This window comes from Perissodus microlepis, chromosome 17 (genome assembly GCF_051167445.1).
Source record: "Perissodus microlepis isolate ML-2025 ecotype Zambia chromosome 17, ASM5116744v1, whole genome shotgun sequence".
Lineage (NCBI taxonomy): Eukaryota > Metazoa > Chordata > Actinopteri > Cichliformes > Cichlidae > Perissodus > Perissodus microlepis.
Window position 1 is genome coordinate 18,763,987 of NC_140477.1, and position 136,014 is coordinate 18,900,000.

The window sequence follows — 136,014 nt, forward strand, 5'->3', positions numbered from 1 at the left end:
TTGACAATTTAAGTTTAGTAGTTGGTACTGGTAGAAACCCACCCAGTGACATCATATTTCAGTTCATGTAATGGATACTGTGCTTACAAGGCCTCAAATATATATATATTAATCTAGAAGAGTTAAAAAAAAAACATTATTTTACATGTTTAGCTCCGTTTATTTCTATTCACTGACCACTATGGAAACACAGAAGAGAAAGATGTGAAAATCCTGCTTTGTGCCATTTAAAAATGAAATATTCATCAGCTTTCACAAAGAAGATCAATTGAATTGGACTGTGTGCTTATTAACAACCGTTTTTAAGCTGTAATCTAATACAAAATGGCAAGAATAAATATAAAACAGTACAGGAACTTTATCAGTGCCAAACACTAACACCAAAATGAGGCAACTTTAAGAATACAAAGCACGATTTAAAAAGGTAATTACTGTGTTATTCTTGAGAGGGACCACATTTTAAGGAGGAAAAATATGCACATTTTACTAAATACTTGCAAATTCTGTAAATTAGCAGCAAATAATAATAATATGATCAAATGACTTTAGTTATTGTGCAGAACTTTAGGTTAAAAAAACAACATCAAGAAAGAGCTCCTCTATCAGAGTATATTTACTGTAAGTACATCAGTTTTGTACTGAGCTGATTACATTATGATTTTACATCTATTCAGCTTTTAAAGAACAAAACTGTTCGTTTCCCCACTTTTCAAGCTTCACTTTGAATCCGGCGTGCCACGGTAAAGAAAACAAAAAAAACACAACTGAGACTGAAACTCCAAATAAAGGCTCTCTTTGGTATGCAGGTAATTAAATTATAGTCTTGATCAAAGGAAGGCCTGGGAGAGCTTTTTATTTTTATTTTTTTCATATTCACCTCCTATTTCTTATGCATTCCTTTGAAGAACTGAAGTGAGTCATTCCCCTTTGTTAGACAAAATATTCACCGAATTGTTATGCTTATGCAACGCTTAAGCTTGTTGGCAGAACACGGAAGAACCGGAGCAATATGCGTGTAAAAAACAGCTACTAAAAGGAGTTTGTGCGTGTGGCTCCCGTCAGCAGAGTCAGCTGATGCAATGCTGCCATCTTGTGTTTTGAAAAAGGAAGGAAAGCCGTGATAAAAGGAAGTCCAGAAAACCAGCAGTCACAGAGGCGATGCTCTGCTGATACCACACAAAAGAGCGCATCGCCTCAGTATCAGAGGATAATGCCTGTGTGTGTTTGGTTTAAATGGGAAGCTCTTTGATGAGATTAGCACAATATACCATGCCCTTCATTAGGCCACTTATTCCTCACTGATATTTGAGTGTCCCGGATCTCAAATCAGTGTTTGATCTCTGCCAAAGGCTGTGTTTGTGTATTGGTACTTATCTCCCACAGCACCCTTTAGGCCTTTGAAGTAACAGTAACACTCCTGTGCACTTCAGTGACTACCTGTCAATACACACCATAGCGGAAAAGGTGGAGAACAGTGATTAAAAATTCAGATTTATTGTTATTTTAAGCTGACAGCAGCATATGCACAGAATAAGCCCTGTTTGATGAAACAAGTGTCTATCCCATAGCTGTAAACATGGAGCCAGCTTTTGAATGATTCTGCTTGTAATCCTATTCATTAAGGGTGGTGTTACCCAGCTGGCATGAAACATAACGTTCTTTCTTATCAGTTCAAACCTTTAGTTATGTTATTTATATAGCAGTAGTTCACAGCAACAGTCATTTCAAGATGCTTTATATTGTCTGATTGACTGATCCTCTGTGAAGAGCACTTAGTGAAAGTGGGAAGAAAGAACTCACTTTTAACAGGAAACTGAACAGAAAGTGGCACTTTGTGTTTACATTCTTGTCTAGAGTGACAAAGCTAACATAAAAGCAACCCTAATGTGAGAACTTATAGGAACATTATGTGCAGCCATGGGTGACCACGTCGCCCACTCAAAGACTGTATGTAAAAGATGGACATCAACTACCTTACCTGTTCTGGAATATGCATTTTAAAGTCTCAAAATTAGTATTTTGGCTTTCACCATGTTTGTTTGTTTTTTTTGGATGATATTTAAAGGAAAAGAGTCAGAGAGAAGAGAGAATGTCACTTACCAAAACTGGATTGTGTTTTTTTTTTCTTTATGTATTTTACACAGGACAAAGTACATATCAAGCCATATTATGAGCCAGGTAATTCCAGTAAAGATGCCCCAAAAAGCATCAATGACACAAATAAAGTTCAAAATAAATCACAAATATGCCATATAGTTTATATATGCCATAAAATGAATGACAGCTTCAAGGATGCACCCTTTCCCCACTTCCCCCGTACAGACACAGGCACCATGAGCCGAGTGTCTGCATTTGTAAACCTGCCTCGCTCATTCTAAGGTGAGATTTTTACTCCTATGATTTCAGAAGCATTTTGCATTTTTAATTAGATTAATTTGAACATCTCTGTTCTAATAAAGATCTCTCGAGGTCTATAGTAGTCTTCCACTAAATGGGAATAAAGCCTGTGGATTTCAGTAGACCTTCAGCTGGTTAACCTGTGTGGGTTAATACACGGCAGCATCCTGTGAATTAGTCGTCAGTAAACCTCAGTTTAAAGCAGGAAGAGTTATTTGGACACTAGTAACACTTTATCATCAGATTAGAAGAGATCTTTAATCTACAACAGCTTCCTTACTCACTGTCAATAATCAGTGATTGAGAGATTATTGGTGGAAAACTCTTAATTAATAGCCTAATAGTTGTAAAATGGTGTGTAATAAATGCTGACAATGACTAATGCGGCGCCAACAGAGTACTAATATGCGTGTGATAAAGCATGCAGTTAATGGTGATGGATCACTGTAGTTCTTAAAACTACTTAAACTAAAGGAACCTCACGTGCTCTCTCCCTCATCCACCACACAGCGAAGCAAAGCAGAGCAACAATGAAGAGGCTGAAAGAGAATTATATGAAAACAAAAGACAACAACAAGAGGTGATGTTTTCTTACCAGCTGCTGGCCTGCTACTTTATTACTTTAGAGTTCCTATCAGTGAGCAAACATAAAAAAAACTATTTGTAGAACACATTTCATTCCAGGTGGAAGCACAATATCCTGCACAATGCAGTCGCAAGATACGTAATCTTTCGACTCAGACAACTGAGCAAGTGAATTCAAAAAACTCATTTAAAAGATTGATAGAGGAGGTTGGGCATGTCCTTCCCCGGCAGGTACGTACGCCCAGGTGATCTCCAGCACGCCTATATGGGCTGCTATTCCACCCGCTTCACCCATTTTTTCCCATGTTTTGAGTAGTATGGACTTCCACGGCTGCCAAGAAATGCAGACTTACTGTACAAATCCTCTTATGTTACACAACGTTAATACACACATGGCATGAAGTGACACACAATGGAAGAAAGGGATGAATGGGAATGAAACTCACATGTGGGCCACCATCCTTCACCCCAGGCCTATAAAGGATAACATTTTGTGCATGTAAACGTTCCTGAGGCGCTGGAACACTTAGAGAGGAGGCTCATTTAAACGAAATATCCTCAGCAACTCTTTGGGCATGTTTTTTATAGCTTTTATGCTTTGAGCACATTTAACATGCCAACCTGTTTCCAGCACGTTTGATCCCTCAGCTTACTTTAAGTGGACTCCTGATGAAGAAGTGTTTTGTTGTGATTGCGTTGGGCACTCGTAGGTGGAACTGATGTAGAATTCGCTGCAGACAGCCGTGACACAATCAGCGGCTTAATAGGCCATGAAATCAACACTCGCGGCAGGGCAAAGCCCGAATCAAGTCCCCCGCGTTGCCCCTTTAACATGGTCATGTGACACGTTAGGATAGCAAATAGGCAGGCGGCACAGGTCTGCAGGACCATCAAACCGGACTATAAAACACATACGTGATTACCTCCTGGCTGTGACGCTGTTTCCTGTCACTGAGCCCGGAACAGACCGAGGCGTATCGATTGATCGGACCACACATCCATTTAAAATTGGCTGCTTGTTTGTGTGTTTTTCTGGTTTGCTCTCCACAGATTTCGGCTCTGATTCACCGGAAAGTGCATCCTTGACAAATGAAGGACATCGCCAATAAATGAGCACAACATGCAGCAAATGAATAAATCAATGGGTAACTGGGATTGAATCTGACATTGTTGAGAAAAGTCAATACACATCCTAAGAACACCTAAGCATTAAATTAGAGGTGTTTGTTCTCTTTATTTGTGCACCTCTTAAGGACTTCTGGGTTGTTGTGAAGGCCTAACAGCTAATCTCTGAAAGATCCTTCACATCACTTTACTAAACTTTGCTGTCTGATAGCACTCATTTATAAAAGTATTCAGACCCTTGGCCTCAATGGAGCTACAAAATGTGGTCAGAAGAGTCTTGTTTCCTTTGATAATCATTGAGACGTCTGGAATGTGATTGTGGTTCACCAAAGGCTAACAGAAGGGACTGCAAAGAGTTTAGAAAGACAGTATCTTCTAAAGCACCTTTGCATGTACATAGGTCCAATATCTTGTTTTTCTACATAAAAAGTTTAGCACAACAGTGCAGAAAATTTTAGGGGGAAACAATTTTCTTTGTTTTGACTAAAGAAGTGATTAATATTCAGTTCAATCTTCTCAGAACTGGAGAAAGTATAAAGCAGAATTTACATACAATCGTATTAAAAAGGAACGTACAGAAGGAGCTTGAGGAAATCTCAGTGTCTCACGTTGCTGTTCAGAAGTTTTGGCCTCCTCTTCTTTACAATGTTGATTCAGTTAATTGACGTTTGTAGGAATTTATTTATGCATAGCTCTCTCGAGGTGCCACCTGGTCTGGTTGAGTTCTTTTCCTGACTCAGTCAGCTGTCTGGTAAACTAACGATTTCCTTATATTCAGACAATATGCCACATCTGTTTATGTTAGTGAAAACTGCCTAACTATGCTAACCTTTAATAGTCCATTCAACAACAACCTGACCTGGAACAGGTTAAAGAAGAGAGGCTGGCTATGAATGTTGACTTCTTGGTTCCTCTGTGGGAATTTTGATGACACGGTTGACCCTGTCCTGTTCTGTTTACCAAATGATGGCGGCGCGTTACATTTGAAGGCATCAGGTGTAGTCCCGGTCACCAGTCAGCGCTCTGCAGTCAATAATATGGTCTGCTAGTGGGGGTTAAGCAGCTCCTCTCTATAAACAGTATGCTCTCGAAAGTAAATAGTGCAGCCCCTGTACCCAGGCCTCATTATACACTCTGGGTGTGTGTTTAAGGCTCCTCCAGGGCCTCGGCGCCTGCTGTAACGCCAGTGAAACACAAAACAGCAGACAGATCCTGGCTGAACTAAGCTGGACGCTGCTGAGCGGGCTCAGAACGCCGCTCCGTAGCTTTGTCTCAGAGAGGAAATCTGCAGGATGTGCACGGATTTAAAACTCTTAAAGATGTTTTAAAGATAATTCTGGTACTGAAAGCACCAGTTCCCCTTTCCTTTCCTTTCCTTTCCTGTCCCCTCCCGGTGTAAAGCCACTTGTACTGAACTTTGTGAACAGAAATCTCCAATGAGCAACCCTCCGATGGACCTTTCCTTTCTAGTGCATCAAAGTGACATATCCACCTGCTGTAGGAGGCACATGCTGGGTTTTTTAATCTCACAATCACTCCACATCTTTTCGTTCAGTCATTTTCTGTCCTATCTCAGTTACATTAACTGTGCACATTCAGAAAAAAAGGCAAATTTAATACTTTCAAAAGCATTTTGATGAGAACCTGACACTAAAAGGACCGTTATGATCATCCCTCATCTCTTTTTGTTTTCACCAGAGTAGGTTGCACATTATCAGCAGCAAGTTTCTTTTTCATACAAATAGGCCAGGAGCAGCTCTTTTAAACATCATGACAGCCCCCCGCGCGATATAAAAAAATATCCTTTGCATCCAAGTCCATCTGCAGGCTACGCTTTTAATAGCATCAAAAACACAATTTTACTCCTTTTTCCTTCCTGTGCCCCCAAACTGTTGGAGGCTGGAGGTACATTAATGGACTTTTATTATCCTATATTCTCTTTTCCATAAAGTCCAGTTTGGTTAGCTTAGAAAATATGTAAAAAAAAATGTTATGATCTTTTACATGATTTGGATCAGAAATCTTACAAATAACTGATGTGATTATTAATTCACCTGCAAAGCAAAACTGGAGCCAAACTAGTCTAGAACGTGCGCTGTTTATGCCACTGGAGAGCAAATGTATCTAAAGAGGGCAACTGCTAATGCCTTATCATTATGTAATCTGTTATTTTATCAGCAAATGCCTGTGTTGTTGTTGTTGTGTAAACAGCGGCGGTAATGGATTCCTCAGTGAAGCGAGGGAAATGTTTCCACACCGTGTGAAGCGAGTGGACACTCAACACCCTCTTCATCAGAACAAGTCCTGTTTGTCGATGAAGCCGAGACAGGAATACAAATGAATCCGGTGTAAGCGGCAGCAGCAGATTAAAATGTGTGATGGAAGAAGTTCATCCAAAATCCTCTAGGACAGGGGTTTCAAGTATAAGGCCCGGGGACTAGAATAGGCCCCGCAAAGACTCCAAACCGGCCCACTGGAAGGCTTTGGAATTTTCTATGGATTTCTTTCATAGACTACAGTATCTCTGTATCGTCTCAAGAAAACTGAGACTGTACAGTTGAAATTCCTCTTCTTTTTCTTATACTGCGATATCTCAGGGAGTAAGTGTGCAGTTAAACTTCTTCACACAGACAGAAAGAGGAGTTTCACTGGTCCGGCCCACTTCAAAGACAGATTAGACCAGATGTTTTTGTTTCCTCCACATGCAGTTATAAATGGAACCACGTGAATATTAAACACCTTTTACTTGGACTAACTTGAATGTAAAAGCACCACATTTAAATTTAATCTCAGCGTGACAATGCATGCCTGTGATTAACATACTATCACTGATTAATATCAACGTACTGTATGAAACCTCTGCCAAGGCTTATGGGGTGACACCATCCCCTTCAAAATATAATCCACCCTCCCTGGAGCCCTAAAACAAATACCACTAAACTAGACTAAAATGCAAAAATGGATTAGAATTTGATCGGACCAGTGGTGGATGTAACAGAGAGGAGTCTTAATCTACTTTTTCTTACACATGTACATTATTGTCTATATTTTACATGCAAATACTGGATTTTGTACTCCTTACCATTTGTTTTAGAGCTTCAGTTACTTCCTTTTTGGTGGATTTTAAAACTGAAATCCAAGAATATGTGATGCTGTATCAGATAACGATACCCAGCGCAGCATCAGTGATTAAACTAATCTCTAGCTCCATCATTAGAAGGTTATACAGATGGCTGTCCCTCCCTGACCGTGGTTCTACTTGAGGTTCTTCCTGTTAAAAGGGATTTTTTTTACTTCCCACTGTCACCAAATGCTTGCTCACAAGGGGTTTGTCCACTATTGTAGGGTCTTTACCTTACAGCATAAAGCACCTTGAGGCCACTGTAGTTGTGTTGTTCTGCACAATGAGTACTTTCTTCAATACTTGGGACAGATACGACTATACAGACAAAAGCATTTTGACACACCTTTTTATTGATCTTGTCCTGAGCTTTGACCTCAGCTTAAATGTTTAGAGAGATGTTCACGCTTCAGCTTCTTCAGCTTACATTTCCATGTTCCAGCATGACTGCGGATCAGCACACATAGTGAAGCCCATAAAAGAATGGCTTGATGAATTTGACTGGCCCACACAGAGCCCTGACCTCAACCCCATCAAACACCTTTGGGATGAACAAGTACGGAGACTGTAAGCCACCAGTGTCTGACTTTACAAATGCTCTTCTGGATAAAAGGGCAAGCTCCAAAATCTTGTAGAAAGCCTTCAGGATGTTATAAAAGTGGTTCAGTACTTTTGTCACAGCTAAGGTGAGGGAGATGAGGTTTGTTTTTGAATGCAGAAAGCCATATTTATTCACGTTACAACACTTTCTGGAATATCTATGGCAGATAAAGAAAACAGTCTAGGAATAAACATAAACAGGGTTATTAAAGAACAGAAAGTAGTCACAAATGACTGGAAGTGGCCAATTTAGTTGCTAAAATAGCCAAGGATTAAGTGGGATTGTGCCTTTTATTTAAATAAACCTTTGCTTCGCCACCTTGCAAAATAGTTCATTCAATACAAAACTGTTGTTCTCACGTCACGCTTCACAATACCTACATACAATAGATACCTGCTAACTACACATGTATACATCACTCCCACGCACTCCTGGTACACAGAACATATCTCAGATTAACTTTTCTTTTTTTTTTCATTCTTTCTTTTTTATCAATAAAATTAAATAAAAAATAAAACCACTGTCAAAAAGCCGGCAGTATTTCTTTATTATTGTTATTGCTTTTAATTGGATCTTTTTCTATCTCTTGATGCAAATTTTGAACTGTCTTTGGTGGGATGTGGACTACCATATAGGAAACATGTGGCTGACTTTTTTTTTTTTTACCTAGTCAGTAACAAACATTAAAATAAGCAAAATAAAAAAAAACTGATATGGAAGTTGCAAGCGGCCCTGTGATTGATTATTTGATCGATTATTGTGATTAAAACATGTATGACATTCTGATTGGGACTCTGATCAGAGCCTACAGTTTTCCTGTGATTTTCCTGGACTCCGTTGGAAGCAGGAGCGACCCTGAGCCCTGTGGCTCATGTTTGTGTGAGGGCAGTCCTGCAGACTGGGCTCGGCCCCAGCTGCAGCTGCAGCATCCAGCCGGTGAGATCAGATCAGCCCGGCGGGCGGCGCATTGCTGCTACCTGGCTGGGATCCTGCACGGCTTCCCACACACGGAGTTTGAGAAGTGCCCTGGACTTCCTGGTACGGGACCATGGACGCTTTCTGCTCCACTTTGCCCTGAGGTTTGTGACCGAGGAGGAGCCGTCGAGCTGAGAGGAAGGTGAGCCTTTGAGGAGTTAGTTTTGCGCCGGTGCGGCGGGAATTAATTTTGCAGCGGTTGGGAAGTTGTCGAGCAGCTCCTGAAAGGCATCTGTCAGTGGACACAGTAGCGATACCGCGGGGCTGAATGACGGCAGCCCGCAAACGGTGGCGTTTGGGAGTGAAGTGGAGCATAGCGCCGGGGCTTTTCTGGACTTCTCCCGGCGCCTGTGTGGCATAATTCGAGTCGTTCTGCGTTTAGAGGGAATGGTTCATTGTGTTTTATTGTGGTAAACTTTGTACTTATTTGTATTCACTGAGGCCTACCTAGCCAAACCCCTCCGGTGTTGAGCTAGCAGAGTAGCAGAAGGCAACTTCCGGTCCCATCCTACAAAATAAAGCTACCGCTGAAAGGGGTGGTTACGCGAGTAAAAGTAGCTGTCGTTGATTATGATTTATTTACATTTACTATATTTACTGTTTACTCTCGTTAGTCATAGAATAACTGTTATCGTTTTGAAGATCTTTCCTGCTTCACACGAGCTCACACGTAAAAAAAAGCGTGGAAAAAAAAAGCTTAAAAATCACCATTAGTTTTGGATATGAATCCCCCAAATTCCTTTTAACCGCCATGCTTTGAGCTGTACAGTAATTATTTATAATTTCGATATTTTCGTGGGGTTTTCAGCACATTGTTTTTTATTCGTATGTTAAAATCGCTTTAGTTCCGGTTGGAGTTCAGCTGATTGTTGCTACATTACCTCCCGCAACGGAATCAATATAGACTAAGCACCATTCACTGCTTCTCATTGGCTGTCCACGCGTGCTCTCAGGCTTCTAATTGGCCGTGACGGTCTGTCACTCATTTTGATGACCCCACCCTCCCCTGCGCTCACCGCCAAAGCTGTAAAATCGTTCACTGAATGTGCTTTCCACTGTGTGTGATATCATGGTTTTCATGGGAGAGGAAAGGATAGAAGGAGCCAGTTATGTTGAAGTGAGGTTCGTCAGTTCAGCTAGAAATACGCTAAAAATCGGAAGTAAAGCGAATGTGTTTTCAAATTAAAAGCGAGAGACTTGCCAGTACAACGGTTAAAAGAGCGTAGGGATGCACTGATCACTCTTTGTTATTGAAAGCATTATTTATACTGAAAACCAACTAAATAAGCACTGTGGAAATCATGTGTAACGTCGCAATACAGTTGTACTTCTGTATCTTCTGATTCTGGTGTCTTATCTTAAAAAAAGTTTATTAGGAAATTTCTCAAGGTATTTTTCATACACTGACAGGTACGTAAACTACATGCAGCGTTACTTTCGCATTACCGAAAGAAAAGAAAACCGTTTTACTTTGAAAACAATAGGAGGAAATGATACCTCTGAATGTTGCACACTTGACAGTGGTGTGCTTTTCTATCCCTCCTGTCCCGCTTCAGGATAATGCGGCTTAACTCGGTTGGGAGCTTTACAATTTCAAAACACAAGGCATTTGTAGTGGTGTGCACAAGTGAGGCTGTGCTGTGCACGGTGTTTACATCGAAAACCTTGGAGGTGTTGTCCAGCTGCATCGCTTGACACAAAGCCCCAAGACTGAAAAAAGAAACCGAGGCATAAATCAACTAAAGATTTCTTCCTCATTATCACAGTTGTCATCTTCACCTTAAACCTGCGATTAAGCTTGTTTGTACCCTGCAGAGCTGCATTTCCAGTGCTCAGCGTCTGGCTGCCTTTGAGATGAGCAGCATGTCAGGATGTGTCAGGGTCAGACTATGCGCTTTATCAGCTTTTATTTTGAGCCATTGTCGCCACTGCCCTGCTGCTGCTGCTGAGTTGCTTTTCTGGGATCGGCTCTTTCCCAGCTCTGATGTCAAACAGAGATAGATGTCAGAAAACAAGAAGCAACATTCCTGGGCATGGCAACTCACACTTTCTACTTCTAGGCTCCTACCATAATGCTTATAAAGTAACAGTATGCACACTGTAGAGTTTCACAAACTTTTAATTTGTCTTGATGTGGTCTGTTTGCTGCACCTCACCTAACAACACTTTTTCATTCTGTTAGCACTTATATGTTTAGGAGATGTTTAATGACCCTCTAAATTGGCTTTTAGTACGAGAAGTCCAGCTATGTGTTTCAGTCTGCATGGGCACAAAAATCAAGCTTGGTTTACTTACTTTTTGTGGATGGGCACACCTTTCCCATTGCCATGGTTTCTTCAGCAGCTGTTCTAATAGATCATCATATAGATATACAGCATATAGATCACCATTTCCATCTAAGAGTTAGACCAAAGAGAAGGAAACTCTGGTCTTGCTTTTTTTGCCATTGGATGACTGCACAGTGTTTTTGTCTGTTGCTATCATGGCACTTGATTATAGAGAGTCAATCTCAGTGAGACCTAAGATTTCAGTGAGGACATGAGGCCTCTGATGAGGACTATTTCATAGTGAGTAATCCAAGCCACGCTGCAACATATTAAGGACTAACCCCGTGCTGTGGATGGATTATGTCAGACCTCCTTTTGGCTGAAGTTGGGTCTGTTTTCAGTGTTTTCTTCCTGCCGTATGATGAATTTATCTTTGTCCATCTGGGACCCTTAACATAAACTTTACTGAGAATAATTTATATCTTTCTTGTACTAGTCTATTAGCCAGGCAGCAAATCACAACAAGTCAACTAGTCCAGCATCACCTTTTCTTCTTCTTTGCATGTTCCCATTAGTGCTCACCACAGCTGATCATCTGCATCCATCTCACCTAATCCCTACTATCCCTAGCATCCTTCACTACATCCATCCCTCTCTGAAGTCTTCTTCTTTAGCATCCGTTGTCAGATATATCCACTACCCATCCTCTGCACATGTCCAAACCATCTCAGCCTTGCCTCTCTAAATTTGTCTCCAAACTGCTCGACCTGAGCTGTTCATCCTCATTACTTCCTGTGAAAACCTTAGCATCTTCATCTCGGCCTCCTGTCTTTTTGTCAGCGCCACAGTCTTATCTCCACCCACTCCACCCTGCCTTCACTCTCTTCTTCACCTCTCTTGTGCGCCCAACTTAACTAAAGCCTTCCACATGTTTTCCATCAGAGCAGAATTGAATTTATTCAAGAATACTTCAGACAGGGGTTCATCCCACAGAACCTTGTGAATCCTCTGTTTCGTGGATGATATGCTGGGAGAACAGCCACACTGATCATTTTATTGGAGCTGATTGATGGTGTCTCAGCGTTTGTTTGCTTTTTGGAACCGAGGGAGCATTCGGACTAGGAAAAAGCAAATGACATCATGCTTAACAACCAGATTGACTCGTTGCAGCGTTGCCCAAACCTGGACACCTGTTACAGAGTCCTCTTTAAACAGTAGTCTATACACAGCTGAGCGGTAGGATCAAATAAACTCTCACAGCTCTCAGAGCGCTGTGCTCTTATATTGGTGAACCACACAGAAGCGAGAGGAGTCTCAGAAAGAGTCTAACTTGCTCGTCATTCTGCCACGAGGGTGTGAGGCCAGAAGCTGCCAGAAAAAAACTAGAACATAAAATAATCTGACCCAAACTGATGCCATACATCATCCGCTTTGGGCCGTAATCTGGTTGGTATTTTGATGCTTTTATTTCCTATTAGTTTTCACCTTTTTAAGGTATCAGTTTGGTAATATTGAGTTTTATTGAGCTTCATACCATTCTGCTTATTTAAACATTTTGTTATATGTCTATTGTGTTAAGGAATTTCCCAACTCTGGGAGAATAAAAGTATGTCTTATCTTGTAGCCCGAGCTGGGCAGTGTTATGTGAAGACTTCCCCTCAGAAAACAGATTTTGTGACGCAAAGTAGAGGAATTTTAAGCAAGGAGGTGTTTTTTTAGCTTGAGATACTGGTAACAAGGACTACAAAAGCCTGCAGCTAATTTAACATCACACACGACATGTCGCAGCCTCTGCAGTGAACACATAGAGATGAAATGGATAAGAATAAACAGTCAAATTCCACAGAATGTGAGTATAGTTTGTCAAGCTAGACGGGGTTGATCTTTAAAGTCTTTAGCTGTAAATCCTAACCCGCCACCTCACCGACCCTCATAAAACTTTCAGAGCAACCTGAACTCTGAGGTAAGCATCACCTGCCCAGCTGATAAGGTTTCAGTTTCTAGCTCGCAGACTCTTCAGCAGGGTAGAAGTTCATTGCTGCACCAGACGCAAGGTCTGATGAATCTTAACGCTGCCCTGTTGCCTGTAAGCCATTGTCAACACTTGACCTTTTACACAAAACCTCACGCTGGTTTTCTACAGAGCTGCTGCACTGTGTGGCATTTTAGAGACCTTCTGCATAAAAGGTACTCTTCTAATCTTAGTTGTCTGTATTTTCCCCTCATTTCTTTCACAATCAGACAACAAAAAGAGCACCAAAACATGTTTTTACTCTCGTTACAGAGTTCTAACTGCTACTGTGTCTACAGCTGCTTTGAAGGGAACCTCTTATGCCCTTTTCCAGCTCCACTTTGTTCTTGTACTCTACTAGAGGAATTTTGCATGATTGCAAAACTACTGGGTGACTGTGGCTCAGGAAGTGCAGCAAGTCGTCTAATAATGGGAGGGTTGGTGGTCTATGCATCTTGAAGTGTCTTGGGTCTACCTCAGGGCCTTCTTCTGGTAGGACATGCCCGAAATGCCTTACCAAGAAGGTGTCCAGGAAGTATGCTAGCCAGATCCCCGAACCACCTCAGCTGTGGAGGAGCAGTGGCTCTACTCTGAGTCCCTCTTAAATGTCCCAATTCCTAACCCTGTATCTAAGGGACAGCCCAGCCACCCTTTAAAGCACAGGTGTCGAACTCCAGGCCTCGAGGGCCGGTGTCCTGCAGGTTTTAGATGCGTCCTTGATCCAAACAGCTGATTTAAATGGCTAAATTACCTCCTCAACATGTCTCGAAGTTCTCCAGAGTTCTGGTAATGAACTAATCATGTGATTCAGGTGTGCTGACCCAGGGTGATATCGAAAACCTGCAGGACACCGGCCCTCGAGGCCTGGAGTTCGACAGCCCTGCTTTAAAGGAAACTCCTTTTCTTTGCTTGTATTCGTGACCTCATTCTTTCAATCACTACCCGAGCTCATGACGATAGGTGAGGGTAGATTAACTGGTAAATAAGCCATCTCTTCACCACAAACCTCTGTCAGTCTCATGGTCGACTCTTGCCTCACTCGCGAACAAAATCAGAGATTCGGTGATTATGCTTCATCTTGCAGATATTGTGTTGAGCTAAATGATGACTAAAACAACATCAGCGGCAGTCAACACAGATGCACCTTGTTCTCTGATCTACAGCTTGTTAATACAAGACTTTCCAGAAGAATATCTTTATTCATAGACTCTGCTAGAGAAGAGCATTTGGTTCAGAACTGGTCAAAATATGCTGCTGCAATTAGTTTAGGTTAAGAATTTTCCGCTGTTACCTTGCTGACAAATATCCAGGGACTGAGTTGGAGGCTGCTGTTGGATGTGTGGCTCAGAGACAGGAAATGGAAAAGCGTGGGGTCAACAAGCACAAATTAGTTCATCTCCTTCTTTTCTACCTCTGTAAGAGCATCTGCAGTGCCTCTTCAGAAACAATTGAAAACATTGTGTGTGTGTGTGTGTGTGTGTGTGTGTGAGTGCGTGCGTGCGTGCGTGTGTGTGTGGGCTTTCCTGTTGAAAGGGCAGTGTATTTACCAGCCTGCGTGGCGTCAGGTGGCTCCACAAACTTGAGAAGGTTTTGTCCGACTGAAACTCTGTAACATAGCAGCGGAGCCTTTAGCGGGCCTGTGCCTCTCGGCCACATGCAGCACGTCTCTGTGTGTTTGTAGTTTTAAAGCCGACCCTTACCATGTTTCTCCCGCTGTGTGGGTGTGGTCGTACAAACAGGTAGCTGAGAGAAAAGAGTCGGACTACATTTGAAGGCTGTATTTAAGTTACCTCCTTTTATGCTCCTTGAGTATTGCCATAAGTCATAAGTTTTATGACTTTTTATTGAAGTATTGCATCTCAAATAGTCAGAGTATTGTACAGTAAAACTGAAGGCCAAGGGAAACATGATTATAGTGATTGTTTCATGAAAATTATCATTTATGTTTATTGTTAAATGATCCCACAATTAATTCATCTTATTAAACCAATTAATCTCAGGATGTTAAATTTACCACCATTTTTAAAAAAAAAATAGCTTTCATATTTTTTCTCTGTTCATCAATTTGTTGATTGTTTTCATTTACTGAGAAATGGATTCAATCTCAGTTTTTACTGACGGTTCAGTAAGCAGATCAATCTCTCTCTCTCTGTAAAGGTAACACTATGCCAGCGGTCACTTAGATTAGGTTAGCAAAGAGTCCATCCAAAGGGGACAGGGTCTGCTAAACAGTGCCACTAAACTTCATTAATTATCATATTTATCTCCCTTTTTAATCCCTGCAAAAGCACAGTGTGATGTGTGACAAGATGTTGTGGTTTCATAGGTGCTGGTAAGTGCCTTTTATTTTCTTTGGAAAGAGCCAGGCTCAGCTTTTAAGCTAACTGGGTGATTTATCCTTTCATTTAACAGGGAGGAAGACAAGTACTGCAAATCTGCCACACTATTAAAACCACCGGAGTAATATTGTGTACCCACCTGGGAATGGACCAGGGCCTTAGAGTTTGTAGTGTGATGATTTGAGATGGAGTGTCATTGGAAGTTGAGCATGCTCAGTTGGACTAGGATCTGGGCTCAATACCTTGAGCTTTGTGTCACGTTCCAGCTGGGAAGTTTTGTGTTGTGGCAAGAGGGGAGGCTGTAGCCATTGGGGAGTGACATTTTTATGAAGGGTGTGCTCAAGATAAATTAAATAACAAAGATCATCACAGATGTAGCTCATAGATATGTGTATGTATGATGTAGCTAGCTCAGGGGTGGGCAACTCCAGGCCTCGAGGGCCGGTGTCCTGCAGGTTTTAGATGTGTCCTTGATCCGACACAGCTGATTCAAATGGTTAAATGACCTCAACATGTCCTGAAGTTCTCCAGAGGCTTGGTAATGAACTAATCATGTGATTCAGGTGTTTTGACCCAGGGTGATATCTAAAACCTGCAGGACACCGGCCCTCGAGGCCTGGAGTTGCCCACCCCTGAGCTAGATCATAAACTGTACAGACGCATTGGTGAGATTCAGATATCTGCTAAAACATTATAGCCCTCCAAAATGGAACCACAGACTTCTTCAGCTGATTGTCCCTTACAAATCAGCCGTTACAGTGCTGTAAGAGGCACAAACAGCACAAACCCACAAGCACCAGTCAGCTACAACTCACAGGAAATCTCACATAAAAGCCACAACAGTTTGTGTTATTTAGTGGATATTTTAACATGGGGGTCTATGGGGATTGACTTTATTCTGGAGACAGCCTCAAGTGTCCTTTAACTGCAGTTTCACAGCCCCATAAGATTGCTGCTTGGTGTTTCTTTGCACTTAAAGTTTAAGACGGGCAGTCTTCTTCACTTCACCTGTCACCTGTTTTAATGTCGGCTGATTCACATATCAGCTGAATTTTGATAAGGCTTTCTGAACACAGCAGAGCTGAATTCGACTTACTTGGCACACCAGGCGGCTCACCCACACACAGGTTTCCTACATTCCCTCACTGCTATTCAGGCTTTGGCAACCGAGCTGCTGCTGCTCGTCTTTATTGGCCACCGATCCCTGCTGGCTCAGCCCGCCGCACTCTCCTTTTGGAGCCCAGCTTCAGAGCAGCAAAACACAACATACCAGCAGATGCTGAGCTGCCCTCTGGCCTGTGTGGATGTGTGTGCGCGTATGTGTGGGGAGAAGAAAACGACATTGGCTAACCTGATGTCCAGCAAACACACCAGTGTTGGCAGTGTGGGATTATGAAGGCCGAGACGGCTCGTTTTGGACTCAGTTTGCCGCCAGCCGCTTGTTCTCTGCAGTGTTGGTTTGGATTGTTTTCATGTCAGTAGGTTTTTAATTCACTTCAGAGATGCCTAACCACTGTGAGACTGCACAGTTACTCTTTAACACATCATAACGGCAGTTACACATCCTTCACAGCTGCTGGCCTGCTGAGTTTATAACAGAGAACAGAAGAGGTCTTGTTTCTTGGCTGGCATGGTGGTTTGAGTGCTTTTGAGTGCAGTTTTTATTAAATTTGGAAAGTCGGAGCAGTTTAGAATAAAAGTATCTCATTTTCAGCTGTGAGAGTCGAAAAGTCCCGCACTGAACAACTGCATGACTTGTTATTTCAGCTCTGATGAACCCAGCACTGCATGTACTCAGCTCCAGACGGCACACAGACACAGTTAGCAAGTAGCTGTTGGAACCAGTTAAGCATATAAAAAATATATAAAAGCAAAGTGGAGGGAGGAGGAGGGTGAATATTGGACTTCCTTCTCTCATTTGCTTGCTATCAAGGTGTCTATGCAAACTTTTAAAAGTTTTAAATGGAAGGAGATGTGCTCGCATATGCTTTTCTAAAGTAGCACAAAAATAAATGTAGGTTTTATTTGATTGAGTGAGCCTCATACAAAAGACATCTGCATCGGTGATAATTGGGCCTTAAGGCAATGGTTAATTTTATTGTAGGGTAGTTGAATCATATTAGGTTTAAAAATGTCTTTCTTAGTCTGTATTTGAGGGTTTTAATATCCTTGTGTTCACATCAAGTGCCACACATGTAGTTTATTAACACACATACACATTTTGGTCGTCGCCAGAAACTTACCTGCTCATGCAAATGCTGGCCAGCTAGCTTGAATAGTAAGTTTCATTCATAATTTATTGTAATATAATATCAGATGCTAATGTTGGCTTAAAACTACATTTTAAAATCTGAGGAGCCGACTTCTTTAACCACCTCCACGTATAAAGCCGTATTCTTAGTGTTTTAACTTGGTGTCCACTTATTTAATAGTCCTGACACTTTCATTAACATTAATTAGTGTGATTAATTAACTACACTGCTGCTACTCTCTTTCTCTATGTGACCCCTTTAGAGTGTCTTTGGTGCATCCCCACATCGAATGAGACAAAGGCATCCACGTGTCACTGACAGCAGCCGTGCGCTTAAGTATACAGAATTTTAAGGTTTAGCATAATGTAAAAGGGAAGAGTTATAAAACAATTCAGCACCCGGCAGAGATGTTATGAAGCTGGCCTGAAAGACCGAAAGCGTTTCTTCTATCAGGCTGTAAACATGTTTATGTCGGCTGTAAATTTGGTCTTTTAAACATGGCAGTCTTTGGGGATTGACTCACTTTAGGAGCCGGCCTCATGTGGACTTAAGAGGAACTGCAGTTTCTGGCAGTGATTGAATAATCAGTAAGTTGCTTCTGCATTAGGTTTAATAATCTGGCAACTAAAGTGGTGGAAACAGCAGCTTCAGTTCCGTAACTGTGTCTCTGTGTGCCAGATTGCCTTAAACCACATTTTCTACATCCTGCTGCTTTGTAATCAGTTTTTAAATGTGTAGTCAAATCACTTCAGTTGAGCTCATCGGGGCACAAACATTGCCTAAACAAACCCGACCTTGTGACCTCTGGATGGTGCTTGGTATCACTGAATCAGCCCACAGTCCTCTGTGACCGTGTTTGATTAGCTCCATGCAGTGCAGCTCTGTTTGCTCAGTGCTGATAACTAGCAGAGGTGAACATATGGTGGCTCTAATCCCAGGTCAAAGCCTCAGAGCTAAGACTGTCTGCCTTGAAACCCTGTGAGATCTCACTTCCTCTCTGGCACTCTTGCAGATTCACCACCCCCCTAAAATGGCTGGAGGGTGACATGTTTGTAGTTTAAACTCTTGCTGAAACCTTTAAATGTTGCTGCATTGACGTGCATCAGGTCCTCACATGTATTTTTTCTGAAACATCTGACGTACCAGCAGCATCTGTCACCTGTTTTCCAATGTGTTGGCTGCTTCTGTATTTACTGTGCATCCAGTGTAAGTGGTAGATATTGGAAAATGACATGGTGCACAGTCTGCAGAGTGGTATTTTAATACGGATGGCTGTTTATAATGCCTCTGCACTGGTGGAAGGCGTGCCTGGAGGGGTTATATTGCCAGGCTGAGATGGCGCTATGGTCACGGGCGCCCCATCTTTGGCGCGAACATCTTCAAATTTGGCCAGGTTTTCACTTGCACTTAAGGGGTTACATAAATAGATTAAATAGTGACAGGACCAGTTGTTATTAATCTCTGGCTTCTTCCACAGTGTGTCTTCGTCCTGTGTCCTTCCCCTCACTCCCGGCCAGTCACGGCAGTTGGCTGCCTCTCCAGTTAAAAGGGAGTTTTTCCTTCCCACTATTGCTAAGTGCTTGCTCATCGAGGTTCGTCTGATTTTTGGGGTGTTCTCTGTATTATTGTAGGATCTTTACCTTATAGTATTAAGCAGCTTGAGGTAACGGTTGTTGTGGTTTGGAGTTATATAAATAACATTGTTTCAATTTATTTTCAATTCAAAGTAGTTATGGATAAAAAACTGGAAATGAGCATCCTTCAAAGTGTCTGGCGAGCTGAAGTCATTCAAGAAGGGACCAGAGTCAGAACCAGCTGAGGAACTGGAGGACTGGGAGAGGGATTCCTGGAAAGTGCAACCCCAGTGACCTGGTGACCCAGACTGGATACATGGTTATGGATGGGTGGGCGGTCAAATATGAAATCTAGACAGACATGGATGTACACTGTAACTGGTGGATACTAAACTCGGTGTCTGTGATAATGATGCTTAAGAGCCCGTCTTTACTATGAATGCATCTGCAGGGTTTGCTGCTTAATTGCAGATCCCTCTGCTGCTGAACTGTTCTGCTGACCTGTGCTGCTTTTCTCGAGGATATTGGATCCTCCACGTCTGCAGCACTTCTGCTCACACCAACATTTTAAACCGGGGGAGGGGACTTCATTTCTCCATCATCTGCACACCCCCCCTCCTTTCCTGCCTGATACTCCCTCCACTGCCTGCAGGCATCTGCAGAGTGATCAAATTACCCGTTATTACCGCATGGTGCCATCACATTACTGTTATTTAGCCCAGTGACCAGCCTGGACTGATCGACACTCTCACACACATGTACACAAAACCAAAGCCGTTAACTAACCCACACCGGTGAAAATGTTAACGACCAGCTCCCACACCTAAAATCAATCACATATGTGTGTATTGGATTGATTGGAGGCAGAATATCTCTGTTTGTTTATATTATATTTATATTCGTTTTATTTCTTTAGCAGTTGGAGCCCCTTTAACGTTACTGTTTTCATTATGAAATCCTAAGACAAAGATAATCAGTGTTTCAAATCCTAAACACAAACATTTGTTGCTGTGAAGACTGTAAACCCCACTCTGATGAAGGTGCTGTGTTTTTTGGCTACATTAGGGTAGCAAATGGGGAGACATTCGGAGGAAACTCCAAAGGAGGTCTAGGGTCTCAGTAAAGATGGGGAAAGAGACCTGCAAATTGAATGAAGAGAGTTCAGGTGGTTCAGATGTTTAACAACAATGTCTCCTGGGCGCCTCCAGGGTGTCTTGTTTCAGGCACGTCTAACTGGGAGGAGATCCCAGGCAGACCCAGGATATGATGAAGATTTTATGTCAAGCCACTTGGCTTGGGAATGCCTCACTGTGTCGCCCTGGTAGAGCCGAAATTGGTGGCCACGGAGAGGGAAGTGTGGGCATCTCTGCTTAGACTGCTGTCCCTCCAGCTTGGACCTGGATATTAACTGGTTAAGTCTTATATTTTAAAAACAAATGGTTGTGTCCTGGCCAAATATTTGTGTCGTGGTACAATCCGATAGTTATTTTTATTACTTTTATCACCAGGAAAAACACCTGTTAGCCCACAGTAACTGTTATCCTCACTTTACCTGCTTTGCTGTGTGTAAAGAAGCTGCCTGAGCTCTTCCTGTCCAACACAGAGAGCGGAAGGCAGGACAGGAGGGAGCATGACCAGGAAAATAACAACAGAACAAGTTCAGAGAAAAATCCCAACACTTCCAAACCACAGATATGGATATAAATTGAGGGTGTAGCTCCTGTACAGGCCACTGTTGGGTTTAGACTCTTTATTTTGAAGCCTTTTTGTGGTCATATTTGCAGTTTTCTTCTTGGTAAATTCTCAAATGTAATATTACTCCCGACTGATGTTTTTGTCTTTTCCTCCCCCTTCAGGTCATGAGTGCCTTTAAGAAAGACCCAGCTGAGAATAGCCTCACCTGTTCAAAGCCGCGCCCTACTTGGGCCTCGCCCTGCCCCCCACCGCTGGACTCCCACCATGAGTAAGTTCCAGCCAGTTGTTTATTATCGACTGGCTGCTTGTTTGCTCACCCTTTCACTTTCGCTGCTGTGTTATTATTTTATTTATTTATTTTACTTTTCTAATGCTGGATTGGTGGCTTTAGAGTTTGACATCATGAACACCAGTTAGAGACAATCAAGTAGGAGAATCTACAGGCCTTCATGGTCAGGATAGTTTTCATATGAAGATGCGATGTGTAGGACTTTTTCTATCCGTGATGCTAGAAGCACTGAGGAGCAAGTGCTGCAACCCTAGCCACCTCATTCCTCATCAGTCACTCTGCAAAGCATGATGGGAGGGCGACTGGAGAGGGATGGGGACTCAGTCAACTCAATGCACAGTGTGTGTGCGTGCATGCGTGCGTGTGCGCTGCTCTGCTGTGTGGTCATGTGACTGCAATGGCTCGGCCCCACATGTCAGCTCAGTGTGAGTCATCCAGCGAGTACAGGATTTTCTGTTAATGTGTTCCTACCTGTACGCACGCACATACGTGCTCATACGGTGCACCGTATATACACAGCTGATCACTGTCACACAGAATGTAGTTTGTCTTCTGCTGGACATACGTGATGCATGATACAGATGAAAGACAAGTAGACTCCAGAGTAGAGACTTTGAGAGACAAAAGATGGCAATTGACCCGCTTTATCTCCCATTTTGGTAGTCGAATTGAAGCGCTTTTGTGTATCGATACAGGGACGTCAAATATTGATATTTTAATAAATACTCTTATAATACAACAAAAAAGACGACTTCTCTTCTGCACCACTATCCTGAGATAATGTCCAAGCGAACTTGGATCAGATCAACTCAGCTGAAAAACTACAATGACTAATGACACAGTTAATTGCAGTGTTGTCTGAAACAGATTGCATGTAATTGCCAATTTGACTACATTCAGTCACAGACGGCAACATTTATGGCAGGTTTTAGTGACAGTATTGGTGACAATATAATTTTGCAGCATAAAAATAACTAATGAGATGATTTTATCTTATTGGCTAAAAACAGATATTGAAAATCTATCTAGATACCCACCTGTTGTTCAAATGTTGTGTTTGTCAGGGGCAACCAATAAGAAGAAACCTTAAAGAAGGGAAGGGGAGCTAAAACAGCTTGTTTCATACAGAGTATCTGTACTGAAGTCCAGTATGAGATAAATGAGGATTACTTTGAACTGTGGATCATGCAAAGCTACTCTGGTAGAGGTGCTGTTGATTTGGGAAGAATGGACATTTATTAAAAGGATTTTGGTGCTTTGGAAACTTATCATAACAGTTTGCAGCATGAATATGATAGCAGATGTCTACAGTGGTTTACTCAAGTTCATTTAACGGAGCTACAGCTGCTTCAAAGGGTCACTGCTGAATCTTATCTTGGTTTACTGCCTGCAGCTAAACGTGTGAGATGTTAAGAAAGGAATGGTTTATTTATTCACTCCAGCAACAATAGATTTATTTGCTCTTTGATATCAGGTCACTGCATTTACAGCGCTGCCCTCTCCGACCTTTTCTTCTTTGCCGTTTAGCTCACATTACAGATAGGGGATTGAACGGGAGCCAGCAGCATCTGCTGCTGCCAGCAGTCTCTCTGCACTCTCCAGCGTTTCTCCACGCAGAGCCACAAGGCCGAATATTTGTGTACCAGCAAGCTGGGAGTGGGTTACCGGGGCAACCCAGCACATGTGAGGCATGTACTGGAAGCCGATTGGATTAGACAGACACTTCTGAAGGGGGGGGTGCTAAGAGATTTAACCTGATTACTGATTTTTTTTTTCCTTTGCACACACACTCAAAGAGGTGGCGTGTGTGTCAGGAGTGTTTGGATGGCTGATGTGATTTATTGTGAGTGATGTGAATAAAGGTAGTCTTGACTGATGAGCTAAGTCTTGTGCGGTGGAAAAGGTAACCGGCACCTTGGAGGTTTACGCGACTTTGTGTGTGTGTGTTGTTTTTTGTTTTTTTTAATTGATGTGTGTTAGTGTGTAATGCAAAGGTTATGGGAACAATACATTTTAATGTTGTAATATGTTGTCATCTAAGAGAATTGATGCAGATCTGAAAAGAACTCGTGCCACTTGGGCCAAGGTTAAATTGTATATAACTCAGATTCAGGTTTGCATGCATCATAGCAGACTAAACCTTATTGATACAGACAGCTGATGTCAAAAATTCAGCATTCACCTCACTAATGATTACAAAAACAACTAGAAACTAGTGAAAAAAATGCCAATTACCCACATAAATCACCATAATTGTGGACAGGCACTGCTTTTTTGGGAGTTTGTTATACCATTTCCTGGGGGGCAGATAAAATGTGCACGTCTACCCTGACTGCACAAGGAGATTTCTGATTGGATCACTTCCCAACTTGTCCCTCCTTTCTACACAAATGAATTAGTTCTAATTGGATGTCGTCTCTCTTGTCTTTCATGTCATTTTTATTCATTGACCAAAGTGTCGATAGATTTCATCATAGTTTTTGTCCCCGTGCATTCGTTTTTATTTAGTTATCGTCCTGTACACAGAATTTAACCTAATTTCAACCATTCACCAATTGAAATTTGAGCATTTTCTATTGAATAGAGGTCTCTAACATGTCTAGTACACAACTGTTAAGGCTAAAAACTACCACATCTTCAAAAACACAGCATTTGATCAACATTTTATTTAGCTGTGAAATGGCTGAGATCAGAGACATCAACTCCAGATACAGAGATGACATGGATATCTAGTTTTATAAAATCTAAAACATGTTTATGTCGTTAATATTTGTATATCTAGATGTAATCTGTGCTAGTGTCGCGTTGCGTGTTGCATGGTGAGCTTATCTGCACGAGTCTCTAATAACTTCATCATCCAGTCCTCTGCATTATTGTCTTTCTGTCTTGCAGATTTTTCTAGACCCTTCTTTGACTTCACTTTTTTTTAAAAAAAACATATTTTCAACAGCTTTTCAGGAACTTTTTGCTTTTTTTTTTTTTTGGTTATTGTAAATGTGGACTTTTTGTTTGGATTTGGCATAAAACCTCCCAAAAACTCAAGTTTAACCAAGAGCGAACCTGAATATACGAAACCACCGGCCTGTTGCAGCCTTAAAACAGTATCAGTGTTAAATAAACAATTTAAAAAGGTTGTTTAAAAAAAAAGTTAATATCTAACCTTTGTGATGGGATCTCACTCAAAGGCAGAAAACACAGCAGATGAACAAAGTTGGTGTTTGTTGTTGTCTTAATGGGGCCCGAATGAGCAGCCGGCGCACTGGGAGAAAGTCTTTTATGTGTTTTCATTATTCATCTCAACCTTTGATAGAGTCACTCTCTCGCCTGGAGGTGGTTGGTGATGTTGATATCCTGGGCTAATTACCTTAATTACCCCCCTATAACACACAGAGCCACCGGCCTTGGCAGGGCGGGGTTAGCGTCCTCTAACAAGTCTCTTCCTCAACCAGGAAGGCTGACTCACTCCAGATGGAAGAAAGGGGGACATGATAGCAAGGCTCATCTTTCAACTGCTATAAATGGATTAGACGCTGGATGCAGCTAGGGCTGCCACGATTAGTCGACTAGTCACGATTACGTCGACTATCAAAATCGTCGACGACTAATTTAATAGTAATAGTAATTGTAATAATGGACTGAAACAGAAAAAGGCAGCACTGCATGTACAAGGATGCCAGCTGCCGTTAAACCCCGAAGAAGAAGAAACTGTGTCCCAGAATTCATAGCGCGGCCCAGCTCAGTTTCCAACAATGGCGGCAGCTAGTTAGTTTTAATATTACTCTTATTATTCTTTCTGGGTTACAAAATAAACGTTTAACATATTCTCAGGCGAGAATGTAGCTGTGTAAACCTCAAATATCTGCTCAGTTTATCAAGACACCACATATTTTCAAAAGCGCTCCGACGTTTTCGGAGACGTCTGTTACCCACTAGCTCGATAGCTAGCCGGGGGCAAGGCTCACTAGAGCCGTGAGAACACCGGACTCCCGGCAAATCGTTTTCAAACCCACCGCGGTCTTTCGCTACTCAGGTTAAATATATATAAGTCACTTAGATAACTTAAAAATGTTATTGTTTGGCTTTTTTTTAGTATTTTATTTGTTCCTGAGTAAATCGGTTTGGCAGAGATTAAAGTTATAGTTTTTACACAGCTGAATAAAGCAGACAACTGATTATCAGAAGTGTGAGATGCTCGAGAATTTACTCCGGTGTCCCGTTATATTTTAGATAGCAAGGAGTTTATTAAACTTCACCGAAACAATCTGCAAATTTCATTAAAATTTAATAAACTATCATCTTGTCTTTATTTTTAGTTAGCACATACCGTAAACACTTAAAGCTGTAAGCTAATGATAGTTATATAAGAGCAGATGCTGCTGGTGCAATAAGCTGTACGTTTTACGTCCGATGGATGCATGATCTGATTAGTCGACTAATCGCAAAAATAATCGGTGACTAGTCGACTATCAAAATAAGCGTTTGTGGCAGCCCTAGATGCAGCATCACTGCGGGTGCTGCCTTCTCAGGGTTCTCACAGGAGGCCGGTGGGAGGTTAACTAAGGACCACTGGGTACCCTGGACAGGGTTCAAGCTGTTCACCAAAGGGTCAAAGGAAGTTTTTGTGGTTGTTCATTTTAGATTTTTAGACTATTATGTACGGAAATACAATTGAGTTTGTGTTTCGCAGGTGTGAGAGGGATCTGAATCACCAAGTGGAACCGAAAGCGATATTTTTAGGAAAGGAAAAAAAAGACCAGGGTCTTGAAATGTCACCACAGGTTGAGCTTTATTTACTCGTAGTCTCTGTGTGTTCATTGTTACACAACACATTTCATTCTGTGCCTTTATTAGATTTCTGTGGTCATCTGCTCTGTATAGCACATGTCTTCAGAGCTGGTGTGATGCAACAAATAATACGATCTGTGAACAGAAGAAGCTGTTTGGTGATATAGCACAGAGTCATTATATCTGGAAATAATACACTGCAGCTCTGTCTGTAGCACAATAACTTCCAGCCCTTCCCTGCAGACCAGTAGGAAATGGATTCCCAGCAGAGTGATAACAATGGAAGGAGAGGAGATTGATGACAAATGAGGAACAGACTCACAAGCTGTGCGATGTTTTATTGCTGTTGTATAAACAGCACAGTTAGTTAAAGGAGGATAATGGCTGTACAGGAGTTTCTATCAGCAGCAACAGTTTGGTGTGTCTACATAAAAACACTTAATAAGCTCCTATTTGTTCTGTTTTGTTAAAGCTTTACTTGTGATTTAATGTATAGCAGGTTGGCTGTTTTATCATAGTCTGAATATCCAGTTATTGAAATGCTTTGCTGTGAAATATTTACAGCGCTCTCATTAAGAAATCTGCAACTAACTGCATGGATGTCAGTAATATTAATGTATGATATGGCTTGTTTTTTTGGTTGCAAAATCTTAATTTCTGAATTAGGAACTGTAGCTGGGAGATAATGCAGTGAAAGTAAATGTGATTCTTAAGGAAACATCTCATTTATCTGCCATGCATCTCTGCTCCTGTTCATTTTAAACACTTGTGGAAACAGCAGTTGTTTTTTGGAGAGGTGAAATTTTCCTTTCAGCACCACATGTTTTGCCAATTCCTAATATATCACATGACCTCATGCTTTCAATTGTGGTGGTTTCACAAACAGACCAGCAGCCACCCAAGATGATCATCGCAGTGGCTACTGGTCTGTTTGTGAATATGCTAACTCTCCCGAACTCCGAAAGAAGCATTTAGATGTAATGCAAGTCTGACTTTCTGACATATGACCGCACATGCGGGATGAGAGTTTGAGGGCAGACATGGACCGTTAACTCCAATCTGTTCACCTGTCCTTCGCCCACACACAGACGTGTACCTTCATCTCTCCCTGTCAGGAGAAGCCTGATGTCATCGCGTGGCGTGCTGGGCCCACAGTGTGTCTGGGCGTGGCGCAGGATAATTATCTTCTTCGTCAAAGCCTCATCTGGTCTCCATCTGCTGGACTCGGAAAGCTTAACCACAGAGCACACAGGGAAACAGTGTTTACACTCACCTCCCTGCTAGACCTGCAGGTTCTATTAAGACTCGGTTTGCAGGTTTTTTTCCAGCTTTACCCCAACAGTATCACATGTTAACACCTGGCTGCAGCTCCACAAATATACAGCCTTTCTATAGATAGAATCAGTGAAGTTCTGTTGGAAATATTTGTCTGAGCACCCACATGTTGCGTATAGCTCTTGAGGGAAGGGAGAGTGTTATTAACTCCACCATAATTTCCAAGCCTGGGAACTTCGTGAACATAAGCGTGCAGTCCCCACTATGATGCTAATCATGTCGGGTACGTGTCAGCTAATAGCGCTCGTGTCTCCCCGCTGTGCTTGTCATTCTTAGCTTGACACATTCAGATCCAAATAGCTCTTAGCGGGCGTTCAGAGGCAGAATAGAACTGTGTCAAAGCACTGCTTTAAACGAGGCGTGTTGGTTACTGTACTTTGAGATTAGGACCGTCATGTTGAGATGCGTGGATGGCAGTGAAGTTCAGAACCTGTGCTGAACACTGCAAAGATTATGATCATAACCAAAGCCAAACAATGAGGAACTGAGTTTACAAAAAAAAAAAAGCAGACAAATGAAGCCGAGGCTAAAAACCAGAGTTCCTGGTGAGGCTGATGAGTCACCTAGACTCCCATTTTAAATTCTGAACTATACAATAAAATACAGATGCTTATAGCCTGGAACAAAAAGCTTGTGTCTCTGGTGAGCCACTTATGTATGTCTGTTAGTAATTAGTATCCTTGTCGTAACTGATCAGTTAGGGCTTTATCTTTTCCTCCATTTATGGTGATGACAGCCATCGATGCTAAAATCAAGGCTTTAAAACAGGGCGTCATAAATAAATGGCTACGTGAAGCTGTGATATACAGTTTATAATGGTACAACAAGCAGTGAGCCAGGCTGACCACAGTGGTCTCATCAAAAGCTAAAGCTAAATCAGACGGTTTGTACTTTGGGTATTTGGCTTATATGCAGAGTTATTATAGTTTTGATTGCAAAATCTTTTTTTCACATCTAGTTTTAGTTAGTTTAGCTTAGTTCACTATAATAAACTATCTTATTTGCTAGTTTATTATAGTAGTTGTAGTTGTAGTATAGTTAGGTTGCAGCCAGCAGCTTGTTAGCTTAGCGTAAAGTTTCAAAGACTAGAACCTAGGGATGGGTATTGATAAGATTTTCACGATTCCGATTCCATTTTCGATTCTGTTTAACGATTCGATTCTTTATCGATTCTCTTATCGATTCGTTTTAAAAAAGGAGAACACGAAGGTCGATTAGCTTAGAACTTTGTTTTATATCTTCTCTTTGAAGAAGGTAGAAATTTAGCAGTAACATGGCCTTACAAACCCAGCAGTGAGATCTTAAGAGATCCAGCCTACGGCTCTTCAATGGGGTGTCACAGGGTCCCCGGGGAAAAAAATTGTAAATGTAAAATAATAAAATAAATATTCGTCTGTAGCAATAACAAAGTATAACATAAATTGTTCTGTGGCAATTACACAAGAATATCCAGTAATGTCCCTGCCTACAATTAAACACATTCACGTACCGAAAATTGGGGGCATCTGCTGCGGCAGCCTTTTACCACAAACTTAGTCACTGCTCGGTGACATTCGTCTATCCTGGCCTGAAAGGAGACGCTACCGGTAGACTGCAGCGAGAACTGCCAGCATCTGAGCCAGACTCTGTCTGTCTCTCTCATCATGGTCACCTAAATGCACAGTAATGGCAGGTTTTGTAATAAGGCAGATCGCGCTAACATAATATGCACTGTTAGTTGATTATTTACCTGCCGCATTAACGGGAGAGGACGTGCAAACGTTACCGCTGCTGCTGGGTTGAGATTCACGAGTCCGGAGCGGAATTAAAAACACGACATCCATTTAAGGTCATCGCGTGTTTTGTGAGCAAATGCTTTTGCATATTCGTAGTGTTTCCTCCTTTAAATGAAATATCTACTTTGCAAGTATTGCAAGTTGCCCTGTTGTCATCCGTTCTCATAAAGTATAATCAAACTTTTGAGCGTTTGAGACGCTAAGGCGCCGTGTTTCCTGCTGGGTAAATGACGCTCCGCAACGTGGTGACGTCATTCGGGGCGACTGGAATCGATAAGGGAATCGTTTGCAAAAATGGCAAACGATTCCAAGGAATTGAAACAGTGGGAACCGGTTCTCAACAAGAACCGGTTTTCGATACCCATCCCTACTAGAACCTGAGAATTTATTCCAGGCCCTCTGACAAAATTACAAACAAAAAACGGGGTTTCTCACTGACTGTGGTTTAGTTAAGTACTTAAAAGATCTGAAGGATTTCTAAAGCAGCAGAGCTGTTATTGCTGCAGGCTGTTTCTTAACGTCTGAGCTATTGCACAAATCTAAGTTTTGTCCGGTCCCATGTTCCCTTTTTTTTTCCTTTTCTTTTGCTTGGTTTGTGTTGGTTTAGCTGATGACACCACATCCCTGAAAACACTCGGAGGCAGCATTTGTTCTTGTGTTCATTGTGTTTTTCCCGTTAAGCTCTTAAGCCCTGAAGTGATGATGACACGTCTCCTGGTGTGAAATGTGTCCTCTTACTTTACAGCAGCTCCAGATAGTTGAAGCGTCTGTGCCCAAAGAATGACTCGAAGCTAATTATTGGAGAGATTGGAATTTGTTTGCGTTGGAAAAGCACCTTAGAAAAGAGGGCCGTTTCGGTTTATTGTTGTTACGCAGGTCGGGCAGGTTTATTAGCCTGCTGTACTTCCTCTACTTCAAGGACCTGTTGCCTCAAGCATGCTGTGCATTTGAACTTGTACAGAGTCTAGGGATTAGGATTAGTCCAGATTTTATAACGGATGACATACTGTTTTCATTAATGCTGCTGTGGCACATCTAAGGGCTCCCACAGAAAGGAAGTGAGGCATGCGCCCCTAGCGTGGCATTAACGCTGCAGATGTGATGAATTTTCTCTGCAGCAGCAAAATGATCATCAAATCTGTGATGTTTACTCCCCAAATGCTACTTGTTGTGGTTTTTGCACAGACTCTTCTGTTTCTGTTCTTTTCTCTCTTCTTTTTTTTTAAACCTGCAGTTAAATTTGTTTTGCTGTCTGCTTTATCGGCTTAACACAGAGATTCAACCAAAGCAGAAGCTGGGAAAATGAAAGCCATTCGCTTCAGAGCAGAAACCATCAAATAGGAATTGATTATTTCTCTTCACAGCGTTGCTTCCCATTCTTATGTGTTGTGATAGCAGCAACCAAAACAGTTGCAATTTGAACAATTTGTACTTTGAAGGACTTTGTTCATTATTTATAGCTCATTATTTCTGTTCAGTTCAGTTCACCTTGCTAGTATCAGATTTGACCTTATTTTGCCTTCACAGCTAATTTAAGTCTTCATAGCATAAATTTAACAAACATTCCTCATAGATTTTGGTCAATATTAACATGACAGCATCACACGGTTGCTGCAGATATGTCGGCTGCACATCCAATCTCCCATTTCTCTGCATCCCAAATGTGCTCTACTGGACTGAGGTTTGTGACTGTGGAGGCTATTTGAGTCCAGTGAACTCGTTGCCATGTTTAATAAACCAGCTTGAGATGATTTGAGCTTTGCAACATTCTGCATTATTTTGCTAGAAGCAGCAATCCAAAGATGAACGCTGTAGTTATAAACAAATTGACGTGGTCAGTAACAATACTGAGCGATGCTCAGGTGGTGCTACCAACGTATTCTATGTCATCCTTGTCACTATCAAGTTATTTGCCATATAACCACTTTCTTAAAAAAATTTTTTATTGATGGTACTTGGGACGACGCAGAGTCATCACAATCACTTCCCTAGATAATCAAAGATCAATCAGTTTTAGGAAGTTGTGTAGTTTTCCTATTAGGACCTCAGGAGAGATTCATGTTGTTCTGGTGTTTGAATCCATTTTGCCCTTGTGTTTGATGTAGTCTCTAAGTTTCAAGTCATACTACAATATTTTGGAAAGTATTTCAAGTCTGCGTTTCAAGACCTGGGAAACTTTTGGTGTGTGAGTCACCAGTCAAATTCATTTCAGGACTAAGATTCCTGAAATATTTTGGATTCACTTGTAAATTTAGCCGGGGTGTAATTTCAGCAAATACAGGGGTGAAGGTGGAAAAGTAATCTTCCCCCAATCCTCCTCCTCTTTTCTCTCTCCTTTCCACCACTGCACATAGGGTCTGCTGCCATGTTTTATTTTATGCCTTGCCCGTGTGTCCTCTATGACAGTCAGTGGCCAGCCTCTCTCTCTCTCTGTCTTTTCCTGCAGTTGTAAAAGATGCCCGGCTGCCCTGTTTGTGGTCACAGAGTTTGTGTGTGTGTTGGGGTTGGTTGGTTGGGGGGGGGGTGGTGTTACAGGAAGGAAGCTTTGCTGGAATATGATTACATCTTCCAGTAAACAAGGCAGCAGGAGGAAATGGATCCAAAGACCCTATCCTCAGGGCATCACGGTGCAGATACTAAAGCTGGAGAGAGAGATTTAATGGGTAATATAAAGTTACCGAGCGAGCACATGTGCCCTGGTACATGGCTTTAAAAATCAGACCTGACCAGTTATTGCTTTCTTTCTAGCCAAATCTTTTCTTACCAAGATGCTGAATCCATTGGTAGGTACAAGCTCTCACAGCTCCACAGAATTTGGCTTCTTTTTCCTTTCATTCATTTTTTTTTTTTTTTTTTTACATCTTATTGTTTCTTTATATACATGGGGATTGAAGGTTCATCCAGTTACCTGTTAAGTAGTCTTTGAAAGTGCCTGTGCTTTTTAAACCTGGTATGTTAGGTAAACACTGTCTACAGTGCTTCTACATATTATTGATTATTATCACATCAGTCTCCTCGCCGTACCTTGCTGTGATGTCTGGCTTTTTTCAGATTAATGATAATGAATGAATGATAAAAAATCTGTGTGCATTAAAGTAAACCTGTTGATTGTAGCAGCTTCTGTGATTCAGTGTTAAAAATAATCCTTCTTTCACAGCTCATCCTCTGACTGAAACAAGCCATTTTTAGCTCAAGAGAACTTTGTTCTGATTGGCTGCCCCTCAGAAACAGAAGGTTTTGACAGCAGTTGGGCGGGGCTTGTGCGCTCACAGAGATTACTTGTACATGTCCTGACCTCACAGCATTACTGGCCCTGTTCCAGCATTGTAGCGGTATGTTTACCATGGGAAATAAGGAAAAGCGTAATAGGTGCCCTGCTTTCACATATAAAATGCAAGTTTCCTTCTTGGACAATGACATGAACTCCATAACTTCCTGAAACCCACTCGACTTCCTGAAAATCAGTCTGTCAGAAATAATTAAATGATCCTGTTGTAGTTGGTATGAACTTACAGAATCATTCCAACTTTCTTAAATTTATGTATGTGTACAGTTCAGGGCTGCAGAGGGAAACATGTTTTCTGTAACAACTGCCTTTATTTCCCATGATGCCTTTTGTGGAATGAGTAGTCACTCTGTCATCCACTGGAGCAGCCCTTAGCCTTTTTATTCATTTTTATTTAATTAATCTATCTATTGGGACTCCACAGAGGTGCAACTGCCTCTATGATGACAGTGTGCAGTACATTTGCTTCCACCTGGTAAATGTGCTGCATATTTAAAACAACAAAATATCTTTCATTTGCTTTGCTGCAAACTCTGCTGTTTATATTAATGAACAACTGTGTTGTATTGTGAATTTTATTTATATATATATATATATATATATATATATATATATATATGAAATTAAAATAAAATATATTTATTTGCTTTATTTTTAAGGACAAATAGAATATAGGGCAACGAGAACCTGGCAGTAGGAAATAAGAAAAGGGTTAATGTGCCAAGTTTGTCAGCCCAACAGTTAAAAGTCCAAATATTGAATTGACTGACACGGAGAACTGACAAAAGAATATTTTATATCCTGGAAACTTTGATAAAAAAGATGCACTAAAATAGTTTCAATTTTTCTTGGACACGTAGATTTTTTCTTTTATGCAGCAGTTGGATGGCGACTTGTTGTTGCTGAAATTGTTGATGGGTTTAATTTCCTGCTTATGTAAACATGAGATCCCTGATGAGGGACAGCCTCTCGGTGCTGCTGTGGTTGTGATTGTATTTTTCCACAATCTTGTTTTAGCTCTTAACACGCTTCTTCAGTCTGTGTATTTTTATCCCGGTTGATACAATGATGGTTACTTCAGTTTATTATTTATTATTATTAGTTTTATTGTTTATTTTGTCAGGGAACCTGCATAAAATTATAAATATAAAAAAATAAAAAATAACTAGCTGATAGCTAATTTCCATCTGGAGCCTCTGGGCAGGTAATCATACTATTGAACAAGCTATAAAATACAAATACATGTCTGAAATAATAGATACAAGTTGTGAAATACAATCAAATGTGCAGAGAAAACCTAAAAACCCTCCAGGCACACAAAGCACACTGTGAAACCTGTGTAAATGGCCAGGTGTTCCCATCAAAATATGAAGCTAATCAAAAGAAAAGGGTCAGATAAATGCTGGATTTGATTACTGTGGACATAAATAACACCAACAGTCACCTCAGGGTGCTTTACATTAAAAGACCCTACACTATTTGAGCAAGCACTTGGTGACAGTGGGAAGGAAAAACAATTTTAACAGGAAGAACGAGGCTTAGGGAGGGGCAGCCATCTGCCACGACCTGTTGGGGGGTCATAGGTGGAAGAGGCGCTGATAAGGACACAGGAAACCTGGAACCAAAGTAACTGAAAGCTATCCAAGCCGATGGGAGATCCTTCGAAGTTAAAGAGAGCCGGAAGGAAAGAAACACAATTTCAAGCAGAGATTTCCCTTGAGATGGACCTGTTTCATACCTTTGTCATCGCTCCTTTAATCCTTCATTCTACAAAATGAAATGCTTACAACGCTTTTGAATGCTGAAGCTTTTATTTGTCTCAGACTGGGTTGGCCTGCAAAACATCAGATGTAGTCAGGAGACAAATGGATAAAATGGACTTGTTATAGACAAGTCGTCCTGCAGCAGAGGTTATAAGACCGAGTCAGGTTGTCTTGGTTGAAGCATATTTTGTGTGCTGGGCAGTCAGTTTGGGGGTGGGTGTTTAAAAAGCCCCGAGGCAGTCATAACTAGCCTCTCAGAGCTGCCAAATTAGCACTTCCAGTTGGTTATTTCATTGCTGCTTGGCAATTTTTTTTCCCCCGTACTGTTGCACTTTTATCAAGTTTTCCAGCAGCATTATTTAGCTCAAAGCAGGTCTGAAAACAGTTGGTGTTGATTATATTTGGGGGTTTTTTCCTGATGGGGGACAAAAAACAGTTGACTACATTTTTGATCATATCCTCGAGACAGCCATAACTTAGGGAAGCTGCACACAGAGTAATTGACATTATCAGTGCATAAAATATAAAGATTTGACTTCATATCAGGATGCAGAGAACTGTGGCTCATTGCACGTTCAGTTGCTGGCAGCTATTTCTTAAAAATTCATCTAGCTGATTGATTTAAACCGCTGAACTGGTTCACCCGATGAATAGCATTAGACCAACTGACTGCTAACTGAAGAAGAGAAGCTGCCGTGTGCTGTCTGCAGCAGGCAGTCATTTTAATGGAAAACAGAACGTTGTTTTTTTTTTTTTAAATAAATAATGTATATTTTAAACAAGATAATTGTACCATAAGAATTTAAGATCAACTGACACAAATTGCCTCCCTCTTTTTCGTTGGCTTTCTCCTTCACAGACGCACTCAAATGATGTTGCTTTGCCACCATCTCCTCATGGGTTCCCTGTATTTAGTTGCCATGGTGAGCCGAGCAGCTCTACTGTTTTTCATCGACGGCGCTCAGAAAGTTTGAGGCATCAATACTTAATGTCTGGACATCAGACAAATGGGAGCTGGTACAACAAAGAAACCCTTGCTGTGCTTAAGAGTGTGGCTTTTATGATGTTTCTGCTCTTTGGGAACGTGGTGTGAATTCACCCACATTTCCCTCCACTTTGTTGTTGTCCTCATCCAGTCGTATTTGATAACAACTGATGTTCTCGTGCTATGAAACTGTGGCGCAGTTAAAGTTGGTATTGTACTCACGTCGTGTAAAAACTCTAGGCGTGCGTTGCATCAGGCTCACTGAAAGTAGGAAAAAATAAACTACAAGGTTGATTTGGATTAAACCTTTTAAAGATGGCGCATCAGCAAAGAGAGAGCACAATGAAATCATATGTCTGTGAAGGTTCTCAGTCATCCAGGTCATCGTATTTAAAGGAGCTCTTTGGGGAGGGGGGGGGTTACTCCCACTGGGTTTAAATCTGGGACTCTCCGCCATTTGACCTTAGAACTGAAGAAGCTTCTCGGATGAGAGGTGAAACGTCTTCAAGCAACTTAAAGAAGTCCAGACGCTTTTCTTTGCAAGCTCCTTTGACCACAATGACATCACTTTCTCAACCCTCCAAGCTCTAAGGCTCTTTGACTTCTGTTGGGAGCCTTTGTAGGGCCATGATGTGTAAGTGACCGGCACTGTTGCTGGCATTTATACTTTTGCTTTACATGTTAATTAGCATGTGGTCGTGTCCTGGTGTTTTATACATAGTGCCACCCAATAGAAACAAATAAAATTCATCCTCTGCCTAATCACATGAGAAAACAGGTATGGGTCACAATCAGCCAAGGTTTCAGATGAACCCACTGTGAGACCTAATAACTCCCCTCAAATGTGTTAAATGTAAGAAGTAGGAATAAAAGCAAAAAAATATATGCTCAAGTAAGGTACAGATACCTGCAAAATCTACTTAAGTACAGTAACGAAGTATTTGTACTTCGTTACTTATCACCTCTGATTAGTATTCAAAGGAGCTTGCAAAGAAAAGCGTCTGGACTTCTTTAAGTTTACTTGAAGACGTTTCACCTCTCATCCGAGAAGCTTCTTCAGTTCTAAGGTCAAATGGTGGAGAGTCCCAGATATAAACCTAGTGGGAGTATCCCCCCACAGAGGGACAAAAGGACCCCCTGATGATCCTCTAATCGCCTGAGCCAAGGTGTGAAACTGGGTGTGGGTCCCAATCAGCCAGAGTTTTGGGTGTGTTCATTGTGAAACCCGGCCCCACCTTATCATGCGAATTCCTGAGGTCAGATGGCCCAGGATGTGAGTGGGCGTTAAGGCGTCTGGGAAGGGATCTCAAAACTGGATTATAGATGGCAGAGAGTTGGTGTCGTAAACCCCCGCCTCTGTTCAAAGATGGTCGCTCACAGTGGACATAGATGGCTTCTTTCACTCCTCTTTCAAACCATCTGTGCTCTCTGTCCAAAATGTGAACATTGGCATCCTCGAAAGAGTGTCCTTTATCCTTAAGATGCAGATGGACTGCTGAGTCTTGTCCTGTGGAGGTGGCTCTTCTGTGTTGTGCCATGCGCTTGTGAAGTGGCTGTTTGGTCTCTCCAATGTAGAGGTCTGGGCATTCCTCGCTGCTTGGAGAGACCAAACAGCCACTTCACAAGCGCATGGCACAACACAGAAGAGCCACCTCCACAGGACAAGACTCAGCAGTCCATCTGCATCTTAAGGATAAAGGACACTCTTTCGAGGATGCCAATGTTCACATTTTGGACAGAGAGGACAGATGGTTTGAAAGAGGAGTGAAAGAAGCCATCTATGTCCACTGTGAGCGACCATCTTTGAACAGAGGCGGGGGTTTACGACACCAACTCTCTGCCATCTATAATCCAGTTTTTAGATCCCTTCCCAGACGCCTTAACGCCCACTCACATCCTGGGCCATCTGACCTCAGGAATTCGCATGATAAGGTGGGGCCAGGTTTCACAATGAACACACCCGAAACTCTGGCTGATTGGGACCCACACCCAGTTTCACACCTTGGCTCAGGCGATTAGAGGATCATCAGGGGGTCCTTTTGTCCCTCTGTGGGGGGATACTCCCACTAGGTTTATATCTGGGACTCTCCACCATTTGACCTTAGAACTGAAGAAGCTTCTCGGATGAGAGGTGAAACGTCTTCAAGTAAACTTAAAGAAGTCCAGACGCTTTTCTTTGCAAGCTCCTTTGACTACGATGACCTGGATGACTGAGAACCTTCACAGACATATTCCCTCTGATTAGTATTGTAACAACATCTCTAACGACACAGCCATGAGTCATGTTAGTTACAGCTGTTATTTGTCTGTCAGTGTTAGACAAATAATGTCGTGCTCCTTCCTGCATGCATTTACATGGTGTGTTGTAAACTAGACTTGGCTGACCACATTCGCACAGTTTATCTAAAAGTAGGTGAAGCAGAGGTAAAGCCAAGCTTTGATGTATTTTAAGTAAGTCCGAAAGGAAGCTTTTACTTTGTAAATATCAAAGCAGGAGTATGCAGGTGAAGGAATAACGACAAAAAACCTGAATTTGAATTTAGACAGCAGCTCCCCTTTTGGTTTTTAAGCCCTGCCATCAGACATTTTAAGAGCTTCGTGCACCTAAAAAAATGAAGTTAAGGTCTCATTTGCTTGCTTTAAGTGTTACTGAATACAATAACGTGTTTATTTTGTAAATTGAGCTAATTTGAGTAAAAAAAGGAAGGTAAAGCAGTGTAAGCTTTGCTGTGGATTTCAGTTAGTCATGTGCTCCTCGCTGGTCACAATCTCTCTTTTTTTTTTTTTTTTTTAAGTCAAATGCACAACTATTACAAATGAGCACACAAGCATGGTGACTTAACAGTTCGTAACATATCTTATCAGCTCTCAAGAAGCCACATTTGCAGCCTCCCGCAGACACAGTGAGCAATTATCTTACAGTAAACCCGGGAAAAGCCACAGCACTCCTTTCTGAATCCCACAGTCACTGACAAACATCTCCCCACCCGTCAGCCCGTGATAAACGACGCACAGCCTATCGACCAGTGTCAAGTAGGATACACCTGATCGACTGAGTGATGTATGAATGTGTTCGTGTGAGAGTGAGAGAAGAGAAGAAGGGAGTGAGCGTGAAGCATTGTGGGTAATATTTGTAGACTCCCACGTTGGTGAGGCGGTCACCGCGAATGTCTGACTGTACATACATCAAACATCAGCTCAATCTTCCTTACCCAGCATCCTCTGCTCCTGCCTCCTGACTCTTTGTTGATCTGTGTGTAGCTTTGTCTGCTTAAACAGCACACAAACGCGCTAATGCTCGCAAACACGTCACAGCTGATCAATGGGAGGCTGGCTCATGCTGCCCTGGGAGAGTTTAGCTCTCAGGGAGGTCTGGACCTTAATGTGTACTTACATCAGAGTTGTACTGATTTATCAGCTTTCTGATATACTCGCCTTTGGTTAAGACTATATTTGGAGTTTTCCTGCTTGAACTTCTAGAACATGAACTTCTTAATTTTGTCGGCTTTATCTTTATCTTGCCTTAAACTACTTGGGTGCCCCAAGTCAAATTAATTTTACTTCAAAAAACGTCTTCCAAGGTTTCAGAATCTGTACTGCATATGATACCCTCTACACTTGCAGCTGAACGAGGAGCAAAAGGAAAAAGAGCTGGGTGAAGTAACAGTGTCATTATAAAGCAGACAATAGAAGTTCAAAATGTAATCAATTGTAGGTTATAAGATGTACTGAACCAGTTCTGTTGGAACTGAAAGAATGAAACTTGATTAATCTGCAAATTCACCAGAGAACACCACTTATGACTCATGTGATTGTTGTTTACAAACCTCGGTTGGTGTTTTACGGGGCAGCGCAAAGCCTGAACAAACCACACAGAAAAATGCAGCAAATTATGCCAAACCGTTGTGGCTCAAAGCGAGGAAACACACCATGCAGTCAGCCAAAGTGACAGTGAAATATGCTCAAGTCAGATCTGCTGTTAAGCATATGATTCACTTTGTTTAATTATGTAATTATATACTTATATAATTACACGATGCTCTCTGTGCGTGGGTGGGTGGGGTTTAACTGAAATATAAAGGTTAATAATGTTTAAAGCCAAATTGTGATTTAGTTGTAGTGCACCTTTATTGTTTTTGTTATTATTGTTATTATCATTGTTATTATTATTTTATCGTCAACCTGGTTTTTGAAGTGAAGAACTCAAACAATTAAAGACTAAAGAGCAGTCAGCCAGCTCCTTGCAACCACCAGTCACTACAAAGAAATGTGTGTTCTGCAACCAGTTGGTGAGCAGTTGGTGAAAATTGATGTAAGTCTAGTCACACAGACCTCATAGTAACCACAGGTTGGCTTGCAACACCATCAACCTCTTTGCAGTTATCTACAAACCTTCGCCCACCTGTCTGAGAGTGATTGCAGTGAGTCTCAGACAGGTTGGCGAAGGTTTGCATATAATTGCTGTCTAATTTATAAATGCAGACAGATTTCAAACACGTTGCAACACAGTGTGATACGTCTCGCTATGTCGACTCCCACGCAAGGTTGCAGAGGACATCAGTCATTTTGAAGTTAAACTGACATCCTGTAGCAATAATTTGTGGGGGAATTTCTGACTTGAAGCTGACACACCAAAGGTGGTCTGAAGTGATCAGTCTGCAACTGATTGCAAATGGTTGCAGACCTGTTTCCTATCTGGTATTGATCCCCATAAGGAAACAACCAAGGGTAATAATATCGCAAGTTAATTGCACACAGTTGCAATAATTTCAGTCATATCGTGGTCTCCAACCCCTTGTTTCTCTGGTGTGACTGTCCTCACTGCTCAAACCGTTTATTTTCATACTACTATCAAATTACTTTGCCTTAAAGGGTTGTGGTTTTATACCATTAAATAACAATAATAATTGAAGCAATTATCTTGGGCGTGTGGATAAATGTTACTATTGGGCCACAAAGAGACATCCTTTCTTTAAAACCAGGCCTAATTTTAGGCTCAGGTGTGCTTCAGGTTATAATAACAACAGTTTGTTACGAACTATAAGTTAAGGGTGCAGTCGGTGATGTGGGGAACGCAGGGCAGGTGCTGCTGGAAAATTTAACAGTACGGTATGTAACAAGCCATGAAGGACAGCGGAACTCTGGCCGAAGCCTGATTGGTCCGAAGGCTGTGCACTTGAAGCAGGAAATGACATGGGGAGGGCAAACAGGAAATGCGAGGCAGAGCGGCGAAGTTGTTCCAGCATGTTTTTCTTTTCTGGCCGTTCCCATTCCCTCGCTCGCCGCTGCACAACGCCAGGCTGCGAGAGGAAGGAGAGGGAGGAAAGGGAGTGAGAGAGTCAACTAGAGGAGGGCATTTTGGGGAAATCCCTCCCCCGCCCCTTTCAACCCTCACCCCTGTCCACAGACATTGAACTCTTGTGAAGCTTTCAAACTGCTGACTCAAAACTGGCTGTTGTGACGTGCAGAGGGCTTTGAGTTCACTGGTTCGCTGGTTACAGATGATGTTTTTTTTTAAATAGTTTTTACTGCCATCTGCGTGGAAAACACCCTGAAACCTTTTCAGATATTATGTGATACCCCAGCTCTGTGCTGTGTCTGTCGGGTGGACAGAAACATGTCTCCGGTAGGATGATGCTGCTACATACCTGTAGGAGGTGTAAGTAGAAATAATCCTTGTAATAGCAGAACCGTGGCCACTGTTCCTACCTGCTTCATTAAATACATTCATGCTGTACTCTGAAGAGTCTTGTCAAAAAACTATTTAGCTGGCCTAATCTCCAAATTTGTTTTAATAGTGGAAGAAAAATGGTGGCTATAAAAGTGTTTGACAGAATTATAACCTGTCTGTGGAGTTCCCCTCCACTCTACGGATTGATTTAAAGCCTTTTAGACCTTTTATGTGGATATGCAGCCCTCATCTTTATTGTTCTGATCCACTCTTGCTACTCAGCCTAATTTCCTGCACTCTTCAGTTACCTTTCAGGCAACAAATGTCTAACAAAACAATTGATGAGTGGAACATCCCCATCTCCAGCTATTATTTCGACTCTACGAGCAGGTTTCCACCAAAGTACGAGCTAATTTACAAGACAGCACGCGGTGTGATGAGTTGGTCATGTTCTTATAGTTGTTGCCGCGTCTCATCGGTATTCAGCAGCGGGAGCGCCGTGACGCACTGAAGCGCAGGAGGCAACATTAATCAATGTGGCGAACAATCAGCACCCAGCCTAATTCAATCAGCCCTCCAACAGAATGCTGCCATTAGGACAACAGAGGCGTGCAAGTGTGTGTTTGTGTGCTTGTGTGCTGTTGTGTCCGTTTGATTTGTTTGCATGCTGGTCCCTACGCCAGCCACTCAGCTGCCGCCACACCGACAACCCGAAACAAACCCCTTTATAGAGGGAAGACGGAGCGGATCGAGACCATTATGGAGATGAGTGCTGTCTAAAATTGCAGTCCACAATCGAGACAGAAGATCAGATGCGAGGCCAGAGAGATAACAGTGTAGTTGTTGTTGTCATTTTCTGCAGAGGAAGCTGAGATTGAGACAAAGAAGTGCTGTGAAGCAAAAAGGTTTTCTCTCTTTCTTTCGTAGCAGGCAGCAAAGATGGGAGTCGTGTTAAGTATATGGCGTCTGGACTTTACAGCTTCTGTCCCTCTCTCTGTCTCCTTTGGGTAATATGTAACTTAATATGTTATTCCCTGTAATCTCCCACGACTCTGGCTATTGTTTTACTACATCCTACATTATCTTCCTTCCTTCCTTCCTTCCTTAACCTATTATCACCATTATCACTCTGCTATATGGTTTTCCTAAAGAAATGATCCAGTCAGCATTGGGCCTTAAAAATGCAAGACTCAACATTTTTAATGACTGTGTGAAAATTAAATTGATCAGTTTATTATTATTTTACCAGGAACTTATCAGAAAGTTTACAGACTAACTCGTTGTTTTAATATCTGCCTTAAAAATGATACAACTTTAGTGTTGTATCAGCTTGTCATGCACCATTTGGCACAGCTGTCTTGAAGACACAACTCTATGGCTGTGTCGGTCTTTCCATCCATTTCAATTATATATAAGCGGTTTTGTTCAGATAGACGGAGATGCTGCAATGGCTTGAAAAGATGAGACTTTCTGGAAATACCACAGCAACTTTTTTGAATCCTGCTTCAGCTGTTTCTAATCCTGTACCAGCGCTGATGTGAAGATTTATTTTCTGAGTCGTAACATCTATCATTGAAGAGAAGACTGGAAAATCTGTACAAATCAGAGAAATTAAATTAAGTTTATAAGCTAATAATCCTAAAATATTAGTGAGAGAACCATGTGAGGAAGCATTTGGCAATATTGGGGAAGAAGAAATTCCTTTTACGATGAAGAGATCTTTGCATGGCTGCCAGTGTTGTGAAACAACCACAAATATTCAAAGTGCCATCATCAGTAAAGAAGACACAGGAATAACTAAAAATGATGGGCAAGCAGAGGGAGAGCTAGAAGCTTTTTCTATAATAGCTAAGTGTAGCGGTAGCTGACCTGAAATACCTGAAATAAACAAATGTTATGTGTGTACTTGGCAGCGGTGCAAACCAGAAACAGGTACTTAACATCAGTTCATTGCTGCAAAAATGCCTCCAGTGTTTTTGTGTTAACCTACGCCAACCTGTTTCAAGTCAGACCTGTTTTCCCGCTCTCCACAGTCATCTCTGTCTCCGCTTTCCAAAATCCAAGATCGATGACCCAATTCCAGCACTGACAGCATGCCTGTTGCTAGTTTGAGTGAAGAAAGCCTCAGACAAGCTGAGCTCTTATCTGGCCTGTAGATTAAAGAGGTGATGAATCCGAGGCTTGAGCGGACTTACAGTATCTCTCCATTCTCAATCAAGTGGGCAAACTCGTGAAAGACCTGTATTGATCTGTTGCCTGTTTATGACTGGATCTGTGGGTGCTGAGAGTCAGGGCTCCATCGATACCTTGCTCCTTCAAACCTGCCCAATCCAGCTCCAGTGATAGCAGCTCAATCCATATCTCTGCAGGCGCCCTGCACCTCGCTCCCATTGCTCACAGTTTGTCTTACTCACCTTACACTTTAGACTTTGCCACACATGTGTGACTCTTTTTATGATCCCCCTTTGAAATTCAGAAATGTAAAGCCAGTAAAACATGTCAGAAGATTACATATTGATTGTTGGGAAGGCTCTTTTTTGTAAAAGTTGAAGAAAGGTGAGGATAAGGTTGGAGTTGATTGTAAATCCAGCCACATATTGGACCACACACCCATGTACAAAGAATAATACCCTCCATGTGTAATGTGAAAAAAATGTTCTTTTTAAATAGTGTCTTTATGATGCTAAGACTTAACTTGTGAATAAGGTTAAACCTCTTTAACTCATTGTAACAGCTGACAATGGAAAAATATGTAAGCAATGTCATTAATAGTAAACTGAGTCATTATCATAGCTGTAGTTCTTGCTCTGTAAGTTGAACCCATTTCATTTTTAAGTCTCACACTTTGTAGTGTTTCAAATAGAGCCGCAAAAGATACACCATAAATTAAAGATGCGTTGTATTTGAATATATAAATGGCTCATTAAATATGCATGTAGGCTATAAATGAAATATTCATTAAGCTTTTATAATGCAGCAGTGCAAATATATTTGATCAGTATATTTAATAGTATAATTGCTGAGATTTGTAAACATGACAAAGATAATGTAAAAGAATCCATCCATATTTCAGGCCAGACTGGAGCAGTCTAAGCAAAGAGCAGGAAGCATCCTAGTCACATGCCTAAACCACATCAATTGTTTTGTTTTTTTTAATGTGTGGAAGTAGTTTAAGAGCAACAAGGTCTTAAGTTGTTAAATCAAGCTGGGAATCCACAGTAGGAATCCACCGGCTAGTCGGCTGACTTAGCCTTTGGGGGCAATGGCAAATTTTTCTGAGCTTCCAGTGTCGTCAGCAGGTACGCAGAACAGGAATTCCTGGCAGCGTTTTAAAAAATAGGATCCACCCTGGAAGTTGTCAGGACATGCCCAAAGAGATGATCATCCAAAAACACAATAAAAAAAACAGGGGATTTAAAAAAATAAAAATAAACATCATTTAGTTTCATGGTCCACTGGTCTGATGGGCCTGATGACAACATGTTGATATTAAACAACCATCAGCTGCTTGCTCAACATCGAATCTTGGTTAAAGGGGAAAAAAACCTATTAAAATATGAAAGTTGTGCCAACGTTGAATACCTAACCTTGCTCTGAAATCCATTTATCATCTTATTGGGCAGAATTATTAGGGTAGTGTTCTTCACAATGAGTTCATGTTTTAGAGATGGGCAACATTATATTACTGCTTTTTGTGGAGTAGTCATCCGTTTAGTAACTTAAGTATTTGTTAATCAGATGTTCGGCAACTAAAAAAGAGCAAAGGTGTGCATTTCTTTTTTTTTTATTACAATAATCTCATCAGTATTTATTGAATTATAAGAGATGTTGTGACTGGACCTGGATTGTATGAGGAAACCATGTCAACATCTGTCTGTTTAACGTCCAGTTTCTGCCATAATGTGCTGAACAGTTTGATTTAGAGATAAGGTTTATGATCTGGGCTTCTTTACTTGCTGGTTTGTGGTACACTGGAAGAAATACTGCTCTTTGGCTCGCCACACGCGCTGCTTACCTGCATTCAACAAGAACCTGCTCAGACACGACCAGCTATTAACTGCTGACGCAATACAAAAGGAAACTAGAAAACTGTTGTTCCCCTCGCCTTAAGATTCTGTATTCTCACATCTTTATTGGTGTTACAAAGAAAAGAAAATGCCACAGGTGCTTCTACTGCTGTAGCACATCCACCCACAGCAGTACTAGCTTTTGGCTGTGATGGTTTTGATGCACGCCGTTAGCGGTGAGGCTAATCTGGTAGAAGCTGGTGTTAGCAAAAGACTGAAGGCGCTTGAATGGTGATCGTAGCGGTAGCTGCTAAAAGCCACGCTTTCACCTTATGTAGTGGGGTCACAGCCTAGCAACAGTGGGTCTGAGGCTTAGCAACAGCAGCCACAGATTCAGTCCAGCAATGCGGTAATTGGACTTTCTGACAAAGTGCCGGTGGACCGACACGCTAACAAATACAGACACACCTCATCACAAGGACACATGTGCACACTTGTAGTGCACAACCCTGCTTGTGTGTGATGACGAGGAGTGAAAGACAGAGAATGTGTGTCATTAGAGGAGAGGGATTGAAAGTGTTTCTGTGTGTGAGGGAGAAAAAGTGCGCCTTTCATTTGAGTCTTTCCCTGTGGCTCTATTTATATTAATGATGAACCTTGGTGCTTGTGTCGCTGCTGCTTCGCCCGTCTGCGCGCTGCCCTGTCCTTGGGGACTATGAATTATGTCTGTCATCCAACACTATTTGCAGTATTTTGACAGTTAACACTCTGCAAGAGCTCAAGGTCACATCTGGGTTATTATCATTTTGTTATGAAAAATATTTATAAGCTAGTGAATATCAGTTAATTACCAAGTGATCATTTTCTGATTACCTGATCAATCCATTGGTTACTTTACCAATTAAAAAAATAAATAAACCACAACAACTTTTTAAATGAAAAACTGTTTCTTTACAAATAAATAGTATGTAGTTGTTTACATGTTCGCCTAACAACAAGGAGAAGCTCCCCAGGACGAGGAGACACCGATTCCCTTTGGGGTTACGTCAGGGAGGGCATCTGCAAATTCAAACATGTGGAGCAACTCGTTGTTGAATATTTGGAAATATTCACACTGCTGTCTGATTGTTTTAAGCTTGGAAAGCCCCGTAGTGTTTGTTTTGTTTTGAGCTACTGATGAAAAGTAGTTGTGTGTTTTTATTTTTTTTCATTCTCTTCCAGATTTGTGATACTGTGGTTTGCAATGGGTATCTAGATAAAGACAGAATGACAACCTCCTTGTGAATAGGGAAAATCAGTCATTGCCCATCTAGTGGCTGCAAGTAGCTGCAGCAACCAACTGGTCACCCAGAAGACGGGCATGCAACAGTATCAACCTCTGGGTCACTGCAACCTGTCTCCAAACAGTTGCAGTCTAACTCAGACTGACTGCAGTTACTCTCACACACATTGCAGACAGACTGCCAACCTGCTGTAATCAATCTGAGTCTGTGCTGAGGCATCTCTTTGGATTAAGGGACTTCATGTTCATATATAAAAACGAGGTTGCTGTGCTCCTGTATGCAGTTAAGTTTCCACCAAGCAGCAAATGTTTGTTCTTTTAGATCAACGAAGTCGCAGACTGACTCTGTCTTATTGCTGTTTTGCCATGAGGCACCAAAGTCAGTTTAAATATGGTAACGGACCATGAATCAATGCAAACCTGGTCTCCATCTTCAACGCAACAATTTTGCAGTCCCTGAGACAGCAAGTTCATTTCTGGTTGTTCCGTGGACTGTAGCATTTAAAAAACAAAAAAACTCATGCATGCATCACCAGAAGCGTAGGTCTCCGTAATATGTGATCAACATAAGTGTGATGAACAGATTTCATGCAAACTGATTACTTTGACCTATCAATCCAGCATTAAATAATTACTGTATTCCTAAATTTTTGCATATTCGTGCATGATTAAGCCTATTAGAGCCACTTCAACTTTAACAGCTTCCCAGTGATGATCAGTGAAGCTCTCATCAGATCTCTATTAAATTCATATGTTAACAAGAGCACGTGTTTTGTCCTCGTGCCACCAACTGTCACTGGCATAACTCTGCTAGAGATAAATAAATTACAGCTAGAGGCATACAGCACCAGTTTGTAATGCAAAATACATAACTGGAATTATTATATCAAGATGATGTGGTTAGAGAGATGAACAGAGCGGAGGTATGTGGACTGATTACAGATGTAATAATAGAGAGAGGCAGAGAGCAGGGAAAAAAAGAAAGATGTACACACAGCTAACAAGCGAGGCGGAGAGTTACCAAACATCATTATGAAATGTGTGCTGTACTAAGACTTACTGGATTTAATCAACTCTCTAATCTCATAAAAGAATGGGAGTCCCTGGGGTACTTAAAAAAATAATCTCATCAAACATTCCCGTCTATAACGGAGCACTGAAAGTCTGGATTTCTTGAAATCGGTAAATATTTCTGTGACGAGGGAGGCATATGTCCATCCCGTCTCATACGGAAATAAAGAAATGCATGTCAGTGTTGTAATGGAAAACAAGGCAGGGCAAGAAGATGTGTGGAAAGCATTGGTCCATTTTACAGATGTTACACTGAACATAAAGCTCCCAGACAGGAATTGGACCAGTTTCTCTTCTGGGTATTGTTTCCGAGTGTAAGACTTGGCTTTCAAAGAATTAAAAGCTGTTGTAGAATTCCATAACAGTAAAGATTACATAAGGAATTTTGAATTTTTTGGATGCTCTAGCTGTAGTTTATTTGTCAATACCCGTGTTGTGCCAGTGACTTGGGGATGAGTTGAAGCTGTTATCACGGCGACTTTCATACGTATTTCAGAATGTCGGTGGGCCAGTTTGAGCTCTTGTTGGAGGAACTGGGACCACATCTGAGGCACAGAAATTATTTATGTGAGCCAAGTGACCCAGAGCAGTGCTTAGCTGTGTATCTGAGGTACGATAGGATTATTTTACTATTTCCACATCGTCGTATGTTCAGTATGCAGGCACGTTATGAGCTGTGAGCGGGCTTGCTGCAGAATGCAGTGATCCAATTGGGTAGATGTGTTTATTCATTTGTGTTTATTCTAAAAATCGACATGGATCTGAAAAAATGCATGCTGGAAATGCGTCCTTTATGGTTGCTGCGAACAGCTGCAACCAGAGTAGGTGAGCCCAAAAGATATTTTTAATGCACAAAATATTTGCACGAATCTTGAACATCTGGTGTGTAAAGACCTTTTCTGAGCATCTAATCACTGATCTTTTGCTTTAGTAGAAAGCCTGTTCATCCTACTGAGCTACAGCCACCTGGCTGCTGATTGGCAGTAACTGCTTCTAGATGGGCTTCTATCCTGGGTCACAAACTTTTGAATTATTTCACCTCCATGCCTCAAACTTTCACAATCATGCTTTGCTGCTCTTTAAAAGAGGATCATTGTCTCTTGGAGTCCAGTATCGAAGCAGGCAGCTCATCAAGGCACAGAGAACCAAAGGACGCCGTGTCCGTATTGACAGTATTTGATGACCTGGGATGAGAATTTGTTGCATAGAATGGAGAGATGTCCAGAAGAAATAATACGATGCAAACGGCAGCCTTTTAGGAGTCTTTACAGAGCTAGATAAATGTTTCCTGATAAGCACTTTTGGCAGCATGAACAGCATACAGAACAGCTCTTTTTACCACCTGGATTGGAAGTTTGCAAAAAGCAATTAAAGTGTTCTTCTTACCTCTGGATGTCAGCTCCACTGATGCTGCTCTGTTCAAATCATCACCTCACAAACACAAGACCAAGCATCTCCTATCCCTCTGCATTCTGCTCATGCTTCACGGCAAATGTACACGAAGAGAAAAATAGGGAGGGGGTGGGGGGTGGAAGAAAGCGGCACAATGAGAAGAGGAGAGAAAAAACAGAGAAGGGCAGAGTGGTGGAGAGGAAGGGAGGGAAGGAGATGCTGCGGGTGAGTGAGTGGAAGCGCCCATTAATTTGAATTTAAAGGATGTGAGGAGAGGACGGCACGAGACGCAGCCAGCCTTTGCAGGACCGAGGGAGGAGAGAGGGGCGCTGGGAGAGGAAAGAGATGGATGAGAGGGGGAAAAAAAGAGTCTGAAAATGAGATGAGAGAGTTGGGCAGTTAAGAGGCATCACTGCCGGTCAACTGTGCATCTATTGATCCGCAGCGGCCGGGTGGTTTTTCTGCCAGAGCCACCGGAGAAAAAACGGATGAAAGGGGGAAAAAAAAGAAAAGACGACTGCTGTGTTGTGCTTTTCTTTTTCATTTTCATTTTTTTGTTTGCTGCCAACCTGCGAAGTGAGAAGTGTGTGAGAGCGCTCCAGCTGAGCACATCACACGCGAGACGAACACATTCAGTTTGCAGAGTCTGAGCTGCCTCAAACATCCACTGCTACTTTCAGAGGCCGCCAGGAGTTGAGTCGAGATTTACGGGCTACTTCACGTGGAGCTGAGGCAGCATCCAACGCAGGTGAAGCTTGAGATTTAGTGTTTACTGCTGCTGCACATCTGTGCCGTCAGCTGTTTTATAGAAAAATACTGTGAAAGCGGAGGATACTTGAGCGCCGGAGAGTTTGTAAGCATGTCTTGACATCTGGAGAAGGAAGAAGACTGAGCCGGCATCTCTCATCCTGGCGTCCTGAGGTGCGAATGGGATGCTGAAACCAAGATCTTCAGGAGTCAAGATGTGGATTAGGAGATGAATTCCGAGGAGGGGTCGAGGAGGGATGAGGTTTTTCGGGGAGGTGCCACTGCCCCGTGGCACCTCCGCCTGCCACCTCCGCCTGCCTCCACCGCCACCTCCCCGTGAACATGCAGGTCCTACAGATAGTCAAGGAGCTGGTGTCGCCGTCCAGACGCAGGGCAGCGGCCAGATTCGGAGGTGTGTGTGCGCATTTTATGACCCATTAAGCTTCTATTGCAGCCACTAATTGTGTCAGAGGACAAAGATTTGAATCAGTGCAATGAAGACAAGATCAAATCTACCTGACCAAACATTATTTTGGAAGAAAGGTACGAGGAGAGCCTTGTTGAATGTATGCAGACTGATATGAAGTGCATGCAGGTTTTCAGTAAATCTCGTCCCTGAAGCAGGTGAAAGGTCTACTGTTTTACTCTCTGTTATGATGTGCCTCACTGTGAGGAGCTGTTAATCCTCATCAGACAACTTCATTACTGTAGGTTTCAGTATAGTGTTGGTGTTTCACAATAGTTTAAGGTCACCGCCTTTTCTTGGTGCAATTTCAGAAATATTTGTTACTCTGATCTGCATAATTAGTCATGCATTAATTTGCAAACTGCTGCCTAGAAAGTGCCATCCGACTCTGTGTCACTTGCAGCCTCTTCTCAAGAAAATTTATAGATTTGAAGTTGGTGAATAAAATGCATAAAAATGCTCCCAGCAGGTGCTGAGGTCCAGTTTAAAAAAAAAAAAATCACATTGCTTGAAGAAAAGTGAAGCCCTAAGATGTGCGAGACTGATGCCTGCAAATAGATAGATAGATATATAGATATCTGCATATGAATACGTAGAAGCTGCAGCCGGGGGGAAACAGAAAGCCTGTCATTCACTTGTAGTCTGGCTTTTATTGACCACTTGGGTTTTGAGCACACTTTGGTACGCTGTGTGTGGTAAGCATATAAGGATGTCATCTTCTGTAATGCATTAGATAATCACGGGCTGTTTCGATTTAGCTTTACGTTCATTTTTCATTTACCTGCATTCGGCTACAGTGAAAAGGAAAGCTTGGCTCAGATATCTGCTGCCTGCACGCGAAACCCCTCAAAAGTAGCAGCCGAGGTTAAGTCAGCAGACTTGGGCCTGTTGTGTTTAGACCAAACACAAAGCAGTTCTCTTAGATGGAGAGATTCAAAGTATGAAAGATGGACGTAGCTATAGATTAGCACAGCCTGGTTAATCTCCTTTTCTGACTCTTAGAAGACCAAATTATGTGGTTAGAGACTGGGCACATACAGCACTATTAGAACCACATTAATGGATCTTTAATGCCCCCTTTGTCCCTAAAAGTCAATGTCACAAGCAACACTTCTGATAGTTGATTTGATGTGGCCTCCTTGGCACAAAAACGGTCCAGTTTAATAATAAAGTTAATTAGTTTGTACTGAATGTCATTGTGGATGAGTTTAAACTTTTTGGTGTGCCATGTGTCATTAGCCTGAATGGGACGGACATGCCCCTCGAGCAGCTTCTGTAATAGCTCTGTTGCTGTGGGACGTGTGTGTGTGTGTGTGTGCGTGTGTGTGTGTGCGTGTCTGTGTGTGTGTGTGTGTGTGTGTGTGTGTGTGTGTGTGTGTGTGTGTCACGGCTTCATTTCTCTGGTGTGCACTGAATAATGAAGCATGGTGCTCTGAGTAATGGAACACTATCTGACCACTGACCCGGTCCTGTCTCCTGGTTGGATGCCACCCTGTGCGATCTGTGATCGCCACTATTGCAAACAGGAGACGTTTTTTTATTGTCGTAGCCACAGGTTTGCCCGAGCTCTTTGCCCCTGCAGGAGGAGGAAAGGCACAGCTTGTCGCTTCAGTGCTTCTCGAATAAAAAATAAGCTTCTGTTTGTTACTGTGGGGAAATTTGCATAAATTTAATGAGAAGTTAATGGGCAGTTTAATCGACACTTGTTGCAGGTTTCTTCAAAATGTAATCTTTTTTTAGAAATACTGTTATTTATTTATTTTTTGCACCTGCTAAATTCTATGTTCATGTACTTGATATCAGCTTTCACCTGACTCTTTCTGATTTGCCTCATGTTGTTATTCCACTTGTGCAAATGTAGAAACCTTTATGTGCTTGAAGCCACTGTTAACCACTGGATGTACCTGCTCTAGCAGCCAGGATATATTTGATTTAAAAGGCTTGAATTCAGGTAGGAAATGCTTTGTCTCCTGCCAGCTGGCATTCATAACAGCTTCAATTTATCAACTGGCCCCACTAGGACACTTGTGTAGGGCCAATTAAAGCACACAAGGAAGCGCTGCACCATGGGTTGCATTGGGGGGGGCAATATTTTAGGACTTGGGTCCCAAATCATTGGTCAGAAAAGATCGATGGAGACAGATGTTACATTCTCCAGCAGGCAGGTGCTTTATTTTTGGTAACTGGACAAGGTCATTTACTAGTTTAACTCCTGGTTGTTACGTTTCTTCCATTTTCTTTTCGTTAATGCAGACAATGCACTGGGAAGTTGGCAGGTTAAAGAGATAATATCCAATCAGATGGTATTAGTTAATTTATGAATGGGTATTCTATAATATTATTATCTGAAGGTCTCATTGTCTGGAAATACACATAACTGTCTGTACTTTTGTGCTGTTATTCCTTCATCACTGTGAAGGGACAGCTTTTCCAGTCCAAGTCCAGCTCATTAAGGGACCTTTGAGCTGTTTTTAATGACTGAAATACTTCTGTGGACACTCTTTTTCTTTTTTGAGAGGTACGTGTCCAGCATGGGAGCAATAGGGATTCTCAAAGAATGAATTGCTGTAACAGAGGTGGCATAAACGGGGTTACAGACTTATCACATCGTTTTGTGTTATTGTTTGTATTGAATCTACCTAAATATCATTATCACATCTGAGAGTATCTTCTGGTTCAGAATGAGCCTTTGGGGGGTGACTATGCTCAGCAATGAGCCTGATACAGAAACGTCGATGACTTCCAGACCATTTTATAAACGAGAGCTTCTGCTCTGCTTGAGGAAAAGAGAAGAAGTTGGGAAAAAAAATTGAATAAAAAATAAATATTTTATTACAGTACTGTGTTTGGGGTGGAGAGTGGTGGGGGTGGGGGTGGCTTCAAGGGTGGCTAAAGTGTGAGAAAAAGCACTGCACCCCATCGCCTTTCTCTACTTTCTCTAATTGAGCTGCATTTGTCAAATTCAAAATCCAGTCCAACGTCGACAACCATGAAGATAACTTTTTTTTGTCTTCTTCTTTTAAAGAATGATAATATTTTTTAATGACTGCCCATTAACAATCCACACTTTCCATTTGGCTGTCATCTTTATCTCGGTCTATCGGCCCTGCAGACGAATTCACCTTGGCTCCTCTCGCAGCCTGAATCAGTGCAGGCAGATTTAGCACGACGGCCTCCAGCAGATACAGGACACACAAATTCACACACTCGCTGCAGTTCTGTGCAGACTGGGAGGAGTGGTGAGTGGGGATAAGGTGCGAGGTGCCAGCAGATGTTGTTGAGCTCCTCGGCTGGATAGCGTGATGGCATGTGTGTGAGATAACAGAATATCTGATAATTTGCCCAGCTCCCTGTCAGCTTTGCAGGATCAAAACCACATGTACTTGTGAGGAAGCATCAGATTGTGTGTGTGTGTGTGTGTGTGTGTGTGTGTGTGTGTGTGTGTGTGTGTGTGTGTGTGTGTGTGTGTCTGCCACATTTCTGAGCATGCTCAGTGGTTCCTGCCACATCAAAAACCAATACATGGCATGTTCATTTTAATAAAGTAATGTCTTAGTTTTAGGAGAAAGAGCACTCGTAAACCTGCAGTTTTGAACACTTTTCCTTGGAGACAACTTAAAGTGAGCTGTTAGGGCTGCAAGCACCGTGTTTAGTGGTTAATCAGCAGCTAATTTCTTTACCAGTTTTTCATTTGCTTCATAGCACAAGACCAAGTATAACAGCACATCCACACATATTCCACAAATCATTTAAATAGCTGCTCTTTTCACCTGTAGAATAAGTTAACTAGATGCCTCTAGAAGAAGGGAAGAAACCTCTGGATGAATGAGATGGAGCGCAGGGATCAGAGGTCAGTAGGTGATCTGATGGCAGTGTAAGTTTGCAAAATGTAACTTGAAGGAGGCCGACTGTAGCGGAGTCTACGATCTGGTGACTCGAAGATGTCACAGGCTAGTAAATAAGCCAGGAGTTGCAGTAGATGATTCGATTATTAGAAGGCCTGACCCCAGCATACCTGAAGCCTCTCCTGAAATTGGAAATCAACACTGAGAGAAAAGTAGAGCCCAGACTGAAGCAGCTGACCTGAGAAGGTGTAAGGCAGTAGGTAGGGCCTCCTGTGGCTCAGATTGAGTGGGTTCAGGTTAATTTATTGGTTGATTGATCTTGTTGGTGGGTCCATGTTTTAACTACTTGTTTGCTTTATATACAAGATAAACAGAATATCTCCGTCTTATAATCAAAGCCAGTGTGAAAGTGCCTGAAACATTTATTCTTTCTAATGGCCAGCAGGGGGTGACTTCTCTAAAAAATCAAGTTACAAAACAACTATAGAAATCTATGGGCAACTGGTCCTGCTTCTCTCTTCATCTCTGACCTCAGTAAACACTTTTCAAATGAGATTATGGTCTTAATCACTAGTGTATAAGCCTGACTTCTGAATGGAACCAACAACTGAAGGTTGTTGCTTCCATTATTTAGAAGAGCCACTCCCAAAAGTCTGGGCCGCAGCCCTCTGTACTATATTTCATCCTGAACTCATCAATAGTAGGAAATATAATGGAGCAGGTGCCAGAAGAAAAGTTGCCGAAAAACTTGAACTTGACAAGGGTCTTAAGTCATAGGACAGAAAATTCTTGGAAAACTTTGTTAAACTTTTCTGGGAAGGAAATCCGTTTATATTGATTTAGGTCTGCAACAGCCTGCAGGAGGTCCAAGGCCTCAACCTGGGCTCTCATTTAAAGCTGTTTGTTCAGTCCACACTAGAGTAAAATTACTTGGGGATCTCATTATCATGTAGGAATTTACCCATGAGTTTGCGTTATGTGCAGTTCATTCATACAGGACAAACAAGGTCTGTGTGTCAGTCCCATTTGGCCAAATGCGTCCAGAGAGGCGGAACTGTCCGGCTCTCACTAAAACCTTGGAGAAATGTGTTAGCTTTCCACTGTGCATGAATTATCCCCTCCACTTATTCCACAAAAGAGCACAAAAGTGCCCTGTGCACACAGAGCTTCCCTCTGCAGCAGCGTTTATCTACTGCTGTTATTGAGAAGAGGGAGGGGGGATTTACAGCAAATCTAAAGCAAGACTGCAGCCTGCTCCTGGTCAACACCATCAGTAGCTCACTGCATTATTCAGCAACCTTCATACTCTTTCTCTCACTCTCTCTTTCTTTCAGTCGAGGAAAAAAAAAAAGAAAACCTGGTTCATTCACATATTCAAATTCTGCACCAGGAGCATCAGACAAGGATACTTCTCGGTGTTTTGCATACCAGGAACACACCATCTGTAGGCATTTTGTGGGTGTTTGCATGGCTACGTGTGTGTTTTATATTTATTCTGGACTGGAGCTTTAAGAAAACTACTACACGCTGTTAAGCTAAGGAGGGACTGGCAGATAGTCCAGACCCAGCGGGTGTTGGGCTAAAGCTGACCGCTGACAACCACATTGCAGCAGAAGGACTAATTGCCTGCCTGTCCTCAAAAGGGCAGATCTGCGGCACACTTCATAGCACCGCTGTCGACTCTGTTGGCAGAACAGTGCAGAGTTTAGCCTCAGACAGTGGAGTCATTTAAACGTTGAGGCTTGTTGTATTTTTCACGGCTTGTGTCAGATTCAGTCGGCCGTATTGATCGCTGCTTTTGGTGCTTCACACCTTCTCTTATTAAATTATGTATCAAGTGATGCAACAGGCCTTCAGATATTACTGAGGCTGGGCTATTACGAGGGAGGTGTTTGACTGAGTATACATTATATAGTGCTACATAACTATACCAGATTATAACAGGAGCTTTTTGCAAAAACCAATGTAGCTTGCAGATGAGAATAGTGAAGCTGGTGCTTGATAATTGCCAGAAACTTCTGTAGCTACATTGGTTGACGTATGTAGGAAAATGGCACATGGCTTCATTGCTCTGACTTCAGCTTCCTTTAGTTTATGGGCTGAATGAGAAGACCAAACAAACAATCCACTCTCAAATGTCACATCGGGAAGAATTCATGATATTCAGCGCATTTGAACTCACTCATTCACTCATTTGAACTGAATGCACAAGCAGGTCCAGTTTCACTTCATGCCCAACTTGAACTTGATTGCTGTCCTCTTCAGAGTAGTCTTACCTCCAGCTGTATTTGGATCACTCACTGAAAGACCTGTTTGAATTTCTTACCTGTGCACATTAGTAATTTCTCCCTGAACTTTAAACTTGTGCAGACCAACCTTAATCCTGAGTTGCATCACTGTGGATAAGAGCTACGACTCGTGCTTCAATTTAAAGACCATTCAGAATATTCCCAAGTTGATGAATCATGTATCTGTTAGCCCACATTACCCCTTTGCTTCCAAATTCCAAAGGCATCTGGGGAAGAACATTTGGACCAAATGACCTGGACTGTGCTGGAAGCCTTTTTTGTCTGCAAAAATGTACTTACCACCTACCCTGCTCACCAGATTTGGCTCCATGCAACGCAGTGGAGGTCATCAAGCATTCGTCCCAAATGCTCACATGCACACAGTCACATTCAGATTGAGGGTAAGACATCAGGAGCTCTGGTAGTGGTGTATTGCTGCACAAGCATCCAACCCTGAAGGGAATGGCTGTGTAGTTTCGATATTTATTTCATTCTATTTTATTTTATTATTATTATTATTTTTTTTTATAGGTGCAGTCTCTAAACTTTTTGATGGTACCTCTTATACCCATTTTATAACTAAATCTTGGATCCTTTAAACCTGTCTGGGTTTCTGCATCATTTCTGTCAACAGGTCCGACCTCTTGCTCCTAATGTTCCCACCCGACTTGTCCTCGGTCACGGTGCTGGATCCGTTTCCGTTCATGCTAACAGACTTTAGCAATCTGGCTTTATCAGGTTTCAATACTGCTTACAGTCATGCTTCTCTACACAGAAACGGTTGCTCTTTTGCTCTAAAGTATGCTTAAAAAAATTAATACGTAAAATGTGGTCAGCTTTCATTTCCTCTGTCCTCCTTGGGATCAGGAAGCCACACTGCTTTGAAGCCCAGAGCTGTGCTTATAATTGAAGGCAGTGTGAATACTCCAAACCACAGAAGCATCTTTTCTATCGTTTGTCATCTCCACATGCTGACTGTTAGAGGATGACAGATAATTAAGTCAGCTTGGTGGGATATATCCTGCAAATCAGCCGCAGTCTCCTGTTTATGCACGATTTAAATCCACTGGGGTTCAGTTTGTCCAGCTGAATGGGTAATAATACTCCAGCGTAACGCAGCACCGAAGTCAATCCAACCTTAATAGTTGTGTAAAGGCAGTAAAAAGAATTGAGTATGTGTGTATTTGTGTGTAGTCTCTTTGCATGCCAGAGAAATAAGGAAATGCTCTGTAACAAGTGAGGAAGTTGTGCTGGTAGCCTTTGAGGAACAGTGATTTGAGTCACTTTACCTGAACTACTGTTGGAGCTTCATTCATCTTCCTGCTCATCTGAGTGCATTTATTTTGCTCCTATTATGTGAGAAATGCAGCTTTAAAGTATTTTGCATTAAAAAAATAAGTGATTGGAAATGAGTGCATGTTTTAAAAAAAGAGGAGGGAAAACAGCCGTCTGATTGTTACTCTCCTGAGGTAGTTTGACAGGCCTGTATTTAGCTCTCGCTGCCTCTGATCTGCACCGCATTTAGTCTCTTTGAACAAAAACGACGGCATGCGGTTCGTTTACAGGCTCCTGTTGGCTGATAGACGCCTAATTCACCTTGTGGTAACTTGCAAGTCTGCAAATCTGCCACTGCTGCATGCAAATTTAAAAAAAGAAGCCTTTGAGCTCGGTATTCATAAACTAAGATGGTATTAGTTAGCATTTAGTTCTTCTGGGTCAGTGGGATTATTGCTTTACAAATGGGCTTTGATATGGGTTAAATGATATATATTGATGTAATTGTATGTAGATTATTAAAAGTTTTAAATATCATCATTTTTTTTAAAAAGGAAAGAAATCATGAATAAAATGAGTAAATAATCGACTCTCAGGCTGCCCTGCAGGAGGCTGCTTGTTCCGCTTGTAGGTTACTGCAGCTGTTCTCAAACAAAGTCAACATCTGGCACTTCACTGCATTCAGACTTACTTTGTATTTGTGGTACAAATGAGTCTGCCCTCATGTAAAAGCACCTGTTAGCTCTGCATAGCTCGTTGTCTTATCGTATCAGTGGCCGATCACAGTGAAAGTCCAGCAAATGAAGCCAAACTGAAAAACTGCTCTCCTTTCTAGATCCTAAATCTATCTTTTCTGTTCTTGAGTGCAGCACAGATCACCAGTCTGCTTAGCCAGCATTACCCAGCATGCCTTTAGTGCAATGTTATAAAACTGCGGTTATCAGTAGCTGTGGCTCAGGAGGAAGAGCAGGTTGTCATCCAGTCTGCTTGCTAAAATATCCTTAGGCAAGATCCTGAACTGCAAGCTGCTCCTGATGCGTTCTCCGGAGTGTGAATGTGTGTGAGTGTTAGATGGAAAGCCCTAGAAGAAAGAGTTTCTATAAATGTGTGTCAGAATGAGGCTTGTAGTCCAAGTAGAGTACGGTGTGCTATATAAGAACCAGTCTGTTTAGCACACATTGTCTGCTTCACGGGTTATTGTGTGGTGTGAGGTCTGACCTGTTATAAATTGTCTTTTATCGTATAATAAGAATCAGCAGTTAGAAGGATGCACAGTCTCTCAATCCACTCCACTCCACAGTGACATGAATTTTTAAACCAGAAAAAAATACTGCAAAGTAGTTGCTACGTTCTCCAGGGGATTTGTGGGCAAGCAACAAAAGGAAAGAGTCCTTCTGTTGTATCGCTGAAGAGTCTACTCACCAGTGATACTCTTATTGCTTTTCAAGAATATGGGTTCAATAAAACTCTATTATAAGTTTTTTTTTTTTCTTCAAATACTCTAAATGAAATCTAAATGTAAAGAGTTTGCAAGTTTTATTTTCCTTTGCAGATAAAACTGTATATTTGACTGCATGTTGTACAGATATTTTTATTGAAAGTGTGTTGTTTGAGCCTGGTGACTAGATCAGTCCTCAAGATAGTTCCAGTACAACTGTGCTGCAAACACACACAGTTAGGATGAAACTACATGACTGAACTTGGGATTATTTTTCAGAGTAGTGACACGTCATGAGTCATCGTGAGCGTTCTCTCGTATGTTTTGTGTCTTACTTGCCGCTTGATGGTAGTTTTGGCTGACAGCACCAGGCTCACCCACCAAACTGCCTGATCTCACATACACAACTGAAGACAGGAAACAGATAGGGGTTAAAGGTCACGTGTTCCATCCCTTTTTTAACAAGGTGATGTGAGCCTCACGTTTCTTAGTTTTTTGAGTTTCAGCTCAGTGATGTTTACAACAGGCCTGGCTTTAAACTGAAATCTGTGCTTTTTAAATCCAGGTGACCGGGTGCCCACACCCTTTCCCCACAGCTGTGTCAGAAATCCTTTTACATGTAAATATAATCAGAATCACAGCACAGCTATGACAATTTTGCCAACCGGTGTCACTGTTACAATATCAGTGTTTTAACAGTGTTTCAGCCACTGCTTCTTACTCATTCTGTTGTTTGTGTGGTTCAAATGCTCGTTTGTAGCATTTGAGATTACGGATGATATTTTGTTTATGAACCTACATGCATACCTCTTATATTAGTCAGTATTCAGTTGGCTAACACTGCCATTGTTTTATGGTTTGTTCCACTTTATAGGAAGGTAGGGCTAGCTGTAGCTTTCTTTCTTCCATGGTGACTGTCAAGTCGGATTATAACCACCAAGAAACAACCAATGACAGAAAGAATCCTTTGATAAAAAGATGGCTTCCAGGTAGACTGTGCAAGACATTGTCCACAGAACTGCAGTATTTAGCCATTATTTTAATTCTTTCTGATATTTAAAATCTAGATTTATACATGTAGATACAATAAACGGAGAACTTCTTGAATTTTTTGGATGTTGTTTAATTGATCTGTGTCTGATTGGCTCAATGTGTTTCCTGTTTAAATGGCAGCTGTAGTCACGACCCTGATGACCGCTAAATGATGTCGTAAAGTCGATTTAAATGTAATTTTGATTTATTTACTTTGGGTTTGTTTCCAGTTCTGTATCTGAGGACACGAGCTTTGTTTCAAAGATTTTAGTGCTGATATACTTCAGTGTAAATAAGACTGAGATTGTAGTTTCATGGTGTAAATCTGTATATTTGTCTGTTTAAAATTCAAAAGCAGAGTAACCCTTTAAAGAGAGATGAGCTTGCAGACAACGCAGAGGAGCTGAAAGCTGTACAGCCCCACCCACTCGTTTCTATCAGTGACCCCAGAGCTGCAGAAGTGATAACAGCCCTTCAGTCCCATCACAAACACACACTTCCTGTAACGATGCCACACACAGATAGAGCTGAGATGACACGGCTTCTCTTTCTTTCTTTTAGTTTGTTGATCATTTTTTTCTTTTTTCTTGATCATTTTCATGTTTTTATCTTTCTTTTTCCTTTTTCTTTCGTTCACACTTTTGATCTTTGTCTTTATTTCAGTTTTTCTTTCACTCTATCGATCTTTCTTTCTCTTTCCTTCTTCTTGATTTGTCTGCCTTTCTTTTGATCTTTTACTTTGATCTTTTGCTTCTCTCCTTTCTTCCTGATCTTTCTTTCACACTTTGTCTTTCTCTTTCACTTCATGTTTCTTTTACTTTTTCTTGAACTTTCTTTCTCTTTGTTCTTTTTTTCAGTTTTTCGTTCATTGTGTTTCTTTCTTTTAAGCATTCTTTCTTCTTTCATTCCTTTCTGATCTTTCCTTTTTTACATTTTCTGACTTTCTTCACATTCTTGATCTTTCACGCTTTCCCTTTCTTGAGCGTTCTTCTTCTCTTGCGTTTTTTTTTTTTTGCTTGCGTTGCCTGTCGCTCGTTTCCCCAGCACCGCCCTGCCTCTCATCTTCGATACACCACATCATAAGACCCGTCATGGTACATCACGTCCATTTCATAATGAAGTTTTAATGGAAACTGTTTATCATCATACTGCCATTGTCTGTCTCTCTCACTTTTTCCCAGCTTGCACACCCCATGCTCTCTGTCTCCCAGAAGCAGCACAGCAAAACCTTTACACACATTTTTGCTTCATTAATAAAACATTGCTTTTTATGAGCGGTAAGATTTTGAGTTTTACAAGTACATTTTGTAATCCTACGTGGAATTGAAAGAATTCCTCTGATTCACATTTTATTTTTGTGATGTTTGGAAAATCTGTGAAAGTTTCGTCGGCTGTCTGGAAACAGCGATTCCCTCTGTCCTTTCTCTCTCCCTCTCTATGATGTGCTGAATAGAGCTTGTTGTTGTCGTTGTGTTGTTGTGTTTGGGTGGAGAATGTTGTGAGTGGGAACGGCTCACTCCTGAAGTCAGATTTCTCTGTCCGAGTCTGTCTGTCTGTGAAACAAACGGCGGCATTGTGACAGCAGCGGCAGCAGCAGCGGTTCTGATCTCACTTCTCTTTGCTGCTCGCTCATATTTCCTCTCTTTCTGGAGCACTGGGTAGTGACAGTGATGGGATGAGGTAGTGCATGTTATCTCTTGGTGTTTTGGACTTGGCTGAACCGTGACCGATGCGGACTAAAGCTCGCTCGGACGATCCACAGGATGTCTTGAAAAGAGGTAAAAGAAGTCAATTGTGGAGTTCTACTCAGTTTCTCTGTGTTGTTGGCATGTACATAGATGGTATGTGAGGGACATTCTAGCTGGGTGCCTTATGATTAGTATTTTTGGTCTAAATGGATCATATAAATTAATATTAAACTGGTCTGTTGGCTCACAATGTCCTGCTGACGTGGTTTTAATTCAGAGCGTCTTGTGATTTTTACACCAGTGATTGCAGTGACTGCCAGATAATCATCTCCTTTCCAAATGCAAAATCCAGTGAAAGTTTAAATATTGGTCATAGATTCCGACAATATATCTGTATGTACGTTTTTCTTTTTTTTAAGACTTCCAAAGTTAATCAGAAACTTGACACTCTCACTGTACTGTATGTAGGCCACTACACTACGGAGGACCAAAGCTGCTAAAATTACACACACACACACACACACACACACACACACACACACACACACACACACACACACACACACACATATATATGTATATACATATATATATATATTAGGGGTGCAACGATACACAAAATTCACGGTTCGGTTCGATACTTTGGTGTCACGGTTCGATATTTTTTCGATACAAAAAAAATGTTCATCCCTTTTTAATTTGTCATTTATTAAAATTATAAATATATATTTTAACTCAAAAGTACAGTTTTTAAATTTAATGTTGCTGAAACAACAAAGTAATAAAAAAATATATATATATCTGATTGAGGAATCACTCATCTTTGGAAAAGAGAGTTTATTACAGAGAAATGGCTCTTTCCAAAATAAAAGCTATACTATACGCTTCTTCTGGGCTATATTCTCAGCAGCATATTAAACATATCAGGTCCCCATAAAGAGAATCATGTGCTAACGGCTGTCTAAATGACTCGGGTAAAGTTTGTAGCATGCGTGCTTGTTGTTTTTGTCTGCTTCCACTTGTCTTTGCACTAGGATGATGTCGGAGTAAATGTGCAGTCATATTCGTTGTGTTCCCACTAGTGCTGTCAGCGTTAATCTCGTTAAAATGACGTTAACGCCACAACACGGCAAATCTCCGTTAACGTGTTACCGCGGATCGCCCCGTGCGTGGGGCTGGACGGCCAACACGTTAACGAGCTAACTGCGCTAACGCACTAGTTCCCACCAATGTAATTGAGCATTGCGTGGCACATCCAACATACTGTTTTACTTTAGTCCATGACGCGCTTACCTTCAGGGTCATACGTCACATGAAAACCAAAATAGTTCCAAACGCCACATCTGAATGAGGGTGGGGGAGGTTCAATTTCTCATGTTGCAACGAGAGCTTAACTTCTGTCTCGCTAGCTTGCTCTGCGCTCAGTGAATCTGCGTTCGACTACTCCGCCTAGGCTGCACTGTCGAGCGCAGATCCACTGAGCGCTCAACACAGACAGCATCGTCAGAAGGAAAGTTGATAAAATAAATTAAAAATGTTGTATTGTTCGATACATATGCGTACCGAACCGAAAGCACTGTATCCAACGGTTCAATATCCATACGAGTATCGTTGCACCCCTAATATATAAAAATAGTTGCTGTTTTTGTTGTTGGCCTTTATTTAGCCATTAACCCAATGGCATACTGCATGGTTTTTATTTTGCTTTCATGATTTGTACTTAAATAGAAAAAGCACTTACTATATCTGTAATTTCTTTCACGTGTATATATTTTATATGATGAAACTGGGCTAAACTTGAGTGTGATCTCATGGCAAATATTGACTGGATTTTATTGGACTGGATTTTATGTTGAGTTTGACTTTTTGCTCAAGTTTTTATTAGGTGGGACCATCTGGACAAAATCACCTGTAGAACTGTCAGCTTTCTGACAATTTAAATGCCAAAACCTTTCATGATTTAAACTTTTTGCCATCCATACAGACTCTGTGTTTAGTGAACTCATGCTAATATTACAGTTCATTAGGATCTAACAGCTAAGACCAACTTTACACCATGCAACTTTTCGAATGATTTCAGTGTCACAGACAAATGTCAGATGTTTGTCCATCATCTTGATCATATGGTCTTGTAAAAAGTCAGTCAGAGGTTTCTTATATCAGTCGTTTTCACATTTGGATTTGATGTCAGTCCTGACTAATTACTAGCATAGCTAGCATGGAGGAAGGTAGCAGCAAAGGGTCGACAGCTTTTTGCCAAAAAGTTTCTGCTCCGTTTTTCAAGACCTGCTATCCTTCGAAGTTTTCCCCCAGAATGCATGGAAATAATTTCCTGGACGGCTCGGTGGGCTCTGCAAAGTCTTAAAAACCGATTTATAACACAATCCCTGTAGATGTGAGCAAGCGCCAGGTTCTGGCTTTTTCTTTCTAATTCCTTTCAAAGTCTTCTAGTGCACGGGAGGCATGTGAAGTGTTACACAGACTGGTGACACTTTGCACACAAACAGCAAATGATGTCACCGCACTTAGTAGAAGATAAGCAAGTGCAGACATTTAACAGTAAACTGTCATGTGCCACTTCCAAATATAAAGCCCTGACAGCGGAATGATAACAATGTGTGCTGATAGTGGATTGTGAGGTACTGTGGACTGTCTGCTGATAAATGTGTGAGCCTTCTTACATGAAGGTGCTACAAATTAAATGACTTTGACAAAAAACTTTTTTCTCCTTTTTTTGGCTTTGTTGAAACAAGCAGAATTTTAACTTCTCCTTTATCTTAGCTGAGAATGTGCCACGGGTAATGTGGGATTTAATTATTTGTCTGTAAGTCTGGTTGGAGTCTGTGATTATTGGTTGCTGGGTGTCATTCAGAGGTTTGTGTCACGTTCCTGCAGTTGCATTGAGGTTGGAAATGAAGACTGGGTGAGGCAGATGATTGTTTTGGAGGCACAGTAATAACACATGCTTCTCTAAAGTTGCCTCATCTGTTTGTTGTGAAGTGGGAAACTTGTTCTGTGAGTGTGCTGAGTTGCGTTACTGATGCATTACTTATCTAAAAGAGCCGCTTGTTTCAGTCGAACGTTAAGTAGCATTAATATTGTGAAATTGTTGCTCCATAGTGTAGCCATTTACACATTTGTCTAACAAGTGAAAGCTTCAGGAGGAGACTGAAATCCCTTTGGGTGCAAAGATCTGCCAAATCAAACATGCGGAGCTGCCCGATGTGGCGACCCCTTGTAAATAAGGGAGTAGCTGGAAGTACCGGCACAGCTTGCAAACATTCAATATTAGATGTGGCTTTCGTGGGAAAACTAGTGATGCAACAACAGAACAATCTGTTGCAATAATAATCATGTTTTTTAACACTTACACAAGTGTTTGATCTGTAAAATGTTTATTGTAAGTGCTAAAAGCCAAGCTACAGTCACAGCCAGTCACTCGTTATACACATTTAATCCCTGATATATTTTAATATAAGAAAAAACATAAATTTACTACATAATAAATTAATACTCCCGTGGTAAATGAAAGAAGCCTGTCATTGTAATAATTGTAATAAATGTATGTATAAAATTACAGACAAAGTTCTGTTAGCTCATTGCACAGACTACGGAAGAGGATTAGGGCCACCGGGGGGTGGAAGTGGGCAGAATTGTGACTTTTTTTTCTCAGAATTGTGACTTTTTTTTCTCAGAATTGTGACTTTTTTTCTCAGAATTTTGACTCTTTTTTTCTCTCCGGAATTTTGACAGTTTTTCTCAGAATTTTGACTTTTTTTCTCAGAATTTTGACTCTTTTTTTTCTCTCCGGAATTTTGACTGTTTTTCTCAGAATTCTGACTTTTTTTCTCAGAATTTTGACCTTTTTTCTCAGAATTCTGACTCTTTTTTTTCTCTCCAGAATTTTGACTGTTTTTCTCACAATTCTGACTTTTTTCTCAGAATTCTGACTTTTTTTTCCTTAGAATTTTGAATCTTTTTTCCAGAATTCTGACTTTAATCTCAGAATTCAGAATTTTTTTTCTCTGAATTCTGACTTTTTTTCAGAATTCTGGAAAAGAAGAAAAAAAAAGAAACGTGCCTATTTTTAAATTTTTTTTTTTTTCCCAGTGGCCCTAATCCACTTCCGTACACAGACTGCCTTGTAATTATAAAAAGGAAAATTTTTGTTAAATGACAGAATATTTCCTGTTCTTACTCTAAACACAAAAAAATTGCGGTGCCTTATGTAAATCACAAGTCACTCAGATAAATTTGCAGCAATTAACTTTTGGGGAATTTAGATCTTATGCACAAGTTATAAATGCAAAAGTTCATCTTTCAGTGAAGAAAATTATGCAAAAGTGTGTTTTAAAAGTGTACTGACGTGCAGCTTTTCAACCTAAAAATCGACGGGCAAACGCTGCCTCATCTTTTTAAATGTCAGGCTGCCGCAAACTTTCAAAAGGCCGAGGGGTTACAGAAGTGAAAACCCTCTGGAGTTAAAATCTCTGCAGTAAAACGTCCAGCTCACCTTTACTGGAATATACTCAGTACAAGACTTTACTCCTGTTTTTGAATTGATATTTCTATCACAGATGAGGGGATCATTGGTTTGCATTGCTTTTAACACATTTTGCATGTTTAGCAAGCACACAGTGAACATGCAGGTCTGAATACAGGTCACACGTGGCCGTCAGCTTCAAAACGAAGCGTGAGCACCGAAACAAAAGGTGGGAAATTAGTTCTTCTCCAATCAAGCCTGTCCTCTTTTATCATAGTTCTTATAATTATTCATTTTTCTGAACAGATAGCATCTATGAGAGGGTAAGAGATGCACTAACAATGGGTGGAAGAGCAGCAAAGAGCTGTAACAGGCGAGGACTCCTTAAGATAAAGAACAAAGAGGGCTCATTACAGCAGCCAAAAGAGGGCTGAGAGAACAAGGAAGACCGTGATTATGCTTGTCATGTTTTACATTGTCAGGGCTGGTCTTTAACAGCAAGTGATAAAGAGGAAGAAAAACAAAAATACTCTCCACAACACTTCCTGTCACATGGTTAGAGCGGCTCCTAGAGGAATTATCAGCTGGAGGCTTCATCCTTGCATCTGCTCTTAAATTTCTCTTAAATATACATGTAGTCAGTCAAAGCCGGGGCTCGTTGCTTACGTCTGTTTACGTTATTTCAAGTAAATGTTCCTGCTCCATATGTGCATCTTAAAATCTTCTAAAAGAGCTGTGCATGATTAAGAGTTCAAAATATGAATTTTTATCTTGTGCCAAACCTTGGTGCAGACCCTTAGTGGATCCACAGACTGAAAGAAACCTCTTGGGCTACGGTTGGGCCATTTGTGTGCCTTACATGGTCATATTAGGCATGTTCATTTCCAGTGACATCACACAGAGCTCAAAGCAGGAAAAAGTGTCTGAAACTGAGTTTTCAGATCAGTTTGAACCTGACCTCGATATTTAAAACCTTGGCCATGTTCAATATAGTAGAACACGGCAAAGTGTTCTATATGACAGGAAATGACCTCCAGCACGGTCGCCCCTCCCTGACCTTGGTTCTGCTGGAGGTTTCTTCCAGTTAAAAGCGAGTTTTTCCTTCCCACTGTCATCAGTTGCTCAATTGTATTATTGTAGGGTGTTTAGCTTACGATATAAAGCACCTTGAGGTGATTACTGTTATGATTTGGTGCTATATAAATAAATTAAAATAAGGAAAAGCAGAAAAGGTCTTCTTTAAAGAATATTAACGTCTTAGGTTGTCATCCAAGAAACAGCCATTTACTGTGATTCTCTGTTGCTCCTGAACATTTGTCATTTGTCAAGCAATTCAAATTTCTCGGCATGATTCTTTGGCAGCAGGGGACCCCTTCCTAATGAAAGTCTGTCAGAAGGTTTAGCAGCAGCTGAAGCCAGCATTAAATCTGTTTCTCTGTTAAAGCTTTTACAGGGAGTGCAGAATTATTAGGCAAATGAGTATTTTGTCCACATCATCCTCTGCATGCATGTTGTCTTACTCCAAGCTGTATAGGCTCGAAAGCCTACTACCAATTAAGCATATTAGGTGATGTGCATCTCTGTAATGAGAAGGGGTGTGGTCTAATGACATCAACACCGTATATCAGGTGTGCATAATTATTAGGCAACTTCCTTTCCTTTGGCAAAATGGGTCAAAAGAAGGACTTGACAGGCTCAGAAAAGTCAAAAATAGTGAGATATCTTGCAGAGGGATGCAGCAGTCTCAAAATTGCAAAGCTTCTGAAGCGTGATCATCGAACAATCAAGCGTTTCATTCAAAATAGTCAACAGGGTCGCAAGAAGCGTGTGGAAAAACCAAGGCGCAAAATAACTGCCCATGAACTGAGAAAAGTCAAGCGTGCAGCTGCCACGATGCCACTTGCCAACAGTTTGGCCATATTTCAGAGCTGCAACATCACTGGAGTGCCCAAAAGCACAAGGTGTGCAATACTCAGAGACATGGCCAAGGTAAGAAAGGCTGAAAGACGACCACCACTGAACAAGACACACAAGCTGAAACGTCAAGACTGGGCCAAGAAATATCTCAAGACTGATTTTTCTAAGGTTTTATGGACTGATGAAATGAGAGTGAGTCTTGATGGGCCAGATGGATGGGCCCGTGGCTGGATTGGTAAAGGGCAGAGAGCTCCAGTCCGACTCAGACGCCAGCAAGGTGGAGGTGGAGTACTGGTTTGGGCTGGTATCATCAAAGATGAGCTTGTGGGGCCTTTTCGGGTTGAGGATGGAGTCAAGCTCAACTCCCAGTCCTACTGCCAGTTCCTGGAAGACACCTTCTTCAAGCAGTGGTACAGGAAGAAGTCTGCATCCTTCAAGAAAAACATGATTTTCATGCAGGACAATGCTCCATCACACGCGTCCAAGTACTCCACAGCGTGGCTGGCAAGAAAGGGTGTAAAAGAAGAAAAACTAATGACATGGCCTCCTTGTTCACCTGATCTGAACCCCATTGAGAACCTGTGGTCCATCATCAAATGTGAGATTTACAAGGAGGGAAAACAGTACACCTCTCTGAACAGTGTCTGGGAGGCTGTGGTTGCTGCTGCACGCAATGTTGATGGTGAACAGATCAAAACACTGACAGAATCCATGGATGGCAGGCTTTTGAGTGTCCTTGCAAAGAAAGGTGGCTATATTGGTCGCTGATTTGTTTTTGTTTTGTTTTTGAATGTCAGAAATGTATATTTGTGAATGTGGAGATGTTATATTGGTTTCATAGGTAAAAATAAATCATTGAAATGGGTATATATTTGTTTTTTGTTAAGTTGCCTAATAATTATGCACAGTAATAGTCACCTGCACACACAGATATCCCCCTAAAATAGCTAAAACTAAAAACAAACTAAAAACTACTTCCAAAAACATTCAGCTTTGATATTAATGAGTTTTTTGGGTTCATTGAGAACATGGTTGTTGTTCAATAATAAAATTATTCCTCAAAAATACAACTTGCCTAATAATTCTGCACTCCCTGTATATTCCCCCAAACCACCGTGGAATCGTTCTTTCACATACCTGATGTGCTCAATATGCTGATGCAAGAGGCTTTAGGGCTGCAAGATTACATTATAGCAGAAAATGCCGTGTGAGCTTCCTACCTGAGAACTGCACTCACCTGTTCAGTGGTAAACCCCACAGGGGGGAAGTGGTACCTAACTTCCTGAATACTTCATGAGGTGTCCAGTTGTCATGTGTGAACACTTCTGAGTGCTGACACCAGTTCACTCCTGAATGCATCGTGCAGAGCAGGAGTGAAGGGCAGAGGTGGGGACGGGGTAGCGCCCGGCTGGGAGGTGACGGGCGAGGACATTTTAGTCACAGCGGGGCAGGGACGGTTAGACGGAGCCTCGTCGGCCTCACCGCTGGGGTCTGACTGGCAAATTAGAGAGCGGGAGGTGGAAGGTCAGCTCCGTGGGGGGGCTGTAGTCTGGAAAGAAGGATAAAGGGCAGTGACAGGAGCGAGGAAAATCCCACCCCCAAATGTATAATTGCTGTTTTGATGCTCCCTCAATGTTTGTTCCTGTTTATCTTATTTCTACTTCACAAGCTACTCTGTTTGCTTTTTTCTGGTGCTTTATTTTGCCAAACCAGTTTGGATAAACCAGAAGGATAAACACAACAACGTCTACATATCACAGATAATTGAAGTTACTTGAGTTTGAGGCTTCTGTCCATTTAAAGCAGCTGAAGTGACTTTAGTCAGTGTTTTCATGTGTGTGCATGAAGCAGTTGATTTAAATAATCAAAGCCCATCAAGCTCAGAGGGGATTTATCTTCTCTTTTAGCTTATTTTGCAGCACTTTTTTGTACTGCTCACTCTCTCCAGTCTGATCAGACTCAGGGATCGTGCTCAAGGGATTTTAAAAACACATAGTGTTATCATTTAGATGCTTAATTACTATTAAATAACCATATTAACCTGATGTAAAGTAGATGAGCCAGAGCTCTTGCTCTGGAATTTTTGCATATTTAGCGTTATTCCTCGGTTTTCTTTTCTTTTATTGGACATGGATATTTCTATTTCAAAGGTTTGGTTTGGCACATGCAGGTTTGTGTCATAATTTGGCAAAATTAGTAGAAGTTTGACTTCCCCACAATTAAATTTGCAATAAAGTTCCTAATTTGAGTCTTCTATTCACCATTTCTCCAGCTGATGACCATGGTGTGCAGCATGTCAAAGTCATCTTTGGAGGCTCATTATCAAACATATTTCAAGAGTCCTAACATGAAATGCCACATAAACTCTGAGTCTTCTACAAATGGCCATAAACCCTCTGGAGCAAGTCAAGAGCTCCTTGGTTGCAAATAAAAACATAGACCCGATCTCCGTCACAGACGCTGGAGTGATCCTTAAAGCATGAAAAGGGCTCTAATTGCATTTATCTAAAGTCAGACCGCTGTGGAATACTAATATGGCTGTGAGGGTCTCAAAGTTGGGGCTTAGCTTTAGTGCAAAGAAAAGACTGAATCCCATTTCCTCCCCAATTCCTCCCCCACTCACTATGGGAACCGCAGGGCCTCTCGGGCAGGATTTCCCAGCAGAAAAAGACTTTACTGTATTTGTTTATTTGCCCCAGACAGTTTGCCTTGCTGTGTACGAACGTCTCTTCCCCCATCCCCTCGCTCGCGGCGTCTTCTCCTGCAGAGTGCTCTTGGCAGCCCACAGCCACATGCCTTTCACTGACACACACCATCCTGTCATAAAAATGCCAGCCGGCTCAATAAGGAGAATGTTTGTTCGCAGCGTTTTGGAATTCCCGTCTTGCCTTTCCTCCAGTTGAACCCCAGAGACCCTGAGAGGAAGTTGGAGAATGACTGGAGTCAAATAAAGAGCTGCAAAGGGCTGAAAAGCTGGCAGAATAAGGATCATCATCACTGACTGCTGGGGGTTCAGTGGAAAAGGGTTAAAGAGGGCAAAAGTTTGAGATTTGAGGTTTTTATAGCTGACTGTATTATTTTCATACATATTTCATACTTCTTATTGTTTTTCGTCATTAAAAGATCAGGCGTTGGAGGGCCAGACTGCATTTACTGTCAGCTGCAAGTTCTTGTAGCTTTGGAAATGCCTCAACTTTCCCTCTTCTGGTCAAATTCCAAATGTTTCCGATCCATATATTTGTGAGTCTCAGAAAGTTGACTCTGTTCACCAGCACGTTGTGTTTTCAGCAGGAGAAGCGTTTCGTCACTCAACCAAGTGACTTCTTCAGTCTCAGCTGACTGCAGGTTTCCCCGACCTTATAAACAGTGCATCTGCATAATGACTGAAGCTAGCACCTACTGCCTAACAGTTAACTTTGTGGGATTTCCTTATCTGGGTGATGCATGCATCAAGGCAAGTCTCTAGATTAAGCTTTACTCGCAACTCATCAGATATGAATGCTTCTAAGCAAATGGAAATCCTATAAAGGAAGAGCTGTACAGGCCTGATTGCATGTTAAGAGACTTGATCTGAAATGTAGCGTGCAGCCTAACCCCCGACCCCGAGGAGGTTCATCAGTGACCTGGCAGATGTTATAAGGTGGAGGATCTTTTTGTCTCACTAAAAGGCACAGAGTAACTTTTAAGCCTCAATTTTCAGCATGCATTGTTATTTTCTGTGCAGATTTTCTCTTCCCAGACCTACCTGAGCATCTTTGGTGCACAAACTGACACTAAAACACAAACAGAAACCAGTGATTTATGTCACTGCCACCACTTCTGCTTCCTAATGCTGTCTTCATCGTCCTTTTATGGCGCCGATTACCTCTCTGAAACTGTGCTCTGTACCGAAGCTGAGAGACGCCTGATGTTGACAAAATCTCAGTATTTGGCGCCGTGGAGTTAGCAGTGAACACACTGAAGGCTTTTCAGGCCTTGGGGTGATTTTACGGTTTACCATCCAAAGGTTTATTGAACTCTTTTCTCCATAAAGACGACATTTGATGACCTCCTGTGCACCCTTGGCACTTCAGTATAGGTATAAAAATGTAGTTTGACGACCATTCAAGTAGATTCTGGGTTTTTTCCAGAGTTTAGGTGAGTTCAGAAAAGAGCTTTAAAAACCTTCTATAATGATTTCATTGCTTGTTATTTTTCACCCATCTTTGGATCTCTAAAGTTATCTTGATCTTGAGAGCTGGGAGAGCGCAGCGTAGATGTTCAATAGGCTTCAGGATGTACCTTGTAAGCATTTTGTCCTCCTAGGTGGTCATTTTATGCTAAATTCAGAGGGCTCCATGCCTGCTACTACCCCTTCCCACTTCCAGGTATTGCTCACTACAAGGCTTCCATTACTACATGCTGCACACCAGATTCAACATAAACACAATGTGACTCCAATTTAGAGCTTTGTTAGCACACATCCAGTGTTTGGTTGTCTCTCGCAGCTAAATCAGGAAGTATGTGTGTAAACTGCTGTTGGAAATGCAGATTTACAATCACAGAGTAGTAAGGTGTGTGTGTGTTTGTGTGTTATCGGTGTGTGTGTGTGTGAGAGGATAAACACATTTAACACTCACACAATGTGACGCGTAGGCTGGGAAAACACTGGAGACCTTTCTGTGGCGCGGTGACGTCCTCGCCACGGCAGCTGTCAGTTTAAAGCAGCCACACACACACACACACACACACACACACACACACACACACACACACACACACACCGCCTGAAGTCAGACTGACACGCTGGACGTGCCGCACTGAAGCGTTTCCTTCTGACTGGTTTGAAGAGTGTGTGTTGAAAAGGGTGTGTGCGTTCTCCACGTCAGCTCTTGGCACACTCAGAGGGAGCCGGAATAACACACAGCACGTCTGTGATGACAGGATAATCGGATGTGTGTGCGCCCCAGGGCTGAGTTTAGCTAGCAGCAGCGACAGTTACAACACCTAAGAAAACTTACAGGAGGCCCATTACTGCCATGGTTTTCAAGGAACTCCTGCATAAAATGTAGTGTAGCAAAAATCACATATTCTGATTGTCGAGGGTTAGGATAAGTTTATCTCAAGTGTCCTCCCAAAACAGTCCTTCAACCAAATCGGTTTGAAGTAGAGGCCCTCTACTTCAAACTGTTCCCTGCATCATGTGTTACACCACTAAAGTAAAGAGACAGGGAAAAGGAAATAAAAGAGATCACAGGGATCAAAAAACCACCCTCTTCAACCTCCATCACCCCCAGAGGGGAAGCAGGGAGAGGGGAGTTAAAGAGCTGCTAGATACTGTTAGGTTGGGTTAGTAAAAATGGCTGGGTCAGGGGTTCTGGTTGTGGTCATCCCAAGAGGGTTACATAAAGCAAAATAGCTCATTAGTACAGAATATAATAAAACAGCATTGCTTCATGAGGTAAAAATGACTCAAAATAAGCAAAAATCTAAATGAAGTACTATAAAAACTGAGTATAATACCATCAAGTGGCTCTATGAAGTAAAACAGGACATCTAATATACACACTAAACAACACAATTTAAACAAAAGTGGTTCAGAAACATCTTTTGAAAACCGGGATTGCAAATGTATTTAAATGAAGTGCAAAATATAACCTGATCTCTTTTAATGTGGCTTTTTTTCTTTTGGTGAATTTATCCTAAAATAATAGCAGTGTATATATTAATATTCAGCAAACCTTTATTCTAAGTTGCTGTTGCTGAACTTGCTTATGCTCAACGTCCAATCATCTTCTCTCCTCTCTCCTCCCCTCCCCTCTTTTGTTGTCTCTCCAGCGTCTGATACCGAGCAGGATGCAGCGGTGAAACTTGACCAGGAGCGGGCTGAGATAGTCGCCAAATATGACAAGGTACGCTTCCTTCAGTCAGTGTGAAAGCACACAGAAGCTTTGGTGAAGCGGAAAACCTACAGCAATTACTTTTTTTTTCTCCCTCCTGTGGTCATCCGAAGCCAAATTCCAGCCACTCAGTCATGCTGAGACTCCACCAAACTTCATAACGCTGTGGTGAAATCCCTCCATAAATCACTGCCTTATTGCCCGTGAAACACAATAATAACAGCGTGCCGTGTGCAGAATGTGCCGCCGTGTGATTTAATCATTTTCATAAATTTCGAAAGGCTGTGATTACTGCGCAAGAGCCACATTTCAGATGCAGCATTCTCAGTGAAAATTAACATGCAAATTATACATCTAAAAGCCACCGTTGTCTTTCCAGTGTGTGTGTGTTCAGTGGGCCGTGCGTTATCTGTGTTAGAGGGGCAGAGAACGACAAAAATCCCTCCTGCAGGCCTGAAGGTTTAATAGAAAAGGGAGGAAGCGGATTCGAGTGGTTACTCATTAGACTAAATGAGTGGGTTAATGTGATGTCATGGGCATGGAATGATTTTATTGACTGGGATCCAGAGGTGGCAGTTCCTTCATCCCAAAGCACTTGAATCAGGGGTGTCAAACACGAGATCCACCAATGAATCCCGTGTGGTCCACTGGGTAGCTTTGCAAAGTGGGAAAATTGAATTAAATTTAGTAAATAAATCTAATTTGTTAAATAAAGTGCACAGAAACCCACCGCAGAGATGCCAGCGTCACTACACAGGAGTGAAAATGTCTGCAGATGTGCACTTTTTCCAGATCTGAAGTAGTTTGGATCATGAAGTTGCTGGTATCTTGATCTGTTGTGATCCATAAATTTTAATGTGCTGTGACTGAAGGGTGAATATGGAAAATTAGGCACTGCTGGAAAAAGTACTTACTTTGATTTCTTGTCCAGCCCACTACAGATCAAACCAGGCCGAATGGGGCTCTTGAAACTGAGTTTGACAGCATACGGTGCTGTGCAAAACCCTCAATTTCTTTATATGTTGCATCCAAGTAGTAAGACTTTTTAGTAGTTCGTTTTCAAAGCGGTCTTGAGCAAAGTTTTTCTTTGGACATTGGCTGCTTTTTCACTCATTTTCACTCCAGTTCTTTTTTGTTTAATCAACTAAACACTGACCTATGAATCATTCAAGCATTAAAAAGGCATCTAACTAAAGGGATGAACCAGTGTTCTGTCTGTTCATGACAAACTTTGCAAAGAACTTATTTTCAATTGTGTCTTTAGGCACTTTGCTACTAGCAGCCTGTCACCACAACACATAATTTCTTCCCAAACCTTAAATTTAGGCTATAAAACATGCCAAAGACTGGATTAAACACAGAAATAACAAAGTTCTTTGGGAATAAAGTAGTTCCCAAAGAATTATTAGCTGAAAACCTGACATGTCTGTGTATGGTGTGCAGTGTGTCCTTAAAGAATTTCAGAAACAGGACAAGTGGATTACAAATGATCATATGATTGGGAATGGTCTCAATTTTCAGCATGATCATGACTCCAAACATGCCGCCAATGCAGGAAGAGCAAACCTGGAACATATCAGTCATCAGTGTGTTGTGTCTCCATGTGTGTTTATACACATTTTAATAAATCAATGCACTAATTTCCCATTTTTCTAACAGAATATGAAGAAGGAGGGATTTCTGAAAGCTTTTTAACAGTGTTATGTCTTTATGAAACCAGCCTTTGCTCGTTTAGAGCTGCATGGGTCGAGTCTAAACCCAAGCATCACAATTTGAATTATGTCAAAGTCACCCTCAGCTTCCAACACATGAAGTTAAGGAACAGACTGTTCACTTCCTGCCTGTTATATCCAACACTTCTGACAGGTACGTCACGTAAGTCACGTCACCTGTCAGTGGGTTCTCTGTCCTTTCCCCTCATAAAAAAGCCCACTGAAAGCTCCTATATGTCCCCATGCTGCTTGTTTTTTCACAGAGACTTAAAAAAACAACAACATGCGCTGCAGCATATTATCTAACAATGTCCAGAAACATGTCAGACTTTTATGAATCAGTATGAAGTATGTTAAATATCGCTGAAGAAATGTTGCTTTTACTCAAAATCCTCAGTTCTCTTGTGGTTGGACTGTATGTACGCGCTCCCTTCCTGAGTGACACCTCTGCTACCAAGCACGGCACTATCAGTTGGACCAGCCCACCATGCTCGGTTTGTAAATTAGCCTTTTTAATTTAGTCCAGCAGGCTGCATAATAAGGCTGCCTCATTAAGAGTGAAGAGACCATGGAGAGCGGAGATGATGGAGGTGTGTCTGCGTGTGTGTGTGAGGCAGAATGAGGCACAATCGGAGCTAAATCAGTGTCATTGTCACTGTTGGGGATGGGAGGAGTTTAATAGAGTCTGTTATCACGCTGGCCACAAACACTCGTTGTCTCACGTCATCCGGTGTAAATTTGTGGTTATTAAATGACTTTTGTCGTTGTGGAATGTGCAGAAGTGACTGGTTTTGTTTCCAAATGACACATCTGCTCAGGCCTGACTGCTGCTGCTGATTGCAGAAGTATGGAGCCTATTTTTTATGTTGGGTGGCTGCAAAACTCCGTTTTTTCCCCCAGGTCTCTAATAAGTTTTCTTCACTCACCACATTTCAGTTTTGTTCAAGAAAAATCTGTGTGACCCTCAAGCTTCACTAATAATTTTGGGTGTTAGCCAAGAACAAGATTGTGGGCGAGGGGGTCGGATTTGGAAGGGACTCAGAGCTGGGTTGGTCTCAAGAAGAGCCAGCTGAGGTGTTTTGGGCATGTCCCATTGGGAGGATGCTACAGGGCACACTGGGGAGAGGGTGGATGGATGGATAATTGGCGTTAAAGTCCCTCCCTGGTTTGATATTTATGAAATCAGTGCCCAACAATCAGCCAGATGCTAATAAAACGTCTTAAAATGTATTTATTTTTCCGTAAATATATAGATTTATCTGTGCAGATTTTTTATTTAACAGTTGTGTTCTCTGGAGCATGAATTTTATTCAAACAGTTTGAGAAAGTAAGTCAAGTTCTCACAAGGAGATATAAATGAGACGGCGAAGGTGTGAAATACACCTCAGAACAGGCAGGCAGCTGAACGGTCAGAGGTGAAATGACGAGCCTGATTTAATTTCACCCTGAAACTGACACAGAAATGATGATGATGTAGAGTTTGCGACTCTGTGGATACTCGCAGAGCGAGGGGGGAGAACGACACACAGAGATCTTCTGATTCCCCTGAGGCGCTCCTCAGTGTTTGACTTATCTATTTCAAGGGTGAGTTTCTGTTTGTGCTGAGGGAGCGGTGCAAAAACTGGGTGGGAGCAGAGGGAGGAGACGATTTTTGAAATATTTCACCTCGACATCTGGATGTCAGGCCGACCTGTTAACCACTCACAGCCTTCTCAGGGCTTCGCAAAGCATTTGGCAACCTCCAACAGGCTTTAGCAGCAGAGACATAAGAGAGAGGGGCATGACAATAGAGATCTATAATAGACTTCTGTGACAATCAGAAGCTTAGTAGACTGTTGTACTGACAAACAGCAGAGGTACATGTCCTGTAATTTGCACACAGGCAGCAGAAGTGTAAGCTGACGGTGAAATGGTTCTTTAACCTTATTTTGCAGCAGAAAAATGCTTTATTCATAACTATATATATATATATATATTAGGGGTGCAACAATACTCATATCGATATTGAACCGTTCGATACAGTGCTTTCGGTTTGGTACGCATATGTATCGAACAATACAACATTTTTTATTTATTTTATCAACTTTTCTTCTGATGATGCTGTCTGTGTTGAGCGCTCAGTGGATCTGCTTTCCACTACTCCGCCTAGGCTGCACTGTCGAGCGCAGATCCACTGAGCGCAGCACAAGCTAGCAAGACAGAAGCTAAGCTCGTTGCAACATGGCAACTGCCTCAACGCTACCTCCCCCATTGAACCTCCCCCACCCTCATTCAGATCTGGCGTTTGGAACTATCTTGGTTTTCATGTGAAGTATGACCCTGATGGTAAGCGCGTCATGGACAAAAGTAAAACAGTATGTGGGATGTGCCACGCAATGCTCAATTGGTGGGAACTAGTGCGTTAGCGCAGTCAGCTTGTTAACGTGTTGACGCCGTCCAGCCCCACGCACGGGGCGATCCGCGGTAGCTCGTTAACGGAGATTTGCCGTGTTGTGGCGTTAACATCATTTTAACGAGATTAACGCTGACAGCACTAGTGGGAACACAACGAATATGACTGCGACATCATCCTAGTGCAAAGACAAGTGGAAGCAGACAAAAACAACAAGCACGCATGCTACAAACTTTACCCGAGTCATTTAGACAGCCGTTAGCACATGATTCTCCTTATGGGGACCTGATATGTTTAATATGCTGCTGAGAATATAGCCCAGAAGAAGCGTATAGTATAGCGTTTATTTTGGAAAGAGCCATTTCTCTGTAATAAACTCTCTTTTCCAAAGATGAGTGATTTCTCTATCAGTTAGATTTATATTTTTTTTATTCTTTTGTTGTTTCAAGTAAAAAAGTAAGTAAAATTTATTTATATAGCGCTTTTCACAGATAAAAATCACAAAGTGCTTTACAACACAGAAAATGGGAATATAAAAACAATATAACAGTAAATAAAACAATGTAAAACAATAAAACTATAAAAACAGCATAAGAAGAAATTAATCAAATGCTTTTCTAAATAAAAATGTCTTCAGCTGTTTCTTAAAAGAATCAATGGAGTCCGTGCAGCGAAGAGACGGCGACAGCGTTTCAGCAACGTTAAATTTAAAAACTGTACTTTTGAGTTAAAATATATATTTATAATTTTAATAAATGACAAATTAAAAAGGCATGAACATTTTTTTGTATCAAAAAATATCGAACCGTGACACCAAAGTATCGAACCGAACTGTGAATTTTGTGTATCGTTGCACCCCTAATATATATATATATATATATATATATATATATATATACATACACCTACACATTTTGCATTTTATTGAAAATAGTTTGTAGAGCCAAAAGGCCAATTTGGTTAAAATAATAAACCAACTTTGCTGATTCCTGTTTTCCTGTCGTTTGAGCAGCTGACAGCTCAAAAAATTGTTTTGCATACTCCCCTTCTGAAATAAGTTTTGGCCTCTAGATTTTTAACATCAAACATATTTAACATGTAGACTCAGTAAAATGAAGCTGGAAGCAAGCATAATGTTTATTACTTTTTTTGTCTTTCACATCGCTGGGCGCTTGCTTGCTGAACAGCACAGAGGCACAGAAAGAGCTCTACTTTTCACTCAGCTCTTCAAAAGAAAATCACTTTAGGCTGAAATGTTTGACTAAAGTCAGTTGTTTAAGTTTGTATGGTAGATATTTCCCATAAAAGCACTCCTTTCTTGTTGGACTCTAGTAGAGAAGCTTTGCATGATTCACAGTCCAAAATAATCCTTGTTTATCTTATGCTGGAGATTCTTTTCCTCAGCTCAGTCATTGTCCAAAGCAAGCTGTTTTTGCTCCTCCTCCTTTAATCCTTCTTGGTTTATTGGTCTTAACATTATGATCAGTGACAGGTGACGTGACTATCACTGAGTATCCCTTCATCGAGGCACCTGTTAGTGGGTGGGATATATTTGTAAGGAACTAAACTTAGTCCTCAAAGTTGCTGTTAGAAGCAGGTTTCCCACCATGTGGATGTTACTTTGACACATACCACCAACCTGAGCACTTTTGCAGAGCATGTACACCGTTTCATGGACCAGTACTCCCTGATGGCTGCGGCCTCTTTCAGCAGGAGTGGTTCAAGGAGCACAACAATGAGTTTAAAGTTTTGACTTTGCCTCCAGACTGCCCAGTTCTCAATCCAGTCGAGCATCTGTGGGATGTGCTGTCAGATCCCACGCCACACCTTCAGGGGTCTTTGGAGAGTCCATGCCTCGATGGGTTAATATTAGGCAGGTGGTCATAATGTTATCCCTGATCGGTGTGCATGATTCAGATTTTGTGATAAAATTGAGTAAAAGCCGGATCAGAACTAGAATGTATGTAGTGAAATCAGAAAAAAACGTTGGTCCTTCATACATACATGAAGTTGAAGCAAACTTGGAAGAAAGTTTTCTCAGCATCAGTGGGGACTAGCGTACTGTTTAGTATTTATGGTCGTAGTTCTCCTGGATTTGAGGTCATTGCTAAGTTTTGCTAAGCTGAGATGAATGATGTATTTGGCTGAGCCAATCCTTTATCTCACTGTGAATGTAAAACAGCTTTAACAGTTTCAAAGAGATGGTTCGGAAGAAGGAAGCTTGTGTGCAGATCAACAAAGGCCGCTTCATCCTGCCTCAAATCAACGAAATATCCAACATTTCAGACATTTGTACCTTTATTTTCTGACCTTTTTGTGCTTCCATCACTCATTTTTCTCACACATTGTCTCTCTGATATTCTCTTTATAACACTTCCTCAAACACTCTGCCTCTGGGTTTCCTATTTCACTGACGGTCGAGTGGTTTTTAGGACGCCTCGAGTCAGATGGTGACGCAGGTGGACGTCTGGCTGTTCATTTCACACCTGTTAATCGCTGGTCACACACAAACACACACTCACACCGACGCACTTTCTCAAGGGCGCCAGAGTCGAAGCCCCCACATGTAATCTAGCAGCCAATCAAAACACTATCCTCTCCCCCTGAAGAACGTGGGTGGCATGTAATTTGGAGCTCCATCAGAAGCCAGTGTTCAGTTTATTTCACTGAACAGCAGGCATCAGTCAAACAAACTAGGATACCAGTTACTTTGCAGATTAACTGATATATTGTTTTTTCTATAAAGAATCACAAAATCCTCAGAAATGGGGCATCCTCAGAAGGTCAAAGGTGATCTTGATTTTTGATGGCCAATTTAGAAATTCACCAATCTGAATTTTTTCCCCTTTCTCTCTTCTTTGTTCCAGGGAAAAGACGCCCCCGTGGACCCCTGGGAGGACAGTAACTTCCGTCTGTACAAAGTTGTCGACCGCTTTGGCTTCGTCCAGTAAGCTCTCGCACACATACATCCTATAATCAGGCCTAATAACTACATTAGTAAACTTCAAAGCCCAGTCTACCACGCTGAAGGGAGAAAGAAAGCGAGCAGCAGCTGTCCAGACGGGTGTTGCTGAGAGATGAGTGTGTCTGTGGCTTGAGCCGGGCTGGTCAGAGGCTGTGCTAGAGTGTTTTATATATAGGCTGGCACATGCAGCTTGGTTGGCCACAATCACAGAGCATCAGTGTGAGGATAGAGTGGTACGATTCAACGAGACATAGGAGGAGGAGGGTGCTGGAGTAAAGAAACTTCGGGGTTATACGATTGGTTAAAACCGGGACAGGAGTATGCTGAGGTCAAGGTCACTGACTGGGCAGGAGAAAACGAAGCCCATGGAGGGTGTTTTGAATTGGGCAGACAGTTGGCGCTGGAGAAAACAGCGTGACCTCTGAGTAGTTTTAAGGTTAGAGAATCTGTGTGGGCAGAACCACCAGAACAAGACTAGATGTGAAGTTTCCGTCTCTCCCAAGGCTCTTTTTCCAAAAGTTGGGTTACTTCAGTAAAGTATAAATGCTGGTGTCATGTTCAGAGTCAATCTGAAGCACGAACTGTATGTGTAGATGTTATGTAGTCATGGTTTAAAAAAAATAAGCTAACTATCGCATTAAAGCAGGAAGCAAACAGCAGACTGTTTAAGTCTGTGATTTGTCAGCATATCCATCTACCTTGGCCTGTCAGACTTCTCATCTCACCTCATCGTTTGCTCTGTTCATAACTACTATGAACAGAGCATGAACCCATTACTATGGGCTGTAATGAACTGTTTACACAACCTATGGGTTGTGATTTAGTGGACTGCCATTCCTATAAACAGTACAGCAAATGTGGTGGATTTTTTTTAAATGATTTCAAAGGTTAGATAATATTTGATGAAAGAACCAAAATAGTTGGCGACTGGTCCAGACAGCAAGGAAATTGCATCTGGTAAACTAGCTAGAGAAGCATAGCATTAGGTTTAATCTTATGTAGCTTGACTTTGACTTGACTAACTGTTCTGCATTGGTTAGATCTCTAAAAGACATGTTTAGAATGGAAGCCACCATACAGGGCTATTAGTCTGTACATGTAGAAATGATAAATAGTTGTCCTGGTTAATACTGGGTTAACGCTGGTTTAAAAGTGAAGGTTTTAGTAGATATTGGTTCATGCATTTTTTCCTTCCCACTGTCGCCAACTGCTCGCTCATAGGGGATTGTGTGATTGTTGGGGATTTTTCTGTATTATTGTCGGGTCATTACCTTACAATGTAAACCAAATTGAGGCAACAATGGGCGAGGTGTCATCCTTTCCTCACAAAGTAAAGCAGATATACGGCTGAACTGGAAGCTCCTGCATAATTCGAAACCAGAGTCTGAGCAGACGTGACCAAGGGGTCGAGGTATGGTAAGAGTGGTTTCAACAGGAGCTGAAACCAGATTATTCTCCAGTGACTAACTTCTGATAAACAGACACAAGATTAAGGAATGTCCAATCTGTTATTTCCTGTTTGTGTGACCACTGACATATGTGATGTTCCCTCCTACTGATAACAGTCAGGGAGTGAGATGAACTCTTTAAAAAAAAGTATTTTCTGGAAGGAAAATATATCAACTATGATTCATAACTAAAAACTTAGAGGTTAAGAGACTTAAGATCTCATTCCTCCAGCTGTTTTCCTTACTAATTTCTTCTGCTTTCCTCTCCTTTCTTTAGTGAGACTGAACTTCCATCCTACGACTCGGTGGAGGAAAAGGTGAGAGGTGTTGCTTCTCGTTGTTTTTAAACAAATCCATCTGTGCAGCTTTGGGGTATTTTTATAATAAAAAAAGAGCTCCTTCTCAGCTACGCAAATCAGAAAATTACATTTCACGTTCCTGCTTTCACTTCCCCTGCATTAGGAAAACCCTGAGAATGTAATAAGATAGACCGGTTTGGTTTGAGACTGAAGCACGGGACACAGGAAACCCTTTGTTGTAGTTCTTGCTTAGTGTTGCGTGACTGCCCCAGAGGTAAAAAAGAAAGATCTGGGTCGATCCTAATAGAAATGGGAAGCCTACACATGGGTTAGTAAGGTGCTGGGCCACCTTGGCAATGATCTCAAAGTCTGTTGAATTCGACCTGACGGATGAACATTATTCTCCCAAAAGATATTCCCTCAGTTGGTGTTGGGTGTAGAGAAAGCTGCTTGATCAACCACAATCTCCCAGTTGGTGTTCATCTGGTTGACATGGGTCCCTGGGCCTTGTGTTTCACACCCCTGCTCAAAGATTACAAACAGTGTTGTGTAATTCATGAAATGCTACCTGCAGATACCCAAGAGACTCGATGTATTATTTGTATCTTAGTGCAGATGAGCAGTTACCTGTTGGTTCAAAGATGTTTGGATGTGACCCCGACAGACGGCCGGGCCTTCCTCTCCCGGTTAACAAGTGAGGCAGAATGCAAGCTGCATGGTTCATGCATTCATCTGCTGCGTCAGAGCGAACTGCTGTAAAAGCGCTTGAGCAGAATGATGCGTAACTGCGTTCTGCACAGGCGTGTGGACGCAAGCCTGCAAGACCTACAGCTGCCCGACTGCGTCATTCATTTAACCAGAGTTAACCATTTAACCATAGTTTCAAATCCCAAGATCGTGATCGGTGGTTTCATACAGCTCCTAAACACACATTATTTGTATTGCCATTAGACTAGACTCAATTTTTCTGCCTTTTAGACATTTGATTTTTTTCCTAACATTTAAATGAGGAGTAAATTAATTTCCAGGAATATGATGAATTTAGAAACGTACAGTCTGCGTTAGGAGGGGAATTTGGAGGGGAACTTTTTGGTCTGACTGCCAGTAGACTCTGGTTTACGTCCCACTAGAGAAGATTTGGTTTGGCATGAAGTATAACAAAATGACGAGTTTGGAGAGATAAAAACTGTGTTGGTAATGCCATTGGGCACCTTTTCTTTTAACAATGCCAGCAGCTTTGGTAGAACTTCATTAATTAACAACCTGGAAATGTTAATAGGCTGAGATGACAGGATCCAACCCATGGCAAGAAAAAATCAGAGCCCCTCACTACAGGGGCCACATGCTCAGCTTTTTACTTTAGCATGTCACCTGTCTGCAGGTTCAAGGGGAAGGAAACTCCATCCATAATTTTACCAACAATTAAAACAAAGCCAGCTTCTAAACAGATTCCTCAGTCTCTGAAAAATTCCCACTCAGCACACCACTAAACCAGAGCAATAATCTTCATCCTTCATCCTCAGTGTTGTTCAAGAAAACAAAGGAGTGTACCAGCCTTGGGTTTTTTATTCTTTAAAATCAGTTCCTCTGCTCACACCAGACGCAGTTAACATGTAGTCCCTGTCAGCTGTTTCAGTATATCGTATATACTGTATATTTGTTCCTTTAGTGTTTGCCTAAAAATAGAAACTCTTTCTAGTCACGTCCAACACCTCAGAGTATCCTCATGTTCTTTGTTACATAAGGATACTCTGAGGTGTTGGACATACAGTCAAATAGAAAGCAGTTTTCTATGCGACTACGGGGAAAATTTAGTTTTTAGTTTTTAATTTCAAAATGCCATACTGGAGAAAAACAAATTTATCAAAATGAAATGAATAAAACACTTAAACAAGTGACTTATTTGGGATAGTAAAAGCCCAATTTCTAATCCCAAAGCTGTGAGAACAAAACTTACTGAAATTCTGATTTTAAATGATAAATATGCTTTGTTTTGATGTAAAAACTGGTTCTTTCACGAATGCTTATGTTCATGAAATGTGCAAAAGTCGTACAAGACAAACCGGCATCTGCAGAAGGCTTTAATTAGAGCATCTGAACAGCTCCAAACGCCTTTGAACATACAAAATAATGACCTGCATGTTGTTCTCTTCTCGCTGTGGTTCCCAGTGGACCCGAGTGCAGCTGCAGGGGAAACTTATTAATGTTTTCATTCTTGTTTTTGCAGCAAAAACACACGGAGGTGGAGAGGACCACCAAATGGCTGAAGATGCTGAAGAACTGGGATAAATACAAGAACAGTGAGAAGGTGATTCTCCTTTTGACAGCACTGATTTCATTATGAGCAGGAGCGCGTGGCACCCTGCTGTCCACAGCTGTCCTGAACACAGATACAAAGACCATAAATTGGCCTTAATTGATGCAGTTCTAGCCTGACATGTGTAGAACATGAGCACAATGTGGCTTCTGAGATTGTTACTTTGCTATTAATAGCTGCTTTAATAGTAGTGCATGTCCGCGGGGGCGGTCGATTCGCCAGCCGCTAGACGGTGTCGCAAGAGATGATTGGCAGGCGCTCGCCCTCTGCTACAGCTGCACAAACACTGAGCTGCAGTCGATGGGCTGAAGGCTTCTATTGAAGCATCTGAGGCTAGATTTAAAACCTGCAAAGTTAAATCAGTCATACGTGACATGATCAAAAAGTTCTGGCAACTGTTCCATTTAAAAAAATATGAATGAGTAAATAAATAAAATGCAATCCTGATTTAAATGTGTCTGTCGGTTAAACTCATCTTCTTCTGCACATCAAAACTAGGGACGCGTACGGCTCGTCTAGTAGACGATCAGTCATCACTATTGTTCGTCTGACCATTTTACATTTTAATGGATCCCCAATTGTTCTTGAGAAGAATAAAACACTTAATGTGAGGGACTCCACAGTTAAGCAGCATTTAAACAGGGCGGGAGTATGTAATAGGGTCTGTTTGTTGGCAGTCTAGTCAGTTTTCAGGATATCCAGTTCAAATTTGTGTCATGTAGCAAGAAAAACTTGGGCTGATTTAATTATGGTGAAAATCGGGTCAACATCAAGTTCAAAGTCAGACCAAATGTGAAAATCTAGAAATCTCAAGTTTTTACAGCCTGTAGAAGCCAAAGTTTTCAGCCAGTTCTGCTCCAATGATATGGTTAAAGATTGTAAAATACAGCATTTTAGTTTGTAATTCTTCAAGGTCATAGGTCAAAGGTCAGATATCACCATGTTGTCATAAATGCAGGCTGATTTCACCGTATTGTTAATAAAGGCCTTTGGGGCGAGTTGTGCTCTTATTGAAGAATGCCTTTGTTTAGACAGATTATCTGTTTCTTAGTTTTAGACTAGTCGGGAACATCGCTAGTTCAGACGGCTTCCAGTGCAGCTGTTTTTAGACCCTACCAAAGAAGTCTCCTTCTAAACTCTTACTTTGCGATTTCATCTTCGACTTGTCCAAATGGCAAGCATCAGCTTTGGTTTCAAACTGACCTGAACTTCATTGTTGGCTGTAACCGAGTAGTTTCAGGGGTTTACAGTTGAAGAGTCCAAACTTCTCTTAGTAGATGAGGAGCATTCACAGGTTTGTGCACTGGGAATTTGTCTTTGTGTTGCACTACAGACGTCTGAAGCCAACAAGAGTGGCTGCGTCCATGTGTTAGACTGTTTAGGGTCTGGACTTTCCCAGAAAGATCTTGAACCCCGTTCTAATAAAAGTCAGGTTTGTTCTTTTAATATTTCTAAGAGAACGTTTTGGCCAACATATGGTGAGAGGAATTCAGTAAAACCTCCTTCTGAAAATCTGTGTTCTTTTTAGATAATTTATGGTCGGTGTAAAAGGTTTTTGTGAGTTTTCTGATCAGAATGAAAAAAATTGCTTTATTTAACATAAACATTCACCATTGTAACTGTATATTTGTAGAAAATAAAAGTAAACATAATATGTCCTCTTTAATACAGCAATGTCCAGAGTTTTCCACATTAGAAACCAACAGGCTGCTTTACTGCGCTCGGTCATTTCATCTTTAAATATAAAAACAGTCTTCTGTGCAGCTTCAAAATGACCAGGAATGATAAAGTAACACACATCAAATCCACCCTTAAATATCTGAGCCGCATTCCAGCATTTATCTTCCCGAGCTAATGTAAGTCCACTTCTGCCCTCTGCTGCAGTCCGGCTGATACAGAGGAGCTGAATGTCTCTGGAGGACAGCTAGAGGGGGGCAGGTATCAGCTGTGGCTGTCTTCATTGGTGCCTTCTAAGGTCCAGGTTGTTTTGTGGTGTTCCCCGCAGTGCTTCATTTGTATGCATGAATTCAGCAGGGATTACTGAGGTGTGTTGGGCCTTTGAAATGCACTCACTGCTGGCACCAAGAGCGCTCTTAGGCTCTTTTTTTTTTTACTCTCCTTCTGCTTCTTTTTTGGTTTTGCCTCCCTTTTATTTCAAAGCCATTTTCAAGTCGAGTTACAGCCAAGGACGCAGAGAGAACATTTAGCTCGATCCATCACATCACTCAACATCGCCTCCTCCGCTTCCCTCTTCCACCCTTTCTTTCTTCATCTCAGCTTCAGGGATATTTCTTTGCCTTTGTCAGTCAGCAGCGTGCCGTCAGCTCGGCGAGGAAACGGGTCACGCTCAATATACCTCTTATTTTATTTCCATACTTGCCAACTGCTGTGAGAACATTTAGCCCGCAGTTTGAAAGTATGAGAGCAGATGTAAGACAGTCATAAGCTCCCCTTGAGCCACCCCCACCAGCCATACAAGACCAATCCTCCTTACGGTTATCGTGTTTAGCATTATAGTAATTATACCGCAGCAAATGAAAGCTTGTACAGTTCTGAAATCTTTGCTTCTAAGACTATAGCTGTGCCCCAGTCCAGTACTTCACAGTAACTGCTTGGTCACCACAGGAAGTGGTGTTCTTCAGAAAAGCTGTGGTGGAAGTGGAATCTTGAGGATGTTTGTGGTTGTGTTTGGGTATATGATGAGGAATTGTAAAACAGCTAATATGATGGCTTCGTTCAGCAGCTGGGAGACTTTGTTAATATCCAACAGCAGTCACTCAGGTGTGGGTCCAGACAAAGTGAGGCTCCATCAAGGAGCTGGTGTTAAATGTGAAGCCAATTACCGTAATTCCCGGACTACAGAGCGCACCTGATTAAAAGCCGCATGCTCTAATTTTAGAAAGAAAATCAATTTTGTACAGTGTACAAAATTGTACATTGTACAAAATCCGCCGCACCGGATTTTAAGCCGTATGCGTTTCACTCGTAATATGAGATATTTACACAGAAATATTACACGTGAGGATTTTTAACGTTTAATTTAATCCGTAAGGTAACATAAACATGGTAACATACAAAAATACATACTGCAAATGCTTTTTTTTCCTCGAACAGCGCCTGTAACACGGCTACCTTTAAGTATACGTACGTATCAGTAACACACATACGTTGCTTGTGGTTTTTTTACGGAACAGTGCACAAACAACATTACAACGTCTCTTAACAACCGGTAAAAATATATACCATATATATACTACTTATCAATTTTATTGGTCTACTGTTACCAGGCAAAATGTTTTTGGCCGTATGAAAAAAAATATAGATAAAAATAGCCGCACATCAGTATAAGCCGCAGTGTTCACAGTGTGGGGGAAAAAGTAGCGGCTTATGACCTGAAAACTACGGTAATCAGGAAGGCAAACAGCCTCTGAGGTGGATCCATGCTAATTAAATTTGGTATATTTCAAACTGCCAACAGGATTTTTAGGTATAAAATTTCTTTGCACACACTGGTGCTGGCAGGCCCATTTTGATTGTACTTTAAAATAATAATAATAATAATAATAATAATAATGTATACTTTATTGATCCCTGTGGGGAAATTATTTGTTTTTCTCTGCATTTGACCCATTCACTCAGAGAAGCAGTGGGCAGCCACTAAGCAGGCGCCCGGGGAGCAGTGTGTAGGGACGGTACCTTGCTCAGGGGTACCTGTTGAGTGGATTGGAACCCCTGACCTTCCGATCATGGGGCGACCACTCTACCTACTGAACTATCCCTGCCCTTAAAATAGAGCCTGCCTCATATTACACCTTTTAAAGCAGTATTAAAAGTTAAAATGTTTGGCAAATGTGTTGTAAAAATCATTCTCAGTTTCCATCATGGCCATCAAGACTTGAAAAGCTCACTGCTGTCCAGGCTGCTGTAGTGCGGTACATAGCACAGGTGAGGGTGCGAACGTAGCCTGACCAGTAAATCGACAGCTTTACTGTTATGCTCAGCTCTCCACCACAACAGATCCCACACCATCCCAATCCAACTGCTGATCTCATACAAACTCTGTCACTCTGTGATGAGACCTGTTTTACTGTTATCATAACCAGCTGGGTTAAGGCGTCCATGTCAAACGACACATTTTTAACAACTTGGAGAAGAAACGCCAGTTTTTGATACAGGCCGTCACTGCTGCAGGCTGTACTCTGCAGCAATGACCTCTTTAGCTTCAGAGGGAAAAACACTGCCAGCACAGATCCATAAATTGAAGCCACAATAATGTGCAGCTCATTATTTGTAGTTGTAGCAAAAAGAGAAATAGAATTTTGTTCTTAATTTATCTCAACTTCAGCATTTTTTTTTAACTCTGCTAGAAGAACTTGTTTAGTGTAAGGAGGCTCAAGTCCAGCTTTAAATTAACCAAAACTAAATAAGTCATAACTAAATGTAATGCAGGTAAAAGTGTGCAGATTCAGAGTCTGGGTACAATGTGAGAGATTTGTCATTTTTAAGACTTTAAAGGGAGGATTTTAAGACATTTTAATACCAATTAAGGTCTTATTTTTAAGCACCCCCAATGTTTTCCTTCCATATTTTAAATTCATGCACACAGCGAGCTCTGTCTGTGCAGAAGATAAGTGCAAACCAAAGCGTGAACAGCACACGTTCAATGTAAATGTTGACACACATGTAGGCACACAGACACACTCGTGCTCGGAGGATGATTAGTGTAACAGATGCGCTCATTGACTCGCTCATCAGAGCCTAATTACAAGGCTGTTGCACTAGAAACAAGCGAGTCCCAAGTGTGGTGGGTAGGAGGCTGATGGAGTAGAGGCTTTGGACACTTCACACACACCCAACTAAATGTCATTAATTCTCAGATCTTACACACACACACCACTCAGCCCTTTAAATGTGAAAACACACCAGCTGCACACACACAGACACACACACACATCAGTGCATCACACTCATGTGACGCGAGGTTACAGATGGGGTCTGATTTATGGCTCCTGATTAACTCTCAGCTCGTACATGTAAATCAGGCCCGACTCCCTCTGCGTCTGTGTTTCTTGTAAAGCAACAAAAACAGGTTCAGATTCAGAAATAAAATGTAAATAAACACTTTTGCTGCAATATTTTGTACTCTGCAGAATGCTTTGCGTTAATTATTTGAGATCTGTGTAAACTAAAACAAGTTAAATGTTTTAGCCCTCACTAGAAGTTTAACTATTGATGTTTTTGTTCCAATCAGCTTCCAGCACAGCTTTTATTTTCGGAAGAGCCGCCCTCAGGAGAGGGACGGGGTCCAGGGTTCCTTCCCTCAGCATCAACATCTAAGTCAGCATCTGACCAATCACAAATATGGATTTGTCACGTTAAGATAAAACTACAATATTAGAAAAATATGAAGAGGTTAAACACACAACCTGACTGCAACATGGCGGATAGACACAAGTCATCAGTGTGGGCGTGCGAGAGGAAACACGCTTCAAAGTTACGTCTCTGGGGATTGGCTCGTTTTGGGAAGCACCGAACACTGAGGTGCTGCGATTAGTCTTCGGATGTTTTTTAGAGCTGCCTCCTAACACTCTACCATCCTTTCCGTTTGCCTCCGCTGTCAGTCACCTGTGCACACGCACATTTCCTCCCATATCTGCTGTAAAACCGTTCCGGCTGGCTGGGTTTTAATAGGTGGAGACGGAGAATTCACTGCTGCGATTAGCTTTGCTGTTCCAGCAGTTTGCCTTTTAAGACTTAATCTCCCTCAGCCGGAGTCTGACTGATTTTCCATCTCTTTGTCGACACTGGATTACTCTGGACTGTTCTGCATGCATAGCAGTCTATTCTATCTAGACTTCTCACTGCCCGCAGTCTCCGAGTGCATCCAGCCAGATGGTCGTGGTTCACCTTCCAAAGCCCTTTGCTTTCTCTCAGGGAGGGTGCAGCGTACATTCAGGCACGCATTGTTTGTGTTTGTCTGACAGCTTTGACAAGATGAGGGAAGGTCTCTGTATTCTGTGTAATTTTTGGCAGCTGCCAGATGCCCCAGTTACATGTCAGTGGACTGCAGCTACGGCCATGCAACTTGGTGTTTCCTGTCCATGTGTTTGTTTAAATCACTAGTTTATGCAGTGCAACTTCCTGTTTAAGTTATAATGCGGAACATATCCTTGTTTGGTGTATTTGCATTATTAAAAATGTTCCCAATAACATTCAAAGTCAGAGAAATGTGGAATTTTACTCAGTTTGGTCGTGTATTTCATTTTGGTGGAGTGTCAGTGGCTTAATGACCTCTTTTACTCATCCCAGCCACAGGCTAGCACATGTACGGGGTCCAGGCGTCTCCCATTTTGAACGAGGCTCTCGTCTTTTTAATAGCGCCCAAAAAGAGTTTAGCCCTCATCTTCTTCCTCTGAAGCTTTTAATTAAGCAGACTTTTAAAACTTAATCCAGTCACACACAGCAAAGTATTAATTGTGGATGGATCATTTCAGACGTTCTTCTTGGCTGACGTTTTGTGTGTGTGTTTACAGTCCAGCTATTCCTCTGTAGCCAGCTGTGAGATAGAGGACAATTAAAAATGAGCCAGCTTAGCTAAGAGCACGGACGTTAAAAGGCTTTTTTTACTAAAGCTAAAAACAAGAAATACATCAATAAAAACAAACTAGGTATTAAACAAACTAGACCTTTAAAAACGAGGATTAAAACAACATTGTCAACATAAAAGTACAAAGAAAATGTGTTGCCATAGTTACATTTTTGCAGTATAGTTACATAAACTAAAAATAACTTAAGATGAAAGTAAAGAAAAAAGCTAATTAGATCCTTCAAATCACCATAATTTAATGGAAGTGAATTTCCTCTGTATGTACTCTGTTGATGTTTTAGAAAATGCTGATATGAACTAACATTGAAACAAAACCATCCAGCTACAGGCTGAGTCAGGACCATAAAAAGATTTTAACTGGATAAAAAAAAAAACACAACACAAAAAGTCAAAAGTACAAACATTACATTATTAGTTTTAACAGTGAAGAAACTACTCATCCCATGATGCATTGCAAAGACTTTGCACAATCATTGAGCTGAATCCTTTTTGCTGTCAGTGTTGGATAATAGTTTATTTGACAGGTTTTTGTGGGGTGTGTGTCAGTATGCTACAGCACTTTGTTCCTGGCTGTGATTGTCACTCTCAATGTTTCTAAAGCTTTGTGCTTAAAGGTTTCCATGGTAACCACAATCTCCACCAATCAGGGGCGCTGTTTCAGTTTTAGGATTGTGGGTAGAGCAGTTCTTGTATTTGTTTTTTGTTGTTGTTATAACAAGTTTGACATCAAACAGATTTGTGGTTCATACCAGTTACATATAATCGAGCTCACAGTAAGTCTGCTGTGGATTTTACAGTATTATGCCTCCTAATCAGAACATGAGTGCTATCATTATAGCCTGAACCTCACTGCTGAGATCTATGAGGGTGACTTCTGCACTAAGTGAAGGCAGAGGAGATGAAAAGTGAGTTTCAATAATCCAGAAATTAAAGTGAATATGAAAGGCTCCCAGAACAAGACTTCACACTTTATTAAACTAATATTTTTAACCAGAGATCTGCAGCTGAAGTGCTTCACAAGAGATTGAGGCCATGATCCTAAGAGCACGGTGACACCTGTTAAAGTCACAGATGAGGCTTTGTGAGCTTATCGTCTTATGCTGAATATGCAGAGGAAAAGAAAGAACCACCACATTCATCCCATCTTCACATTTAATGTTTTGTTGGACTAAACCTTGCACGGCCCTTCTGATGGCCTAAATGTGGAGTGATTGTCTGAGGTTAAAGTTCCTTTTTGAAGGTTGCTAATGATGACCTCCTGCTGTTTGTTTCCTTCCAGCTGCTCAGGAGGATCTACAAGGGAATCCCCCTGCAGCTCCGAGGGGAGGTGTGGTGTCTGCTGCTCGATATACCCAAAATAAAGGAGGAGAAGAAGGACTTCTATGAGGTATCACTCCAGGAATTCTCTGCTAAACACTGTCTCTCAGGCTCAATTTTATAAAATGTCTGCAGCGTTCATCAAAACGCGAGCCTCATAAAGATTCATAAGCGAGCTGACGAACACCTCGGCTTTATTTGATTTCACTGAGCTTCAGAGTTATTGTGGCCAAGCAGCAGCTTTGGAAGTTTAATCGTGTTTGTGAAAAGCTGCACGGCCTGCTCCGGCACACGGTAAAGATCTTTTTGGTTTTTTTCCTCACTCCTGGATAAAGTTTGGATCTCATTAGAAAGTTTAACTAGCAAGATCAATATATCACTGCCTTCACTGGCTGGGAAGTGGTCTAATTATGAGTTAGGCCACATGCACTAAATGATGTGGAAAATATAAAGTGAAAAAGAGAAGATTTCTCCCCTGTGAGCAGGGCAGCTCTGTCCACAATAATCCATCAGATTTCAGGAGGTGTAATTTAGTCGTGTTTGGTTTGTGTTTTTTTAAACATTTATTACCCAAACTTTGTGTCTGTAGTTAGCATTACATACTGTCAGTAAGAAAAAATGATATCAAGAAAAGTTGCAATAATCTATGCAAAAAAATCAACAGAATAAATATTTAAGATTAAGTTTAGAGGTTTTATTCAATTTACCAATTTAGATCATTTCATTCAAGATCATGAAGGTAAAACATGCTTTAGAACAGGACAGGTCACCAATCTGTAGCAGGTCAAACACACAGAGACAGAACCATTCACACCTACACCGATTAACCAAACTCCACTAAAGCCTGGGGTTGCATAACATCTAAATCAGGTAATTATTCTAGAAGAAGAGCATTATTGAAAATAAGGCTACGTCCACACGTACACGGGTATTTTTGAAAACTGAGAGTTTTCGTTTTTTTAAAAAAAATCCCGTCCACACGTAAAAGCCAAAAACGAAGGAAAACGCTGCTAGGAACATGCCAAAGCAGCAGGTGGCGCTATATTCCTATCCGTGTAGAAATGTTGGCCAATCAGAAGTCAGCCTGGGTGGGAAAGCGTAAACAAAGATGGCGCATAGAAGCAGAACTGAGTCCTATGTGTGGAGGGACAGTGACTGTGTGTGTATATGTAAGCATTTAAACACTGTAGAGAGTAAAATTAACAGTAATGGTATTTTGTGTAAGTCCGCCATTGTAGAAATTCATTTTACCGAAACAATAACCTGGCGCACAGTGTGACGTCAAAAAATGCGCACACCTTTGACGCTGCGTTTTCTCCGTTTTTCTTGTCCACACGTAAATGCAAAAATGGAGTTTTCAAAAATATCCACCCTGGCAGGCGTTTTTAAAAATCTCCGTTTTCAGTGACCGAAAACGCCGTTTACGTGTGGACGAAAGGTGCAAACGCATAGAAAAATCTGCGTTTTCAAAAATACCCGGGTACGTGTGGACGTAGCCTAAGGCAGCAGCCTCGCTCTCATCCACCGCTCACACCTCAGTCTGCTGCTTCACTTAACCCTGAAACAATATTGTCGTGTAAAAAAAGTGAAAAATATTTAGTACATGGGATGTTTTATCTGTTCTAGCTAGCTCTTTTAACCAGCTGCGTAGAGCCCTCCTTCATCACCCTGTAATCTTATCAGTAATTTCCATCCACTATTTGCTCTTCCTGTAACACAGAGTGCAACTATGGAGTGATCCAGCCACGCTCTGAGATGCTTGTTTTCCTTTAGGTCACACATTACCAGCTGCTAGCTTCTCCTCTGTTGTAGCCTGGTTCTACTTGACCATTTTGTTTGTTTGTTTGTTTTTCTTGTTTGTTTGTTTGTTTGTTTGGGGGGGGGGGGGGTCACCTCAAGTGGGGAAACAAGTGAGTTTTTTCACCTTGAGCTGGCACAGTTTTCTTGCAAGACGTTTCTATAGCAGTGATATCACAATATGACCCTACTGTGCATTTCGAAGCCTCAGTGTTAGTGTTTATTATTTTTTTAAAGCCAGAAGTGAGCGTTGGGTGCCAAGTTATCAGCTGAGGCTTCGAAAGCTCGATCAGCTTTGTGAACCCACAAACTCTGTGGACATCGACGCCTGCTATTTAGTACTAAATGGCACTTCTGCTTGCATTCGTTCTTTGTTTTGTGGCTGTTTTCAGAAACTGAAGGCCAGAGCCAGAGGAATATCCCCCGACATCCGGCAGATCGACCTGGATGTGAACCGAACCTACAGGGACCACATCATGTTCATGCATCGCTATGATGTCAAGTGGGTACTTTCACATTTTACTACATCCAAGCAACCATCTGCAAGTTCATTGCACACAGCTGCAGTAATGTTGGTTGTGTTGCTTATTTAAAGCAGCTTTGCATTTTTGAGCTTAAAAGTTTCCTGTGTGCCTTTTAAGGACTTATATGAAAGCCTTTCAGTTCCTGAGTAATTCAATTTACATAACCTTGTACATAAATGTGCCTGCATGGGGGAAGATACAACGAGCCTTCACTTCACTGTCAGAAAGCCCAAGAACAATGACTGCTCTCGCTATTTGACACGTAATCTCAGTAAAAGTAACAAGAGCACAAACACAACGGGAGTCAGTAATCATCTGCAGATATGCATGCATTTTCACTCTCTGCGAGGAGAAGGCGGCTTCTCCAGTGTGGAAGTGAGAGATCTCACGTCTCCTTTCTGCTCTGCCTTCCGCTTTGTTGCGTGACTCTGAGGAAAGACCTGTACCCGTTAGCGCCGTTTTGCCTTTTCACACTGCTTTTCTGATATTTGGAAGTGCATTCAGGCTTTGCAGCGACACAACTCAGCATCAAGGCTGGTGTGCAGCTCCAGGCCACATGCATGCATCTTAACTTGAAGCCAAAGACGTCACTGAAGTGTGTTTATTAAAGTTTTTGTATGAACTGTGGTTTGTTTGTGCTTTCAGGCAGCAGGCGCTCTTCCACGTCCTCACAGCCTACTCCATGTACAACACAGTGAGTCATCCAAGCTCGCAAGACTTTGAGTTGTAACATTTTCACTGAAGACAATAAAGGTGCACATGAAGGCACCAATCTAATATTTTGTTATTGTAGCAATATTGGTAACACTTTTTATTACAGCTAGGTAAAACCTGGTATGTCAGTGGGGCTCATATGAAGTACTTGCTGACATAACTGCATTTATATTGGCTGATATATAGAAATTGAAAAAGTAAACAAGAAATGAGAGAAACACCCTTCAGCCAGTGTTGCATAGTGTGTCCACCAGAGGGCGCTCTGCAACTTCCCCTGTTTGGAACGCCACAAATACAACAAGCAGCTAATCCGAGTAGACTCGGGGCGAGTGTGAGCGACAATGAAACGATTATTTTTAAACTGAAGGTTACAAATGTTTCAGGAGAAAATAAATGTATATCAGCTGATATATTTGATTTTTAAATTACCAAGTTTCAGTGTCAGTCTTAAAAATCGGTCTGGCTCTAATAATAAAACTGTAATAGTGTATTAACAATGTGAAACACTAATTAAGTAAATAGCTTGATATTACCAAAAGAAGTAACAACAATCATTTCTTTTTTAATAAAAGTACTAAAAAGATAAAACCATTTAGTAACAGTAGGTAACCTACTAAACTACTAACCTAATAACAATAAATGGTAATACTTGTGTAGTACCTGGAGTAAAAACTGTAGTCTAGTGAGATTATTGGGGTAAAAACAATATTAAGTTAATAAAGTTTGATTGTGACATCGACATCGCCTTCAAAATTCACATTAAATTTACCCCACTGCAATGTTGAAATCATTTCCCTCTGATGTTTAAAATAAGTCTTTCTTTAAAAAGATAATTATTGATTATTATTCAACTTTATCAACTCACTGTCATCCCTGAAGTAGGGAAGAAGAAGTACAGTAACTTTTCCAGTTTTACCTTCGTGCTGTGAATTCTTTCAGTTACGACCTCCTGAAACACACAGAGGTGAACTAAGCTAAGAGTTTTTCTCCAACACTTTTGATCCCTCATATTTCAGAGGTAGAAGACATATAGATGTCAGATGTGAAATATATAATTGGGCAATGTTTAAAGGAAAAATGAAAACCATTCCAAGTGTCCCAGTATCACAATATCACAGTGAACCCTGACACCTGCAGTTTGCCATTCGATTCAACATAATAAAATAATATATGTCTAATGGTGATAACAGTTGTGTTAGTTTGTGTGTAATAATAATGAAGCAGGGCTGAAAAATGCTGAACTACAGATTTATTGTTAGGTCACTGTATTGGTATGATGACTTATCTGCACTTACAGATATTACTTTATCAAAGATTGTATATCCTTTAATAATTATCTCACTATAAGCTATCTCAGTGTTTCACCTCAAATAAAGGAACTGTATGTAAATTAAGTTAAGCCAAGTTTACAAAAGTAAAGCAAAGAATGGCTGCGTTGTTGTTTCCCCTCAGCTGATTGATGTGTGTTTGCAGGAGGTGGGCTACTGCCAGGGCATGAGTCAGATCACAGCTCTGCTGCTGATCTACATGAATGAAGAGGACGCCTTCTGGGCTCTCGTCAAACTGCTGTCTGGGCAGAAGCACGCCATGCACGGTAACGTGCGCACCTCACTAATGGTTAAACTAAACAAGAACTGTAACTGTAACTGAATGTGCAAAAAGAAAAAGAGGAAGTTTCTTGCACATGATGTGCAGACCGCTTGTACTGAATTCAGTGTGCACAGCTCCTGCAGCCTGAGTGTTGCATGCTGACTCCTTAAAGTGGAGTTCAGATGTCAAACTACAAAAATCCTCGGCATAGACAAACTTTGATTGTCCGTTGCACTTTGTGTAATCACCACGTTCGAATTTACTGGCCTAAAATTGCTGTCACAGAGGGTTCAGATCATCTGCCAAGTTCTTTTTTAAAAAAAACATGCCTGGCCTGTTCCTGTTTCCACAGAGCTGCTCAGAAGGTGACAAACCATCTGTTACGTCAGGTTAAGGCACGAATCTTCTGACCACAGCTGCCAGATTTGCATTTTTGACATTTAGAGTGTTTAACTGACTCTGGTCTCTGCACTGAAATGACCTTGAGCGACTCTGGACCTCCTCCAGTCTTATCAAGCGTTAAGCGATAAAATTATCAGCGAAAGGCATCATTGAGGAAGCACTCAGGACAAATTAGCAGCACGCATGCTGCTGCAGTGAGCTCATGAATCTAACTTTAAACATCTGGACACACAGATGTGTAAGTTTACAGACATAGTTTAAGGGATTATCATCATTACGGCTCTTTTCTCCACACCTTCAGGGTTTTTTGTCCCTGGTTTCCCGAAGCTGATGCGTTTCCAGGAGCACCATGACCGCATCCTCAAGAAGATGATGCCCAAACTGAAACAGCACCTGGTGAGAAACACGAGACCTGTGTGACAATTAACAATGAAGCAAGTGCTGCATAACGTAGCAGCTAGACATAGTGCCAGAAATGAAACCTTTAATCCCTCAGAGGTGGCTGGTTAATCCTCACTCTGTCACCATTTTCTGTTTGCTGCAGGACAACCAAGAGGTGTTCACCAATCTCTACACCATGAAGTGGTTCTTCCAGTGCTTTCTGGACAGAGTGAGTGCAGTTACAAGCAAGATATGATCTCACAACCTTCAAAAGGATCTATGAAGACATGTAGAACAGCAGCAACGTAACTTGGTTAACTCATAAGCTGGGTATTTCCATCATAAGGTGGTTAGCACCTGTACGCGTGAAGGGTTTCATGACTCCCAGCCTCAGGGCTTTATAAGCTAGTGTGCTCCTGATGCCAAGCCTGGATAATTGTGAATCCATCCAAGGTGCTTTATGCTGCAGAAAGAAACCCAACAATCAGTAACTGAAGTTATTGAATAATTTTTTATTATTAACAACCAATGATGTGATTTCTCTACTTGGTTTCAGCCAATGAGCTGCTCCAATTCACCAACCAACCCAACACGTTTCTGACCTCACAGCCCGTAAACAGCTTTTAATCGCCAGGAATGTGAGAGGTTTAGGAGCCTGTCAGTTGTGGATTTTTACTTTATTTGTATTTATAAAGCACCTTTAAACCCAACACTTTCAAACAAAGTTACAAAGCTCTGAACAGTAATGAAAGCAACAAATATGAAAAGTTACAAATGAATATATTGGATATTAAAGAGGATAAAAGGATCAGCAGTCATGGCAAACCACAAGCTTTTGGAATGACTAACGAGACCATGCCGGGAGATTTTCCCACTCCTTTTCAACAAGAAAGCTGTGACGACTAATATCACTTCTCTTTTTCCTTTTGACTGGTAATCACAACAAAAAGCAGCACTGTACACTGACCCATCGCTGACTCAGAGTCTGCTGCATGTGCAAAGCTATGGCTGCTTTTGGAGGTCGTAGCATGCATGCAGTATTTAGGATTTTTAAAAGATTACGATTATGTTTTGTGTAAGTTAGAGTAATCAGCGCTCCTTTAAAATAATTCCCAGTAGAGGTTAAGTTCGTTTTTTTTTCACGGCAACTGCTGACAGTCACAAAAATATAGATAAATTGCCTTCTTCAGTAACTTATCGTCTAACTTTTCGTTCTGCTCATGGTCAGACTCCCTTCACACTGACCCTCAGGATCTGGGACATCTATATCTTGGAGGGTGAAAGAGTGCTGCCTGCCATGTCCTACACGCTCCTCAAACTGCACAAGAGTAAGACTGTTTCCTCCACAAACTGAAACCAGCTGATTTCACCCCTCACAACACTTCTCATCAGTGTGAGTGTGTGTGTGTCTGCAGAGCACCTGATGAAGCTGTCCATGGAGGAGCTGGTGGAGTTTCTGCAGGTGACTTTGTCCAAAGATTTCTTCTACGAGGACGACTTTGTGATCGAGCAGCTGCAAGCGTCCATGACAGAGCTCAGGAGGGCGAAGCTGGACTTGCCCGCACCAGGTACTTCTGCACCAAACAATCCGTTTTCTATAAATTATCAAAAAGTCTGCTCTTCTCAAGTAAATCAATCTCCAGTTGGTTTTAAACTTGTGTTGGAGAGTGACAAAAGTTCCTCTATGCACAAACAACTCCAGAAACCTCACCTCCAAATGCTTTTTTAGTGCAAATGTGACAAACAAATCCAAGCCAAATGTCAGATTTTACGCTTTTATTCTTGAGGATATCGCTGTACACTCAATCTATGATCTACTTCATCTGTTGGTCAGGAGAAAAAGCAATTTAGTTCTATAAATTTGGAAATAGAAACATCTTCCAACATTTCTTAATTGTTCTATTTAATGGCAAAATGTAAGAAAATTGTTTGAGATGTTCACAATCAAGAGGCCAAAGGGAATCAAAGAATCAGCGTACGCCCAAGCTGGTACTAGCATGGCTCTATCCATACATGAAGATCCTCTGAGGGTCCACCTGAAGTCCACAAGATGAGTGAGCTACCACTAAGAAAGGGAAAAAAACAAAAACAACTACACAAAAATAGACACATTAGTCAGAGTTAGTCGGTGCCCTGACAAACAAACTAACTGGTGTCTATGTAGGTTCTCACTCAGCCTGGGCTCTGTACTACTAAGCAAGCTTAACATATCCAGGGTTTCTTTCCCTTATCTGGATTTACTTACACTATAACCCAACTTCAGCCGGGATAAGTGCTCACATTAAGGTTGTTCTAACCTAAGTTAACCCCTACACATGCAATGTAAGCTCAAACTGCACTATAAAATACGTAATTTATTAAATTAGAGTTAAAAGTTTTTATTCTCAGTTTAGTTTTTTTTCTACTCAAAAAGCTTTTGTGGTTTTAATTTGGTCATTCATCAGTGCTTTACCCTACCACACCTGCAGGGGTAAATACCTCAAAAACACTGGTACAGTCAGTTGCAGTCAGCCAGCTCTTTTATTGTGATCATGTGACCAACAGCCAGCTCCCCTACTGTAGGTAGAGGGCGTTGTGACCAGCCAGGTCTGCCCCAGCTCAACTTCGGTCCCGCCTGGCTGCAGTGCGAACATCAAACATACGTGTTCACAACAAAGTCAAACACCGGTCCAGATGTGCCAGCTGACTGTGCTTTTCGAATCCTGCTCTGTCTCCTCATTAATCTGCCTTTTCTCCCCTCTTCTTTCAAACAATGTAAGCCAACAACAACAAAAGTGTGGCTGTGAGCGGCGGCCACATTCCCTCCTACAACAGCAACCGGTGGGCTATCCTGACTGGTCCTTCGTTCTCCATGTCTCTGTCCATCTGTCCCACAGTCAGTCCGTCCTGTCTGTCGCCTGTCTGTCCCGCAGCACTCGGTTTATTTTTCTTTGTTTCTGTCACAAACTGATCTTCCAGCATAATATTTCAGACTTGCTTTGCTGCTTATTTGGAGTCCTTCAATGGTTAGCTCATCTCTTACCTTTAGTTTTTGATCCCCTACTCCTTTTTGTTTTGACTACAATGTGGCTGCAGATGTAAAATTGATGATATAAGGCGCCCTCTGGTGGGAAACTAAAAGTATTGCATGACTCTGTGTGGAGAACTTTAGTTTTTAGAGACAAAATTCCTCATCTTCTAAATTAACCTTGCATTTGTGCTAATGTTACTTAAAGGCACAGCCGTAAATTTAGATAAAGGTCCTTAATGCATCTACACCTGTCTTCACAGTCTTTTCCAGGTTCCTGTGTGGTTGTTTTCCTCCTGCGTTACACTATATAAACCTCTATAACAGCAGCTGTAGCTGAAGGAGGAAGGGCTTTCCTTTCTTCCAGAGCCCACACAACTTTAATAGTAGTCTGTTCGCTTTCCTGCCTGCTGACAAGATAATGGGCCTTTTTTTGAACACTGGAGGCTTTTGTTAAACTTATGTTTTAACAGCTATCTGCTGCCACATGTGCTGCTGTGCAGCAGGGCTATTTTAATCTGCATCCTTGTGTCTGAATAGGCTGAACTGTGAGATTTGACAGTTTTATGATTCTGAGTGTTTACTTGGCTTAATTTAAGTTTTTTTAATCACCACAGCATGTAATTTACTCAGTACTCTGAGTTCTTTATTGTTTCCAACAACTGCAGAAATGGCATTTAATACAGGGGTGTTGACTTCAAAGAGCAGTTTTATTTGCCTCTGACCTGTCAGCAGGTGAGGTGAAAAGACTCTACAGCAGCATTTCTACAGTCATGCTGGAAAAACCATCGCTCACTACACTGGCATCACTTTTCTGTTTGCATCACACAAGTTAAAGGACACTTAAAACAAAATCTGAACAACTTACAACTTACTTACCTCAGTTAAGATTCAAAACCCTGAAGAAGAATCTCCAGCCATCAGTTTGTGTCCTGAAGCACTTTGGACCTGGAGCAGGACAGTGATTGAATGGCTCAAAAAAAACTAAATGAAGGCTTTGGAGTGGCCGGGTCAAAGCTTAAACGCAAATCTGATTGATGTGCTTTGACCTTAAACAGGCTGTTTGTGCTGGAAAACCCTCCAGTGTGGCTGAATTAAAACAATTCTGGGCCCAAATTCCTCCACAGCAATGTGAAACACACGTAGTCAGTAACTGCAAAAGTTTGATTGCAGTTGCTACCAAGGGTGGCACAAGCAGTTATTAGGGTTAAGGGCTTATAACGTCTTTCCTCCTTAACAAATGAAAAACTGCGTTTCGTATTCTTCCCTTATCTTTGTCTTATATTGATATTTGTTCCAATATCAGAAATATGTAAGTGTGATAAATATGCAAAAAACTACAAAATTAATAAGGGGCAAACACTTTTTCACAGCACTGTATAAACCTCTTGATTGAGGGCTGTAGTCTTGCAGTAGCAGAAGAAACACAAGTTTGATTTGTATTTTGTTATCTAATAAAACGCACGAATGAAAAAGATGATTGTGTTTTGGCTCGTCTAATAAACGTGAATGGAAATGAACGAAGAAAACAAAACAGAAAAGTTGGTTAGGAAAAAAATTTCATCAGTTGAAATTTATAGAAAGTCCCAAGTTTCTATTTTTTTTTAAATTAAAACAATAAATTAAATAAGTGAAAGACGTTAACTTTGTCCCCCGGTGGGTTTTAAGCAGTTTGTGGTGGAACAAAAGTGACCGAGGTCAGTGGGTAATTTCGTCACGCACACGCTCTTTAGTCTGTGGATGCAGGTCCAATAAGTCGACTTCCTGGATAACTCCCACAGCGCTTCCTCTTCCTCCAGCTGCTGTCGTCCTGACCTCACTCTGGTCATCACTTTTTCCCTTAAAACACCCACATAACCCACACCGTGTGTTCCTGTCAGCTCTGCTCATTTCTTTCAGATGTAAAGCAGCAAGTTTGAGTACTAATGTCAAACCTTGTACTGGTTGTAGAAGCTGAGTACTCTCTCTCTTTTTTTATAGTTGTACTTATAAGTCTCAGTGCATTTAAGAAGGTTCATTAATCAAGAAATATTTCTGTATGACCTTTCAAGCCTGGAGCTACTACTGCAGCCGAGTACTGTTTAATGAAATGTAGAAAGACTAATAATTTCAGAGCACACTCAGTAGAGTGTCTCTTCCTAATTGAGTCTCCCATGATGGGAATTTATATCAAACATTATTTCTGATGTTTTTTTCCCTATCCTCCTCCCACTCTTTGCCTGTGGATATGTGATTATGTGTCTTCATGAGTGTATTCTCCTTTATTTTGTACTCTCTATGGCAGTGTTGTTGCATGAATTCATGTGCCCGTTTGTGACACGTCATCAGATGTGAACCAGCGCCACACAGTGTGTTCAGTCATCACCGCTCACCTTTGTTTCCTGATGGCGTTCTAATGCGTTTACACCTTTTTTCCCCCTCCGATCTTTTACAGGTAAAGAGGACGAGTTTCCCAAGAAGCCTCTAGGGCAGCTTCCTCCTGAGATAGCCGTAGCAAACCACGTGGCCAACGGTCAAAGCCACGCGGAGCCAGCTGAGCCACCCAGGGAGCCAAGTCCTCTACCAGACCCCCAGCGGGACGGACGGCCCCCGAGCCGAGCCCACCGGGAATCACTGGAGAAACGGATCCGTCACCACAAGGGGGACAAAAGGGAAACCCACTCCAGGGGGTCAGGTGAAATCTCAAATGAGACACAAAAGCAATCCACCTCCACCACACCAGAGAGGGGGGCGACACCGCTGTCAGCCCCCACCCCAACACCACAGATGACCGCTGTGGATGGAGGAAAGGCTCACGCCATCGCCAACCACAACTCCAACGCAGCCTCTAGCTCCCGCAGAGACATGCCTGGGCCCCGGTGGGTCAAACCCTCCGAGACAAAGCTAGAAGCTTTGCGGGAAATTCAGATGAGCCGAGGGCCATCGCCGGCTCCTTCCAGCCCAGATGACACCGCTCAGCCTCACCGCCGGCCACGCTCCAAGGGCTTCGCCCCCGGCACCGACCGAGGCTCCAATGCCTCCCAGTATGATAATGTACCAGGGCTGCCGGAGCAGGACTTCGAGATCCTGGAGCTTGAGAAGCCTCCGTCCAGATTGAGGCCCTTTCGTAATGAGATACCCTACAATGTGTCAGCCCTGCATCAGGGCAGCCCGAGCCACGGGTCCAGCCTGTCCGGGAGTGTCGTCTCCGTGGCACCCGGGCCCAGAATGGCCAGACAGCCTCTTCCTCCTCGTTTTCCTCACAACAGTCCTGTAAATGTTCCGACTGGCTACCCTGACCCAAAGAACCAGTTCCATACCCCGCCTCATCAGCACTCCCCAGGCAGGACTACTACTGAGGTCCCCATTCCACATCCCACCCAAAGCGTGGACAACAGACTCTATGCTCTGCCCTCCCGATATCCTGCACCGCCCAGTGCATTGTATGGAGAACGAGCGTATGCCACCACCCAGCGACAGCCCAACAGCTTCTCCCCAGACAAGACCCTCATGAATAACACCTTCGCCACCTACCGCAGGCAGCCGACGCACAGCTCCGCCCGCAATCCTCGGAACCCCAGGCCTCCCCCGGAGCTGGACAACCAAGGGAGCTCCACCCCCATCTATCTGCAACAGCTCACCTCCACAGCACAGGTCTACAGGTTCGAAGGACACCAGCGGGGTGAGCCAAACCCGCACTACCTGCCAGCTCAGCAGGGTGTAGATGGGCTCCAGTGGGAGCCAACGGAGGAGTTGCCCCCTACATCCCCAGGTGGGATGCCTCGCTCACCCAGCTTCCAGAAAGCGCAGATGTCACCCCTCGCAGAGTTCACCTTCCCCGACAACCCGGACACCCTGCGTCAGTACCGACCGCAACTCCAAGAGCAGCAGCAGCACCAGCGGCCTGTGTTACGGCAACAGCTTCCCCAGCTGTTTGGAGGACCACACTACAGGCACGCACAGGAGGCGTTTGCCATGCAGGAGTCCATGCTGCTGTGACAGGACGATATGACGAGACACTGTAAAAACTAAAAGAAAAGAAAACTGAGGCGTAGTCACCAACACTGTGGTAAAGACGACCAGTAGTCCTAGCTTTGTTAGGAACCGGCTTCTACTTTGGTCCTGTTGTCGTTCATGTGTGAAGTACTGACCTCCTGACTGTCACGCTGCATCGTAACGTTGCAGGACCCACCAGCCGCTGTTTTTACTGATCACTTTAAAAAAAAGATTAAAAAGACTGACTGAAGATTTCATTTTATTTTTGGATGTAAATCATTAACAAGAGGTGACAAAATATAAATATATCTTTTAGAGTCTGATATGTACAGAAGATTTATTTTTTTTTGAGTTATCGGTAACAGGGGAATTTTCTCCTGAGCGCCGATTTATTTTCCATCTTTATTTTTTTATATCTTACTCTCCAGATATGTACCGTAGAGATCAATTAACTCGATATGCTTGTGAATGTTATTTTTAAAGAAATATGACCAATGGTAGAATTAGCAAACAGTGCTACACGGGTTACCGTATGTCTTGATTTCCATTTAAATTTTTTTAAGCAGGTTTTGTTAAAAAATGTTTAGGACCATGCTTTCTTTAGTTTTTGTCCATTACTAATAGTTTGTTTTTGCATTACTTCAGGCCAGTCTTGTTTTTAATTAATTTCAACTGGGCGGCTCAACATATAGACAGCTGATTTTTGAGGGCTAATATATACTTTTTTTTAAAAAAAAATATGGCTTTAAGTTATCTTGATTGTTATGTAACCATTGATGACACATTTTTTTAATTGCTGTGACATAGTTATCACATCTCGAGCACATGGAGTCCGAGATGGTTTTAAACTACTTTCAGTACAAGGTTGCTTAACTTCATTATGTTTTACTACTCTCAACAATGTCACATCCACTGGCATACAGTCATCTGGCGCGCGCACACACGCACGTCACAAATGTGAGTCGCATTTTTACCCACCTACTTTTCATACTCTGATGTAGATGCAAGTACTTTCAAACAGTACTAAAATGTTCTTTACATCCCCTCAGTCATCTTTGGGTTTTGTTTTAGTTGTGAAACAGCTAATTGCAGTCCATTCTGATACTTTGCTTAATAAAAAGAGGCGGGGTGAAAATGAACCTTTAAATTTGTTTGTGGTTTTTTAAAATCAGCTCAATAAAAAAAAAAGGGGGGGGGGGGTGATATCGGGTGTTTTTATATATATTAGGATGCAGTGCATGGAGAAACACTGATGTCACACTTATTGTAAAATATTATATTGTAAATGAGTTTCCAGTGTTGCGAAAGCTTCCAAACCACCACAATTCCTGGATAATGGAATTTCTTGTGCACTCCAAAGGGGCCACGGGTTTTACTTGTAGGACTTTAATGAATATTTTTGTTTAGCAATCAGCAGTAAAAGGAAAATGCACAGGCTTCTGTCACGTAACGGTCACATATTGTTGCCTTTATTGTATACAGCGTTCAATTAGCAAAAAGCCAAATGTGAGCAATGGCAAACCCTGAAAATGTAAACTGTAATTTTAATTCTGGAGTCACTTCAATGCTCTCTCAAGTGCATCTATAAACAATTAAATACAACATGCAGTGTCGGCACCTTTACGCACTTTGCTCTGCATATGCTCAGCCCTCAGTGACCCTAAAAACTTCCACTTTGGAGTAATCCCACTTACAGATGATCATGGAATATCTAGGAAGTGAAGCAGTCGGTGAAACCAAATGATCAACTGATTGTTTAAATGATATTTATTTCACAATTAGCATAATTGACTAATTTCAGCCTGTTACTTTTAAAGATTTTCTGGCCCTTATGAGCCATTACATTTTTTATTACTGGAAAGACGGGTGGTGGTGTATGTCTCCTGACATTTTATAAACTGTTTAGTCAAGACTGACTCAGGAAGAATGGAAGTATAGTTTATTGCGTCCCTGCTCTAATCAAAGCCAACAAGAAAGTGAACATCAAATACAGAAATAAATAACATGTTGCTGAAGACTTTGTAATAAGAGCTGGTAGGCTGCCTAACATCGGCATTCAGCAGCTTGCTTCCACGCTGTTATTGTGCATCTTTCTGGATAAATTAGCAGGAGACAGCTTCTGAGCTTTGCTGGATAAGCAAAGGATGCTTGGCAGGGCTGTGAAGGTTTGTGCAAACGGTTAACAAATCCGTGGTAGGAGAAGCTGAAAGAGACACCTGTGATGCACCGGGATGTTGCTTTGAATCCAGAACATCTTAAAGCTCAGTCGTGTTATTTCAATCCGTGGTTGGAAGCAGATAAATCTGTGAGGAGAGCTCAGAATATTTTATGGAAAATTCTGGATTGATCCAAGAAAACCTTAGAATGTGGGGCATGTTTGGTATGTGATATATTTTATACTTTAACATAGCGCTCTGTGCACATGCTCACTCTGCACCACTACGGAGCTTAGATTCTATCTGATTACATGCCTCCCGGAAGGCTTAATGGATTAGTCGACCACAGGAAATTATGCCTTTTTTTTGTTTGTTTCTTTTTTCATGTCATATTGCAAGTAATTCATCAAGCAAATAAGCAACAATATTCAGGTACACAATGCATTCAAAGTAGCTTCAATGTGATGCTTCTTTTGCTGAAAGGTGTACGAAACACAGAGATTAATAGGTTAGGGAAGCATGACGAAGGTAGCTCTGCTCACCTGGCTGGAACACAGTTGTGATGAAAACATAATCCGTTCTGATTTTTGGTTTAAAACACGCTGGAAGTGATACATTGTTGCGTGTGGTTTGGGGTTTTTTGTTTGTTTTTTGCCTCATGGAGTGAACCTATATACCATTTTTTCCATTTGGCACCAAATACAGAAAAAGGAAACCATCACCTGAGTGGGTCATTTATCAGCAGAAGTTGGCTAAATCCTAAGCAGAAGAAGCACTCGCAAACCAAACATCTCTTCTGAGAGAAGCCTGGCCTACATCCAGGTAGCAGTACCATTGCTAAAAGTCAACTTTGTTTAGGAAGGTTCCTGAATGAGTGAAGACACCCTAAAGTATCTGCATGTCAGTCATAATCAAAGCTGGTCAAACCGTCAAACCACCTTTAATGAAACGCACTTGAATTCTTCGTTTATTCCATCTGCAATACCATCTGGAAATTGGTCATCTTAATGACAATGGCCTCATTTTTCAGCATGACAACAATCCCAAAGACACAGCAAATGTAGGAAAAGCATAGCTAGATAGAATAGAATAGAATGCTATTATTTAGAAAAACACAATGTTTCAGTAACGACTGGACCTAAACATTACTGGAGCAGTGTGTTGTGCCTCCACGTATTTTTATACACGTTTCAGTAAATTACTGCATAAATTTTCCGTTTTTCTAGCAAAATGTGAAAAGGAAACAAGGGATTGATGAACACTTTTTCACACTGTTATGTCTTTATGAAACCAGGCTTTGCTCGTTTAGAGCTGCCTGAGTCAAGTCGCCTAAGCATCACAATTTGGATTAAAGTCACTCAGATGCTCACCCTCGCCCATTTCCCCTGCTTCCTCCTTTTTATGTGCTTTTTTTAAAAATATATGAGGCTAAGAAAATACCAGAAAAATACACTTCCCATAAAAATTCTCAGATAGCTGAAGAAGAACCACGTAGACAGGTTGGTGTTGTGTATGAGGCCCCAGGTTGAAAGTCACACGGCTGTATCCTTTCATTACTCCACGTTAATAGTGTGGTTCTCATTTGCCGCTGGAGCTTCACCTCTAAGATGAACACAATCACACCATCTCATGGCCGTCTGGCAAAAATACACACTGACACATTATTGTCAAAGAGACTGCCAGATAAACCCTTGAGTAAGAGAGATTTATGACTTCTTTAACAGAAATTGACCCAAATGTATAAAGGCTCTCTCTCTGCAGAAGCCTTTTGAAAAGAAAAAACATGCTTCACTATATCTGTGGACAAATCTGAAGGTTCCGCTTTTCATTGCAACACATAATCTTTAAACTATTGTCTCATATCCAAAATATTTTTGCAATTATCCTAAGAATCCAAGACTTTCCAAAGTAGTTTGTTTTTAAAAATGTATTTGTTGTTGTTCATCCAATTAAAAAAAGGCTGTAACAAGAGGTAGATTTAAAATCTTACATTTGAGAATCCAGAGCTATCTTTTTTGTATAGTAGCATTATAGTATGAAACATACTATAATGCCCATAGCATGTGCGTGTGTGTGTCTTCCTTATCTTCACCAATTCTGATCAACCATTGGATACAGCACTGTAAGTACCACCACTAAATGAATGTTTTAAAAAAAATCAAGAAAAGAATTTTTTAACATTATGAAATTCTATTATTCCAACATTAACCAACTTATTTACTGGTGCTTGGGTCAATTTATTTTTATTGCTCCAATTTTAAATGTTCTAGTTCAACTAGATTCAGCAGGTTTTGGCCAGCTAAAGTGCTACAAATGTTTAATTCAACAGCGTTGAGCCAAATTCTTTGATAGTACTATGATGATATTAGAAATCAAGTTAGTCCAAAAATCCTGCTTAAATCTAATAGATAGCAATTTAATCACGTGGAAATTCTTTCCACGATCATTTTAAGTTCATTCAAAGTTATTTTCTTGAGTGTTCAACAAAGTCTACAATGTAAAGATTTACTACATGAAATGAAACTAGTCATGCACATAGCTACTGATACTGACCAATCGTACCACTCAGCCTCATAATAGATACACCTATGGTATCAATTTCAAAATTCTACATCATCTTGTTCTAAAGTTATCACATTTACAAGATTTTCAGACAACTTGACCTCTGACCCCTGACCTTGAGCCAGAGTTCACTAAGATCTGATTCTTTGCATACACATTCATAAGGCTCGCAGAATGACTGTCCAACAGGGGGGAAGAACTTGGACTGCATATGGATTGTTGTGATTCTCCTAAATTCTGCACTCACCGACATATTGCACCTACTTGAATTCTACAATACATACATACATACATACTCATATGCAGTACAGGGGCCCCACAGGGAACTGTGCTGGCATGCACCCTGGATCCAGTGCAGGTGGTGGGAGACAGAAGGACTCTGGCCAAAATAACTTCTCTGATGGACAGAGTCTCCCACCCCGTGCATGTAAATGTTGCTGAACTGCAGAGCTCCTTCAGTGACAGACTGCTGCATCCTAGATGCATGAAGGAGCGTTTCTGCAGGTCCTTCCTCTCTACAGCTGTCAGACTGCACAATCAAAACTGCTCCCAACAAACATAGAGGTTTACATCAGTACTGTAACAACTTCTGCTGTTATAACTTGCACATTATTTCTCTCAGTCTATATATACACTAACTTACTGGAAGTTACATGTCTACTTTTTAATGCACAGGTACAATACACAACCTGCACTTTTCAAAATATTCTAAATATGTAAACATCTTTCAGTATCTTGCTCTGTTTGCACACTACAACCTGGGTTTGTATGTAAAATATGTAAAAATTGTCTTTCTGTTCTGTTCTGTGTGTATTTTTGTTTCTTTTTGCCGCTGATACAACCAAATTTCCCCTTGTGGGACATTTAAAGCATTATTCTATTCTATTTGTACGTATTGGATGTTCAAAGGACAGAAAAATATTCAAGTTTTTTGTCAGATTCAGACGCTTATGTCACACACATGGAAGAGAGCTGGCCACCTCATTTTGAAGTTTCAGACTAACTCCTACCTCCTGAGAGCAAAGCTGGGTTCTGAAAGAGATCAGATCCTACAAATTTAAATAAATCTTGTATGTGAGGGAGGAGGGAGGGGTGGTTAAGTCAGCCTCTTCCTACTTCCTAGTAGCTCAGAACTCCATAGTGTCTATACAAACATGCTGTAGTAAACAACTACCTCGCACCCCGAATTCAGCTCGAATACATTAAAAATGAAAAAACAAAAAATGCTAATGACCAGAATGCACACACTCAACTTGTTACATATTTGACAACATAGAAAAACAAGACAACAGTCTGAATGTTTTTATTTGATATTATTGTTTTATTTGATATATATGATATTTTGTATATGATATATATCTTAAAGCGCCAAATCACAAGTTTCCTCCCTGTTTGTACTGTAAGGTAAAAACAATGCAGTACTACAGAGAAACCCAACAATCAAATGATCCCCCTTTGAGCAAGCACAAGGCGACAGTGGGGAAGAAAAACTCCCTTCTGACAGGAAGAAACTTCCAACGGAACCAGGCTCAGAAAGGGGCAGCCATCCGCTGCGACTGGTTGGGGGTGATGGAAATGGATTTGGTGCTAAAATTCTGCTTCAAGATTTTAAAAGAAGCAAGGCAGCAGGAAAAAGCCAAAAATGTCATGTAATCATTGCTGCCCTTTAAAGCAGCACGTAAAGGGTTTTAAAAAAGCTTTTAACACTGCTGAAAAAAACCTGGAAATTTTGGACTTTTCTGGAGGACTGGGGAGCCCGACTTTCAAATGACTTATCACAGCCTTGTCAAAAGATGAATCATTTGACATCGCAGCATTTAAGACATTGTCTGGGGAGCCAAACTCCTTGATGAGGAATTTGGCCATTTTCTTAATGAACTGATCCTTGTCATTTATCAGATTTATGGCGGACTCCGTGCTGCTGAGTTCAGGCTGTATCAACTCTGTCAGATGGTTGATGAGAGTGTGTATTTCTCTTGAAGTACTTGCAGTCTTAGCCACAGATTGCATGGTCTTAGACTTACATTTTACAAGAAGTGTCTTAAAGAGCAAAAAGGAGAGGTCAATGGACATTTTCTTAAAATCAGAAGACGACCCTGACACAACACCCATCTCTAATACTTCAAAGGAATCTTTAAGAGAGCCTGAAATGCTCGCAGAGCATTTTTCTGGAGAAACGCTCTTAGGTTTTGCCATTGGAGGTGAGTCAATGGATACCAGAGAGCATTTTTCTGGAGAAATGCTTCCGGGTTTTGGTGTTGATGCTGCACATTCCTTTCCATTGTTATCTGACTCTGTTCTTATTTCCTGTGTTGGGGTCTGTGTTCTTTTAAGAATGTGCTGGATGTCCCCAGACACCCTCTCAGTTTTAATCATTTGATAATTTTCTTTTTTCTCCACCCACAGTAAAAGTTTTTGCAAAAACTTTTCTGCCGCGTCTTCTATGAGGACATAGAGGACTTCAGGAGAAAAGGGACACTTTGAGCCATCTACTGTTTGTGGAGTCCTGGAGATGACTGTGTCTGAGAGGGATCTCCCGCTTTGAGCTACGGGAATTTGATGCACTCGACTCGTCATAAACAGATCGAACATTTTAGCTGTTACCTCCTTAGAAAAAGTTCTGATTTCCCCACTACTTTTAATGTTTTCCAATGTTTTTTCGAATATAGGGACTTCTTCTTTCTTTGTGAGTGTATCATATAATTGATTAACGTCTGATCTAATGGTGTCAAAGTCCACTGAAGAAGAACTTGGGTAACAAAGAAGCGTATTTCGGGAAGGGGCTCGATCAGAGTTTGCACTCTGGGGACGAGGAGTTTCAGGTACTGACCCTGGCAGGATGAAAACTATGCTTTCATCAGAGGCCACTGTTTCATACTTTGGGTATTTGCAAAGGTTATTTAGACAAACAAAATATTTCCTGTTTGTCTTTATTGTGTGTTTTAGCTCTTTTTTCATTGTTTCAAACTGACTTTTTGCAAACATGGAAAAGTGGTGTTTGCGTGCTTTTAGCCCAGTGCTTGAGGTGGATGGCACACATCTGGAGAAGAAGTCTCCTGAATTAAATAATTCTGAATTAGAGGCAGGTTTGTTTGAGCGATATTTCTCACAGGGCTCTACGCTACTTGAATCCATTTCACCAAGTATCTCATGGATGACGTCAACTACAGCCTGTTCTACAGGGGTTAGAGCTCGGATACTTTCGGTTTCAGCAGTTGGTTTTATTTCACCTTCTTTTGCTACACCTGATCCTTCTGGAAGCTCAATTTCTTCCCCCTCCTGATCTGAATTTTCATCCTCTATCATCTCTTCATTGAAGCTCCATGAGCGAGAGGGATTAAGAGAAATCTCAGTGATTGGTGTTTGCACTGAGATGTTTGCATCCGTACTTTCTGTATCAGAATCAAATGGACTGGTATCAGACCCGCTTGTCGGGCGCTGGCAGCGCAGCTTACCTACAAGCTCTTTAAGGCATGAGGCAGCGCGACGAACCATGCGGTGTAGTTTTTTAATATTACTAAATGTACCGCTAACATAAATGGTGGGGTCTTCCGGGAAATCAGGGCTTTGTGCGAGCAGTGCAACTATTGAGCTGATCTTTTCGGAGATCTCTTCCTCAACCATGCGTGTCAGCTTTACAGCCCTCTTACATCGCTTTTTCGGGACATTAAGAGCGCTGGCAAAGACCGCTGAGATCGAGTCTCCGAGGGACGGCCTTATTTTCCCCTCATCTAAAAGCACCAGACATTCTTTCACGTTACGATCCTGAACATCAGGAAGGGCTATTTTTAGGATGCTGGCAGAGGCAGTCTGAATGATTTCAGAAAGCATGTCAGCAAGAATGCCTTGTATGTTGGCGTTGCATGTGCCACTTTGTATAAAGTACCACTCAATTTCCGAGAGCTTTTTGAAGTACTTATTGATTGGTGGCAAAATCTGGTCTGGCGTGACCACGATTGAATATTCATTTTCCTTTAGCATTGCCATTGCAGAGTCACAAATGTTATTTTCTTGGTTTGTGTTAAAAGCGTGAGACGTTTCCTGAGAGAGCGCCGACTGTTCAACATGTGCCAACAAATGAGCATAATGTCTAAATGTCACATAGGCAAGATATTTAAGACCTCTTGCCTATGTGACGTTGCAGCAGATCATAGCCAATCGAATTTCCTTTCATCTTTCCGTGACGTCACGAGCTACGCAGACGCGGCACATGAATAGGGCTTTGGAGTTGACGTCACGCCGCAATGCATTGTGGGAGCGCGGCATCATTTTCGAATCAAAACAAACACACTGTGTTGGAACGACGATTACAAGATGCTTAAAAGCAGCTCAACAGAGAATGGACTGTATAGAGACCGATTTCGTTCAGAGGGGAAGCAGCCGTACTTGCAGAAAATAGCTGCATTGGAAATGTGGACCCGTATGAAATACGGCCGTGGAGTAGAAACCCTGAAGACCAACTGCTATTGACGTAGCCTGACATATTTTCGTACCTTATCTGTGGAATCAGCGCCGTACAAGTCGTCATTCAAACAAAGGTAAGTCAGCTCGAGTACTGCGTGTGAAATGCGTTTGATTTCCCTGCAAACATTCACATTAGTGCAGCATAAATTCATTCATGAGGGGAAATTACAGTGAGAACATGTGGAGGCTGTTAGGTGGATAACATAGTGAGTTCAGTGCATTGCTGTGACATTGTCCTGAAGGATTTAGTTATTCTTTATGGTTAAAGAAATTGCAATGATTTATTCATATTTATTATAAATAATTCTAATTATACATCTTGCTTACATATTTGTATCTTGTGTCACTAAAAATACATTTTATTTTAATTTTATACATTGATTAATGACCTGCAGAATCTCCTTATCATATTAAATGATTCATAATTGTCACTTTATCCTTTCTCCATCTCTAAAGTGATTACATTACACATGACATACTTTAGGTTCATTTTCTGCAGGCAGGTTTCTGACAGAGAACAGGCAGATTTACACTATAACTTGCAGCGATGGACACATAAAGAAATGAAAAATTACATGTATGTGCTAACTTTCTAAACACTTTGTTACATTGATGATAAAGTAGATAAAACACATTTATGTCGGCCTTGGCTCATAGTTCTTGTCTTTAAATGAACTTTGTCTGTGTGTGTTTCAGGTCCTGCACTCAAAGACTGAATGAACCAGCATTGCAGCCATGGGTCACTGTGAGCATCACAGGGAAGGTTGAAGACGCCCACTGCACCTGTAAGGCCGGAGTCGTGGAGACCTGCACCCATGTCACTGCTCTTCTGTTTAATGTAGAAGCAACAGTGTTGATCTGTGGCACAAGGACTGTTACAGATGAACCTGCATACTGGGTTTTGCTGGGTAATATGACCAAGATACAGCCAGAGGTTGGCCATAAGATAGACTTCTCCTCTTCAGCTGCCCAAAAAAAGGCTCTTGATCAAAACATAAACAGACCATCCGTATTGAAGGTAAAAGGAGCCGTCCTCAAAAAAGAAAAATCCCACCTGCTACTGTGGAGGAGTTGTCACTGCTAATAATGCCATAATGTTTTATCTTGGGGTCTAGATTTATGCCTGTTGTGCACTGCCATGTAAATAATTTGCATTTACTGAATATGTACTGACTGAGTCCCACTGTTCAAAAATATAATAAAGAAACAAACTAATTTTTGCCTCTTTTTTTTTTTTTTTTATTAAAACCACTTTATAGAACATCACATCCGTTACAATGTAGAATCCATATCATTTATAGTTTACAAATGACAAAATGTTTACATAAAATCATGAGTGTTTACATGATATCACCCACTACTAACATTACTTTATTTACTGTATCTTTTGAAAAAATACCGCTATTTATACAGCAAAAGACTTAAGAATATTTAACAGGAGCAGGTTTCATTTTTCCCTGGTTTTACTACCACACTGTTCACCAAACCTTCACCATCTTATCCAGGAGGGTCACCTCTTCACCCTGACATGGAAGAAGTAATCTGATTGGCATGGTGGTATGTTTGAAGCAGGTCCCTTGTGTAGCGCTGGAACCCAGTCATGATGTTTCATCCATTTCATAGGCTGGTTTGCTGCAATAATGCCAAATAATTAGCAACTCTATAAATAGAAGGTAGTTCTGCAAAATCACTCAGTAGGATGTTTGTTCTAATTTGCTATGAGCTCAGAGTGCATCGAAAATCAAACTAATAGGCTATAAAGAGTGATATGAACATATTTACAACTTACCGGAATGAAAATGTCCGGAGCACCAACAGATATTTGGAGATGGAAGAGAACTGGATATCAGCTCGTCTCACAGCTGCTATCCAGGCCTTCCTTTGGTAACATCGATACACAAGCTGCCTCATGTTGCTTCCAGGTTGGGAAAGAATGAAAAGACAAACCCTTTTTCAAGCTTATTCTCTTGCCGGTCGTGCGATCGAACATTGCAGCCGACCACACAGCAAGAACGAACCATGGCTGTCGTGTGTGCCTTCGCTCCTTTTTCGCTTGCGCTTTGTTTAGACCCCCAAAATGGCGGATCGGGCCAAAATCCTTTCCACGCCCACCCCCGTGACATCACGCTCCAAAGCCCTATAAAAGCCCATAACGGGCACTCACAGGCTGTATCCAAATTCAGGGTGTAATTCTTAAACACTTAAAGCTGAAATTCTGCACTGCACATCTTAATTAATCAAACCAAATGACTTATGGACCTGTGTACATGTGCACACATAGTCTGATGGGTGAGTGAAGTTGAACTCATACCAAAGCGACACTATACCTCGTGCTGAGCATGATCCAGGATAAGTGATTTATTCGTCTCCATAAATTTGTGTTGGTTGTGGAAAAACTGAATCTAGACGTTTAGAATTCATGGCGCTGCAGTGCAGTTCTCAGCTATGAACACAGAGGGGCAGTGATGTCACTTCTTTCATCAGTGGCTGATCTGTTCAGAGCAAGAGCCCCAAAAAGTGAGATTTGCTGCTGAGATTTCTTCCCTAACACACAAATAAAGGTCAAAGCAGAGAAACAGGAATAAAGGGAAAAGGACAAATACTCAGGCTGCACAGGCGGCTGCTGAACACATCAGCTGGGAGCTCTGTGGGAAAACAATGGGAGTAGGTTAAGCGCAAGTTTGTGCTTTCCTTTTTTTTTTCTCTTCAAGAATCTCACCAGGTTATCATGTGTTGAGTGTAGGAAAGCATGGTTTTCTTAAATTCCTGATTGCTCTAAATCTAAAAACAGATTATTCACTAATAATTTCTACATCTGTGCAGGGAGTATGAACGTGGCAGAGCCCAGTGTCTGTCAGGAGTTTGATGGCAGATGTGCTTCCAATTCCTGTGAATTGCAAACAGGAGGCTCCTCTGAGTAAAGCTCGCCGTGTCCTCGCTTCAGGCTGTTGGAGGTGTGTGTTTGTCAGTTAAACACAGATTTCTGCTGAGAAACACGCAGACAGGCCTTCCTGTGATGCCTGAATAAATGAGGACGAAAGCTGATTACAGTTTTTTACAGACGCTACGACACATTTCTCAATACTTAGGTCACTTTTGCAAAACTCCTCACACAGTGAGCACAACAGAAGTCTATGTGGGCTAAACTGAGGATCAGTTATCATTGTTTTGGCACAAAATGCATTCAATGACTACATCTCTCAAATTTCATGAATTATTTTCTCACTCAGACACAACAACTGCCAAAAATCTTTGTACGTACAGGACATTTTGCATGTACTTACATACTGTTTTCAAAACTGTTAAACTTATGGTCAAAACAATAACATAATGCAAAACTGAATAAGACAGCAAAATTCAACAGCAATATTTTATTGAAACATATTTTAAATCTAAAAATGCAGTTTAACCAGCCACAGCTGATTCTCATTGTAGATGAACATCTACACAGGTGTTACTCCTTCAATTTCATTACAAAAAGAGACAACTGCTGAATAGGTTTGTTTTGTGATGTAAACATGGACCCAGCCAGAAATGGAGAAGTGGCTGAAAGAGGAAGAAGAGTGGCTGGGAGGGGGCGAGGAATACGTATGCGTGGTGGAAGAAGAATAAGAGGAAGATCAAGAGCTGTAGTCTCAGATGAGATCAGAGCTACTGTAATTGATCATGTAGTAAATCATGGTCACTCAATGAGAGAGGCTGGTCAGAGAGTGCAGCCAAATCTGCAACGCTCTACAGTGGCATCTATTGTTAGAGTTTTCCGGCAAACCAACAGGTAACTTGTATTCTGCAAGGGCATTTGCACATTTCAGAAGTAAATAAGCTTTTGTGTAATTGTTGTTGCATTTCTGCTTAGGACTCAACGGTTACCTCACACAGGAGGGAGAGGACGGATTTTCACTGATGTGCAGGAAACTGCCATTGTTGATATGGTCATCAGAAACAATGGGATAAAACTCACTGAAATTAGACACAGAGTCTTGGCAGACAACGTTACTTTCGCAAATATTCACAGTGTAAGCATAACAACAATTTCTAGAGTCCTGAAAAAACATCAGGTCAGGATGAAACAGTTGTACACTGTGCCTTTTGAGAGGAACTCTGAACATGTCAAGCAACTCAGGAACCAGTATGTCCAGGTAAGATCACAATAAAATACAGATCTGTTTTTAAAACAAAACCAAACACACACAAAGACAATTTTTACAAATTTACTACTGTAACAGCTTATGTTGCCTTGTGGATTTATGTTAGAGAGTCATGGAGATTTTCATCTTTGTGGATGAGGCAGGTTTCAACTTGGCCAAAGCACGGCAACGAAGGAGGAATGTGATTGGGAAGAGAGCCACGGTGAATGTCCCGGGCCAGAGGGGTGCCAACATCACAATGTGCGCAGCAATATCCACTGATGGACTGCTGTTACGCAGACCACTAATTGGGCCATACAACACTGAACACATACAATACAACCAAATTTCCCCTTGTGGGACATTTAAAGCATTATTCTATTCTATTTGTACGTATTGGATGTTCAAAGGACAGAAAAATATTCAAGTTTTTTGTCAGATTCAGACGCTTATGTCACACACATGGAAGAGAGCTGGCCACCTCATTTTGAAGTTTCAGACTAACTCCTACCTCCTGAGAGCAAAGCTGGGTTCTGAAAGAGATCAGATCCTACAAATTTAAATAAATCTTGTATGTGTGGGAGGAGGGAGGGGTGGTTAAGTCAGCCTCTTCCTACTTCCTAGTAGCTCAGAACTCCATAGTGTCTATACAAACATGCTGTAGTAAACAACTACCTCGCACCCCGAATTCAGCTCGAATACATTAAAAATGAAAAAACAAAAAATGCTAATGACCAGAATGCACACACTCAACTTATTACATATTTGACAACATAGAAAAACAAGACAACAGTCTGAATGTTTTTATTTGATATTATTGTTTTATTTGATATATATGATATTTTGTATATGATATATATCTTAAAGCGCCAAATCACAAGTTTCCTCCCTGTTTGTACTGTAAGGTAAAAACAATGCAGTACTACAGAGAAACCCAACAATCAAATGATCCCCCTTTGAGCAAGCACAAGGCGACAGTGGGGAAGAAAAACTCCCTTCTGACAGGAAGAAACTTCCAACGGAACCAGGCTCAGAAAGGGGCAGCCATCCGCTGCGACTGGTTGGGGGTGATGGAAATGGATTTGGTGCTAAAATTCTGCTTCAAGATTTTAAAAGAAGCAAGGCAGCAGGAAAAAGCCAAAAATGTCATGTAATCATTGCTGCCCTTTAAAGCAGCACGTAAAGGGTTTTAAAAAAGCTTTTAACACTGCTGAAAAAAACCTGGAAATTTTGGACTTTTCTGGAGGACTGGGGAGCCCGACTTTCAAATGACTTATCACAGCCTTGTCAAAAGATGAATCATTTGACATCGCAGCATTTAAGACATTGTCTGGGGAGCCAAACTCCTTGATGAGGAATTTGGCCATTTTCTTAATGAACTGATCCTTGTCATTTATCAGATTTATGGCGGACTCCGTGCTGCTGAGTTCAGGCTGTATCAACTCTGTCAGATGGTTGATGAGAGTGTGTATTTCTCTTGAAGTACTTGCAGTCTTAGCCACAGATTGCATGGTCTTAGACTTACATTTTACAAGAAGTGTCTTAAAGAGCAAAAAGGAGAGGTCAATGGACATTTTCTTAAAATCAGAAGACGACCCTGACACAACACCCATCTCTAATACTTCAAAGGAATCTTTAAGAGAGCCTGAAATGCTCGCAGAGCATTTTTCTGGAGAAACGCTCTTAGGTTTTGCCATTGGAGGTGAGTCAATGGATACCAGAGAGCATTTTTCTGGAGAAATGCTTCCAGGTTTTGGTGTTGATGCTGCACATTCCTTTCCATTGTTATCTGACTCTGTTCTTATTTCCTGTGTTGGGGTCTGTTCTTTTAAGAATGTGCTGGATGTCCCCAGACACCCTCTCAGTTTTAATCATTTGATAACTTTCTTTTTTCTCCACCCACAGTAAAAGGTTTTGCAAAAACTTTTCTGCCGCGTCTTCTATGAGGACATAGAGGACTTCAGGAGAAAAGGGACGCTTTGAGCCATCTACTGTTTGTGGAGTCCTGGAGATGACTGTGTCTGAGAGGGATCTCCCGCTTTGAGCTACGGGAATTTCAACTCACTCAAGAAAAACTAATGTGCTAATCAGAGCAGAAGAAATGTTTAGCTTTAGGGCGTTGAAGTTTTGTCTACACTGTGGCTCTCTGCCATCTAGCTCAACTAACACACACACAGATAGACACGTTCTTTAATTACATTATTTGATTCCACAAATTGTATTAACATCTGACATTAACTCAACTTACAACTCCCTCGGGGGTTGCCTTGATCCTCCTAAGCATCACTGACAGAATTAACTCTTTCTCACCAATTTCCCTTAGCAACAATACATCACTGCAGTTGTCCACAGCTGGAAGGTCTCAAGAGTGCAAAAGAGTGTAGCTTGGTAACTAGATAGAAGTGCTGGAAATTCTCATTGGATCATGTGTAGCAGCTAATAGCTAGTCATGGTCTTTCTGCTAGGAGGAAGCTGGGATTTAGTTTCTTGTTAAAGACTCTTTGAACAGCTAGTGATTGAAGGCTGTATCTCCTCCACAGCAGTTGTGCCACTTAGAACTCAATTTGATAGAACCACTAGGATACTTTATAAGTGGTTTTCTTTTGAATCCACAAATTTCAGCTGTTTGTATTGTAACTTAAAAATGTTCAAAACCCAAATGTGTTTTTATGGGTTGAGATGTTATTGTTGTTGCTCTTGTGTATTTATTTATTTATTTTTTATCGTAAACTACCCAATTACACCATTCATGAGTAATGGAAGCATTTGCATTGATTCACGATTTCAAATGAAAGCAGCATAAGATGCTGATGGTGCACCAAACTAACCATGACAAGCACAGGCAAAACAATTCTAATGTGCCACACTAAAATGACGCGCCATCTTCTCTGCTTGGTGAACGGATAAAGGTGCGAGGTTGGGGCAGAAAACTGTGCAGTCCTACATCTCGTCTAAACCGTAGTCCTCCTCAGGGAAATCCCCCACAGTCACACTCAGGGGCTTCACAAACGCACCGTATTTGCTCTCGCACTCAAAGTACTGCTTCCCTTCGACACTACAGAGATACAATAAACAAGGCAGAGTCAAAAATCAGGACCAGCGTCACTGAAACTTTGAATTATTTAAAAACAAAGCCAGAAAAAGGCCCTCTTACGTTCCATTGTGTTTGCCCAGTGGTTCATCGTACTTCACACCCACCCAGTAGCCCGGCTTGAAATCTGTTGTTCCTGCAAGAAATGCAACACTTATTGAGCTCTAGCAGGGCATATTAGGAAGACTTTGACTTCACAATAATGATATTATATGAAAAAAGAAGTGCAAACCCCCACCAAAGCAGCTCACTCTCTGGGAAGTATTTACTTTTAAGGAACTAGTATTTTAATTTCCTAGAAGTTTGTAGTGCAGTAAAAATAACACATTTTGGGGTCAACTTGAAAGAAAGGCAGATGTGAAATGTAAGAGTGAGGTCAGAGGTCACTTGCTATAGTTTGACAATACACACCAGACTTGTCATAGTTATAAGCCTTCTTGTCAATTATCAACCAACAAAGTTGATAATCATTAAGTTAACCTTGAAGACCTTGGCAGATGTCAGTTTTAATGGACTGTTAACATGACCCCCCTCTACACCACTACAAAGTTTTAGAAGAATTCATTCAAAACTTTTTAAGCCATCGTACAGACAGAAAGAATGGCACGCATGGAAATGCTAACAACAACATAACCTCTTTGGGGACCTTATTGAAGTTAACAAACTACCTAAACTGAATCACTTTTATTTGCTATGTTTTTGGAGGGTGACACTTGGCGATAGTACTCAGGTAAAGCTGCTTTCAAACTAAACTAGAACATGTTCACCTCACAGGAAATGTAATTAGATTTTCTAGGCAGACTTAAAACCTGCTAATAAAATAGATTAAACAAAACAGTAGGGTTAGGTTAATTGGAAACAATAAATTGCCCATAGGTGTGAATGCAGGAGTGAATGTGAGTGCCAATGTGTTAGCCCTGCGACAGACTGGCGACCTGTCCAGCATGTACCCTGCCTCTCGCCATAAAACAGCTGGGATAGGCTCCAGAGCCCCCCACGACCCTGAAAAGTATAAGCGGAATCGGATGGATGGATGGATGGACAAAACACACAGAATCCAAACGTGATATTTAGCGTACTAAAAAAGAAAAGTTTGTCCTCCACTGACATCACAGATTTGGGAATGGGCCTTAGATAAATCACAGCAAAGTCTGCTCTGCAGGACAGAAAATCCTCAGCAACACAGGGTTTACACTAATGTCCTACACAAAGTAAACCAGCTCAGCTTTATCCACACTTACCAACATACATGACTGTGCCAAGCTTCGTGGGCTGACCGGTAGTGATGGGTCGGTCGCGAACAAAATGGCTCTTAGAGCCGGGTCTTTGACGTGAACGACGCGAGCCGGCTCCTTATCGCGAGCCGTGGGTTTTTTTTTTTTCTTTCTCTCACTCTCTCTCTCGCACTTTTTTCGGCTTCACTCAGCATGCGAGCCTTGTGCTTTATGCTGGGAAGAGGGGCGGTAGTTGCACTCAGTAGCACAGGAACAGAGCAGGAGGGAGAGAGAGAGAAAGAGAGCCAGGGACAACAACGTCACATTAGAAAGGTATAGTAATCATCCACAACTATTTTCAGTTGCAGATGATAAAGGATTCAGAAAGTTTATACATACAGGTCCATATGACAGAGAATGTGCATCTTCTTTTTGTTTTCATATTTTAATTTATATTTAATTGTGTTGTGATTTGCAGTGTTTTGTGTTGTTTCACTTTAAATTGGTTTAAAAGGAAAAAGCTGAAAATTTAAATAGTTAAAAGTTGAACTGTGACTAGTAGGTTTTTGTATTATATGATTTATTTATTACATTTTATGTGGCGTGAATAAATAAAAGTATATTTACGGTGGCCCCTACAGACAAAGCACGTACAAACTTCAAATCACGTACGAACCCTGAAGCACATACAAACCCTGAAGCACGTACAAACTCCAAAACACGTACAAACTCCAAAACACTTAAAAACTCCAAAACACGTAAAAACATGTACAAACTCCAAAACACGTAAAAACTCCAAAACACGTACAAACTCCAAAACACGTAAAAACTCAGAAGCACATAAAAACTCAAAACACGTACAAAAGACAACAGAAGTGCTCCAGGATGCTAGGGGCAGTGTTGAACTTCTGTTACCTAGTGGCTACACAAGCCAGCAAGTACCAACGACCGGATTTGGTGTGTGGTAATAACAGGTAAATGAACTTTTTTTAAAATTTTATTTGACTATATATGAATGGTTGTGTATAAATACACAAACAATACACATATGCTTTCATACTTTCAATTGTGTAATTTAAGTGATCTAGGTAGCTCTGTTTTGGAAGTTCAGAGCTACCTAGTAGGGGTGGGTTTTTATAATCGATTCATCGATTAAAATCAATTCTGGCTTGGATAACGTGAAATCGATTCATTAAAATCCTGAATCGATTTTTTTAATTGTGTGGATGCTTTAAGCATCCACACTATTGAGTTCCTCTTGGGACTTCCGTACACTTTTGGCACTTAACTACTTCCACAATTTTCAGCCGATTTTCACCGTTCAAATTTTAAACTATTCTGCTATTTCTGCTAATGTGTGCTATGTCTTTTGGTATTTTTCACTATTATACTTTTTAAAATATTAAGCTTAATTTGTCCCATTGAAATGAATGGGAAACTTCTGCAATTCTGCTAAAATTTGCTTGTTTTTGAAACTTAACTATTTCCTCATATTTTCACGTTGAACAACCATTCAAACTTTAAAATGTTCTCAAATTATTGGGCTATTCAGGTATAAATCAGCTTTTTCAAATCTTTTACCGTTTTGCTTTTATGCCTCTTAAAGTTTTCAGTTGCAAAATTGTGATTTTTCACAAAATACATGCGTTGTTATGGTTGCTATGCACTTGGCTTCCAGTGTGCCACTGAAGGTTTTGCAGTCTTCTCTTCATGTCCGAACAACTTCTTGCTACTTGCTCAATTTTCACTCAACTTCCACAAATTATACATGAAAACGTAGGTATTTTTGCTGGCTTTCAGAAAATGTCACTATCATTGTTGTGGGATTTATAGAATTTTGGCAAATCTCCTCAGACCAACACAAAGTCTCAAAACTCTCCATATAAAGTCAATGGAGAGTTTGTTCAAAATCACCGCTGGATTTCTGTAATGAGAGGCATATTCGAATTGTCATATCTCCTTAACGAAGCGAAGTTAAGACATGAGGCTTGTCCCGGTATATCTTCAGACACTCCTGATGCTCACAATTCAAGAATTTTTTTCTCACCTATTACCGTTCTGAGATGAGTTGGACTTGTTTGAGGGTAGGAAATTCGTCCTTCGCTCAGATTTCTTCAGATTTCAAACTCTGGAAATGAACCACTTTTTTCTCTCATCATATCTTTTTGATGGTTTTCCACAGAGACCTGAAAATTTCCATGACTGTTCACCAAAGCCTGCTGTCTCTTACGGTGAAAGAATGATATCGATACTCCAAATAGATTTAGAGTTACAAAGCGTTGTTTGAGGGCAAGTCAAGGCAGTTTTCGCTTCGCTCTACTCCGTTATGGTGCATTACAAGTCAAATATCTTCAATAATTCATATTTTAATGATAAATTGTCAACACTTGAAGATTCTCCCATCTCTTCTGAACAAAAGAATGACCGTTCTAGCCCCTACGGTTAGGAAATTATGGCCATTTGTTTGAGGGGAGTCGTCACTATGAGAAATAGACTGCAACTAGAAAAAATTGCATTTCCTGCGAAAATGCAGTGTGGATGCTTAAAGCTGAAGCTGTATGCAAAAACTAGCTGAAAAAGCTGAAAAGTTGCAGAAATTGTAAAAACTTTGCAGAAGCAAAGGAACTTTGCTAAAATGGAATAACTCAGCAGAACTGCAATATCTTAGAGGAAACATAATACTTGGCAGAAATGCAATAGCATAGCAGAACTTTGCAGAAATATTGTAACTTACCAGAAACATGATAACTTCTCAAAAATACAAGAATTTAGGAGAAATAGTATAAGATAACAGAAAGAATATATTTAGCCAAAAATACTTAAACATTACGGAAACACTATGATTTAGAAAAATAGTACAACATAGCAGAAATACTGTGTTTTACCAGAGACACTGTGATGAACTATGAATATTGTCATTTTAAATTAATACTATGTTTTAGCACAAATACTATAATTTGACAGAAATACTATCATTTGGCAGAAATACTATGTTTCAGCACAAATACTCTGGTTTAGCACAAATATTATAACATAGCAGAAATACAATTATAAAGCAGAAATGCTATATTTAGAAAGAAAAATATAATATAGTAGAAATAGTATGATTTAGCAGAAATACTACAATATAGCATAATAACAATGATTTAGAACAAATACTATGATTGAGCAGAATAGTAATAACTTAAGTGAAAATACTGGAAAAGTAAGATGACAAGCTGAAAAAAAGAACGGAACATGGTTAAGTTCCCTCAAAACTAATTGTTGTTCACCTGTGAAAAAAAAATAAAGAAATAAAAATAAATTTAAAAAACAAGAAGGAACAGCCAACAGATACACACAAAATCAAATATGTATACACAAATGCACAGAGAGAGAGACACACGGAGGGTCTATGCCAGTCAACCAGTCTGAATATATTATATTCTTTTCCAACAATGACATGCTGCCCTAGAGAGGGTCTCTCTCTCTCTCTCTCTCTCTCTCTGTCACACAAACACACACACAAGATCCAATTCAGTCAACCAGTCAAAATATATTGAATTTAAATCTTACAATGAGATCATCCCATAAAAAGGCTTTCTCTCTCTCTCTCTCTCTCTCTCTCTCTCTGTCACACACACACACACACACACAAGATCCAATTCAGTCAACCAGTCTAAATATATTGAATTTAAATCGTACAATGAGATCATCCCATAAAAAGGCTTTCTCTCTCTCTCTCTGTCACACACACACACACACACACACACACACACACACACAAGATCCAATTCAGTCAACCAGTCTAAATATATTGAATTTGAATCTTACAATGAGATCATCCTATAAAAAGGCTCTCTCTCTCTCTCTCTCTCTCTCTCTCTCTCTCTCTCTCTCTCTCTCTCTCTCTCTGTCACACACACACACACACACACACACACAGAGGGAGAGAGAAGCAAGTTTCAAGCTCAGTCAGGCAGCCTGGGAGCTGCTAAATTTGAATCCACCAATCAGAGAGGCTGTGTACTTTGGTGCACGCAGCACAGAGAGACACAGGATTATTGCAGTCTATTTCTCATAGTGACGACTCCCCTCAAACAAATGACCATAATTTCCTAACCGTAGGGGCTAGAACGGTCATTCTTACACCGTTTTGTTCAGAAGAGATTGGGGAATCTTCAAGTGTTGACAATTTATCATTAAAATATGAATTTTTAGGGATATATGACATGGATGACTTGTTGACTTAGAAGCCACGAATTCCCCAATATGCAAATTTGAATGCCTCAGCCCACATATATGATTGGCTGGCTGGGAAGCCGTGCAGGCCCTGATTTGTGGATTTGAATTCCTCAGCCCTCAGATATGATTGGCTGGCTTAGAAGCCATGAAGGCCCCAATATGCAAATTTGAATGCCTCAGCCCACATATATGATTGGCTGGGAAACCGTGCAGGCCCTGATTTGAAAATTTGAATGTCTCGGTCCTCACAGAGGATTGGCTGCCTGGGGACCTGGCAGAAATATATAGAAATAGTATGATTAAGCATAAATACTACATTTAGTAGAAATACTATGTTTTAGCACAAATACTATAAAAAGAAGAAATACTATAATTTAGCAGAAATACTATATTAAGCACAAATCCTATAAAAAGCAGAAATACTATATTAAGCAATATAAATATCCTATAAAAACCTTATAAAAACCAAAAATACTGTACTATGATTTGGTAGAAAAATTATAATTAATCAGAAATACTATATTTGGCACAAATCTTATAAAATAGCAGAAATAGTATGATTTAGCACAATAGTAATAACTTAAACAGAAAAATTGGAAAAGCAAAATGGACAGCTGAAAAAAGGGTGAGAGAAGTAAGTTTCTAGCTCAGTCAAGCAGGCTGGGAGCTGCTAAATTTGAATCCACCAATCAGAGAGCCTGTGCACTTTTTCCCGCCAAAACAGGTGCACGCAGCACAGAGAGACACAGGATTTTTGCAGTCTATTTCTCATAATGACGACTCCCCTCAAACAAATGACCATAATTTCCTAACCGTAGGGGCTAGAACGGTCATTCTTACACCGTTTTGTTCAGAAGAGATGGGGGAATCTTCAAGTGTTGACAATTTATCATTAAAATATGAATTTTTAGAGATATATGACATGAATGACTTGTTGACTTAGAAGCCACGAATTCCCCAATATGCAAATTTGAATGCCTCAGCCCACATATATGATTGGCTGGCTGGGAAGCCGTGCAGGCCCTGATTTGTGGATTTGAATTCCTCAGCCCTCAGATATGATTGGCTGGCTTAGAAGCCATGAAGGCCCCAATATGCAAATTTGAATGCCTCAGCCCACATATATGATTGGCTGGGAAGCCGTGCAGGCCCTGATTTGAAAATTTGAATGTCTCAGTCCTCACAGAGGATTGGCTGCCTGGGGACCTGGCAGAAATATATAGAAATAGTATGATTAAGCATAAATACTACATTTAGTAGAAATACTATGTTTTAGCACAAATACTATAAAAAGCAGAAATACTATAATTTAGCAGAAATACTATATTAAGCACAAATCCTATAAAAAGCAGAAATACTGTACTATGATTTGGTAAAAAAATTATAATTAATCAGAAATACTATATTTGGCACAAATCGTATAAAAAGCAGAAATACTATATTAGGCACAAATCCTATAAAAAGCAGAAATAGTATGATTAAGCAGAAACACTATATTAGGCACAAATCCTATGAAAAGCAGAAATAGTATGATTTAGCAGAAATACTGTATTTAGCACAAGTACCGAAAAGTAGCAGAAATACTATGATTAAGCAGAATACTAATAACTTAAAAAATTACAAATATGGACGCATATTGAAATGCAAATGCACAGAGGGACACACAAACACAGGCTCTAATCCAGTCAAGCAGTCTAACTATATTCAATTTAAATCCTACAATGACATGCTGCCAAATAAGGGTAGGGTTCTCTCTCTCCCACTAAACACACACACACACACACACACACACACACACACACACACACACACACTCACTCACTCACTCACTCACTCACTCACTCACTCACACACAGAGGGTGAGAGAAGTAAGTTTGTAGTTCAGTCAAGCAGGCTGGGAGCTGCTGAATTTGAATCCACCAATCAGAGAGCCTGTGCACCTTTTCCCGCCAAAACAGGTGCAGGCAGCACAGAGAGAGACACAGGATTTTTGCAGTCTATTTCTCATAGTGACGACTCCCCTCAAACAAATGACCATAATTTCCTAACCGTAGGGGCTAGAACGGTCATTCTTACACCGTTTTGTTCAGAAGAGATGGGGGAATCTTCAAGTGTTGACAATTTATCATTAAAATATGAATTATTAAAGATATTTGACTTCTAATGCACCATAACTGAGTAGAGGCGAAGCAAAAACTGCCTTGACTTCCCCTCAAACAATGCTTTCTAACTCTAAATCTATTTGGAGTATCGATATCATTCTTTCACCGTAAGAGACAGCAGGCTTTGGTGAACAATCATGGAAATTTTCAGGTCTCCGTGGAAATCCATTAAAAAGATATGACGAGAGAAAAAAGTGGTTCATTTCCAGAGTTTGAAATCTGAAGAAATCTGAGCGAAGGACGAATTTCCTACCCTCAAACAAGTCCAACTCATTTCAGAACGGTAATAGGTGAGAAAGAAATTCTTGAATTGTGAGCGTCAGGAGTGTCTGAAGATATACGGGGACAAGCCTCATGTTTTAACTTCGCTTCGTTAAGGAGATATGACGATTCGAATATGCCTCTCATTACAGAAATCAAGCGGTGATTTTGAACAAGCTCTCCATTGACTTTCTATGGAGAGTTTTCCGACTTTGTGTTGGTCTGAGGAGATTTGCCAAAATTCTTTAAATCTCACAACAATGATGGTGACATTTTCTGAAAGCCAGCAAAAATACCTACGTTTTGATGTATAATTTGTGGAAGTTGAGTGAAAATTGAGCAAGTAGCAAGAAGTTGTTCGGACATGAAGAGAAGACTGCAAAACCTTCAGTGGCACACTGGAAGCCAAGTGCATAGCAACCATAACAACGCATGTATTTTGTGAAAAATCACAATTTTGCAACTGAAAACTTAAAGAGGGATAAGATGAAAACTGTAACAGATGTGAAAAAGCTGAATCATACATGAATAGCCCAATAATTTGTGAACATTTTAAAGTTTGAATGGTTGTTCTAGGCGAAAGTATGAGGAAGTAGTTAAGTTTCAAAAAAGAGCAAGTTTTAGCAGAATTTTGGAAGTTTTCCATTCATTTCAATGGGACAAATTAAAGGAAAAAAGCTTAATATTTTAAAAAGTATAATAGCAAAAAATAGCAAAAATCATAGCGATCATTAGCAGAAATAGCAGAATAGTATAAAATTTGAACGGTGAAAATAGCATAAAAATTGTGGAAGTAGTTAAGTGCCAAAAAAAGCAAAAAAAAGTGGCAACTAGAATAATAATAACTAGAAAAATTTGCATTTCCTGCGAAAATGCAGTGTGGATGCTTTAAAGCTGAAGCTGTATGCAAAAACTAGCTGAAAAAGCTGAAAAGTTGCAGAAATTGTAAAAACTTTGCAGAAACAAAGGAACTTTGCAAAAATGGAATAACTTAGCAGAACTGCAATATCTTAGAGGAAACATAATACTTGGCAGAAATACAATAGCATAGCAGAACTTAGCAGAAATATTGTAACTTACCAGAAACTTGATAACTTCTCAAAAATACAAGAATTTAGGAGAAATAGTATAAGATAACAGAAAGAATATATTTAGCCAAAAATACTTAAGCATTACGGAAACACTATGATTTAGAAAAATAGTACAACAGAGCAGAAATACTGTGATTTACCAGAGACACTGTGATGAACTATGAATATTGTCATTTTAAATTAATACTATGTTTTAGCACAAATACTATAATTTGACAGAAATACTATCATTTGGCAGAAATACTATGTTTCAGCACAAATACTCTGGTTTAGCACAAATATTATAACATAGCAGAAATATAATTATATAGCAGAAATGCTATATTTAGAAAGAAAAATATAATATAGTAGAAATACTATGATTTAGCAGAAATACTGTAATCAGCACATATACTGTAACATGACAGAAATTCCTCCACTTAGTAGTAATACTATAACATAACACAAATGTTATGATTTGGCACAAAAACCATGATTTGGCAAAAATACTATGATTTAGCAGAAATACTATGATTGAGCAGAAGTACTAAGATGTAGTAAAAGTACTTTGATTTAACAGAAATACAATTATGGAGGAGTAATACTTTAAAATGGGAGAAATATTGATACACACACACACACACATACACAGAGCCTAAAGGGAAGAGTATTTGTGCCATGGAGTGTTAACAAGAATGTGAGGTCCATATTAGAAAAGCTGGTAAAATGCTAAAAGTTTGCAGAATTGTAATAAATGATGAATATGAATTACTGGTCTGTGATAGTGTATTAATTTGTATGGAAAAAAACCTGTTGCCTAAGGTGGAATCGAACCCACGACGTCTGGGTTGCAGACCCGTGTCATTACCAACTGCGCCACTGGGAAAGAGAGCGGGCGCCTTGAAAAACAGGGTGATGAGCAGTCAGAATTAGATCGCGGTGAGAGGCAAAAACCGACGTTTTTTGGAGTTACAAAACGTTGTGTAACTCAAAAACTAGGTGGACTAGAAGCATGATTCTTGTACTGGCTGAATCAGCGGACTTTGGTGTACTTTGACCGCGATTTTCATTGCTCTCTGTACATCCGTCGCTGAGATATGACGAGAGAAGAAACGGCAGACCTCAGATATGATTGGCTGGCTGGGAAGCCGTGAAGGCCCTGATATGTGCATTTGAATGTCTCAGTCCTCACAGAGGATTGGCTGCCTGGCAGAAATATATAGAAATAGTATGATTAAGCATAAATACTACATTTAGCAGAAATACTTTATTAAGCACAAATCCTATAAAAAGCAGAAATACTATATTAAGCACAAATACTATAAAAAGCAGAAATACTGTACTATGATTTGGGAGAAAAACTATAATTATTAGAAATACTATATTTGGTAGAAATACTATGTTTTGGCAGAAATACTATATTTACCTCAAATCCTATAAAATAGCAGAAATAGTATGATTTAGCAGAAATACTGTATTTAGCACAAGTACCAAAAAGTATCAGAAATACTATGATTTAGCAGAAATACTATGATTGAGCAGAAGTACCAAGATGTAGTAAAAGTACTTTGATTTAACAGAAATACAATTATGGAGGAGTAATACTTTAAAATGGGAGAAATATTGATACACACACACATACACAGAGCCTAAAGGGAAGAGTATTTGTGCCATGGAGTGTTAACAAGAATGTGAGGTCCATATTAGAAAAGCTGGTAAAATGCTAAAAGTTTGCAGAATTGTAATAAATGATGAATATGAATTACTGGTCTGTGATAGTGTATTAATTTGTAGGGAAAAAAAACCTGTTGCCTAAGGTGGAATCGAACCCACGACGTTTGGGTTGCAGACCCGTGTCATTACCAACTGCGCCACTGGGAAAGAGAGCGGGCGCATTGAAAAACAGGGTGATGAGCAGTCAGAATTAGATCGCGGTGAGAGGCAAAAAGCGCCGTTTTCTGGAGTTACAAAACGTTGTGTAACTCAAAAACTAGGTGGACTAGAAGCATAATTCTTGTACTGGCTGAATCAGCGGACTTTGGTGTACTTTGACCGCGATTTTCATTGCTATCTGTACATCTGTCGCTGAGATATGACGAGAGAAAAAACGGCAGACCTCAGATATGATTGGCTGGCTGGGAAGCCGTGCAGGATTTTTGCAGTCTATTTCTCATAGTGACGACTCCCCTCAAACAAATGACCATAATTTCCTAACCGTAGGGGCTAGAACGGTCATTCTTACACCGTTTTGTTCAGAAGAGATTGGGGAATCTTCAAGTGTTGACAATTTATCATTAAAATATGAATTTTTAGAGATATATGACATGGATGACTTGTTGACTTAGAATCCACGAATTCCCCAATATGCAAATTTGAATGCCTCAGCCCACATATATGATTTGCTGGCTGGGAAGCCGTGCAGGCCCTGATTTGTGGATTTGAATTCCTCAGCCCTCAGATATGATTGGCTGGCTTAGAAGCCATGAAGGCCCCAATATGCAAATTTGAATGCCTCAGCCCACATGTATGATTGGCTGGGAAGCCGTGCAGGCCCTGATTTGAAAATTTGAATGTCTCAGTCCTCACAGAGGATTGGCTGCCTGGGGACCTGGCAGAAATATATAGAAATAGTATGATTAAGCATAAATACTACATTTAGTAGAAATACTATGTTTTAGCACAAATACTATAAAAAGCAGAAATACTATAATTTAGCAGAAATACTATATTAGGCACAAATCCTATAAAAAGCAGAAATACTATATTAGGCACAAATCCTATAAAAAGCAGAAATAGTATGATTAAGCATAAATACTACATTTAGTAGAAATAATATGTTTTAGCAGAAATAATATAAAAAGAAGAAATACTATAATTTAGCAGAAATAGTATATTAAGCACAAATCCTATAAAAAGCAGAAATACTGTACTATGATTTGGTAGAAAAATTATAATTAATCAGAAATACTATATTTGGCACAAATCTTATAAAATAGCAGAAATAGTATGATTTAGCACAATAGTAATAACTTAAACAGAAAAATTGGAAAAGCAAAATGGACAGCTGAAAAAAGGGTGAGAGAAGTAAGTTTCTAGCTCAGTCAAGCTGCCTGGGAGCTGCTGAATTTGAATCCACCAATCAGAGAGCCTGTGCACTTTTTCCCGCCAAAACAGGTGCATGCAGCACAGAGAGAGACACAGGATTTTTGCAGTCTATTTCTCATAGTGACGACTCCCCTCAAACAAATGACCATAATTTCCTAACCGTAGGGGCTAGAACGGTCATTCTTACACCGTTTTGTTCAGAAGAGATTGGGGAATCTTCAAGTGTTGACAATTTATCATTAAAATATGAATTTTTAGAGATATATGACATGGATGACTTGTTGACTTAGAAGCCACGAATTCCCCAATATGCAAATTTGAATGCCTCAGCCCACATATATGATTGGCTTGCTGGGAAGCCGTGCAGGCCCTGATTTGTGGATTTGAATTCCTCAGCCCTCAGATATGATTGGCTGGCTTAGAAGCCATGAAGGCCCCAATATGCAAATTTGAATGCCTCAGCCCACATATATGATTGGCTGGGAAGCCGTGCAGGCCCTGATTTGAAAATTTGAATGTCTCAGTCCTCACAGAGGATTGGCTGCCTTGGGACCTGGCAGAAATATATAGAAATTGTATCATTAAGCATAAATACTACATTTAGTAGAAATACTATGTTTTAGCACAAATACTATAAAAAGCAGAAATACTATAATTTAGCAGAAATACTATACTAAGCACAAATCCTATAAAAAGCAGAAATACTATATTAGGCACAAATCCTATAAAAAGCAGAAATAGTATGATTAAGCATAAATACTACATTTAGTAAAAATACTATGTTTTAGCACAAATAGTATAACATAGCAGAAATACAATTATATAGCAGAAATGCAATATTTAGAAAGAAAAATATAATATAGTAGAAATACTTCGATTTAGCTTAAATACTACAATATAGCATAATAACAATGATTTATAACAAATACTATGATTGAGCAGAATAGCAATAACTGAAGTTAGAAATATTGGAAAAGTAAAACGGCAAGATGAAAAAAAAACAGAACATGGTTAAGTTCCCTCAAAATCTAATTGTTGTTCACCTGTGAAAAAAAAATAAAGAAATAAAAATAAATTAAAAAACAAGAAGGAACAGCCAACAGATACACATAAAATCAAATATGTATACACAAATGCACACACAGAGGGTCTATGCCAGTCAACCAGTCTGAATATATTATATGTTTTTCCAACAATGAGATGCTGCCCTAAAGAGGGTCTCTCTCTCTCTCTCTCTCTCTCTCTCTCTCTGTTACACACACACATACACACACACACACACACACACACACACACACACACACACACAGGGAGAGAGAAGCAAGTTTTCAGTCAAGCAACCTGGGAGCTGCTGAATTTGAATCCACCAATCAGAGAGCCTGTGCACTTTTTCCCGCCAAAACAGGTGCACGCAGCACAGAGAGACACAGGATTATTGCAGTCTATTTCTCATAGTGACGACTCCCCTCAAACAAATGACCATAATTTCCTAACCGTAGGGGCTAGAACTGTCATTCTTACACCGTTTTGTTCAGAAGAGATGGAGTAATCTTCCAGTGTTGACAATTTATCATTAAAATATGAATTATTAAAGATATTTGACTTGTAATGCACCCTAACTGAGTAGAGCGAAGCAAAAACTGCCTCGACTTGCCCTCAAACAACGCTTTCTAACTCTAAATCTATTTGGAGTATCGATATCATTCTTTCACCGTAAGAGACAGCAGGCTTTGGTGAACAGTCATGGAAATTTTCACGTCTCTGTGGAAATCCATCAAAAAGATATGACGAGAGAAAAAAGTGGTTCATTTCCAGAGTTTGAAAGCTGAAGAAATCTGAGCGAGGGACGAATTTCCTACCCTCAAACAAACGTAATTCATGGCCAAATGGTAATAGGTGAGAAAACAATTCTTGAATTGTGAGCGTCAGGAGTGTCTGAAGATATACCGGGACAAGCCTTATGTCTTAACTTCGCTTCGTTAAGGAGATATGACGATTCGAATATGCCTCTCATTACAGAAATCCAGCGGTGATTTTGAACAAACTATCCATTGATTTTCTATGGAGAGTTTTGAGACTTTGTGTTGGTCTGAAGAGATTTGCAAAAATTCTATAAATCCCACAACAATGATAGTGACATTTTCTGAAAGGCAGCAAAAATACCTACGTTTTGATGTATAATTTGTGGAAGTTGAGTGAAAATTGAGCAAGTAGCAAGAAGTTGTTCGGACATGAAGAGAAGACTGCGAAACCTAGAGTGGCACACTGGAAGACAAGTGCATAGCAACCATAACAACGCATGTATTTTGTGAAAAATCTAAATTTTGCAACTCAAAACTTAAAGAGGGATAAGATGAAAACCGTAACAGATATGAAAAAGCTGAATCATACATGAATAGCCCAATAATTTGTGAACATTTTAAAGTTTGAATGGTTGTTCTAGGCGAAAGTATGAGGAAGTAGTTAAGTTTCAAAAAAGAGCAAGTTTTA

At 41.0% G+C, this 136,014-nt stretch overlaps 1 protein-coding gene and 2 long non-coding RNA genes across 6 annotated transcripts; 2 read left to right on the plus strand and 1 right to left on the minus strand.

Moving 5' to 3' along the window:
* The first annotated feature begins 8,710 nt into the window (after positions 1 to 8,710).
* Positions 8,711 to 106,227, plus strand: usp6nl (USP6 N-terminal like). Of its 4 annotated transcripts, none has more exons than XM_084909245.1 (15): positions 8,711 to 8,946; positions 21,104 to 21,210; positions 73,580 to 73,653; positions 80,613 to 80,692; positions 82,436 to 82,475; positions 84,685 to 84,765; positions 92,661 to 92,768; positions 94,888 to 94,997; positions 95,665 to 95,713; positions 97,207 to 97,327; positions 98,027 to 98,121; positions 98,270 to 98,335; positions 99,335 to 99,434; positions 99,522 to 99,674; positions 103,548 to 106,227. In XM_084909245.1, the coding sequence occupies exons 2-15, from the start codon at positions 21,207 to 21,209 to the stop codon at positions 105,089 to 105,091; spliced, it is 2,625 nt and encodes an 874-aa protein (XP_084765371.1). In that variant the 5' UTR covers positions 8,711 to 8,946; positions 21,104 to 21,206; the 3' UTR covers positions 105,092 to 106,227. The 4 variants fall into 4 exon arrangements, with proteins under 4 accessions (XP_084765371.1, XP_084765373.1, XP_084765369.1 ...); XM_084909247.1 differs by lacking the exon at positions 8,711 to 8,946 and adding an exon at positions 20,183 to 20,658; XM_084909243.1 differs by lacking the exons at positions 8,711 to 8,946; positions 21,104 to 21,210 and adding an exon at positions 48,741 to 49,742.
* An 8,008-nt stretch (positions 106,228 to 114,235) lies between these two features.
* On the plus strand, positions 114,236 to 119,132 carry LOC146369477 (uncharacterized). Its single transcript, XR_014797410.1, has 4 exons — positions 114,236 to 114,344; positions 114,967 to 118,045; positions 118,127 to 118,409; positions 118,562 to 119,132. It is a non-coding gene; the product is annotated as an uncharacterized LOC146369477 (long non-coding RNA).
* Positions 119,133 to 119,203: 71 nt separating this feature from the next.
* LOC146369478 (uncharacterized) lies at positions 119,204 to 122,816 on the minus strand. Its single transcript, XR_014797367.1, has 3 exons — positions 122,730 to 122,816; positions 121,552 to 121,624; positions 119,204 to 121,452 (listed from the first exon to the last, which is right to left on the minus strand). It is a non-coding gene; the product is annotated as an uncharacterized LOC146369478 (long non-coding RNA).
* Between the last annotated feature and the right edge of the window lie 13,198 nt (positions 122,817 to 136,014).

Bases quoted from the DNA above. Each gene is read 5' to 3' on its own strand.
- usp6nl (XM_084909243.1), top strand. From the start codon at position 49,673: ATGCAGGTCCTACAGATAGTCAAGGAGCTGGTGTCGCCGTCCAGACGC. The intron at 73,654-80,612 runs GTACGCTTCCTT...TCTTTGTTCCAG, and splicing joins TAGTCGCCAAATATGACAAG to GGAAAAGACGCCCCCGTGGA. The intron at 99,675-103,547 runs GTACTTCTGCAC...GATCTTTTACAG, and splicing joins GCTGGACTTGCCCGCACCAG to GTAAAGAGGACGAGTTTCCC.